The sequence below is a fragment of the Mobula hypostoma genome, chromosome 10 (assembly GCF_963921235.1).
Source record: "Mobula hypostoma chromosome 10, sMobHyp1.1, whole genome shotgun sequence".
Lineage (NCBI taxonomy): Eukaryota > Metazoa > Chordata > Chondrichthyes > Myliobatiformes > Myliobatidae > Mobula > Mobula hypostoma.
In genome coordinates this window covers 96,109,418-96,240,651 of record NC_086106.1, presented here as the reverse complement: position 1 = coordinate 96,240,651, position 131,234 = coordinate 96,109,418, and the positions used below count along the sequence as shown (strand labels likewise).

At 40.9% G+C, this 131,234-nt stretch overlaps 2 protein-coding genes across 2 annotated transcripts in view; both read left to right on the top strand.

The window, feature by feature from the left end:
- Positions 1-17,922: 17,922 nt before the first annotated feature.
- msna (moesin a) lies at positions 17,923-109,943 on the top strand. The gene is made up of 13 exons (XM_063060911.1): positions 17,923-18,258; positions 52,991-53,074; positions 69,245-69,340; positions 76,096-76,370; positions 82,324-82,407; positions 91,914-92,060; positions 96,881-96,977; positions 97,904-98,067; positions 98,388-98,518; positions 99,481-99,641; positions 100,443-100,535; positions 106,155-106,379; positions 108,178-109,943. The coding sequence occupies exons 1-13, from the start codon at positions 18,247-18,249 to the stop codon at positions 108,340-108,342; spliced, it is 1,734 nt and encodes a 577-aa protein (XP_062916981.1). The 5' UTR covers positions 17,923-18,246; the 3' UTR covers positions 108,343-109,943.
- Positions 109,944-125,340: 15,397 nt separating this feature from the next.
- fdx1b (ferredoxin 1b) overlaps positions 125,341-131,234 on the top strand; it is a 25,454-nt gene continuing 19,560 nt past the window's right edge. Inside the window, exon 1 of the mRNA XM_063061407.1 lies at positions 125,341-125,842. Within this exon, the coding sequence (XP_062917477.1) occupies positions 125,679-125,842 (164 nt within the window). The 5' untranslated portion in view covers positions 125,341-125,678. The remainder of the gene's footprint in view (positions 125,843-131,234) is intronic.

Here is a 131,234-nt window from a genome sequence, read left to right as displayed (position 1 = left end):
ATATAAAAACTACCATGCTTCCTGCTGGAACTTGCAGTAGATGCATAAATTGTGCTTCAAATGCAGCACAACTCTTCTAATTTAAAAAGGAAATGTTTTGTTTGTGATAAGATCCATGTCTGGATTTGTAGTTTAAAAGCTGGAAATCATACATTGGCACCTTTTAAAATGACAATAACAGGAAATGGTCTGTTTAAAAATGGCAGTGCCTTTTGGACAACAGAGGTGTATTTGCAAGGATATAGGGATAACTGTTATTCAGGCATCTCTGTCTTCCTGGCTGAAGCAGGATGTGTGGCAATGAGGGTCTGTAAGGCTAGTGATAAACCCTTTCTTTAATGAAATTCAGAATCTATAATGTTGGCAAAGTAAATCAAAAGGTAGCGCTAAACAGTTTGTATGAAATTACATACAACAAACCCTATTAAAAGTTGACACAATTCATCAAATTGGATGGTACCAATCTTGGGACCAAAATTTCTTCTTGTGGGAGGAAGGAAAGTCCAGAGTAAAGAAGTGCTCAGTTTTGGGCAGACTGATTAAGAATCTGTTGCTCTGCAATGCAATGAGGGTGCAGAAAGCAGCAAGACTAATTGTAATTTACAGGGGACAGGAAAGGTCAGAGGAGTACTATAAATGATATGAATAATAAAATGGAAGGAAGAAATTTAATTTCATTTGCATTTTTCTCAGCAAACTAGTTAATGTGCCACTTTAAACAGTTTGATGACGTTGCTGAAACTGTATGAGTAGGAATTTACTATACTTGTGTTAATGAAACACTATGCCAAAAGGAACGTAAATCAATGTTGACACTTCAGAAGGAGATTACAGACTAAAGAGTAGATTTTAACATCTGGGTGCATTCTTGGCAAACTGTTCAGTTGAGCTGCCAATCCTCAAAGTATAACAAAATAAGCAAAAGACTGTTGATGCTTTACATTTTAATTAAAAACATAAAATTCTGGAAATACTCAGCAGATTAGGCAACATCTGGAGGGGCAAAGCGACTGTGTTAATTCTTCAGGTCAATGTTTAAAGCTGCAGAGAATGGGAAGAGTTGGCAGAACAAGGGAAAATGCCTGTGAAATGCTGGAGAACAAGGGAGACTGAATGTCATCAATAGACATAGTAAGAGCTCGGAGAGGATGCTGAAGGCTTGTTAATTGCAGATGTTTTCTTTTGAGGGTTACTAATTTATGTTCCTGAAATTCTACATTAGGCCATTTTAAAATAAGGTCACATTTCCATAATGCCAATGAGATTCAAGTCCTGAATGTCTGCCTACTGCAGTTTGTCAACCTTTGATTAGTATAATACGTGGTGACTCAGAAGTCAATACAACCAGTAATATCTGAGAGGGCAACTACAGAAGATTAGGAAGTTGGGGCTATGGAGGTCCATTTTATTATTGGGCAGGTCATTAAATGCTGGAAGAAGTTCCGCTGCTAACACAAGAAAATATTGTTTCAGTTATTTTTCTTTCTTCTTATTGCCACCAGTGTAATTGGGCAGAGATGACACAGAATTATGAACAAAGCTTTATCCAAGAAGGAAGTTTTAAAATCCTTCTTAAAAGAGAATAAACAGAGAAGAAAAGCAGATGGTGATGTTTGGAATGAGAATTCTAGAAATTAGGCCCTAAACCAAGAATGGGATGATGCAAATTGAGGACTGCATGAAGCACAGATACTTAAATTTTTACAATTTGCAAAGAGAGGTATAGCTCCAGTTAGGCCCCAGAAAATACCACAGTGAAAGAAAAGCTTTCTGAAAGTTTCCCATACTTGAATGAGGATTGATATATCAAATGAAAAATAATTTATTTGCACTCTCTCCAAAACTAGAAAACAAAGAGTCTTAGTCTTAGTTTTTTATGGAAATCCATTTGTAATTCTAAAAGTATGGCTCGGTTTATATTCTTGATACTATGGTAACTACATATTGTTCAAATCACAAGAACTCAATCTGAATACACATTTTATATGAAAAGTTTGCTTTGAGTCAATTCACCTAACAGGCAGAATTAAGTCAGCAACCTGACACAGACTCTGCGTCTTCACTTCCGACAGAAACCAGCAAGAGAGATCCATGTAAAAAGACTTCTGTACCAGCATGACATGTATTTTGCCTTTTAAATAATGCTGCTTTTAAAGGTGGGGACCATCATGAATTTGAGTACTGTAAATGAGTACATTTTTAGCAACACATGTGAAAACCCTATTCACTAATTTCACTACTTGTAAAAAAAATGAAGACTTTTACAGACTTTCAGGTCCTCAGGATAACGTTGAGGCACTTTTTAGCCAGTTAAAAACTTTTGCTTTAAATGATCATCTTGAAGCATGGACAAAGCTGGCAGTCTATAAAAGAAATTACCAACAATAGAAGTGATATAATTGGATAAGTATTCAGCTTTGCAATTTTTTCAGTCGGGGTCAAAAGTTAGCCAGATTACAGGGAGAAACAACTCTGCTTATTTCAACAGTGCTGGAGAATTATCTTTGTTCTCCTGAGTGAGCAAACATGATCTAGGTTTGATATCTCTTGTGAAAAGCAGTGCATTTAATAATTAGAGTGATCCCTGCCAGTTGTGTGTCTTTGTAATGGGACTTAAAATCACTTCCTTTTGTTACTGAGTGGAGAATGCAACCTGAGTCAAAATGAAAAGTTCAAAATTTCCCCTTTTCCCATTCCCCATTCTGGTTACCCTCTCATCACTTCTCTTTACCTGCCCATCACCTCCCTCTAGTGTCTATCCATCATTCCCAACTTCAGACTCCATCCCTTCTTCCCAACCCACCCACTCACCTGGTCTTAGCTATCATCTGCCAACATATTCTGTTTATTCCTCCATCCTTTCCAGTCCTGATGAAGGATCTTGGCCTGAAACATTGACATTATTCTCTTCCACAGATGCTGTCTAACTTGTTGAGTTTGTCTAGCATTTTGCTTGTGTTACCCAGAACTTTTAACTTACTAAGATATATTTTGTGTATAGTATGGTTTCCCGTATTTCATTGGACTGCCTGTTCTTCATCTAAGAACCCAGAGAAGTGTGCTGATGAACATCTGTGGAAAATATCACTGCAAAATGTATCATCTTCACTGGTTAGCTTTCCTCTAAATATCTCTGAATAAGAACCAGGAAAAAGAAACACTGGCTCATTTTTACCTCCTTGAGTACGACCAATCAAACTAATTATAATGAACCCATCTCCAGAAGGAATTTTGCAAAATGTGCAAGTGATCTTATCATTGGCAGAAACATTTTGTGATCACTTCTGCAAGCAAGAGGAGAACTGGATTCCCTAGTCTGTGTTTCTTTCAAGGATTACAACGGACACATAATTTAGGAATTTTGCCTTTAGCTGTCCTTAAAGGTAAAATACCTGAATAAAGCAACAAGAATTCCAGTGTGTTGATAGACCCAGTCTAGTTAATGGGGACTAACCCTAAGTAAACCAATTATTATACAGTTAAATACAAGTTGAATGAATTCACACTTCAAATATTTCAGTCAACCACATCTTTGCTAAGACGTGAGTAAAAGTGCTACTTATAAGAACAGCAATAGAATAAAATGAACAACTAATGAATCCCCTCTTCAACGCTGCAAATGTATATTTCTGTAAAATGTGCCACAAACTCTCAGTGTGTTTAAATATAAATGGCATTGTCATTTCAGTACCTCATTTAAGTCAGGTTTTGAAATGAAAAATTCTCTTCTGGTTGCTAGCTTCATTTTTTCTGGGTAGAATTATTTCTGGGCTGAACTATCTAGCCAGCATTGTTTTTCATGTGCACTGAATTAGAGGAGCTCTGTTTTAAAACCCAAAAAATCATATTTAGCTCAGGTTGCCTTGACCATACACAAAAACAAATTTTAAAACATTTATCTGACCCCTTCAGTCTGCTCCACCACTTGGTATTATGGCTGGAATCAGTTCTACTTTTCATCATGTTCTCCATTACCAAACATCCCACCTCTCCCGGAAGATCCGGGAGTCTCCCACATATCGATAGTGGCTCCCTGATGCCCGGAAATTATATACAATATCCCGGAAATAGATTTCTTTGAGAGGGAGAGCGAGCATCCTGATTGGTCTCTCTTCGTGCTAAGAGTGGTCCCCAACCACCAGGCCACGAGGAAACAATATGATTTGGTGATATGAAATGATATGAGTCACTTGCACCTTTCCTCATTCCCTGTCACGCCCACTGTTGAACTTGAACGCACACGAGGTCATTACCTACGCGTCATCCATGTCAGCGCGGAAAAAAGATCAACTCCTCGAGCTTGTAAATGACAGCGGGCTGAAAAGTGTGTTTGACGTAACATCTCTGCCGGCATTCTGGATCAAAGTCAAGGCTAAGTATCCTGAGATAGCCACGAAAGCACTGAAAATGTTGCTTCCATTTCCAACATCGTATCGCTGTGAAGCGGAATTTTCTGCAATGAATGCAACGAAAACTAAATTGCGGAACAGACTGGACATAAAGAACCCCTTTCGAGTATCGCTGTCTCCCATCACCCCTCGATGGGACCGTCTTGTTGAAGGAAAACAAGCCCAGGGCTCGCACTGATTCAGCGATATTGGTGTGTTGTAATGATTTTATATGTTCATACAGGGAAAATATGCGCTGTGTGTTTAATATCCAAACGTTACTTAAAATGTTATGATGCTATTGACTTATCACCTATATTCCGGTCGTGATTAACACCCCCCACCCACCGGTCAGCCGGTCCGCAAGCATATTGTCAATATTAAACCGGTCTGTGGTGCAAAAAATGTTGGGGACCCCTGCTAAGTAGACCTATCAGTTTTCTCTGTGGGCGGGCTTTACAGTCGACCTCAAAAATAATGACAGTGTTGCTCACTGCACTGTTTGCAACAGTGACTTTTCTATTGCCCACGGTGGGTTAAAATGTAATAGACATGTTGAGGTGAGTTTAACAGGTGTCATACGTTCATTAGCATAGCTAACGTTATTTAAACTAGCTGGCTGACTGCTAAGGCGCTACGCTATTGATGTCCTACTTGATGAGGCCAAACTCCCTGTAGACTTGCTTAAAGTTGTAATAGAATAAACATGATAATATAATATAAGTACATATTTTAATGTCACATTTGCTGCATATACCCAACTTGGTTTACAGATTCGACAAAGTCACTAAACAAAGTATTATATACTCCCTTGGATGTCGACGGGGGGCGGGGGGGCGGTGCTACCTCCTTGAAATGGTGGTGATACCTCCCTGAAATGAGTTTTTGCAGGGTGGGATGTCTGCATTAACCTTAATTCCCCAATATTTTCAATGTTGACGCATGGGGGGGGGTGGCGCGCGGGTATGTTAAATTAGAGTTGCAGAGGGATGAAAACCAGAGTGCCAAAACAGATTGTGAAGTGGTTGTGAAGAAAGATGTTGTTAAGCCTACATAAAAAGTTATGAATCAAAACATCGAGCATGGTGGGACTAATGGCTGGGCTGCTTGTATTTCAGTGCAAAGAGTAATATGGGAAAGGTGGGTGAGCTTAGGGCATGGATCAGCATGTGAAATTATGATATTGTAGCCATTCGGGAGACTTGTTTGCAGGAGAGGTAGGACTGGCAGTTCAATGTTCTGGGGTTCTGTTGTTTTAGATGTGATGGTGCGGGAGGGGTTAAAGGGGAAGGGTGCCATTACTAGTCAGAGAAAATGTCACGGCAGTCCTCGGTCAGAACAGAATGAAAATCTTGTCTAGTGAGTTTGATGGATGGAACTGAGGGATAAGAAAGGTATGACCATGTTAATGGGATTATATTATAGACCATTCAATAATCCATGGGATTTAGAGGAGCAAATTTGTAGAGAGATTGCAGACTGTAGCAAGAAACATAAAGTTGTGTTAGAAGGTGATTTGAACTTTCCACATATTGACTGCGACTGCCATACTGTAAAAGGGCTGAATGAGAAAGAGTTTGTCAAATGTGTTCAGGAAAGCTTCCATAGAAGTCGCAGCTAGAGAGAGTGCAATACTAGATCTCTGCTTAGCGAATGAGACTGGGCAGGTGACAGAAGTTCATGTAAGGGAACTCTTTGCATTTAGTGATCATAATGCCATTAGTTTCAAGGTAGTTATAACCATATAACCATATAACAATTACAGCACGGAAACAGGCCATCTCGGCCCTTCTAGTCCATGCCGAACTCTTACTCTCACCTAGTCCCACCAACCTGCACTCAGCCCATAACCCTCCATTCCTTCCCTGTCCATATATCTATCCAATTTAACTTTAAATGACAACATCGAACCTGCCACAACCACTTCTGCTGGAAGCTGGTTCCACACAGCTACCACTCTCTGAGTAAAGAAGTTCCCCCTCATGTTACCCTTAAACTTTTGTCCTCTAACTCTCAACTCATGTCCTCTTGTTTGAATCTCCCCCACTCTCAATGGAAAAAGCCTATCCATGACAATTCTATCTATCCTCCTCATAATTTTAAATACCTCTATCAAGTCCCCCCTCAACCTTCTACACTCCAAAGAATAAAGACCCAACTTGTTCAACCTTTCTCTGTAACTTTGGAGATGAAACCCAGGTAACGTTCTAGTAAATCTTCTCTGCACTCTCTCAATTTTGTTGACATCCTTCCTATAATTCGGTGACCAGAACTGTACACAATACTCCAAACCTGGCCTTACCAATGTCTTGTACAATTTCAACATTACATCCCAACTCCTATACTCAATGCTCTGATCTATAAAGGGCAGCATACCAAAAGCTTTCTTCACCACCCTATCCACATGAGGTTCCACCTTTAGGGAACTATGCACCATTATTCCTAGATCCCTCTGTTTTACTCATTCATCAATGCCCTACCATAGTCATAGTCATACTTTATTGATCCCGAGGGAAATTGCGTTTTGTTACAGTCGCACCAACCAAGAATAGAGTATAAATATAGCAATATAAAACCATAAATAATTAAATAATAATATGTAAACTATGCCAGATGGAAATAAGTCCAGGACCAGCCTATTGGCTAAGGGTGTCTGACCCTCCGAGGGAGGAGTTGTAAAGTTTGATGGCCACAGGCAGGAATGACTTCCTATGACGCTCAGTGTTACATCTCGGTGGAATGAGTCTCTGGCTGAATGTACTCCTGTGCCCAACCAGTACATTATGTAGTGGATGGGAGACATTGTCCAAGATGGCATGCAACTTAGATGGCAAGATGGCATGATACCATTTACCATGTATGTCCTATTTTGATTAGTCCTACCAAAATATAGCATCTCACATTTATCAGCATTAAACTCCATCTGCCATCTTTCAGCCCACTCTTCTAACTGGCCTAAATCTCTCTGCAAGCTTTGAAAACCTACTTCATTATCCACAACTCCACCTTATCTTAGTATCATTTGCATACTTACTAATCCAATTTACCACTCCATCATCCAGATCATTAATATATATGACAAACAACATTGGACCCAGTACAGGTCCCTGAGGCACACCACTAGTCACCAGCCTCCAATCTGACAAACAGTTATCCACCACTACTCTCTGGCATCTCCCATCCAGCCACTGCTGAATCCATTTTACTACTTCAATATTAATACCTCATGATTAAACCTTCCTAACTAACCTTCCATGTGGAACCTTGTCAAAGGCCTTACTAAAGCCCATATAGACAACATCCACCACTTTACCCTCGTCAACTTTCCTAGTAACCTCTTCAAAAAATTCAATAAGATTTGTCAAACATGACTTTCCATGCACAAATCCATGTTGATTGTTCCTAATCAGACCCTGTCTATCCAGATAATTATATATACCATCCCTAAGAATACTTTCCATCAATTTACCCACCACTGACGTCAAACTCACAGGCCGATAATTGCTAGGTTTACTCTGAGAACACCTTTTAAACAATGGAATAACATGAGCAATATGCCAATCCTCCGGCACCATCCCCGTTTCTAATGACATTTGAAATATTTCTGTCAGAGCCCCTGCTATTTCCACACTAACTTCGCTCAAGGTCCTAGGGAATATCCTGTCAGGACCCGGAGACTTATCCACTTTTATATTCCTTAAAAGCGCCAGTACTTCGTCTTCTTAAATCATCATAGTTTCCATAATTACCCTACTTGTTTCTCTTACCTTACACAATTCAATATCTTTCTCCTTAGTGAATACCAAAGAAAAGAAATTGTTCAACATCTCCTCCATCTCTTTTGGCTCCACACATAGCCATCCACTCTGATTCTCTAAGGGACCAATTTTATCCCTCACTATCCTTTTGCTGTTAATATAACTGTAGAAACCCTTTGGATTTATTTTCACCTTACTTGCCAAAGATACCTCATATCTCCTTTTAGCTTTTCTAATTTAGAAACCATAGACACCATAGAAAAACTACAGCACAGAAACAGGCCTTTTGGCCCTTCTTGGCTGTGCCAAACCATTTTCTGCCTAGTCCCACTGACCTGCACACAGACCATATCCCTCCATACACCTCCTATCCATGTATCTGTCCAATTTATTCTTAAATGTTAAAAAAGAACCCGCATTTACCACCTCGTCTGGCAGCTCATTCCATACTCCCATGACTCTCTGTGTGAAGAATTCCCCCAATGTTCCTTTAAACTTTCCCCCCCCCTCACCATTAACCCATGTCCTCTGGTTTTTTTCTCTCTTTGCCTCAGTGGAAAAAGCCTGCTTGCATTCACTCTATCTATACCCATCATAATTTTATATACCTCTATCAAATCTTCCCTCATTCTTCTATGCTCCAGGGAATAAAGTCCTAACCTATTCAACCTTTCTCTGTAACTGAGTTTCTCAAGTCCCGGCAACCTTCTCCGCACTCTTTCGACCTTATTTATATCCTTCCTGTAATTTGGTGACCAAAACTGAACACAATACTCCAGATTCGGCCTCACCAATGCCTTATACAACCTCATCATAACATTCCAGCTCTTATACTCAATACTTTGATTAATAAAGGCCAATGTACCAAAAGCTCTCTTTATGACCCTATCTACCTGTGACGCCACTTTTAGGGAATTTTGTATCTGTATTCCCAGATCCCTCTGTTCTACTGCACTCCTCAGTGCCTTACCATTAACCCTGTATGTTCTACCTTGGTTTGTCCTTCCAATGTGCAATACCTCACACTTGTCTGTATTAAACTCCATCTGCCATTTTTCAGCCCATTTTTCCAGCTGGTCCAAGTCCCTCTGCAGGCTCTGAAAACCTTCCTCACTGTCTACTACACCTCCAATCTTTGTATCATCAGCAAATTTGCTGATCCAATTTACCACATTATCATCCAGATCATTGATATAGATGACAAATAACAATGGACCCAGCACTGATCCCTGTGGCACACCACTAGTCACAGGCCTCCACTCGGAGAAGCAATTCTCTACTACCCCTCTTTGGCTTCTTCCATTGAGCCAATGTCCAATCCAATTTACCACCTCTCCATGTATACCTAGCGACTGAATTTTCCTAACTAACCTCCCATGCGGGACCTTGTCAAAGGCCTTACTGAAGTCCATGTAGACAATATCCACTGCCTTCCCTTCATCCACTTTCCTGGTAACCTCCTCGAAAAACTCCGATAGATTGGTCAAACATGACCTACCACGCACAAAGCCATGTTGACTCTCCCTAATAAGTCCCTGTCTATCCAAATGCTTGTAGATTCTGTCTCTTAGTACTCCCTCCAATAACTTACCTACTACCGATGTTAAACTTACCGGCCTATAATTTCCTGGATTACTTCTCGATCCTTTTTTATACACGGAACAACATGAGCCACTCTCCAATCCTCTGGCACCTCACCTGTAGACAGCGACATTTTAAATATTTCTGCCAGGGCCCCTGCAATTTCAACACTAGTCTCCTTCAAGGTCCGAGGGAACACCCTGTCAGGTCCTGGGGATTTATCCACTTTAATTTTCCTCAAGACAGCAAGCACCTCCTCCTTTTCAAATCTGTACAGTTTTCATGATCTCACCACTTGTTTCCCTTAATTCCATAGACTTCATACTAGTTTCCTTAGTAAATACAGACACAAAAAACCTATTTAAGATCTCCTCCATTTCCTTTGGTTCCGCACATAGCCGACCAAAAAATTTTCTTTAAGATTTTTTTTACATTCTTTATATTCCTCGAGCACCTCATTTACTCCAAGCTGCCTATATTTATTGTAGATCTCTCTCTTTTTCCGAACCAAGTTTCCAATATCCCTTGAAAACCATGGTTCTCTCAAACTTTTAACCTTTCCTTTCAACCTAACAGGAACATAACGATTCTGTACCCTCAAAATTTCACCTTTAAATGACTTCCATTTCTCTATTACATCCTACCATAAAACAAATTGTCCCAATTCATTCCTTCTAAATTCTTTCACATCTCCTCAAAGTTAGCCTTTCTCCAGTCAAAAATCTCAACCCTGGGTCCAGTCCTATCCTTCTCCATAATTATATTGAAACTAATGGTATTGTGATCACTAGACCCAAAGTGCTCCCCAACACATACCTCTGTCACCTGACCTATCTTATTCCCTAACAGGAGATCCAACACTGCCCCTTCTCTAGTTGGTACCTCTATGTATTGCTGCAAAAAACTATCCTGCACACATTTTACAAACTCCAAACCATCCAGCCCTTTTACAGAATGGGTTTCCCAGTCTATGTGTGGAAAATTAAAATCTCCCACAATCACAGCCTTGTGCTTACTACAAATATCTGCTATCTCCTTACAAATTTGCTCCTCCAATTCTCGCTCCCCATTAGGTGGTCTATAATACACCCCTATAAGCATTACTACACCTTTCCCATTCCTCAATTCCACTCAAATAGCCTCCCTAGACGAGTCCTCTAATCTATCCCGCCAGAGCACTGCTGTTATATTTTCTCTGACAAGCAATGCAACACCTCCCCTTGCCCCTCCGATTCTATCACACCTGAAGCAACGAAATCCAGGAATATTTAGTTGCCAATCACACCCCTCCTGCAACCATGTGTCACTAATAGCTACAACATCATATTTCCAGGTATCAATCCATGCTCTAAGCTCATCCATCTTTCTTATGAAAAAGCATAGGTCTGGTCTTTGGTTTGAGAATCTAAATTGGAGAATGGCTAATTTTGATGGTATCAGAAAGGTTCTCGCAAATGTGGATTGGAACAGGATGTTTTCTGGCAAAGGTATAATTGCTAAGTGGGAGGCCTTCAAAAGCAAAATTTTGTGAGTACAGAGTTTGTATGTTCCTGTCAGAATAAAAGGCACAGTTAGGTTTAGGAAATCTTGGTTTTCAAGAGCAATTGCCCTGTTTAAGCAAAAGAAGAAGGTGCATAGCAGGTACAGGCAGGTAGTAGAGCTACTAGGACTTGATGTTTCAATCCCTATGGTAAGTCGGCACTCTCAATGTTGGCAGTGGGCTTGGAGTGGTGACAAGGAGGGAGGGTAGGTACGTCATCAGGTGGGCACCCTCCTTCTTTGACGTTTCGTTGATAAGCCCACGACGTCTCCAGAGGGCTCAATGGTGCTACCTGGTGTCCCAGATACACCCCCTCAGTTCCATACCCTCTTGTCTTCATCTTGCAGCCCAGTTGTTTTCTTTCCTTTTAATCCAAATCCAATTGCTGCTTTCTTCTGCTGCATTTGACAAGGACTTGATCGCTTGTTGGAGGGAGTGACCCCTCACCCCCATCTTCTTCAATAGACTGGTCTTAGATGTATCAACGAATCCCCTGCATCTCACTTCTACAGGGAAAATCTTGGTCTTCCAGCCATTCTGGGCAGCTTCAGTTGCCAGTTCAGAGTACTTGATCTTTTTCCTCTCATAAGCTTCTTCGACACCATCTTCCCATGGTACTGTCGATTCCACAACATATGCCAGGAATAAATGAGGTACTTGAGGAATATAAGAAATACAAGAGAAGACTTAAGACGGAAATCAGGAGAGCTAGATGACAACATCAGGTTGCTCCAGCAGACAAGGTGAAGGAGAATCCTAAGGGCTTCCAGGAGATAGGGATAACATCTGTCCTCTTAAAGATCAGTGTTGTAATCTATGTGTGAAGCTGAGAGAGATGGGAGAGATCTTAAATAGATTTTTTGCAACTGTATTTACTCGGGAGATGGACACAGAATCTATAGATGTCAGGCAATGCATTAGCAAGTTCATGGGCTCTATACAGATTACTGAGGAGTAGCTGTTTGCTGCCTTGAGGCAAATTAGGGTGGATAAATCCCCATGGCCTGACAATGTGTTCCTTCAGACTCTGTGGGAGGTTAGTGCAGAGACTGCAGGAGCCCTAGTAGAGATATTCAAAACATCCTTAACCATGGGTGAGATGCCGGGGGATTGAAGAATAGCTAATGCTGTTACATTGTTTAAGAAAGGGTCTAAGAATAACCCTGGAAATTATAGGCCAATGAGTCTGTCAACAGTAGTGGGAAAGTTATTTCAAGGTATCCTACAGGACCAGATATATAAATATTGGAAACAACAGGAATTCTGCAGATGCTGGAAATTCAAGCAACACACATCAAAGTTGCTGGTGAACGCAGCAGGCCAGGCAGTATCTGTAGGAAGAGGTGCAGTCGACGTTTCAGGCCGAGACCCTTCGTCAGGACTAACTGAAGGAAGAGTGAGTAAGGGATTTGGAAGTTGGAGGGGGAGGGGGAGATCCAAAATGATAGGAGAAGACAGGAGGGGGAGGGATAGAGCCAAGAGCTGGACAGGTGATAGGCAAAAGGGGATACGAGAGAATCATGGGACAGGAGGTCCGGGAAGAAAGACGGGGGGGCGGGGACCCAGAGGATGGGCAAGAGGTATATTCAGAGGGACAGAGGGAGAAAAAAGAGAGTGAGAGAAAGAATGTGTGCATAAAAATAAGTAACAGATGGGGTACGAGGGGGAGGTGGGGCCTTAGCGGAAGTTAGAGAAGTCGATGTTCATGCCATCAGGTTGGAGGCTACCCAGACGGAATATAAGGTGTTGTTCCTCCAACCTGAGTGTGGCTTCATCTTTACAGTAGAGGAGGCCGTGGATAGACATGTCAGAATGGGAATGGGATGTGGAATTAAAATGTGTGGCCACTGGGAGATCCTGCTTTCTCTGGCGGACAGAGCGTAGATGTTCAGCAAAGCGGTCTCCCAGTCTGTGTCGGGTCTCGCCAATATATAAAAGGCCACATTGGGAGCACCGGACGCAGTATATCACCCCAGTCGACTCACAGGTGAAGTGTTGCCTCACCTGGAAGGACTGTTTGGGGCCCTGAATGGTGGTAAGGGAGGAAGTGTAAGGGCATGTGTAGCACTTGTTCCGCTTACACGGATAAGTGCCAGGAGGGAGATCAGTGGGGAGGGATGGGGGGGACGAATGGACAAGGGAGTTGTGTAGGGAGCGATCCCTGCGGAATGCAGAGAGAGAGGCGGAGGGAAAGATGTGCTTAGTGGTGGGATCCCATTGGAGGTGGCGGAAGTTACGGAGAATAATATGTTGGACCCGGAGGCTGGTGGGGTGGTAGGTGAGGACCAGGGGAACCCTATTCCTAGTGGGGTGGCGGGTGGATGGAGTGAGAGCAGATGTACGTGAAATGGGGGAGATGTGTTTAAGAGCAGAGTTGATAGTGGAGGAAGGGAAGCCCCTTTCTTTAAAAAAGGAAGACATCTCCCTCGTCCTAGAATGAAAAGCCTCATCCTGAGAGCAGATGCGGCGGAGACGGAGGAATTGTGAGAAGGGGATGCTGTTTTTGCAAGAGACAGGGTGAGAAGAGGAATAGTCCAGATAGCTGTGAGAGTCAGTAGGCTTATAGTAGACATCAGTGGATAAGCTGTCTCCAGAGACAGAGACAGAAAGATCTAGAAAGGGGAGGGAGGTGTCGGAAATGGACCAGGTAAACTTGAGGGCAGGGTGAAAGTTGGAGGCAAAGTTAATAAAGTCAACGAGTTCTGCATGCGTGCAGGAAGCAGCGCCAATGCAGTCGTCGATGTAGCGAAGGAAAAGTGGGGGACAGATACCAGAATAGGCACAGAACATAGATTGTTCCACAAAGCCAACAAAAAGGCAGGCATAGCTAGGACCCATACGGGTGCCCATAGCTACACCTTTAGTTTGGAGGAAGTGGGAGGAGCCAAAGGAGAAATTATTAAGAGTAAGGACTAATTCCGCTAGATGGAGCAGAGTGGTGGTAGAGGGGAACTGATTAGGTCTGGAATCCAAAAAGAAGCGTAGAGCTTTGAGACCTTCCTGATCGGGGATGGAAGTATATAAGGACTGGAATCCATGGTGAAAATAAAGCGGTGGGGGCCAGGGAACTTAAAATCATCGAAAAGTTTAAGAGCGTGAGAAGTGTCACGAACATAGGTCGGAAGGGATTGAACAAGGGGTGATAAAACAGTGTCGAGGTATGCAGAAATGAGTTCGGTGGGGCAGGAGCAAGCTGAGACAATAGGTCGGCCAGGACCGTTTCTACCTCCTACCCAAGAAAATCCCGTTTCTACCTCCTACCCAAGATCCACAAACCTGCCTGTCTTGGCCGAGGAGACATGATAGAGGTGTACAAGATAATACGAGGAATAGATAGAGTGGATAGCCAGTGCCTCTCCCCCAGGGCACCACTGCTCAATACAAGAGGACATCACAAGATCACAAGACAAAGGAGCAGAAGTAGGCCATTCGGCCCATCGAGTCTGCTCTGCAGCTCCCCCATGAGCTAAACTATCCACCCATCTAGTTCCAATTTCTGGCTTTTTCCCCATATCCCTTGATACCCTGACTAATTAGATACCTGTCAATTTCCTCTTTAAACACCCTCAATGATCGGGCCTCCACAGCCATATGTGGCAACGAATTCCACAAATCCACGACCCTCTGGCTAAAAAAATTTCTCCTCATCTCTGTTTTAACTAGGTACCCTCTAATTCTAAGACTATGGCCTCTTGTCCTGGACTCGCCCACCAAGGGAAACAACCTTTCCATATCTACTCTGTCCAATCCTTTCAACATTTGAAACGTTTCTATGAGATCCCCTCTCATTCTTCTATACTGTAATGAATACAATCCAAGAGCCAACAGATGCTCCTCATATGTTAGCCCCTGCATTCCAGGAATCATCCTCGTAACTCTTCTCTGAACTCTCTCCAACATCAGTATATCCTTTCTAAGATAGGGGGCCCAAAACTGCATACTCCAAATGAGGTCTCACTAATGCCCCATAGAGCCTCATCAACACCTCCTTACTCTTATACACTATTCCTCTTGAAATGAATGCCAACATAGCATTCGCTTTCCTTACCGCCAATCCAACTTGGTGGTTAACCTTTAGGGTGTCCTGCACGAGGACCCCCAAGTCCCTTTGCATTTCCGATTTTTGAATTTTCTCCCCATCTAAATAATAATCTGCCCGATTATTTCTTCTTCCGAAATGTAAAACCGTACATTTGTCAACGTTGTATCTCATCTGCCCTTTCTTTGCCCACTCTCCTAAACTGACGAAGTCTCTCTGCAACCTTTCCGTTTCTTCAACATTTCCTGCTCCTCCACCTATCTCGGTGTCATCCGCAAACTTGGCCACAAAACCATTTAATCCATAATCCAAATCATCGATATACATTGTAAAAAGAAGCGGCCCCAACACTGACCCCTGCGTAACACCACTAGTAACCGGCAACCAATCAGAATAGGATCCCTTTATTCCCACCCTATGCTTTCTGCCTATCAGACAATCCTCCACCCATTTCAATATCTTTCCTATAATTCCATGGGCTCTCATCGTATTAAGCAGCCTCATATGCGGCACCTTATAGAAGGCCTTTTGAAAATCCAAATACACAATATCCACAGCCTCTCCCTTGTCAATCTTATTCGAGATTACCTCAAAAAATTCCAATAAGTTGGTAAGGCAGGATCTTCCCTTCATGAAACCATGCTGGCTTCGGCCTATCTTGTCATGCACCTCGAGGTATTTCATAACCTCGTCCTTGAGGATTGACTCCAATATCTTTCCAACCACCGATGTCAGACTAATAGGTCTGTAATTTTCCTTTTGCTGCCTCCTTCCTTTCTTAAATAGCGGAACTACATGGCTTTAAGGTAAGGGGTGGGAAGTTCAAGGGGGATATTAGAGGAAGGTGTTTTACTCAGAGAGTGGTTGGTGCGTGGAATGCACTGCCTGAGTCAGTGGTGGAGGCAGATACACTCGTGAAGTTTAAGAGACTACTAGACAGGTATATGGAGGAATTTAAGGTGGGGGGTTATATGGGAGGCAGTGTTTGAGGGTCAGCACAACATTGTGGGCTGAAGGGCCTGTAATGGGCTGTACTATTCTATGTTCTATGTTCTAATACCAAGATTGGGAGTGTAGTGAACAGCGAGGAAGACTCAAAGTTTTCAGTGGAATCTGAACCAGTTAGAAAAATGGCAGATGGAATTTAATGCAGACATGTGTGAGGTGTTGCAGTTTGGGAGGATAAACCAGGGTAGGTCTTACTTGGTAAGTGATAGGGAACTGAGGAGTGCAATAAAACGATCATATCTGGGAATACAGATCCATAATTCCTCGAAAATGGCGTCACAGGTAGATAGACAGGTAAAGAAAGCTTTTGGCACATTGGCCTTCATAAATCAATGTACTGAGTACAGGAGTTGGGATGTTATATTGAAATTGTATAAGACGTTGTTAGTGCTTAATTTGGAGTATTTTGTGCAGTTTTGGTCATCTGCCTACAGGAAAGATGTAAATAAGATTACAGAGTTTGGAGAAAATGTACAAAGATGTTGCTGGGACTTGAGACCTGTGTTATAGGGAAATATTGAATAGGTTAGAGCTTTATTCCCCAGAATGTAAAAAAAAAGATTGAGGGGAGATTGATGAGGCATACAAAATTATGAGGATTGTAGATAGGGTAAATGCAGGTAGGCTTTTATCACTGGAGGTGAATGAGAGTACAACTAGAGGTCATAGGTTAAGAGTGAAAGGTGAAATGTGTAAGGCGAACATGAGGGGGAACTTTTTCACGGGGGGGGGGAATTGTGGAACGAGCTGCCAGTGCAAGTGGTGGAAGTGGGGTCGAGTTCAGCATTTATTATCAATTTGGATAGGTACAAGTATAAGAGAGATATGGAGGGCTATGGTCCAGGTGTAGGCCAATGGGATTATGCAAATTAATAGTTTGGCATAAACTAATGGGCCAAAGGGCTTGTTTCGGTGCCGTAGTGTTTTATTTCTCTATGATACCATAGGAGAGAAAGTGTAATCTTACCTCCTGTTCTTTCTCAGTGTAGGTGTAAATGATTATTTTACATTCCTCATCGAATCCTAAATTTCTGCGAGAAGATTATGTCGATCTATCCATTTAATACTACTAAATATTTTGGCTCTGAGTTTCGATAGACGGTTTAGTAGTTTCATTGTGTAATATTAATGGCTGGTTGAGCGTCAAAAATGTAGGGACGCGCTTTTGTTAACTTTATGCATTTTCTAGCTGTTTATATATTCCTTCCTGAATGAGGGATTTCTTTTCGTTATTTTTAGAACAATATTAATTCATGGCTGGATCCAAAGAGGCTAAACCAGGAGTCCTTCGCTCCAGGAGTCCCTTGCTCCGATTGGGCCTGATTGGGAAACATTAAATTTCTTCTCTTACCTCCCCAAATTATTATTAGTACTTCTAAGATGTTGTATTATTTTTAAAAGTTCTTCAGTTTTCTTTAAACGCGTTGATTGGCCTGGATCTATGATGCTTTCTTATTCTCCTTAAAGCCTGCTTACTCATCTAATATTTCGTGCTCATATATACCTTAGATATTCTTAGATTGTTCACGTGCACAAAAAAAAGTGATCTGGACTGCTTGCTATCACCAGTAGCCGTGCCCGTTGCAACATTGTGAGGCGGGGTCTGTTTCCTCATTGCTTAAAATGTGAACATTTTCCTGGGTGTGGTGTCAAGTTCCGTTAGCAGGAAGTTGGAGTTGTGCTTCATACAAAGTTAAAGTAGTGACTGCTCTCAGAGTGCAGTTAACGTAGCTCAAGATCTCCTTTCCTAAGTGCTTGCTTCCAAGGCGCCTAATTGATCGGTTTGTGCTGGCGTTGCCATTTCTGAATCGCAGCAGAGCGGCGAGTAGCCGATGGGCGGAGCGAACATCTGCCTTTAAGCAAAAAGCGGCAATTTGTACAAAAGAAAATTGAGTCTCTGTTGGAAGTGGCCTGATAGTACGACAAAGCAAAATGCCCAAAACGGTAAGCAGACAATCATCTGTACAAATGTGATATCGGTGCTTACTGCCTTGTGTTTGAGTGTTAATTTTACTCCCGTCAGTATTGCCGGAATATGTTTTCTTATGCATTTCTGAGCTTTGTTCGTCGTTTTTATTGTAAGTTTCTTGCCCCCCCTCACTTGTATAGACCTTTTTGAAAGTTCAGCTTCCGCCGTTGCTGTTCAACTTGGAGCGATGCCGCCTGCCTGCCAGCATAGGTCCGGTCCGGGCCGCCCCGCGCCCTCGCTGTGGATCGGTGCAGCTCCCAGTGAATGCCAGTTCCGGCTACCATTCACTAGAGGGGCAACAGTGGAGTACACTGCTACTTCTGTAACGTGGTTTAGCGCTCCCTCTGTGGCTTGACAGTTTCACAAAGTGCACCGGTTAATTCCTAACGACCCTTTCTTGGGGTCAGTCTAATTTTAAATCTTTAGTAATTAGTGCAGTTTTACTACATGCATTTCCCTTTGCTTGGAAATTTCCCGCTTTTTGGGAAGTGCATTAATATTTCAACAAAGCTCTTAATTCTATCATTGGCTGTTGTCCAACTTGTAACGGAACTCAAATGACTCAAAGCTTCCTGAACTGCGTCATGTATGGGATTCTTTCCTAACAGTAGTCTGGTGGGTGATGGAAGCCTTATTTGGCATTCTGTCTGTTCTTGCGCTGTAGGGTCACAGTCTTGGGACAATGGTTCTGTTTTATCTGAGTCTAGCTTGGTTTAATCATTCTCTCCGTCTTGCTTCCCCACCCTCGGCAAGTCAGTTTACTCAAGCCAGGCTTCATTGCAACAGGGCAGTTTCTCATGAACCACCCACTCTCACTTCAGTTTTTTTGGTCTTGGTTAATATTGGCAACGTGCACGGTTTTATGAAGTGTTTCCGACTAAATAAGGTTAACTTCGGAAAGTTAATTTTAAGTGTTGCAACCTACTGATCTCGGGTCCTTTTTAATCATGCGTTCACTGAAAGTGCCAATGAAAATCAGGGATTTATCAAAAGGAAATTCAAAAGCAGACATTTTAACAGAGGCTTCCTGTATTTTTTTTAGTTGACTTACCAGTCTTTCATACCCACGATTTTTATTCGGATGGTGGGGTGATGTGGAATATTTGCTGTAGTCCCGGTACGAGTTGTACCGGAGTTTGTGGTTGTGGTGACCATCGACTATCGTGCTCTCCTGTGCACCAGAGATTTTTTTTTCTCGTATTTTCATCACCGCCTGATGGGCCTATTGATGGGCTTCTTCAATACATTTTCGAAAGGTGCTGATTCATGGTGGAAGCAGTACCATAGAGGATGATGACTGCCTCCGCCCAAAGAGCCCGTCCTGTGAAAATTCCCTTTATTTTGTTTAATAGCTGGTTAGTTGGTAGCAAAAATAGGATCAAAAGTGGTTTCCTAGCAGGCCAGTTGAACACTTTTTTTAAATGAGTCTTCGTGATTTTTATCTAAGTGTTCTGTATTTTAGTCTAGTTGATCTTCAAATTGCCCTTGGTTTATACCAGCCCTGGAGCTTTTAGGCCTTTTTATGGCATAGCGGGTATTTTTGAACTGTTATTGTTGTGGTGCAAATGGTGAGTTGCTGATCCACGAGTTGGTCATTACTTAACATATTTTCCCCCTCCAGCTTGCACTACCCTCAATAACCTTTTGAATGGTTTCCATATTTAACACTGAATGGCGAAGTCTTTGGTGACACACCCAAATGTACAAATTGAAAAGCTGCTGACTTCAGATAGTTTAGAAACTCTAAGATCAGTGGCCTTTTTAGTTTTTTTTCAGTTCTTCCACAACTCCAAAATCTGCTGGTGTCTTTTAAGTTGCTTTTCCAGAAGTCCTAGTTACTTTGTTCCTAATTTTCAGTTTGAAACTCTTGCAAGTAACAAATGTTTCTGGTGGTAGGGCAAAAGAGTCAATGTTAAATCTGCCACCCATTTTACACAATGCCTAATTGCAGTCAATGGAATTGAATATCAGACACTGCAGAAAACTGTGTAATGCTGCTCATTTGTGGCACTGGAGCAAGATTCCATCATTTTCCTGCAGGCTTTTTAACCATGAGATGTGTAGTTAAGAATTAAATACAGGAGTGGTTTGATCCATGTATGTACCAGCAAAGTTTACTTTTGAGAGATGATACTGTTATCTTTTCTCCTAATTCCTGGCTGCTTAAGTCACTTTGGTGCTCCTTGCTTTTGCTGATTTCAATCCAAAAGGGTCATGTCTGAGTTACTTCATGAATCATTTACAAAATACCTCAGATATGCATGTTAGCTTATTTGGGAGAGGGTGTTAGCTTATTATGAGGCCTTATCTAGCACTTTTCAAACCTGCAGCAAATTCTTTTTTTATACTAGAGGCTCCCATCTCATTGCTCACCCTCAGCACAAGCTAGTTAGTGTGCTTCATACATTAGTAATGTGCAATCAGTATCCCAAACAGACAAGCCAAACTATTAACTTGTCAACACTTTTTTGCTGAGAATCAGTGGGATTCTAACATCCAAGTTCAACAAGAGCTTTTAATTTTGCACCTGAAATGTAGTATGAAATCATCCCATTGGAATTTTGGCACAAGATTATCATTTGTGGTAGTTGCAATCAAGTGGTAATTTTCCCTTTTCCCAAGTGGCCTTAAAATTGCTCAGTGTCTTGGAGTAGTGCTTTTAAAGTATTGTATAGAAACTATTGGAAAAGTTATAAATACTTTTAGGCAGAGTACCAGAATTTACCATCTCTCTAAAACTCTTGATTAGTACTGTTATTTGTCTCAAATTGTTAACTTGTCAGTATGCAAGTAGTAATGGTCATGTGGTATATTTTGCCATCGAGCCTTATTTAATATTTATAGGATACATAGCAAATATAGGATGCTACTTGTTTTTGTTCCCCTATTCCTTACTCTAGCATGCTGTTAGTCAAAAATAAGTATCAATTTGCTGTAGCCCCTGATCATTGACTGAAGGTGTTTATCCATGCCAGTCCAGCAGAAGTTATCAGATGCTAATTTAGGGTAACAACACTGTACATTCCTGACATAGTTCAGAAATATTTTCAGGTTTGGCCTCAACTGCTCTTTTAGCTGTCATCAATGAAGTACATAACAAGAATCCTGAAACTGTCCAGTTCAGTGGTGGAATGTGAGTACCCTGTGTAAGATGCAGGAAGATTGTTCCCAATGTTGGGGAAGTCCAGAATGAGGGTCACAGTTTGAGGATAAAGGGGAAGCCTTTTAGGACCGAGATGAGGAAAAACTTCTTCACAGAGAGTGGTGAATCTGTGGAATTCTCTGCCACAGGAAACAGTTGAGGCCAGTTCATTGGCTATATTTAAGAGGGAGTTAGATATGGCCCTTGTGGCTAAAGGGATCGGGGGTATGGAGGGAAGGCTGGTTCAGGGTTCTGAGTTGGATGATCAGCCAGATGAATGGCAGTGCAGGCTTGAAGGGCCGAATGGCCTACTCCTGCACCTATTTTCTATGTTTCTATGTATAATTTATTACATAAACACAGATGAAAGGTCAGTGTAATTTCTGTGACCTTGCTTGATATAGTGGGGCTGGGTTAGAAGCAGGGTTTAGTTTGCTGAAGAGCACTCTGAGGTACTTGGTATCCCTCAGTTGGTAGAAAATAGGTAATAATTTGCTACCAGCATTACACAGTGTCCACAAACTGAAGTGTCTGTGGTCTGATAATGAAGTTTATAATCCTTCACAGTAATTTTACGATCTGGTGTCCTTAGTTTTGTACCATCATACCCTTGTTTCTAATCAACAAGCTCAAAAAAAAAACAAAAAAAAAACTAGGCCTCTACCTCCTGCAACTAGATCCTTGATTCCCTCACGGGGAGGCCATGGTCTACTTGGATCGGAAAGAATATCATCTCCTCACTGAGAGTCAGCACTAGCTCACCACAAAGATGCATGCTTAGCCCACTACTGTGCACCCACGACTGTGTGGCTAGGCAAAGCTCAAATGACATCGACACACATATCTGTTGACGACACAACTATTGTTGGCGGAATTTCAGATGATAAGGAGGCATAGTGAGCAAGATAGATCAGCAGCTGGTTGAGTAGTATCACCACAACAACAACCTTGTCAGTAAGAACAAGAAATTGGTTGTAGACTTCAGGAAGAAGTCAAGGGAACTGACACCAGTGTTCATTGAATGGTCAGCAGTGGAAAGGCTGAGCAGTTTCAAGTTTTTAGGTGTCAGCCTCTCTGAAGATCTATCCTGGGCACAACATATTGTTGCATTTACAAAGAAGACGTAACAGAGACTATATTTCATTAGGAATTTAATGAGATTTGGTATGTCACCAAAGTCTCTGGCAAATTTCTACAGATGTACCATGGACAGCATTCTAACCAGTTGCATCACCTCTGGCACAGGATTGGCAAAAAGTTACAGAAAGTTGTAAACCTGGCCAGCTCCATCATGGGCACTGTCCTCAGCACAGAGGACACCTTCAGATGGCAATGCCATCACCTTGGACATGCCCACTTCTCATTGCTGCCATTAAGGAGGTGTAATGGAGCCTGAAGCCACACACTCAATGTTTCAGGAACAGTTTCTTCCCTTCTGCCATCAGACTTCTGAATGGACAATGAACAAATAAACACTAGTTTTTCCTTTGCACTACTTTTTAATAACTATATTAAAGTATATATAATTTATGTATTGCAATGTACTCCTGCCACAAAACAAGTTTAACAACATATGCCAATGATATTAAATCTGATTCTGTATTGAACTGGTGTTGAAGTTATCTGTCTGAGGTTGGAATCCAACATTGAAAAACTGTCTGTGAAGCCACTCCAGGTGTATACCCAATTTAAGTTTGACATAAATCCCAGTGAAATCCAATGTGTAATTCTAATGGGTTTACTTCATAACTGAAGTTAATTCACTGCATAGCAGCCAAAACTGTTATCTATTTGCTGCTTTTCCTTTAAACCTTTCCTCTAATTATTTTATGCTTCACCAATTTCCATCTCACAGTCTCTTGTGGAGTAATATAAACAAAATGAACATAAGTGGTATATTTGAATGTTGGCCATTAACATGCACTTCCCCACTTTTCTATGTAAATTTGTAACCAGAACATTCAACCAATGAATTACCAAACATACAATCATCCATGGTCTGCATTATCAACACCAAACAGTCTGACAATATTTCTTTCTCTTTGGTGCCCAATTTCAATACATTTGAACTAAATAACCATTGTTGGAGTATTGGTCTTTTGTGCAATATACTAAAGAACTTCAATTAAAATTTAGATGTCATATAGTGGTTCAATTAAAAACCAATGCTTTTATAATTGACAGTACGAGCATATCAAAAGTTGGTGATTACAGCAACATGAAGTTAACATTGGGATATGATAGGGTTAAAAATTTCTTATTCAGTTAAAATCACTCTTTATGGTTAATTCAGTCGTAGCTTTTTATTGCTGTGTCTCCCTCCTGTAGATATTTCCATGTTCAGTTGTATATGCTTAAATAATTAATATTTTTATGGAACTTCCTAAACAAGTTATAGACATACTCATTTACAATTCAATTTCATGTCTTGTACTAATTTGTCTGCGAATGTATAAGCTGTTATTTTATAGCGTGCAAGGCAACTGGCTTGTGCATGTTATTTATTTCTTTGTCTCTTGAAAGACCGCATTCAACTCAGTAAATCTACACTAGTTTAGAGGAAAATGCCAGTTGCCTCCACTAAATTCCCATCCCATCTATACTACGTGTGGTCAATTAACATCCAAATCTGGGATGTGGGGGAAGATCCCTAAAGTCATGAGAATTTTCACGGAGTCCATGGGAGATCAGAATAAACCCAAAGCAGTTGGAGGTGTGAGCAGCTCTGTAGCTGCGTCACCAACGTGCTGAACATCCTGTGTATCTGCTGTTAACCAAATCAGATTTGCAAGATATTGTGGAGATAACTTGCTGTATAACGTTTCTTTACCAGTGTGGTGGTAAATAATCTTAATTTTGAAAGTTGCAGATACTGAGACCTGCATGTCAGGAGCCACTATTCTTTGTGATATTCCAGTTAAAAGATTTACTTTGTTTTGCTTTATCCATTGAAGGATAACATCCTAGAACGACCACAAACATCAGAGTTAACACTATCTTATCTGACACCAGCACACTTGAAATTAAGTAATGATGAGATCTTCCTAGTCAGCACAGTTCAACTCCAGACAAGAACCTGAAGGCATCCAGGAAGCACTTGCTGTGCATCAATTTTCCACCATATAACCTGCTGGTATTGAGTCTAAATCTGTTCAGGAATGCAGGATTCCATTTCATTAAATTCTCTAAAGAATTTGGAGTTGTGGTAAAAGTCTGAGTATAATTGAAGTTTTGGAGCCCTGGATATATCATGGGCAGATTTTAGTTTTGTAGTCAACTGTATTAAGTCTATGAAACCAGATAAAATTAGGTATATTATCCTCAAATGTTGGGATGAAGAAGATGGGGAGAAGAGAGAGAAATTTATTTTTTTTAAAACATTGATACTTGGTGGTATTGAAGTAAAAATTAAACTATTCCTATTGATTTATTGCATGTTATTTATTCCTATTGATTTAATCATGGGCATATAATTGAGTTATTTTAATTGACTGTTTGAATATAAACACGGTCATCTTTTGTTCTCCTTCCATGTACTATTCAGAATCATCATTATGTGCTGTGTCTTTTTGACATGGAAAATCTATGGCCATAATTGTTCTTGGCAAATTCTATCGAAGTGGCTTGCCATTGCCATCTTCTGGGTAGTGTTTTTACAAGATGGGTGACCCCAGCCATTGTCTGTCTGAGATCAATGGTTGCATAACCAGAACTTGTGATGTGCACTAGCTGCTTGTACAGTCATCCACCACCTATTCCCATGGCTTCACATGATGCTGATTGGGGGTGTGTGGAAGGGAGCTAAGCAGGTGCTACACCTTGCCCAAGGATGAACTGCTGGCTTGCGGAGGGAAGGAGCACCTTACACCTCCTTTAGTAAAGATGTATCTCCACCCCTTCCACCCTTACCTCAGAATTCCTAATGTAATTGCTTGATTGCACAGTAGAAACTCACATCAAACCTCCCATTGGAAGAACTTGACATTCACCCATCTTCTGACCATTTGTACATAGAACACCAGCTGAAAGAGTGAAATAAAAAGTGAGCAACCATGCCTCAGGATAGCAATAAATGCATTTGAAAAATTCTGTTTATTTAACACACAATAAATTTGAACTTGTAAAGTGCAATATTTTCAAAACTCTCCCTTTCTACATGGAACAGGAGGTATCGAGAATGGATCAGAAGAGCACAAGTCTGACCTTAGTGTAGGGCTGAATAATGAAGGAAGACTAGCAGCAATTAGAATTTTATTTACAACTTTACATTTTGGAAATATTGTTCATTCATATTTTTATCCACATTGAACCAAAGAATTTGCCTATTCAAATTTTGTAGGTAAATATCTTCCTAAATTATTGCAAGGTAAATTCCTGATGAATCTGTTTTGATGTTATTTGTATAGCTCACATCGGGAATAGTGTGAATCTTTATCTTTCAACTCTTGTCGCTTTTTTTGCCGCCTTTTCACTAGTTGTAGTGATTACGGACTTGTATAATTTTTTGTTATGTTTGATTTAAATTTTTTGTGCTAGATTGGAATAAAGTTACTTGTCTCTGACATCAGCTTTGCTGCCCTTCTATTTTGTGGTGAATGCAAAGAAACCATTTTTGAAGTACAGTAAGCGCTGTTCGTCTCACACAAGTGTTTGCTTGATTCCAACGACTTGTCTACGGTATAGATAGCTAATGCTGGGCCATTTAAGCTCTTTATTTTCGCCCAGACATTCAGGTGTGAAGCCCATAAAGTGGGACAGCAAGCTTGGAGGAAAATTTTTAAAAATTAATCATTAATTGCTAATTTATGGGGAAATTAATGCAATTTTGGATGGTGAGGGAGGAAGAATTCTATATTTATTTGAACGATGTTAGCTGAAAGATATTTGTTTTGATTGGGGAGGTGAGGTTATGTGTCATTATACTAACTCATTGTGTTAAATGTGAAGGCTTTAATGTCCATTGCACAGAATTTTGCCATTGGTACATTACTAATGAAAACTAATATCCATGTCAAATTTAAAAACGCAAACACGAGGAAGTCTGCAGATGCTGGAATTTCAAGCAACACACATAAAAGTTGCTGGTGAACGCAGCAGGCCAGGCAGCATCTCTAGGAAGAGGTACAGTCGATGTTTTGGGCCGAGACCCTTCGTCATGGTCAAAGTCACTTAGATCACATTTCTTCCCCATTCTGATGTTTAGTCTGAACCTCTTGACCATGTCTGCATGCTTTTATGCATTGAGTTGCTGGCACATGATTGACTGATTAGATATTTTCATTAACAAGCAGGTGTACTTAATAAAGTGGCCACTGAATGTACATTGCAGTATGCAAACTACCTACTGGGACTCCCTAAAGACTTTTTTAAATGAAACCTGACATGGCCTTCATTAAAACGGGAGTTGTATCTTCCATTTTGGAAACTAATCTTGGGTTGCAGAGTATTATTAAGCTCTGATCTTATTTCCAGGACTGAACAAAATACCAAGTATCCACTCTGGGATTGTCCTGTCCTGTGATTAAGTAACATACTTTATTTGCATTTTCTCTTTTGAGAGTTAAGTTTATCTATACGCATTATCTTCGCTGTCCTTCTGGTTATCATACCTGCTTCTTCAGTTCCCCTTGTCTTTTCATTTCCTTTCCCTAAGTACTTGCTGCCCCTCTTTCACTGTATCATGAGTAACTAAAATAGGCCCAGAATTTCCTCCTCCTACCATTTGACAATATCTGAAAGGTTCTTTGAGCAGTAACCACAAGACCTTCCTGTTTGCAGTTGCTGGAGTCTGATGGTTCTGATCTTACTTTCCTTCCTGTGCAAATCACCAATACTAGTGGTGACTGTGTGACCTTGCCAAAGGACCAGCTACATCTTGCCTTCTGTGCAGCACCCGCAGTCTGCTCACTGGGTGGGGCTGGGTTGAGGTTGGTGGGGGAGAAGGAGAGTAAAGAGGCCGTTCATTTAATACAGCTTTGAAACTTTGGGTATTGTGGGCCCACTCTCCAGCTTCCTCCCATGCAAGTCTCCCTGCCTATGTGTGTGCATACGTCCACTTCCTCTCCCCGGAGCTGCAATACTGTGAATGTTATCAGTAATCTTCACATTAGTCCCTCCTCCCTGCCCCTTGCAGTTCCTCCTATGAGTAACTCCTTATCGCACATCCTTGCCTCTCAGTAATTTTGGTCATGCATCCCAGTGCATAATGAGCGTTTAAGGCAGAATTGAATAGATTCTCGATGGGTGGGGGTGGTGAGAAGCTGCTGTGGGAATATGGAGCTAAAGCTTTATGACTGGATTACTCGTGATCCTATTAAATGACAGCACTTGCTCAAATGAGTGAGAAGCTTAATTCTGCTCCTGATTCATGGATTTAGAAATATTTTTCTGGGTGTGTGTGTTTTTTTTTGCCATGATACCAAATGTCTTTTCATTCTGATTTTAGCCTTGCATTTTGCTTTCTTTGCCCTCTAATTTCCCCCTCCCTGTAAGCCCCCAACATAATTATTCTGCTTCCTCCTCTTAATCTTGCTGACTGTAAGCCATTGAGTCCTATGGCCATCTGTGATCACTTCCTAACCCTAGTTTCATCTTTGTACAGTGTAATAACATACTGTCTTGATTCGCAGCTGCACCATCTAATTTCTGGTCTGCCAAGTCTTTAGGCTTAGAGGGTGTAGATTTGAGTAGAGGTGGTGGAATTTGATTTGCTATCTGATATTAACAACGGAACAGAAATTTCATCCGATTATGAACCGAAGGCAGAAGGCCGTGCCCCCTCTCTTCCTATGTAATCACGTTACTGCTGATATTTCTGAACGTGATCAGGATTGCAGAATGCTTCTGAATGTTATCACCTGTTCCTCCCAATCAAGCTTCTATATTTTTTTTTTGTTTTGTATCTTGATTTGGAAAAACTGCATTTCGCTAAGATTTTGATTCTCGAGAAATGAAACAAAACTGCCGTTGCCGCTAAAATTTTGGTATCAGAGCTTGGCTGCAATAGAGAATGTTTTGGGGAGCAGATTTTTCTTGCTGTAGCTGTCATAGTACTCTTCAGTGGATGAATAACGTGGCTCTTTAAAAACTCCAGCTCAAATGAGGTGCAGCTTTTAGGAGCTAGCTTTTATTGGCTGACCTGCACATCAGGTCAATCAAGTGGCCCTAGAAGTAGTTTGAACTGTAAACGGCATCTCCCAGAGTTGTGCACCTCCTGTATTACTGTAAAGATGGGCTCCAGCCCAGGAGGAATGCTGCTGCACCAGGATAGGCAGCCATTCTTTTGACTATCCTTTTTGCAAGGTTTCTTATCCAGCTGCTCTCATACTTTATTTTTCAGCCACACCCTTCTGTACCTACTAGATAGGTGAACATGGCATCAGAATCTCACCGTCTACCAAAATAATACTAGAAATCTTGTACCAAAATTTTGTCAGGAGGATGCATGCAACTATATAACACAGATGAAATCATAGTTATTCTATACTGTAATAACAGCAGAAGTAAGAATGTCCAAGTGTGATTTCTTTGTGCTGCCATGACCTGATACCATATTAAATTTTCTTGTTTCAAACTTGGACTATCTTTTTGAATCTGGCTAAATACAAAAGTCATCATTTCTTTGATGGAAGCTTTAGATTCAGCGGCTTTAGCTTTTGTTAATATTAGTAGGAACACAATTTCCTTCTGAGGTTTAATAGTAGCAAACTCAGAAACAGAATTTGAGCACATAACTTCGAGAAATAGGCTTTGTAGTGCTCTTTCCAAATACAGTTGTCACAATGTAGCATTTTGGTTAACAGCTGACTTCGTATCAATTCAATCTACTAACATGATCTAATTTTTTTTCCCCCTCAATCAAATTGTAGCTGCAGAATTACCTTCAATTTGCAGTGTAATCTTGTGAAGTTAATCCCTGGCTCCTCCTTGCTGGCTTCCTGTTCATATGTGACTCGCTGTTATTTTCCATACATATCAAGCTTCATATTCTTCCACATGAATCTTGCTGATATCCCATTAATGTATGAGATACTCAGTGGCCACTTTATTAGGTACACACCTGTGCCAATCATGTGACAGCAACTCAATGCACAAGAAACATTTAAACACCGTCAAGCGGTTCGGTGCTCTTCAGGCCAAGCATCAGAATGGGAAAGAAATGTGATTTAAGTGACTTTGACCATGGAATGATTGTTGGTGCCAGACAGGGTGGTTTGAGTATCTCAAGCTGCTGCTCTCCTGGGATTTTCACATAAAACAGTCTCTAGAACTTGCAGAGAACGCTGCAAAGAAAAAAAAATCTAATCAGCGACAGTTCTGTTGCCAAAAACACCTTGTAAATGAGAGATGTTAGAGGAGAATGGCCAGACTGGCCTCAAGCTGACAGGAAGGTGACAGTAACTCAAATAACGACACGTTGTAACAGTGCACCAACGAGCATCACTGAACGCACAACATGTCGAACATTGAAGTGGATAGGTACAGGTGGTACCTAATAAAGTGGCCATTTTATTATCAATTCTGTCATTCTGCTCTTTGGTTTAACTTTTCATTTTGTTACAAAATGAACTTGTGTCCATATTCATTGCTACAATAAAAGATTTTTGTCTGAAAGTACAGCCTCTGTTCCAGCGAAGTTAGATTTGTCAAATGCTAAATCTTGTTTTCAAAATCCCGTCATGATCCTTTTCTGCAATCCCTTGTTGGCCCTGCAATTTCTGGTTCCCCATTCCTAACCTCCTTGAGCAACCTGGAACATAATCTTTTCTCTGGTTGATAGGTTTTGCGTATAACCTCAGTAATCATCCCTCTTCATGTCCTTCTTGCCAAGAATTTTCGTATTGCTTTCCTTTTAAAGTAAAATAATGCTTTTTACCCTTGTGAAGTAACTTGAGCTTGTGATCATGCATTAAATGTTGCAAAATATTTTTAAAGGATTGAAATGAGTGGGAAATATTTTGTTTCTGACACAAGCATATTTGACAAGGTATTGTTCTATTTCTATATTAAACTGCGTATTACTTAAATCTTGACTTACTAATGTACACTTTAATTTCTGTTCAAGATCTGATGAGCAGAAGTCTTCAATTCCGAATCTTGAGTATTGGATGGAAAAGGGGATAAAGTGATATTGATTTCCAGATTCTGGCAATTTAAAATATGACACATACCGATGATAATAAACCTGATTCTGATTCCGATCTGATTCTAGTCATTATATGTATATTATATCTACACAGTATTCTTTATAATACAACTATTATATAGACATCCACACCATAGTAAATTTTAAACACAGGCCTAAACATTTAATTGCTGTGCAGGATCTCTTACTCTGGTGGAATAATGTCTTTCCTGACAGAGGGGTGGAATCACTCTGCTTGGCCGGTGAGGCTATTGCTTGTGAAACAATCTCAGGCTGTGTGGCCTCCTCCGTGGTGGTTATTAGGAATTGACTCTGGGACTGCAGGAAGTGATTCTGACACCTCTGGACAACTTTCTTCTCTTACATTTGACTACTCTCCTCAACTGATCGATGTGTTGTCTCCAGATGACATCAGATACAATCTCCACTGTGTAGGAGAGTGGTCCAGTTCTGTTCTTAATCTTTTCAAGTATCCATTTTTATAGTTATAGTCATATTTTATTGATCCCGAGGAAAATTGGTTTTCGTTACAGTTGCATCATAAATAATTAAATAGTAATAAAACCATAAATAATTAAATAGTAATATGAAAATTATCCCAGGAAATAAGTCCAGACCAGCCTATTGGCTCAGGGTGTCTGACCCTCCAAGGGAGGAGTTGTAAAGTTTGATGGCCACAGGCAGGAATGACTTCCTATGACGCTCTGTGTTGCATCTCGGTGGAATGAGTCTCTGGCTGAATGTACTCCTTTGCCCACCCAGTACGTTATGTACTGGATGGGAGACATTGTCCAAGATGGCATGCAACTTGGACAGCATCCTCTTTTCAGATACCACCGTCAGAGAGTCCAGTTCCATCCCCACAACATCACTGGCCTTACGAATGAGTTTGTTGATTCTGTTGGTGTCTGCTACCCTCAGCCTGCTGCCCCAGCACACAACAGCAAACATGTTAGCACTGGCCACCACAGACTCGTAGAACATCCTCAGCATCGTCCGGCAGATGTTAAAGGACCTCAGTCTCCTCAGGAAATAGAGATAGCTCTGACCCTTCTTGTAGACAGCCTCAGTGTTCTTTGACCATTCCAGTTTATTGTCAATTCGTATCCCCAGGTATTTGTAATCCTCCACTATGTCCACACTGACCCCCTGGATGGAAACAGGGGTCACCGGTACCTTGGCTCTCCTCAGGTCTACCACCGGCTCGTTAACCTTTTTCACATTAAGCTGCAGATAATTCAGCTCACACCATGTGACAAAGTTTCCTACTGTAGCCCTGTACTCAGCCTCATCTCCCTTGCTGATGCATCCAACTATGGCAGAGTCATCAGAAAACTTCTGAAGATGACAAGACTCTGTGCAGTAGTTGAAGTCCGAGGTGTAAATGGTGAAGAGAAAGGGAGACAAGACTGTCTCCTGTGGAGCCCCAGTGCTGCTGATCACTATGTCGGACACACAATGTTGCAAGCACACGTACTGTGGTCTGCCCGTCAGGTAATCAAGAATCCATGACACCAGGGAAGCATCCACCTGCATCGCTGTCAGCTTCTCCCCCAGCAGAGCAGGGCGATGGTGTTGAACGCACTGGAGAAGTCAAAAAACATGGCCCTCACAGTGCTCGCTGGCTTGTCCAGGTGGGCGTAGACATGGTTCAGCAGGTAGACGATGGCATCCTCAACTTCTAGTCGGAGCTAGTAGGCGAATTGGAGGGATCTAAGTGTGGCCTGACCATAGGCTGGAGCAGCTCCAGAACAAGTCTCTCCAGGGTCTTCATGATGTGGGAGGTCTGTAGTCATTGAGGCCGCTGGGGCGCGGCGTCTTTGGCACAGAGACTAGGCAGGAAGTCTTCCACAGCACAGGAACCCTCCGGAGCCTCAGGCTCACGTTGAATACATGGCGAAGTACTCCACATAGCTGAGGGGCACAGGCTTTGAGCACCCTGGTACTGACACCATCCGGTCCTGCAGCCTTGCTTGGGTTGGGATGTTTCAGCTGTCTTCTCACCTGTTCCTGTGGTGGTTTCATGTGGGGAAGGGGTATAGTCATGAGAGCAGGGTGGGGGACTGTGAGGAGGGGTACACTACATATTAAGCTCACAAGATAAACAAGTTATCAGTACAAATCAAGCTGTATTTCAAACAGTTGACAAGACTATGTTTCATAGATGTGATTTTCAAAGGCTAGGCTAGTTATTGAAATACTGTTATTCTATACCAGCCTTTCTCAAACTTTTTGCCCTGGACTCCTGGAGGAACCATTGAAATAATTTTCATGTCTCGGGGAACCCTTGTGTAAAGAAAAAAGAAAATAAAAATAAATTGTAGCTACAGCTCACAGTACGTTAGCATGATCAGTAAGTTGTAGATATAATAATCTTAAAAATAATTATCAATGCTCTTTTGAGTGGAGAACCTTTCTTGAAAGCCTTAGTCAATCATTCTTGGGGGGGGGGGAGTAAAGCAGGTAGTTACGCTTAGCTTACTTTTCTGGAAATTAATCTTTCCCTTTTTATAAATTATAAAAACTCATAAGGAAAACGTAATAAATTTCTGTTAAATAACATGCTCAACCAAAAGTGGGATTTAATTTTTCTAAAGGTGGGCTAGGTAGATTTAATCTAAACAAAGGTTGTAAATTGATTTTAATTAAAAGCTTTACTGTTTTTGAGATTCTAACAGCCATGTAAAATAATCAGCATTTTTACGTGCGGTATGGCTGTGATTTATTTTTTTGAAGTTAAGTTTCTTTACAGTTTTGCTGGAGCCATTGCTGCATTTGGAAGTTGTTTGCCGTAGACTAGGCACAATAGAATAGGAGTTCATTAAAATATATTTTTAAAATAATAACTGAATGAGAAAACTGCAAAAAAAAAATGAACACTTCATAGTACAATTCACTTCTAGCCTACACAATCCACCTTTTTTTGTAATCTTTATAAGAGCAAAGCGGCAGGCCAGCAGCTAAGTTGTGGCATGAAAATATTCCTTCTCTAGAATGAAAATTTCCCAGTTTCTAATCCACCAGTAGAGCTTGTTTGCTTCCATAAGTTAGTCAGTGGCATGTAAGGGGATGTTGTAGGGAGATGATCCTGGTAGGAGAGGCTGACATCACAGCCCAAGTTGAGCAAGTCTATTCAATGCTCGGAAAATGCATTTTATACTGCTCATCAGCCGACCATCCTCCCCTCCGCGCGATACAGCGCTCACCAATTATCACGTGTCAGAAACTGAGAATAAACACAGTCCTACTGTGCACTGCCATCCTGGACTGGGAGACCTGTAACAAGATTGTGAATGGGGCTGCTCGATCACTGTGCGCCCGTGAGCGCAGGCATCGCACATAGTGCGAATTTCAAAAAGCAATGTTTTTTTTTTCCCAGCGCAATCTCATGAAACCCTGGTCTTTACTATTTTATTGCTCAATAGCATATAAAAGTTGTTAAAGTGTACCAATAAATTTTATTTGCCCTTTTGATACAAAAACAGATTAATGTGCAGCTTGTTTCTGTTACATCAGATTTAACTAAAGCACCAAGCCTGAACTTTGAATCTTTAGGGAATAGAACTCTACATGTTGCAGACAACTTTTTCTTCTGTTGATGTCATTGTTTGTACAATGGAACAGAATCTTTGCTCTAAGAACTACCATATGAATAAATAGAAGCAGGGCAAGGATTCTACTAACTGGCTGAAACCATGTGTCCAACATTCCTCAACCATCACACATGTTCTTTCAAGGGAGTCAATTGTTAGAATCGCATATGTTGTAATGAATTTACCATCTGACTGAAGCAGCTGCTCTGCCATCCAGCAACACATTGTGAACAGTGACATTGAACTTCCACTTAGATTTTTCTTGCAAATTATTTTGTTGGATAGGTAGTTTGGAAAATTCTGCTTGATTACACTTGCATCTTGAATTTATTAATTTTAGCACTTTGTCTGTGTAGTTTGGTCCTGTACAAGGGTTTAAATTAATGCAAGGAGCAGCAAGTGAAGTAATTTTGGGGATGTGCAGTAGTTCTAGTTGGCTAGACCAGCCATGAAGTAGTATTAAACAGAGTGCCACAGTGGTGGTTTGCATTGAATAAGCAGTAACACTGTGCTATTTGGAGATTTTGGCAAAAGAGGACTACTGCTTGCAATAAACTGTTACTTGGCACACCTAAAGAAACTAGAAGAGCTTAACTCTAGGAGCTCAAAATATTTGCCAACTGCACACCCAGAGCCTACAAAGCTGGAGTTCTCTGTACAGTCTGATATTTGCAATCTTGCTTTGTTTTCACTTTTTAAGTGAAATGATACACTGTGCTATTGATTAGTACTCTGTATATAACAAAGTATTTGAAAGACTGACTTTGACTTTAATTTTCATGGGGGTACTTCCAGTTAAAAATTAAAGCATTTTTTTTTTATTCAGTCTGGGGTATAAATTACCTTTGACAATTCCAGCTTTTTAATTTTTTTTTTCTCCCCAAGTGTTTTGCACCAAGATGGTAGTTGTATGTGGAAGCAAAAATGGACCCCATTACAACTTCCTATTGAGTTATTTCTATGAATAAAGTTGCTGTAAGAAGTTTAAATGTTAAATGCAATAGTATTTTGCACAATATTTACATATGTTCTGGGTAGCATAATGGACTGCTGCTGTTTTCAAGCATTTAATGGATTTGTGGTTTGACTATTGAACAGACCACAGTATTACATGAAGGATTAACCTGTCTGCTGGATTTAATTTGGAACTGGTCTGAGTTTTACAATTCTGCACTTTGGAGAAGGGTAAAAGAGAGAATTGGCAGGGTTTCAAATCGTATACTGTATACACTCCAGTCAAGCACTATTTGTGGAGAGCAAGCCACTGTAGGTCAGTGATCTTTCCTAGGACCTTTTTTGAACAGCTTTGGTTCATTGACCTAACATTGTTTTATTTTCTCTCTGTCTCTCTGTAGATTTATATATATATATATATACATATAATCTCACACATTCCGTTTGTAAGGCCAAACTTTGAGACTAATGAGGTCATGCGTTGGCCTTGCTTCCTATTACAAATTTGTATGGTTTCAATGGAAGTCCCACTGCATTTCAGTCAGTAAATTGCTTCTTTTAAAATAAGTTCTGATGCTGTAACCAAGATAAATGATTAGTTAATCAGTTTGTTTCTGGGCACATTTATTAGGATGTTGGGTTTTGAATCAATGTCTTAAAACTATTTTGAGGCTGATGAAATATGTGATGTACTTGGTACTTTGTCTAGACTGTGGCTGTCAAGTTTTAACACTTTAAAATGAGTTATTTACTTCCCCAGTCTAGCCTGTTGACTGACATTTACTGTAAGATTATTTCTGATGATGTGTAATATTGTGCTACACTGCATTGTGCTACTCAGATCTGCTTTTCTGTAGCAGACATTAATAAGGCATACAAAATGGAAACTTCAGCCCAGTATGTCCATGCTGACCATTGGGTGCCACTTTCAATATCAGAATCCTGAATCCAACATTGAATGCAACATGTTTGGATTTTGTTCTTAAAAGGATGTTACTACTTTTTGTAGGATGGGATTTGGGTAAAGGGTCTGATTTTCATTCCTCCCTCTTCCCTGTTCTCCCCCATTTCCCCCCCCCAAAGAAAAGTATGGCTTCTACTGTCACTTCTACATTACTATCTTTTGGTTTCTTTTTTTTTAAAGGCTACTTTGTTAAGCCATAGTTTGCATGAACACTAAACTCTGGGAAGAGAAACAGTTAACGTTTTAGGTTGAAGACCTTTCTGTCAGAATTATTTTAAATTCATGAATACTAACAGCTTTAAATTCCAATCATATAATGACATAAAGCATTTATTGTCACTAGTACACAAAGGGTCTGTGAGGTCATCTTCATTTGAGTGCTGGGAGGGGAGAAAAGGTCTGGGAGACATGTTTGCGTTGTTAATTTGTATTATGTATTCTGCATTCAGCTACCATAAGTATAATAAAACTATATTGCCACTGGAATAATGCAAATGGAACATCATTTTGTGTCTTAACAAACAAAAAGGTGTGAGCTGGCAACTGATTTGTAGGATAACTGTGTGATATTTAAAGACGTTATACAACTCTTTACCGTTTATTACACATGCATCAGAAGCAAAGGGATGGTGTAGAAGCCACCCCAAGACTCCTTCCCAGGAGTCTTGCCCTAAAGTCGGGGTGCCAGCTAAAGTAGAGCAAAATCTGTTGCAGTCACAAGAATAGCAAATAACACAACCAAAATGGTACGTTGGCTGTGATGAAGCTGTGCCCAAAAACTGCAGTTGTCGTATCTTACTAACTTTTATTCCACTGGATCAATTGTTCATGCTGCCAGAGCCTCCCTAACTCATTCTCTTGCTTATTTCTGTCACATGGCGTGACTCTCCTACCACTCACCCATGCAAGAGGCAATTTGCACAAGCTAGTTAACCTGCCAACGCCTGTGTCGGATGTGAGGGGACACTGGAGCCCTTGGGGAGACCAACTTGACTACAAGGAAAAACGTGCAAACTTCACTCAACTGCCATTGTCAAAAGTGAGCCCTGTGGATGTGCATCGACAGTATAACCTACTATGTTAATACCTTGTCCAGGTCAGGTGCCAACAGTATAACCTACTATGTTAATGCCTTGTCCAGGTCAGGTGCCAACAGGTGTGCCACCAAGTTATTGCTGCAGGTCACAAACCATTGTAAAGTTTGACAAGTACAATGAGGAACAGGCTGATGTTTAATTTCAAAGAAATTTGTTCTGAAAAACACCCCAGGGGATCTTGTACCTTGAAAATTGGATGCCTTTTGTAGCGAGGTGACAATAAATAGCCTTAGCTTTAATAGCTTTATTTGTAACATGTCGATCAAAATATACAGTGAAATATGCTGTCTTGTGTCAGCAACCAGCACAGACTGAGGTTTCTGTGGGGGCAACCTATCCCACAGGCTTCACCACGCTTCTGGCACCAATATAGCATGCACTCAATTCACTAACCCTGACCGTATGCCTTTGACATGAGGGAGGAAACCAGAACACCCAGAGGAAACCCACGTGGTCACAGGGAGAGCGTGCAAACCCCTTTGACAGTGACAGGAATCGAACCCCAATCAGTGATCACTGGTACTGTAACGTGATTGCACTATCCACTATGCTACCATGCCATCCAATTTGAACAAAATAAATAATTCTTCAATCCTAAGAGATTCGGTGTATAAAGTAGTAGTGATCAGTAAAAGTAGAATAGACTCCACATTGCAGAACTCATTGAGTTTGTTTGGATCACTGATTTGTATGAATTGATTAGACTTGTATAGACCACAATCAGTTTTCAAATACGTTTTTCATACAGTCACTGTTCCATTGGGATGCACTTAAATTAAAGCTTTAATATTAAACTTTGAATCTGATCAGAATGGGGTTATCATTGCTGATTTATGTTGTGAAATGTGTACAGTGCAATACATAAAAATTATTACAAGTGACAATAATATATAACAAGTTGTGCAGTAAGGTCAAGATATTGAGGTAGTGTTCATGGACCATTTTAAAAAATCTGATCGGGAGGGCGTGGGGAAAACGGTTCCTTAAACATTGAGTGTGTCTTCAGGCTGCTGTTCCTCCTCCCTAATGGTGATGATAAAAAGAGGGCATGTGCTAGGTGCTGGGGGGTCCTTTTTGAGGCATTGCCTTTTGGAGCTTTTCTCAGTGCCGGGGAGGCTAGTGCCCAGGATGGAGCAGGCTGAGATTACAAGCCTCGACAATTTTTTCCAATCCTGTGCATTACCGTCTCCATACCAGATGATGATGATGTAACCAGACAGTGTATCAAGGTGTCAGCCAACAAAGATTGTTTTTTTTTAAAAACAGCAGGGACTTGAAGTATAGTTAGAATAGTGAGGAGTGTGCTTTTTTTTAAAAAGAAAAGGTTAAAAGTTGCTACATCTATCAGCCTAGGTGGTGCTTGAAAATCAGAATGTTGCCTTAGTAGTTTTTATCCCATCAATGTTCAGCTTTTATTTAACCTGATCAGTTTGTAAATTTTATAGTTTAAGCCTGTGCACCTCTTGCCTTGTAGCAAGGTGCTCTTCATTTCAGGATGTAATGCATAAAATTATTATAGATGAAGTTTTTAATAAGCCTTCATCTCTACCAGTTGAAATGGAATCAGTTTTGTTTGAGCTTTTACTGCTTTTTCCTCCTTCCATCTTGTTGTTGCCTCCCTGAATTGCTTTATGATTCTTTAGTGGCCCATGAGCCCTTTATATGGACTTCCATTATTATTAAGACCTCTTTCAATTGCAACAAAGGACAATGAAGACTTGTCAAACTATGGTTCTGTATAGACAGGCATTCAGAAGTGCTGCTGGAAGCTGTATATTTTATCCAAAGAGGGTTGTGTCTGGCAGAATCCTTCCGTTGGTTTGGATTTGTAGGAATGAATAGTTTTTAAATCAAGCCAAAATAGGCATGGTTTTAATTGTATATAATCCTTACAAAAATTGAAAGCTTTTTCATGTGACTTAATTTGAGATCTCAGCTGCTGTGTAAGCTTGTGTTTTTCTGAGAATAAAAGAGCAAGCAAACCTAATGTTTGGTAAAGTATAATTTTGTTTTTTTTTTGTCTTGGAACACACTTGTAGCAAAGAAGTGAATATCCCCTGGCTTTCACTACTGCCATCTCTGGTAATCAAACATAGCAATGATTGAATGGGGGAAGGCAGGATGGGTTGTCGATAGAGGAAAGAGTTGAATGTTGTATATAGCAGCTTGGCATTTCTTTGCAGAATCAAGCTACTCAGTCTCCCAGCTTATCTATGTGCTAAATCAGCATTTGTTTTTAATTGGGAACTTCCATAAAGCTGGGTCAAACTTGTCATTTAGGCCCTGTAAAATGAGCAGGGATTTCCACTCGTAATTCGGATGGTCCCTTTACAAGCTCCAGCCGCAAATGTTGAGTGAACTTTTGCGTTGCTGCTTCCAGGCTTGGTTTTCAAGCGATATAATCACATTTTGAAAGTGAATCACAAACTGTAGTTAAAGAGAATGTGCAGTAAATTACCTAATAGTTACCTATTTCACTCTGAGCTATTTTCTGAATAGTGAAGATTAGCCTGCACTGGGTTTGTGGCTAAATTCCTCAGTTGGGAGGAAAAAAAACTACATATTAAGTGGCCTATTGGCAAGCATCTCAAATATTCTACAGGCTTGCATGGCAGCTTTGAGCTTTCTGACACTTTTGTAGAAACTAATGGCATTTCTCAGTAAAATCCACCCCTGGTAAAAGAATGCTAAGGCAAGTTACAATCTTTTGAGAGGTCAGAACTTATCAAAAAGAAGTAGATAATTGGCATTGATATTTCCAAGAAAGATGGACCAAGATATGTTCTGAAATCCTTATTTTTTTGGAAAAAAAACACAACTCTTGGGAAGTTAAATGAAAGGTGGCTCTAAAACCTTGGAAGCATTCTGTGGGAGTAAATTGCTAGACCCATTGTTTTTATTTTCAGAACTCCTGTTAGATGTGGTTGTGTGGCTCAACATTAAAAAATGTAACACTAACAATGAGATGAAAAATAGCGAGTGTAGAGCAGTTATACTAATATGGATTATCTGCAGAAAATATGCAAATTAGGGACTTTAAGTCGTAAATGGTTTTGACTGCTGCATATTTCAATTTTGGCCAGAAGAGAAACTAAAATAAAGGAACAGAATTTCTTCCAACTGAAATGGATAAGAAGCCCAACCAGAAGTCTTGATGGTAAAAGAACTAAAGCTGCTGACAGTTTTTAAAAAGTAGAACATCAAAACATTTATAACTTTAGTAGAACACAGTTTAATAGACCCGGGGAATGGACTGGAGAAATGCTGTTTCTTTTCTGGTGCTGAGAATAGAACTTCTCTGTAAAATTTATGAAAATGATAAACAATGGTGCTGGCATTGATTGGAAGACAGTTGGGAAAGTACTGTCCGCTCAACGTCGGGACCCAGAAGAGTTCAGTTAATGATGAGGGGGGAAAAAGAATCAGAATCTAGATTATTATCACTGGCATAGGGTCTGAAATTTGTTGTTTTGCAGCTGCACTACATTACAAAACATGGTTTTTTAACAAAAACACAAGTTACAACAAGTACATATACAGTATATAAAAAAAATTGTTCTGCAAAAAGCGATGGTGTTCTTGGGCTCCTTATCCATTCAGAAATTTGATGGCAGAAGGAAAGCAGCTGTTCCTGAAACATTGAGTCTGTGTTTTCAAGCTTCTGTACCACTACCTTGATGGTAGCAATCAGTGATGGGGGTCCTTAATGATACTGCCTTGCTGAGGCGTCGCCTTCTGCGGTGTCCTGGATGCTGAGAAGGCTAATGTATATTATGGAGATGGCTGAGTTTACATCTTTCTGCAGCTTTTTCCAATGTTGTGTACCAGAAGGCCCCTTCGTACCAGATGGTGGTGCTACCAGTTAGAATACTGTCTACAGCACGTCTGTAGAAATTTGTGATGGTCTTTGGTAACTTACTGAGTTGCCTCAAAACTCCTAAAGAAAGCAGGTCAGATAGCATCCTGCTGAGGGGTTTCTGCTGGAAATGTTGACTGTACTCTTTTCCATAGATGCTGCCTGGCCTGCTGAGTTCCACCAGGTTGGGGGGTGGGGTTGTGTGTGTGATCGTGATCGATCTGCAGATTTTCACTTGTTCCTAAAGAAATGTAGCTGCTGTCATGCCGCCTTTGCAATTGCATCAATTATTGGGCCAGATGTAGATCCTCAGATGTACTTAAAACTGCTCACCCTTTCCACTTCATATCCCTCAATGAGAGGGGAGGGGTGTTTGTGTGTGTCTCTTCCTGAAGTGCACAGTCAATTACCTGGCCTTGCATTGAGTGCAAGGTCATTGCTGCGACACCATTTCACCTACTGATCTATCTCACTCCTGTACTCCTTCTCGTCACCATCCGAAATTCTGCCAACCATATTCGTCATCAGTAAATTTATAGATGGCCTTTGAACTGTGCCTAGCCATACAATCATGGGTGTAGAGAGAGTAGTCGCCTAACCTTGCATCTTTGAGGTACACCAGTGTTGATTGTCGGCAAGGAGGAGATGTTATTCCTGATCTGCAGAAACTGTGGTTGCCCAGTGAGGAAGTCGAGGATCCAGTTGCAGAGGGAGGGACAGAGGCTCAGGTTTTGGAGCTTTTTGGTCACAACTGAAGGTATAATTGTATTGAACGCTGAGCTGTAGTCAATAAATAACAGTCTAACATGGGCATGACTATTGTCCAGGTGATCCAAGCACAAGTGCAGAGCTAGTGAGATTTAAATCACTATCGACCTATTGTGATAGGCAAATTGCAGCGGATCCAGGTCCTTGCTTGAGTAGGAGTTGATTCTGGCCGTGACCAACATCTGAAAGCACTTCATCACAGTAGATGTGAGTGCCATTGTCTAACCTGTATATGATTTCAAAGTAAATTTTTATATTATCAGAGTACATGTATGTTACCACATACAAACCTGAGAATTTTTCTCCCCCCCCCCCCCGTGGACATGCACAGCAAATCTATAGAATGGTAACTATAACAGAATCAATGAGGATTCAAGTAGAGAATAGAAGACAACAAACTATGCAAATTTAAATAAATAACAATAAATAATGAGAGCATAAAATAATAATAGAGTCCTTAAATTGAGAACATTTGGTTGTGGGAACTTCTGAATAGATGAGTGCAGTTCAACAGCCTGAGGGTTGAGGATTAGTAACGGTTCTTGAACCAGGTGGTGAAGTTCTTGTACCTTCTACCTCAAAAAAGAGGAAAAAGCATGAGGAAAGAACATGGCCTGGGTGGTGAGAATCTTTGATAGATGCTGCTTCCCTGTGACAGTGTTTCGTGTAGATGTGCTCAGTGGTTGGGAGGGCTTTACCTGTGATGGACTGGGCCGAATCCCCTACTTCTGTAGGATTTTCTGTTCAAAGGCATTGGTGTTCCCATGCCAGGCTGTGATGTAGCCGGACAGTACACTCTCCTCTACACATCTATAGAAGTTTGTCAAAGTTTTTGATGTCGTGCCAAATCTCTGCAATTATATTTACAAACGTATATGATAGAGGAACTGCGTTAAACCTGAGATACGAACAGCCAAGAATTTAAAGTTACTGACCCTTGCCACCTCTGAGGATTGGCTCATGGACCTCTGGTTTCCCTCCAAGTCTACATTCGGTTCCTTGCTCTTGCTGACATTGAGTTAGAAGTTGTTGTTATGGCACCACTCAGCCAAATTTTCAATCTCCCTCCGGTATGCTGATTCATCACCACCTTTGATTCGGCCCACAACAGTGGTGTCATCAGCAACCTTGAATATGGTGGTGGAGCTGTGCTTAGCCACACGGTCATTGGTGTTAAGTGAGTAGAGCAAGGGACTAAGTGCACAGCCCACCATGGGGTTGATTCTTAATTGCTTTCTCAGTCTGGGGCAAATGGGGATGGATAATAAGAATCCAGATCCCAAGAATAGTTGAGTAAACATTCCGGCATGTAGTTGTGCTAAATAACCTGCCTCCTGATGTTTGCATTGACCCAAATTTTAGCTTCTGTGTACTTGCAGGGAATGATAAACAAAATGATCAGAAATGAATAGGGATGATTTTGAAAAGCAAAGATAGTACTCATCATTTCAAATGATATAAAGCTTGTTTATGTAGATAGAAGTGCAATGGGTTTTGAAATTCATGGAGTTGAATTCAGGTGGTAAACTGCATTGAGGAATCGTTGGTGAAGTATTTTTCAGAGCAGTGATATTGATTACGTTTCTCTTGGGGTTCAGTTCGAGAGCCACATTTACTTAGCAGATTCAGCTTTACAGGTATTTGTTTTATATAGTTCTGAAATTTGCTAATGCAAAACAGGTTGCATACTTGAAGATAAAACAATATACAAAGGGCTTTTGATAAGGCAAGGAAACTAGACTAAAGTAGAGAGTATTTAGTGTTGGCAAACATGAAAATGTCTGGGATAAATTTGCTGATGTTGCTTTATCAACATCTACTAATTCAAAGTACATTTATTATCAAAGTGTGTATGTAGTGTACAACCCTGAGATTTATCGTCCCCACAGACATGTTTTACATGAACAAAATCCCACCACATCATCCCTTAACTATTAAGATGATTGAGATCTTGGATTAAGTATCACTGCTCAGTCAGTTAGGGCAAACATGTGAAGCTGATGATGAATTTAATCAATGTGCCAATGTACCTTTTATATCTGAAAATCACAAGCTATCCTAGTTTTGATCTAATAAGCAAAAATTAACCTACTCTTTACTCTGAATCAGGGATGGTAATACAAATGTATTTAGGAGGCACCTTGGAACAGATATACCATCAATGCTGTGTGTCTGCAGGATCCTACGCAGACATTGTGACTGTCAGTAAGGCTTTGAACGACTGACTCAATGTGGAACCCAGCCAACAGGGACAACATTTTGCTTTCACTTCGTGCAGATCTTAAACCCTGCTGGCCATTGTATTAAAAGAAAAGGCTTACTGGAATTTTGGTGAACTGTGACCATACTTATGTAAAAACAAAGTAACAAATTTCAATTGTCTTTTTGAAAGAAGATGCCTGGGAACCTTGTTCCCTAAACTTTTAATAGAATAGTGATTGTAGATCTGATGCTCATTAGAGCAATTTAAATACTGAAAGATGGGGCCACAGTTGTACAACTAAAATATACAGTATGTATTTGCAAACTGTGCTGTTGATAATGTACTCTCCTATTTGAGCCTTAAAGGCTTCAGTACTCTCATTTAGTAATTTGTGTGTTTTTCCAGCATCTACCCTCTGTTTTGTAATTTAAGATTATCAGAAACATGGATGGGATAGACTGTCAGAATATTTTTCCCAGTAATGCAAGGCCTAGAGGACATGCATATAAGATGAGAGGGGGAATATTTTGCAAGAAAGTGTGTGGCAAGTTTTTCTTTACACATTGGCAGGTGCCTGGAACGGGCTGCTGGGGTGAGGGTAGCGGTGTTGGGCAGGTGGAAGCAGATGTAATGGGTTTAAGAAGCTGTTAGATGCATGAATGTGAGGAATGGAGGGATATGGGACATGTACAGGCAGAAGTGAATAATTTAATTTGGCACCATATTTGGTGCCAACATTATGGAAGGAAGGGATTACTGTACTGGATTCTATAATTGGGTGATGTTATTTTTAATATGTGGAGTTCACTTGCTTTAAGCTAGAAGTTGGTCATCCTTTGCAGACTATTGTAATGAGTGAAGGGTCAAAAAGCCACTCCTTTACTGAAACAAAGTGAAACTGCAATAAATTATGGGAACTTCCCTCTGCATGGCAGGAGAAATGCAAATGAGCTTGGCTGCAGATCCCTGAAAGCTATTTGAACAATTATTGCAATTGATTTCTGATCTACATTTCACGTCAGAATTTTTTTTTATAGCTCATTTAAAACCAAGAAGCTACATTTAGTTTTGTTAGATTATCAGCTAACGTTTGATATAGAGGAGTAGTTTTTCACCACTCCAGGAAGATTTGACTTTTGGTTTGAGGAAAGTGTGATTTAGTGAAAAGTAGGTTTGCTATTTCCTCTCTTTGCTTTCATTGACACAGATGGCCTTCATTGGCCTAGGATAACTTACTGATGAAGTACGTTAGCACAAAGCACTTTAATATATGGATCTATTTCTTTGAGAGCAATGACCCCCCCCCCCCCAGCACTATGTATTGATCTGTTGTCTATGCATGTGCGTGGTTCTCTCTCTGTCCCTTACAGTTAAAACCATCTCCTGTGTGCGAGCATATATTTTAATATACTTCTGCACAGACACAGCAACGAACCTGAATATCAGAAAATATCACGAACTGCACCGACAGTTACGGGATGAAACGGTGAGAGTTAAATAATACGAGAAAGCCATCACAGATGCTAACGTGCAGGAGTAACAGTGAAAGGCGCGCTGAATTTAAAGTGAAAATAATACGGTGCTGGCTTCAGTCGGGAAAGTTGATGAATTTGATAGCACTAATGAAGGCTGGGAGTCTTATATCAAGAGGGATGAACTGTATTGTAATGCAAACAATAATGTGAAGGAGCAAAAGAAAGCCCCTGCACTTGTTAGCTTAATGGGGCCCACGAACGTATTGTCTCTTGCACGACCTAGTAACTCCTACAAAGCCAGCAAGTAAGACATTTGACGAAATTGTTACAATCTTACAAAATCACGTGAGGCCTAAATCACTGGCAGTAGCTGAGAGATTTAGATTTGATAAAGGGAACCAGTCAAAAGATGACAGCCTTTCTGAATGCATTGCAAAACTGCACAAACATTGCCAGTATTATCGTTAGAGACAGCAGCAAAGGATGCAGCAGAACTACAGAAAAGGATGTTGGAAATGCACAGAAAGCCCCCGAGTGGTGCAAAAAGCCAAAGATGTTCATGCACCGCCAAAGATGTTCATGCACCCTCACATGATGCAAATGACTGTTGGTTCAAAGAAGAAGTCTGTAGAAAGTGTCACAGATGAGGTCACATTGAGAGAATATGCAAGGCAGACAAAAAGTACAACCAAGTGAAAAGTCTCAAATGCAAAACTAAGCAAATTCATAAAGTGACTGAATGTAAAACAGAATCCGACAACATGGAGTCTGAGAAAGGTGAACTGTCCATTCCTAGAACTGCAGAGTATTACTGAAGCAGATCACAATATAATATGGATCACAAAAACTGAAAATGGAGCTGGATACAGGGTCAGCTTTGTCCACAGTTCCAGAGGCTGACTACAGCAGACTGCTTTCTAAGATACCGTTAGAGAAAACCAGAGTGACGCTAAAGACTTACACAGGTGAAAAAGTGTCTCCCAACGCAAGCAAAGTAAATGTGACTTATGGACACGAAAGTTTGAGAAAAATCCAACTAGACTGGCATTCAATCAAAGCTGTCAGTGTGGCACCAATAGGCAACTGCAGCCCAAATGGTAGCACTAATCAGAGGCTTTCACAACTTGTTTAATGCTAATGGGAAGGTGTTTGATAAGGGAATAGACAAACAGATCGAAGACTTGACCAAAAACTATTTGTGATGCCAGAAAGTTCAAAATGCACCCCCATAGGCACCATTAAAGCTGTAGGGGTGGCCATCGTCATAGTGGCAAAGAATCCATATTGATTTTGCCAGGCATGTTTCTGATTGCTATGGATGCTCATTTGAAGTGGCTGGAGGTTATACCAATGAAGTCAACCACCTCAGCAAAGACTGTCTCCCCTCTGAGGACTATCTTCACCAGAAGCTGCTTACTGAAACAAATTGTGAGTGGCAACAGACTACAGAACACATCAGAAGAATTTAGACTGTTCGTGAAGAAAAATGGCATCAGACATTTCAAGTCAGGTCCTCACCACACAGCAATGAATGGGTTAGCTGAGTTTATCCAGATCTTCAAGAAGTCCATTAAGTGATGGACCAGGAGGACATTTCTCTACAGCATAAGGTGGACAACTTCTTGTATATCGGAGCTCAAATCAAACACCTGCAATGCTGTTCATGAACAGGAAACTGAGATCTCGTACAGACATCTCGAAACGGTTCAGCCAGTTGCTAAGTGAAGCAGCAAGGAGCTTTGAGATTGGACAGGAAGTCCTAGCAGGTTATTACTCAGAAGACAAGTGGACATCTGGTAGGATAGCAACAAGACCTGGACCATTGATGTACAGAATGGATGTTGGAGATCAGACATGGAGTTGTCATGTGAACTAGACACTGGATGCTCAACCAAAGAACGCTCCAGAGCAGACTGCATCCAACAAGATGGACACATTACAGTCACTGGACTTGCCTCTCAGTGATGATGTCACTGACAGCAATGTGACACCAACAACCAAGAACGTCATCTTGGACAAGACACCTACCAAACCTGATGCCACTCCACAGGACCAGAGGCGCTATCTTGAAAGGAACAGACTGAACCTTTAGAACTGTGAAGTTATGGACTGTTTTTGTGAAAATGTGTTTATTTGGAATATGGGCTTACGAAAGGGAAATTGAATGCTTTGTACATATTATTTTATGTTGCTTTAATCTAAGGTGGGAAGAAGTGTAATATATGGATCCATCCCCCTTCCCGCCCCCCCCCCCAGTCCTTAGCACTACATTTTGATCTGCTGTCTATGCATGTGCATTGTTTTCTCTCTCTCACTAATACGCCAGGTAAAACCATCTCCTGCATGTGTGCTTTTATTTAATATATATGTAGTTGTGCACAGACACACTGATTATCTTGGGTATTTGCCTATCAGAAGAGTGTGGGAGAGTTTAAAAAAAAAATTGCTTCACCAATTGACATCAAATGAAATGTTTTATAATTGTGTATAAATTAATCATCACATTTCCACTGTAGATAGATGCAGCTGTTTTGTTCCACTGTTGGTGTTACTTTTAAAAATGCACATTGTGTTTCAAGCAGGCCTACAACGGAAGGTTTTTGTCAGTTCTCTGCAGTTTGGTAACTAGCAGCAAAAAAAAAGCTCCTGACTGTTTTTACTTCCTGTTTGCATATGATGGCTACAAATGATTTCCTCAGCCTAAGTTAATCTTGAAAACAGAAAGGAAATTGACAAGCTGAGAATGTGAAAGGAAATGGTAGCCTTTGGGAGTGGAGGCAAAGTCCCTCTGCAGACACCTGCAAGGTCATGATGTGAAACTTGCTAGTCTCAGTTGTCCCTTGTATTCTGCTTTTCTACATATTCTTCAAACAATTTTATTACAACTTCAGAGAACAATTATCTGTGAGCTATATTGCTATTGATTTTTAAACTGATTCCACTTTTCTATCTGATTTGAAAGTGCTTTTTATTTGGTGTGTGATGAAATTTCTTCTTGCCAATCAGGTTTTTTTTATATAAACTATCTTATTGGAGTTTGGCTAATCAATACTTCATTGATGTCACTACTTGAAGTTCCACTCTAATTTATGCCTGTAATTCAGTATGACTTGTAGGAACTGTCACTTTATACTTGTAAGATAATTGGGGAGAAAAATGCTTCAAAATAAGTTAAATTTGGACCAATTGAACTTTGCTGTAATCAAACTGGGAATAGGGTATTGTTGGTGGTAGGTTTGCAGAGAATATTCCGATGACCAAAAATGAGCTAGAATATCCTTGGGTATTTTGTAGTTCTGGAATGTGTTAGGTAATTTTAATTTTAAAATTGGGTCTCAAATAATTTGTTAAAAGGTATGATTAACGTGAAGGCGGTTTTAATACATTAATCACGTCATTTGATTTTTTTTAAAAAAACTTTTTAGGGAGCCAAGTATTATATCGCTTCACTTTGTGAATGTTGTTGCTTAATTTGAAGACCCTGTGTTATCTAATGTCCTAGCTAACAATTGTTTCAAACTGACCGTTCATAACCTGTAAATGTTTGTGAGCTGTTTAATTGCTAAAGTTGTCATTCAAAAATTTACGTAAGCCCTTCAAAGTATGACTGAATGTAAATATAGTTTCCCCAAGACTACTTTTGTGCACTGCTTGTAATAGGCGATCACCTGGGTATTAACAGCTTGTAAAGTAGCTTTGTAGAATTGAATCATGAAAATGTGTAGAGGCTTCACTGGTACTTCAGCATAGCTCACCCACTGCTTTAGAGCAGAGCTGCTCTAATATTTGGAACTTGGCAGGAGGTTAATGCATGGGGGTGGGAAACCAGTTACATGTTGGAACAGAAAACTTGGCTAACGTTGATGGCACTTCTGTGTGCATGGTAACGTAGAGGCCATTGGACATGTGCAGTGGCTTGAAATAGTGCACATCTATTTGATTGACATCTTCACTCATTAAGTCAGGTAGAGTGTGAAGCCTGCGAAGTGTCTTTGTTTTTCTTTAAAACTTTTTCCATTGTGACTAATCTCTACCACTGTGTCACATCCTGAATGACGGCTGATGATGTATCTTTGCTCTCCCTCTTTATTCACTCAGATGTCCAGTGTTCTCTTTTGGGGCCATTGCATGTTCTCTCTTTCATCCCACTGACCTGCTGCACACCTCAATCCTGCGGTAGTGGGAGATCATGGGGAGAACAGTGGCATTGATTCTGTGTGTACAACAGAATACTAACTTAATACTAATCCAACAGTTTCGAACAATCTTAAAGCTTTGGCAACAATCACTATGTAACCAAAGAACAAAGGTGTTTACTCTGTTTTTGTCCCTGATTTCTTTAGTAACTATGGCAGTGTTAACCAGTGCATTGGATTTTCCTACACTTTATTTTGTCTTTGAACAAACTCTTAGGAAGCTGAAATTCCAAATTAATTGAAGTGAACAGATTTCACATTCTTGTGGAGATTTGTACAAAACATAAGCTCTTTCAGCTTTGCACATTAACACAGCAAATTGCTGAAGGCCTACTCCTAAAGATTTTTGCCTTGAGTGCTTTCATTGGATCTTAATAGCAAATCATTTACAAAACATTCTGAGGACAAGATGCAATTTACTTGATAGTTTGGGAATATCACATGTAAATTACATCATGTATGAGAGTAATGGAAAACCAAGTCTGTTGTAAAGAAGAATGGCGTCAATTTGGTCAAGATGCAGTCTCAGTCAAGATCATGGCTCAGACTTAGTTTTAAGTTTGTAAGGATGATTAGGGGGACAGAAGAGAGTTAGTGATCAGATTAGGATTTGGGGACAGATATAGAGGTGTTGGAGGTTGTCAGAGTTTAGGCCTCCGCTCTGCATTTAAAGGCCAGCAACGTGGGTATGGAGAAGGACATGTATATGAAGAGCTTTCCCGGGTTAGTGAATCCCAGGACATGATGTCCATGCAAGCAGGAGGCACAAGGATTGGCAAGCCTGGAGCTCAGGGTCTCATGGTCAATTTGTCCAGTGGTTGGTGCTGAAGGTCAGTTAGAATTCAGAACCCAATATCCGAGGGCTGTCCATGTAGGAGGTAGGAAAGGGGCTCATTTTGATGTGGTTGTTTAGTTGCATGTGAGCATTGTGGGCATGCTAAGTTGGTACTTGAATGTGTGCTGGCACTTACCCCCAGCACATCATTGGGTTGTTGGAAGCGACCCATTTCACTTTGTTTCAATGTATTGTGATAAATAAATGAACCTGGTTGACTTCAGCGAGATGGAACAGCTGTACACCTGAAAAAAGAGTACCTGATTGGGAATGTCTACTAGGGACCTATAGTGGGGCTAGAAATATTGTGAACTCTGTAGAATTTATCTTATTTCTGCATAAATGTGACCTAGAATGTGATCAGATCTTTGCAAGTCCTAAAACTAGATAAGGAAAACCCAATTAAATAAATAATTCAAAAACATACTTGTTTATTGAGAAAAATTATCCAATATTATATGTATTGGAAAAGGTATGTGAACTTTTGCTTTCAGTAACTGGTGTGATGACCCCCCCCAGTACAGCAAATACTTCAACCAAACGTTTCCGGTAACTGTTGATCAGCCTTCCACATTGGCTTGGAGGAATTTTAGGCCGTTCTTTCTTACAAACTGCTTCAACTCTGGGAAGTCGGTGGGCTTCCTTGCATGAACTGCTTGCTTCAGGTCCTCCACAACATTTCTATAGGATTAAGGTCAGGACTTTGACTTGGCCATTCCAGAACACTAATTTTCTTTTTTTTTACCATTCTGTTGTTGAATTACTCCTATCTTTTGGATCATTGTCTTCTTGCATTATCCAACTTCTATTAAGCTGCAGGTATCAGACTGCTACCCTGACACTACTGTAAAATGTCTTGATACAATTTTGAATTCATTGTTCCCTCAATGATTGCAAACTGTCCAGGCCCTGAGGCAGCAAAGCTGCCCCCAACCATGCTTCCACCGTGCTTCATAGTTGGGATGAGGTTTGTCCCAGAAGTGCTGTGGAACATCCTGGTGGTCTTTTGCAAACTTGAGATGTGCAGCAACGTTGTTGTTTTTATTAGAGCATTAGCTTCCTTCATCGTGTCCTTCCATGAACACCATCCTTGTTCAGCATTTTTCTTATGGTGGACATATTTACAGAGACATAAACAAGTTCTAGAGATTTCTGCAGGTTTTTTGCTGTTGCCCTTGGGCTCTTTTCACCTCCTCCAGCATTGCACGTTGTGCTCTTGGTGTGATCTTTGCACGATACCCATTCCTTGAGAGATTAGCAACAGTAATGAGTTTCCACCATTTGTAGACAATTTTTCTTGTGGACTGATGAATACTTGGGTCTTTAGAAAAGCATTTGTAGCCTTTTCCAGCTTCATGCATCTCTACAATTCTTCTAAGGTCCTGTGAAACTTGTTATGGGGCATGGTGCACATAAACAAATCTTTCTTGAGAATAGGCTCTGCCAGTAAGCTGACTTTGTGTGTCTTTTTCATAGGGCAGGGCACCTCCAATCATATCTTGTTGATTGGAACATCTGACTCCAAATAGCTTTACCCCAGAGGTTCACATAATTTTTTCCAACAAATACATGTAATATTGCATCATTTTTCTTAACAAATAAATGAACAAATATAATGTTTTTGTGTTATTTGTTTAATTGGGTCCTCTTTATCTAGTTTTTGGATTTGTGTGAAGATTGATCACATTTTGAATCATGTTTATGCAAAAACAAAATTCTCCAGGATTCACAAACTTTCTAGCACTGCTATATTTATGATTATACTCTCTTGCTAATGGGCAGTGGTTTTAGTTTGAAATTGGCATTCACTGGACAAAGAAGAGGAAATTTCATTAAGAATAATTATTTTATAAATGTAAATAGTACTACTTTACTGCAAGTTGCAAACACCATTTTTAAGCATTTTTAAGATGCACTGAAGTTATAAAGTCATAGTTATATAGCACAGAAATGAGTCCCTTAATCTGTGCTATCAAAATTCCCAAACTGAGCTAGTCCCATTTGGTTCATGTCCAATCTTCCTTGTTCACGTAACTGTCCAAATCCCTTTTTAAATGTCATGATTGTACCTGCCTCTACTACTTACTCTGGCCTGTTCAACTTGATCACCTTCTGCAGGTTAAATAGTTACATCTAGCTTATCCCTATACTCAACAGGATAGATATTTCTACTCTGATTTCCTGTTGACACTGTTGTTTACAGACTGCTAATCCTGTACATTACTCTCCCTATAGGTTTTTAATCTTGAAGCCATGTGAAGGATCTCACTTTCCACTGGTGAGCAATATCCTCATTTCTGTAACTGAACACATCCGCTAGAAAGATGGCTTTTGCTTGGGGCCTTGGTGATTTCCCCAACTGAATCTGTTCCAGTGCTGGAATTTTCACATAAATGAATTAGTTAGGTCTGTTAATATGAAATTGATTTTGCTTTGTTCCTTTTTATGGGGTTCATGCAAATTTCTTTCATTTCAACAGATCAATGTTCGGGTTACCACTATGGATGCAGAGCTGGAGTTTGCTATTCAGCCCAACACCACTGGCAAGCAGCTGTTTGATCAGGTATGTTGAACTTTGCATCTTGTTCTGCCTAAAACATGGTTAACTTTTATCCTAGAACGTTGCTAGGTTTGATGGATTGCATCCATGATATAATGAATAAACTATAATAAAATAAACTTTTTATCATTCCAGTTTCATCTGAATTCAAATCACACTTGCTGTTCCATCTCATATTCACCAAATCCCCGAGCATGCAATGCTTGATATATTCAATAATTAGAAGTAGCTGGCTTATGTTGAATTGAAAACACGAGGAAATCTGCAGATGCTGGAATTTCAAGCAACACATAAAAATTGCTGGTGAACGCAGCAGGCCAGGCAGCATCTATAGGAAGAGATACAGTCGACATTTCGGGCAGAGACTCTTCGTCAGGACTAACTGAAAGAAGAGATAGTAAGAGATTTGAAAGTGGGAGGGGGAGGGGGAGATCCGAAATGATAGGAGAAGACAGAAGGAGTAAAGATCTCTTCTTTCAGTTAGTCCTGACGAAGGGTCTCGGCCCGAAACGTCAACTGTACCTCTTCCTAGAGATGCTGGCTGGCCTGCTGCGTTCACCAGCAATTTTTATGTGTTGCTTATGTTGAATCGATTTGGTTTTCCAGACTTTGGCTGTTATTAATTTTTTTTAATGTGCTACTTTCTACTGTTTTGTGGCAGAAAAGCCATTTCCCTATTCAAATCAGTATGCTTGGTAAACAAAGTATTCCCTCCTTGCAAAATTGTACCTAAACATCCTTGCCAGCAACATTTCTTCTGCATAATTACATTTTTTACTTTGGGAGAAGATGTAAAGTAATTTTATGTATTCAGCCAGGATTCTGAAGTGAGGCAATCCTGCCTCTTCGTACTCCACCGTTAGGATTTTGTAATTTCTTAGTTGTCATGTTTAAGAGATGGGCGGTTTTAAAGTGGTGAATAATGCATTTAATTTTTTTAAATCTTAATTTTCAATGTTACAAATGGGCAAGTATGTAATTTTGTTCATGAGCAATTTTGTGATAAAGTTAATTTATTGGTTATGTAACCTATTGGAACTTTGCTTCTGGACTGCTATTCTCCATGCTCTTTTTATGGCATATTGTAAGACCTTAAGACTTGGGAGCAAAATTGGACCATTTGGCCCATTGAGTCTGCTCACTATTCCATCCTGGCTGATTTATTATCCATCTCAATCTCATTCTCCTGCCTTCTCCACATAATCATTGACCCCTGCCTTAAATACACCCAATGATTTGACCTGACAGCTGTCTGTGGCAGTGAATTCTACCACCCACTGGCTAAAGTATTTTGTTTTTCTCTCATCTCTACTCGAAGTGTGTTCTGAGACTGTGCCTTCTGTTCCTAGACTCTCCTGTTGTGTATGTATTAAAATATAGTTTAAGTTTATTTAAATAATTAATTGATGCATGTGTACCTCACTTAAAGTAAACACAAAATTTGACTCTCACTTTGGACTTCTGCGTCTCTCTTTGAATTACTTTAATGTTTTGAAGTAACAAAACATAAATATCCCCTCCACCTCCACTCTAGGCCTTACAATATTTGATCTGTTTCAATGAGAACCCCCCCCCACCCCCAGCAAGTACAGGCTCAGAGCCGTCAAATGCTTCTTGTATGTTAATCCTTTCATTGTTGGGATCATTCTTATGAACCTCCTGGATCTCTCCAATGCCAGCATATCTTTCCTTGGATAAGGGGCCCAAAACTGCTGACTATACTGGTCGGACCAATGCCTTAAAGTCTCAGCATTACACCTTTGCTTTTTCTGTTCTGGACCCCTCAAAATGAATGCTAACATCACATTAGTCTTCCTTACCCACAGACTCCATCTGCAAGTTAACCTTTAGGGAATCCTGCATGAGGACTCCCAAATCGCTTTGCAGCTCTGATTTATTTATTTATTTTTTTTGGAATTTTCTTCCCGTCTAGAAAATAGTCCACACCTTTATTCCTTCTACCAAGTGCATGACCATTTACTTCCCTGCACTATATTCCATCTGCCACTTCTTTATCTATTCTCCTAATCTGTCCAAGTCCTTCTGCAGGCACTCTGCTTCCTCAACACTAGCTGCCCCTCCACCTATCTTCATGTCATCCGCAAACTTGGCCACAAAACCACGAATTCCTTCAGCCAAACCCTTGACGTATAACATAAAAAGAAGCCGTCGCAAAACTGACCCCTGTGGCACACCATTTGTCACTGGCAGCCAACCAGAAAAGGTCCCCTTTATTCCCACTCCTTGTCTCCTGCCCATCAGCCAAATTTCTATCCATGTGAGTGTCTTTTCTACAGTATAAACCACTGGCTCTGATCTTGTTAAGCAGCCTCATGTGTCACCTTGTCAAAGGCCTTGTGGGAAAAATCCAATTCGACAACATCCATTGACTTTCCTTTGTCTATTCTACATGTAATTTTCTCAAATAATTCCAGCAGATTCATTAGGCAAGATTTTCCCCTTAAGGAAACCACGCTGATTTTGGCCTATTTTATCTTTTTCTTTTCTAAGTAACCCAGAAACTCATCCTTAATAATGGACTTCAACATCTTCCCAACCACTGTGGGCAGGCTAACTGGCCTGTAATTTCCTTTTTTACTGCCTCCCTCCTTGAAGAGTGGAGGGACATTTGCAATTTTCCAGTCCTCTGGAACCATTCCAGAATCTAGTGATTCTTGAAAGATTATTACTAATGCTTCGACAGTCTCTTCCACTACCTCTTTAAGAACCCTAGGTTGTAGTTCATCTGGTTCACATGACTGATCTAGCTTCAACTTTTCAACTTCCCAATCTTATTCTCTTTAGTAATAGCAAAGATGTGCACTTCTGCCCCCTAACACTCACGAATTTTTGCCATTCTGCTTGTCTTCCACAGTGAAGACAAATACAAAATGTTTATTAAGTTTGTCCACCATTTCCTTCACCCCCATCAATACTTTTCCAGCAGTACAATATCCACTCTTGTCTCTCTTATTCTTTATATATCTGAAAAAATTGATTTGTGTCCTCTTAAATTATTGGCTGGTTTAAACCTTGTATTTTATTTTTTCACAGTGGCTTTTTTTTTATTGCCTTCTGTTGGTTTTTTAAAAGCTTCCCAAACCTTTTAACTTCCCACTAATTTCTGCTATATTATATGCCCTCTCTTTTGCTTTCATGTTGTCTTTGACTTGGTTGCCTCCTGCCTTCAAAATACTTCATCTTTGGGATGTATTTTCTTGCACCTTCTGAATTGCTTCCAGAATCTCCAGCCATCATCCCTGCTAGTGTTCCCTTCCAATCAACTTTGACCAGGTCCTCTCTCATGCCTCTAATTCTCTTTATTCCACTTAATATTAATACATCTGATTTTAGCTTCTCAAACTGCATAGTGAATTCTGTCATATTATGATCACTGTCTCCTTGGGGTTCCTGTAACTTGAGCTCCATAATCAAATCTAGATCATTACTTAAGACACCCAATACAGAATTGCCTTTCCACAATCTGCTCTAAATAGACATCTCGTAGTCTTTCGACAGCTTCCCTCCTTTGGGATCCAGCACCAACCTGATATATTTTACCAATCTGCTTGCATATTGAAATCCCCCATGACTATCACAAGATTGCCCTTTTTATATGCCTGTTCTATCTCTTATTGTAGTTTGTAGATAACAAGCTAGCTACTGTTCAGAGACCTATATAAAACTCCCTTCAGGGTCTCTTTTTTTTTTTTACCCTTGTAATTTCTTAACTCCACAAGGATTCTATATCTTCTGACCCTATGTTACCTCTTTCTAAGGATTTGATATAATTTTTTACCAAAATAGCTACCCCACCCTCTCTGCCTACCTGCTGATCTTTCTGATACAATCTTTCTTGGATGTTAACTTCTGAACTATGATTGGCTTTCAACCATGGCTCATCAATGCCCACAACATCTTACCTGCCATTCTCGAACTCCACTATAAGATCAAGTATCTTATTCTGTATGCTGTGTGCATTCACATATAGCATCTTCACTCCTATATTTATCACTCTTATTGATATGGTCTCCCTGTTACACCTTAACTCATCCCACTGACTGAAGTTTTTCCTTATCATTTGCCTGTACTTCCTCAGGACCACTACACATATCTATATTCTATCTCCAAATTGCACAAGTTTCATTAAAAAGGGCAGCACTGTGCAGGAAGTGAATCCTTGGATCACAGCAAAGACGCGATTTAATTGCCTTTTCTATCAGACTTCAGAAACACGAGAGAGAGAGAGAGTGTGTGTGTGATTTTGCTCTTGCCTTTCCTAAATTGGATGTGGAATGATTGGATATTAAATGTGTCAGTAGGCACTTTATTAGGTACACCCGTACACTTGCTCTCTTATGCAAATTATATGATAGCAACTCAATGCATGGACACCATGGTTAAGTTGTAGTTCAGACCAAGCATCAGAATGGGAAAGAAATGTGATCTAAGTGAAATGACCATGGAATGATTTTTGATGCCAGATGAGGTTGATTGAGTATCTCAAACTGTTGATCTCCTGGGATTTTCACACACAAGTCTGTAGAGTTTGCAGAGAATAGTGCAAAACACAAAAGGCATCCAGTGAGGAGCAATACTTTGTTAATGAGAGAGTTTACAGAAGAATGGCCAGACTGGTTCAAGTTGACAGGAGGGCTGATAGTAATGAAAGTAACCATTCATTCATTATAACAGTGTTGTGCAGAAGAGGATCTCTGAATGCACAACATGTCAAACATTGAGGTGGGTGGGCTTCAGCAGCTGAAGACTATGAATGTGCACTCAGTGGCCACTTGGTGCCTCCTGTATCGAATAAACCTGAGTGTATTTGCTAGTTTTAAATTTGCAGTGGGGTTTCCCTCTTGCCTTTCAGTTAAGGTCAGGATATGAGAATTTCCAGTATATTTGGTGCTGAGTGGGGCAATGTTCATTGTAATCTATTTTTCATCTTCTGTGAATAAGTTAACATCCTGTTCTATTACAGCTCTTGCTTTTCATTGCTTTATGGAAGATGGGGATATGTTACAAAAGTTGGCTGAAGGGAGAATTGGTGTGTGTTTTCCACTTTTTGTTTTATTCCAGATCAAAGCAAACCTAGCTGTTTGTTTGTTGCTTCTCTTTTATAAAGATCTTATCACCAGTAATGCCTCTTATACAATTTTTCATGCCACAATATCTTCCTTTTGGGGGTGGGGAGTGGAAGAAAATAATTCTCAAATAGATCATGTGCAAGGTCTTTGCCCCACTTATTCAGCCTTTCACTGTCTGGTACATGGCGTGTTCAGTTCACTGAAGATGCAAATCTACCTAATCATTGTTAATTTTGTCTTATTTGGCAGTTCGATTACTCAGTTGCTAGTATTCATTCTGAACAGCTTGATTAACATTCTTCCATGTAATTTCCAAATGTATTCAGAAATGTTGTTTTACCCATTTCTATTGAATTAAAATTCTTTCCTGGAGCAGGGGTGATGCCTATCTGTCCTAAAAAGCTAACGGCAAGTCTAGACCATCTAAAACAATACTGGACTCTGCTATTCCCAAAAACCTGCTAAAGCAAACATCTGTGAAATTTACCCTTTTGATATGGCCAAAACTTTTTTTTTCCCTTTCAGTTTAAAAGATTGTTCATGAGTGCTCAAAGTACATAACCATGAATCTTAAAAAAAACACTAATTGAACCTTAGTACACTGCCTCCAAAGGCTCATTTGGAAAGTGCACAGTTTAGGACTGACCTGCTGTTGAACGCTGAGATTCCAGCCATCACCCAGGACATGCTGTCTTCTTATTACTACCTTCAGAGAGGTGGTACAGGAGCCCAAAGATGCATACTCAATGTTTCATAAACACCACCTCCCCTCTGCCATCAGATTTCTGAATGGACAATGAGTACTACCTTATTATTTTTGCACTACTTGTAAACAAATATATAAAAATTGAATATTTCCTATTGTAATTTATACTATTTTGTATTACACTGTACTGCAGCCACAGAATGACAAATTTCACAACATGTATCAATGATAATAAACCTGACTCTGACCTTTTGAATGGCACTGTGAACCACTAATGTAGGTGGAATCTGTTGTGTGCAAGGATTGTGACTCCTTTGAGTGTTAATCACACTATTCTGTGAAATTTTGTCTAATGTGGCGTAGCTTTACAAATCTTCTCAAAGACAACTTTGTGGGCTGAAGGGCCTGTATTGTGGTGTAGGTTTTCTATGTTTCTATGAAATAAAGCCATTTTATGTAGCATTGAATCATGGTAAAAAGCTGATGGGTTCCATTCTGCTTTTAGCCTATATAGTGCAGTAATTGAGTGACTCTCTCAGCATTTACTGCAATATGTAGTCTTCCTCAACCTTACTAAAGCTCTTTGGTTCTGTAAATCAGAAGGGACAGTGGAGCATTTCTTAATTCCAACTGGCCAGAGAAATTAATCACCAATTTGTGTTTACCTCATGATTGCATACAAGCCATGCTCCTGATAAGAGTTCACGACAGATCCAATCTTTGGTAAATACTGAAGTCAACAAGGCTGCTCAGACATTTGCTTATCTTGTTGAAATACTGCACCTTCTCATGGAATCTGTAGAACAGTACAGCACAGGCAAAAGGCCTTTTGGCCTATCTAATCTGTGCCAAACTATTAATCTGCTAAGTACCTCTAACCAGTACCTAGACCATAGCCCTCTCATCCATATACCTGTCCAAATATTTTTGAATATTGAAATCTAACCTGCATTCACCACTGGCATTGGCAACATTCACCACCTTCTGAGTGAAGAAGTTCCCCCTTGTGTTCCCCTTAAATCAGACGTTTCCAACCTGGGGTACACGGACCCCTTGGTTAATGGTAAGGATCCATGGCATTAAAAAAAAAATGTGAACCCCTACCTTTAAACAGTTCATCTTTTTACTCTAAACCCTTGACTTCTATTCTAGTCTCACCCAACTTCAGTGGGAAAAGTCTGCTTGCATTTGCCCCATTTATGTCCCTCATTTTGTATACTTCTATGAAATCCCCTCCTTCTGTGCTCTAGCAAATAAACCTATTCAACTTTTCCTTATAACTTAGGTCCTCAAGTCCCGCCAACATCCTTGTAATTTTCTCTGCACTCTTTCAATCTTGTTGATACCCTTCCTTGTAGGTAGGTGACTAGAATGCACACAATACTTCAAATTAGTCCTCAAAGTTCTAATAAACATCCCTTAGAAGTAAGGCTGATATTTTAAATTAATGGGAAACTGGTTAGCTTACAATGACTGTATAATGGTGAGATCACCATAATTTCAGTAACAGAACTGCAATATGTAAATGATATCTACATCTGCCTGTGTTGCAGGATCAAGTTCCAAGCAATCACTGACTCATTCATTGAGACATGTGAGAGGACAGACCCTGTATTTAATATTCTCAAAAGTCCTTTTGTGGGAGAGTGAGTTGGAAAAGGTTTGTAGCAAGGCCTTTGAAAATGGACCATTCCCATATCGCAGGAGCTATCTCTCAGCAAGGGCAGATTAGACTTGCCAGCACCTTTGTTTAGGGATGGTGGGTGGAGGGAAGTATTTGAAGGTCAAAACCTCAGTCTTGGCATAGACCATTTCTAGTCCATGCCTCAGGAGTGCAGTCCCCTCTCAACAGCAGAGAGAGCTCCACCATCTGAGAAAGAGTTTGTGGTTCACATATCGGCCTCATCAGCACCTCGTCCCACATTGCAGAAGCAAGTCGTAATCCTGAAGGACTGTTTAGTGTAACTAGTGTCTCGATTTAGATTCTCACCTGAATTTGCACTTTATCATAAAATCAGAAATGTAATCAGAACTGTGTTGGAATTCTCCATTTTCCTTTACGCCAATTGAGTATAACTTGTGCTGTGTGTGTGTGTGTCTTTCTTGCATGTTAAAATCTTAGTGTGAATGTGGGATGAAACTTGGAGAGCTTACCATGAGTATATTAATATTTCAGTGCCCACCATTCAATAACATAACCATCTAAGCACTGTCGTATTATTGAGGCTTGCCATAAGTAGAATGTTTTATTTTCTCTCTACATGCAGGCCTTTTCAGCATAAAATGTTTAGGAGCCATAAAAAATTTAACAGCAAAATTGTGCATTTTTAAGGGGGCGTAATAACATTTATAGGAAGTTACTTGGGATTCTATAGATATAAAATTTATAAGGAAACAAGTGAAGACAGCTTGATGAGTGACTGTATGCTTGATTTTGAAGCCTCATGCAAACTTCTTCCAGTACACTGCAGTCCTGATGAGGCATCTCAGCCCAAGGAGGAGAATAGATGCTACCTGAGTTACTGAGCTCCTCCAACATTTTGTGTTGCTCTGTTTTATCAAATCTTTAGCTTAGAATAAAATGAAAACACTATTGGTTGGGGAAACTTGCCAGTTTATCTTGCGGACAGCAGTGCTTGAATTTCCCACTGTTTGCGGTTTGACTTGTATTAGCATTTTACTCAAGTCTGGACACGCTGTGTTTTGTATGGTTGGCTGTTGACAGGGACAGCTTTGCTGCATTGTTACCTGGGCATTGCTTTGAGTTTACAAGTTTCTAGATCATTGCATATGTGATATCTCTAACTAAGCATCTTAAGCAGATGCATTTACTCAAGCATTTTGCATTATCTACCTTGTGCAAACTACCAGCTAGCTAACATCCAAAAAGTGTTCTTTTTGCAAAGCAGTAAGCATTTCCTGCCTTTGTACTTTGGAGTGCCTTGCAAGCTCAATCTCTATGACTATATATGGCCTTTGTACTTGTTGACTACCTCAGCCAAGAATATTAATGTTGTGCCAAAGTGACCACAGACATTCCAGTCTCTTATGTTATGTCTGAATGAAAGTCCTGTGCAGATCATTGGACTTTGATTGCAATGAAACAGTATGAATGACAGATTGGAGCTCATTCAAAACAATAGTGCATTTAACACTTTCTGGTGCCTACTGTGAAAACCGTAGAGCAAAACCTATGTTCAGTAACTGGTTAATTTTTAGTTTTTTTGGAGGCATTTGGATGTATTTTCTGCGGATACTAGACCCCACCCAACTATGCTCTTTTATGAGCCTAGCCAGTGAATGTGCCCAAGGGTACAGTGCAAGGGGAGCATCATGAGGTAGGTACAATATTCAAGATAAAGACGATGCTGCAAATACTCTGCAGATCAGTTGGCAGTTGTAGAGAGGAAGAGTTTGAAACATGGCTTTCTCATCAGTGCTGTTTTTTTAACATTAATACGTCCGTAGACACTGAGGTGCATTGTGTTTCAGTATCTTTCTGGTTTTTTAGATTTTTAGTTTACTGTTGCATCAGTTTTATATTTTTTGAATAATCAGCTGTTCAGATGAAGTGTTACGGTTAAAAAGTACTCATGAGGAGACAGTTTTGGTCCTTTAAGAGTATAAAACTGTTGGATGTAGTCCAATGGAGATTCAGGAGATTACTTCCTGGGATGAGAGATTGTTCTATCAGAAACAGTAAAAAGCAGATCCATGATCTTGGGAGTTTGGAAGAGTGAAGGTGCTCTTAATAAAATAGATGATTCCAAGCGAGCACAAGAGGCTAGATGTTGAGGTGTTTCCAATTATGGGAGAATGAAGTGCAGTTATTTAAAACCTGAGGTGTATAGGTAATTCTCAGAAGATGGTGAATCTCTGGAATTCTGTCTTAGGGTTGTGAAGACTCAGTCAGTGAGGGTACTCAAAGAGGAAGTAGATTACTTTATTGAAAGGTCGGAGAATTGAGAACTACGAAGAATTGGCACAGAAGTGGAGATGAGGCCCGGTGCTGATCAGCCATGATACTGAGTTGCTGAGCAGGTTTGAGTGTCCTACTTCTCTATTCTCTTATGATCTTGGGCGTTAGCTGTGGCAGATTGCTCACTTGCCCAATTGCTGTCATTTGAAGAGTTAATACCATAATCTTGTACAAATGTAAATATCCAATAAGATACAAAATCCCAAGAGGAACAGTGGTCTAGCTGTGGTAAATGAGAAGTTAAAGATTGGATTAAAGGAAGACAATATTTAATGTTGATAAATAATGAGTTTCTCCTCCAAACTGTGATTGGTGTCAGTGTAACAGAGGAAGCCATGCACCAACAAGTCAGTGTGGGAATGGGAAGTGGAATTAAAATTGGCTACTGGAAGGTTGTGGTGTTACTGCAGATGGAGCAAGGATGCTTGGTAAAGTGTCCTGCTCTTGCCTGCCCCCCCCCCCCACACCATTTGCTTCACGTTCACTGTTGTAGAGGTGGTCACACTGGATGAATTAAGTGACCCCAATGGACACTCAAGTGAAGCATCGCCTCACCTAGAAGTACTGTTCAAGGTCCTGAATACTGGTGTGAGAGAAGATAATAGGAACAAGTATAACACTTAGCAGAATTTCAGGAATAAGTACTTGGAGGGAATCGGGGAGGAATGAGGCATGAGAAATCTGTCCCTGTAGAGAGGGGAGGTAAAGATGGTGCTGGGATCCTGCTGGAGACTGTAGAAGTTGTAGAGTCGTAGAGAAGTACAGCATAGTTGCAGAGAATGATGAATGTAAAGGCTTGTGGAGTGGTAAGCTAGGACAAAGGGAACCCTTTCCCTGTTAAGTTGGGAAGGTGAGGTGAGGACAAATGAGGGAATTGGAAGAGATGTGGGCGAGGGCTGCATTTATAATAGTTGAGGGGAAACCCATTCTCAAGAAATAAAAAGGACATCTCTGATATCCTGGAATGGAAACTTTCATGAGAATAGGTGCAGAGACAAAGGAACTTGGAGAAGGGAAAAGCATTCTTGCAAGTGACAGGGGTGGGAAGAGGTGTAGGTCAAGGTAACTGTGGGTGTTAGTGGGTTTGTAAAAAGGTGGTAGTAGGTCACCTGTTTCCAGAGATTGTAATGGAGACATCAAGTAAAGGGGGAGAAGGGTCAGAGATGGACCAAGTGAATTTGAGGGCAGGTTGGAAGTTGGTGGCGAAGTTGATAAAATTGAGCTCCACGTTGCTGCGGGAAGCTGCACCAGTGTAGTCATAAGTGCCATGGAGGGAGAGTTTGGGAGCGTTAACAGTGTAGATTTGGAACGTGGATTGTCCCAGCCCATGGTTACACCTTTGTTTTGGAGAATGTGGAAGAAGCCAAAAGAGATGTTAAAGGCCAGATAGAAGAGGGTGGTGGAGGAGGAGAAGAGATTAAGTTGTTTATCAAGAAAGAATCAAAAAGCCTTAAGGACTTCCTGATAAGGTATGGAGCTGTACAAAGGACTGGACATGGTGGAACTGAGGTAGCCAAAGCCAGGGAACTGAAAGTTGTTGAAGCTGCAGAAAGCATGTGATGTGTCATGGATATAGGTAAGAAGGGACTGAACCAAGGGAGTTGAAAAGCAAAGACACACGTTCAGTTGGGCGGGAGCAAGCAGAAACCAGACCACTTGGGTTTATGGATCATGGGTAGGAAGTAGAAACAGGAAGTGTGGGGTAGGGGAACTGAGGCTGGAGGTTGTAGAGAGTGGACTTGAGAGATAATGTCAGTGAAAGTGTAGGAGACAGTGGCCTGAAGCTTCTCCGTGGGTCTTGGCTCAGGTAAGAGGAGGTGATTTAGTCTCAGCAAAGTGAAGGTCAGTCTGCCACACTACAGTCACACTACACTTGTCTGCATGTTTGATGTAAAGTTGGGATTAGTGCAGAGAGGGAGATGGGGAAACCAGTGCATTCAGTGGGGCTGAGGGGAATGCCCCGTTAGCAGTTAGAGGTGAAAAAATCCAGAGCAGGCAGAAGGTCAAAGAGGAAGAGGAGGGCTGAAGATCAGAGGAGGAGTAATCAGATGAATTGCAGTTCAAAAATCTGATGGAGGGGAAGAAGCTGTTTTTGAATCATGGACTGAAGGTCTTCAGGCTTCTACACCAGCAACTCGACAGACACTTGGAATTGGCTAGAGTTAACATGGCTCTATTAAACCAAATTATGTTTGACAAATAAAGTTTTTAAGGGTGTAATTAGCAAAATGAGTAAGGGAGATCCGATGGTTATAGTAATTTTAACTTTCAGAAGGCCTTTAAGGTGGTGAGGTCTCTAAATGAAATTAGAGCACATGGAATTGGGTGTAATATACCATGTGTTGATGATTGACTACTATGCAGAACAGAAGGAAAAAATAGATCGTTTTTAGTTATGAAGGCTATGATTAGTGGGTACTGCAGGAATTCCTGCTGGGACCTTTAATGTTAATCTACGTTATCAAACATTTGTTTTGGTGCTTTGATATGAAGCTGAATGGTAGTGTGGGCTGGAAGGAGGATGCAGAAAGGCTTTAGGAGAATTATAAACTTAAAGGGTGAGATTGTGGTAGGTGGCAAATAACGTGATGGGAAAATAGATCAATGGGTGTGTGGGTGGTATACAAATAGATAAGAGATTGATACGATGAGCGCTTAAAAAGAGACTCGAGTGTATTGTGCATATAGAATACCTGCAAAGGATTTTAAAGATGTTGCTGGGTACAACAAAGGCAGCAGTGGGAATTGAACCCAAGTCACCTATACTGTAAAGCATTGTGCTAACCACTACACTACCATGTCACCTTATTATGAACTGATAGTTTTATAGTACTGTAGTGGTATTGGTAGTGTTCTAATTTGTTCTACAAATATAATTAAATGGTAGTTTGTCCTTTTTTGTACCATTTAAACTATTTCCATGAAACTTTGTCTAGTTGGGGCAGCTGCCTAACTGGGACAGAATGTACGTGTCCTGATGTGTCCCAAGTAACTGGAATCCACTGTATTTTAAATATTTGTGCATAGTCCTATCAGAGACCTTGAGCTTGGTACCGTCTCTTGCTATTACAATTCAAGTATGAACAGTTGCCGGCCAGAAATTCCATGGGTTGGTGAAGGTGTTGCATCTTTTGAAGAGATTGAGGGTATTCTCCAGGTGTTTGTTTTTTTTCTGAAGTCTGAATCTTGCCAGAGCAGCATTCAGATGGTGAAATGATGTAACCTGACTACTAGAACTACTTGAGCATGGCCACAACTTTGTTTTCCTGGGAGGAAATTTTCTTTATTTCATCTATTCACCTGTTGGATTTGGAGGATTTTAAGATTGGTGCTAATTTTCTAATGCTTTGAGGTGTCAGCTACAGATTGTCTCTGAAGCATACAGGCGGATGAGGATCCAAGAGGCTGCAGATGAAGTTTGGATTCTAGACAAATCAGACTGCTGGAATAGCTTGTCAAGTTGAGCAGCATCTGCCTTGATGTAGGGTCAGGATGTGAAATGTTAACCATCCTTTGCCAGCAAAGTTCTTGATAATTTAAAGGGTGAAAAGACCTGATGGGAGCTGTGTACAGACTTCTGAACAGTAGCCAGAACTTGGGGTACAAATTACAGTGGGAGGTAGGAAACACGTCAACAGGGCAGTGTTGGGATAATTGTGGGGGATTTCAATATGCAGATAGATTGGGGAAAATCAGGTTGGTACTGGATTCTAAGAGAAAATTGGAGAATGCCTCCAAGATGACTTTTTAGGTAAGCTTGTGTTTGAGCCTGCTTGGGGAAAAGCTGTGCTGGATTGGATGTTGTCATGAACCAGATTCGATTAGGGAGCTTTAAGGTTTAAAAAAAAAAGTGCTTAAGAGGCAGTGATCATAATATGATAAAATTCACCCTGCCATTTGAGATGGAGAATCTAAAACTGGACATATCAGTATTACAGTGGGGTAAAGGAAATTATAAAGGCATTAGAAAGGAGCTGACCAAAGTTGATTGGAAGGGGACATTAGAAGGGATGATGGTAGAACAGCAATGAATGGAGATTTTAGGAGAAATACAGAAGGCACAGGTTAGAGACATCCCAAAGAATATTCTAAAGTCAGGATGATGCAATCGTGGCTGATGAGGGAAGTCAAAAGCAACATTAAAAACTAAGTAATAGAACAAAAATTAGTAGAAAGAGGATTGAGAAGCTTTTTTTTGGGGGGGGGGAAACACAAGGCAACTTTAAAAAAAAAAGCCATACGGAGGAAGAAGGTGAAAGATGAGGTAAACTACCCAATAATATCAGAGAATACCAAATGTTTCTTTTCAGATGTTGTATAAAGAATAAGAGAGTGAGAGTACACATCAGACAGGTGGAAAATGACCCTGGAGTAATGGGGGAAAAGGAAATGGCGGATGAACTAAAATAAGTATTTGGCATCCATCTTCATTGTGTAAATCTAGTACAATGAAGATAAATGCAAAATACTTAGTTCATCCGCCATTTCAAGAGTGTTTGGGGCTTAGAAGTGAGTGCAGTTGCTATCGCTAGGGTGAAGATGCTTGGGAAGCTGAAAGGTCTGAAGGTCGATAGGTAACCTGGCCAGATGGACTACAGACCAGGATTCTGAAGCAGGTAGCTGAAGAGATTGTGGAGGCATTAATAATGATCTTTCATGAATCACTGGTTTCTAGCATGGTTCCAGAGGACTGAAAATTGCAAATGTCACTCCACTCTTCAAGTAGGGAGGGAGGCAGGAGAAAGGAAACTGTAAGCCACTTATCCTAACCTCAATGGTTGGGAAGATGTTGGAGTTGATTTTTTTTTTAAGAATGAGGTCTCAGGGTACTTGGAGGCACATGATAAAATAAGCCTAAGTCAGCATAGTTTCCTTAAGGGAAAATCTTGCTCAACTAATCTGTTGGAATTCTTTGCAGAAGTAACAAGCAGGGTAGACAGACAATGGAGAATCGGTCGATGTTGTGTACTTGGATTTTCAGAGGGTCTTTGATAAGGTGCTGCACATGAGGCTACTTAACAAGATGAGAGCCCATGGTATTACAGGAAATGTACTAGTATGGATAAAGGATTGGCTGATTGGCAGGAGGCAAAGAGTGGGAATAAGAGTGGAGCCTTTTTTGGTTGGGCTCCAGTGATGTTCCACAGGGGTAGGTGATGGAGCTACTGCTTTTTACATTACATGGCAATAGTTTGGATAAAGGAATTGAGAGCTTTGTGACAAAGTTGGCAGATGTTACAAAGGTAGATGGTGGGGCAGATGGTGTTGAGGTAATGGAGGCTGCAGAAGGATTTGGACAGATTAAGTGATTGGGCAAAGAAGTGACAGATGGAATACAGTGTTGGGAATTGTATGGTCACGTTCTTTGGTAGAAGGAATAAAAGTGTAGACTATTTTCTGAATGGGCAGATAATTCAAAATCAGAGATGCAACGGGACTTGGGTCCTCGTGCAGGATTCCCTAAAGATTAACTTGCACGTTGATTCAGTGGTGAGGAAGATGAATTCAATGTTGGCATTCCTTTCGAGAGGACTAGAATGTAAACACAAGCATGTAATGCTGGGGCTTTATAAGGCACTGGTGAGGCCTCATTTAGAGTAGTGTGAGCAGTGAGCATTTGATGACACTGGGCTGGACTCTCTGCAATTTAGAAGAATGAGATACGATTCCATTAAAACCCATCAGATGTTGAAAGTCCTAGGTAGAATGGATGTGGGGAGGATGTTTCCTATAGTGGGGGAGTCTTGCACTAGAGGGCACAGTGTCAGAATAGAGGCATGTTCATTTAGAATGCAGATGAGGGACGACTTTCACCAGAGGGTGGTAAATCTGTGGAACTCGTTGCCACAGGCAGCTGTGGAGGCCATGCCATTGGCTGGAGGTTGATGTGTTCTTGATTAGTCAGTGCATGCAAAAATACGGAGAGGAAGCAGAAGAATGTGATTAAGAGGGATAATGGATTAGCCATGATAAAATGGTGGAGCAGACTCGATGGGCCAAATGGCCTAATTCTGCTACTATCTCTTATTGTCTTAGTTCCTCTGCAGCTTTGTTTAAATTTTCTAGGCAAATTGGAATTGTTCTGTTTACTAGACAATAGGCGTAATATGAGATTTATGCTTTTGACTGTGTGTTCACACACTGGTAGTGCACCAGATATAGTGGCGAATTTAGTTCCTAAGAGCTGCCTTCACCCAGAAATAACCAACCAGGTACAAATGCTGTAAATGCCCAAATCCAATAGCACCTGTGGAAATAATTTTCTTTGTCTCCTTTAGGCAATTACCTGAAATGTTAATTTGGATGTTGCCTGAGTATTTATTTGCTGCATTCTTTCCAGCTTGTCTGAAACATTTGTTCTTGCTGTTTATTACAAATACAATCTTTTATTCACACAGGTTGTGAAGACCATTGGGCTGCGTGAAGTTTGGTTTTTTGGGCTCCAGTACCAAGATACGAAAGGTTTCTCCACCTGGTTGAAACTCAATAAAAAGGTATGTGGGAATAACATACTAATGAGTTGTTACTTTGCCAGTATTGTGATAACATGAGGGAAGAAGTTTGCACTGCCCCTCATCTTTATCAATTGAATTTCCTTTTTCCAGAGGAGGTTTGCTCAATGACTGCAAAATCAATGCTACAATATTTATTGATTCACACTGTTTAGTCAGTAGCTTCAAATTAAGTAATCTCCATCCACAACGTATTAGAGCCCTGTAGGTGCTTTCTGGTCCCAGAACCCCACCCCCCCCCATCCCATCCCCCATGTACCTGTGGATATTGCATACTTGGGATGTATCAAATTCAGAACTAACATGAATGTTTTGAAGTTGAGCATCTCAAAACGCATGTTTAGAAAACTTGTGGGATAGGCTTGGTATAAATTTTATCCAACCTATCCTGGCTCGGTGGTTTTAGCAAGGACATTCTAAGTAGAAGTTTTGAAGGGCCCTATAGTTTCATTATACTTTCTGAAATGTACTTGCAGTGGTGTGTACTAAAAGTCAGCCAGCACTTTTCAGCAGTAATCCAGCAGTCTTGTAGAGCAAAACAGGGGCCCATCTAGTTCGTACCAAGCTGTTATTCCCAATGACCCATACTGGACCATATTTATCATGTACTTATCCAAACTTCTCAATGTTTCAAAGGTACATTTAAAGTCAAAAATGTATACAATATACATCCTGAAATGCTTTTTCTTTGCAACCATCCACAAAAACAGAGGAGTGCCCCCAAAGAATGAATGCCAGTTAAATGTTAGAACCCCAAAGTGTCCCCCCCCCCAGCTCCTCTCCCTCCCGTGTGTAAGCAGCAGCAAGCAACGATCCCCCTCCCCCCACCGGCAAAACAAAACCATCAGCACCCACCACTGAGCACTCAAGTGTGCAGCAAAGACACAGACTGGCAGTACCCCAAAGATTATTCCTTCACCCAGTATTTGACATACCACGGGCTCTCTCTTTCCCTAATAAGAGAGAAGGGCATCTCCTTTTCACAGCGAGAGGGGAGACATAACAAATAATTTGCTGGTTTATAATGTTAAAGGTCCATTGTATCACTTTTGCTGAGCTCTGTGCCCAAAAATCTCAGGTCCCTAGGCCTGATCTTCTGACTTCCATGACACACCGATCTGCCGGGACACTGACCTTAAATCCGCACATCTGCAGAGTCATGAAATCTCAGCCCTCTGAAGGCAAGCTGAGCGCTTAGGCCATGCCCTTGGCATGTCGAATAATGGCCAGTCGTGAAACCCTGAGAGTGGGTCCCATTCCTCCAAAGAGCCAAAGTCAACATGTAACTCCAGGTCAGGGTCTTCAAAAGAACCCTGAAAGGGAAAAGTAGAGGTATTACAGATGGGAATAGAGCTCTTTCCGAAGATGCAAGCAAAGAAGTCGCCGTTAGGCACCATTGTCTCAATCAAACCTGCATCCACCATTTCTGCTGACAGCTCACCCACACTCTTGCCACCCTCTGAGTGAAGAAGTGCCCCCTCTGGTTGCCATTAAATATTTCACTCTTTACCCTTAACCTCTAGTTCTAGTCTCATCCAACAGCAGTGGAAAAAGCCTGGACTTACCCTATCTATACCCTTCAATTTTGTATACCTCTATCAAATCTCCCCTCATTCTCTTGTACTCCAGGGAATAAAGTCCAAATCAACTCAGGTCCTCAAGTCCTGGAAACATCCTTGTCAATTTTCTCTGTACTCTATCAATCTTGTTGATAACTATCTTGTAGGTAGGTGACCAAAACTGTACACAATACTCCAATTTTTGCTTCACCAACTTCAACATGACATTTAAACTCCTGTATTCAGTACTTTGAGTTATGAAAGCTAACGTGCCAAAAGCTCTCTTTACGACCCTTTCTATCTGTGATGCCACTTGCAAGGAATTGTGGATCTGTACTCCCAGAACCCTTTGCTCTACTGCACTTCTCAGTGTCCTCAGGACTTTCGGTGCTAAAAGTCCTACAGACTAGATGCACCACCAGGTTTGTCATTGCAATAATATGAATTTGAGTTCACTATGAAAAGCACTGGGGGCTTTCATTCATTATATTTAGTGCATTTCCAGAACTTCGCTTATCCTTGGAGAAGTACTGAGATTGAGCTAATGTTATACTATATGCGTTTAGGGGGGCTGGACAGTGGTTTAGAAATGGAGAATTCCCAAACCTTGAATTATCCAATCAGCTTTGACTTAAATTTGCCCTGTTGTTAATACTCTTCAGGCATTCTGTCCCCTAAGCTATTGATATTGGCAATTTTTCTTGAGTTTCTTCACAATGGTCTGCTGAGGCCTGTTCTGTTTATGCCTGTTTGATTAGTTAATTTTTTTTCCTGAAAATCCACCTCTGGCAAATTAAGATGTGTCGACTTTGAGCGAAGACTTGATAAAACTTCCCCCTTGAATCCTGCAAACGTTTGTATGTATCACATTAATAAATGAGCTTTTCCACTCAGATTGCCTGAGGGGCAAATATGGTTGGCAGAATGTCCTTTTGCTTTTTGTTTATTAAGAGGTTGAGTTGTACACTGGGCTGACAGTGATAAGGTTTCTTCACTGCCAAGCGGGTCATTCCTTTGAGCTGTGAGCCAATCTGGAAGTATTTCTTCTGTGACTTTCTCTGCCTTCAGTAAATGTCAGATCCACTGCTGTTTGGTATGACCTAATAAATGTCCATACTTCAATAAACTGGAAATGACATATTGTCCTGCAGTGGCTGGCAGACGTTTAGAAAGGTGGTTCATTTTAATCATAACCAGAATTAGTAATGACTATTTTGAGCATATAAAGTAATTGCTTAACAGAATATTCTTTTGTTTCTAAAGTATGTGGAAATCCCCTTTTTTGTACTCATTCTCTCTTGTGCTCTTGAATTTTATGTAGTGCTAAGAATTGGGTATTGAAGTGGACAAAATAATAGTTGAGTAATATTTTTTTGAGTAGTGTCCATTAGGTGAGATGCCCAAGGTCTGGCATGTATATTTAGGGTGGATGTTAAGATTCCATGATGTCTTTAAAGAAAAACAGGAAATACGCCCTTTATCTTGGCCAACATTTGGTTGCCCTGTTGCTATATTTGGTATATTACTCGTATAGAGCAATTGCTATATTTGTAGAAACAATTCATACGCATTGAGAATTTCATTCTTGCACTTTTTGAAATCTGGTCATGTACTACAAACACTTATGTCATTTATCTGGGTGTGTAAGCAGCTGAATGCCAGGGCCCTGGCAATGAAATCATGTCCAAACACCATTGTGAAAGAATAGCCTATTGAAATGCTTAATGTATGAGGACTGTTTCGTGTCTCTGACCTATACTCAGTGGAGTTTAGGATGGGGGCAGGGAAGGGAGTGGGGATCTCTACTGGATACTGAAAGACCTGGTTGGAGTGGACATGGAGAAGGTGTTTCCATTAATAGACAGTAGGTGCAGGAGTAGGCCATTCGGCCCTTTGAGCCGGCACCGCCATTCACTGTGATCATGGCTGATCATCCACAATCAGTATCCACTTCCTACCTTATCCCCATGACCTTTTGATTCCGCTATCTTTAAGAGCTCTATCCATCTTTTTCTTGAAAGCATCCAGAGACTTGGCCTCCGCAGCCTTCTGGGGCAGAGCATTCCATATATCCACCACTCTCTGGGTGAAAAAGTTTTTCCTCAACTCCGTTCTAAATGGCCTACCCCTTATTCTTAAACTGTGGCCTCTGGTTCTGGACTCGCCCATCAGTGGGAACATGCTTCCTGCCTCCAGCGTGTCCAATCCCTTAATAATCTTATATGTTTCAATAAGATCCCCTCTCAGCCTTCTAAATTCCGGAGTATACGAGCCCAGTCGCTCCAATCTTTTGACATATGACGGTCCCGCCATCCCGGGAATTAACCTTGTGAACCTACTCTGCACTCCCTCAATAGCAAGAATGTCCTTCCTCAAATTTGGAGACCAAAACTGCACACAGTACTCCAGGTGTGGTCTCACCAGGGCCCTGCACAGCTGCAGAAGGACCTCTTTGCTCTTATACTCAATTCCCCTTGTTATGAAGGCCAGCATGCCATTAGCTTTCTTCACGGCCTGCTGTACTTGCATGCTTGCTTTCAGTGACTGATGTACAAGAACACCTAGATCTCGTTGTGCTTCCCCTTTCCTAACTTGACTCCATTTAGATAATCTGCCTTCCCGTTCTTACCACCAAAGTGGATAACCTCACATTTATCCACATTAAACTGCATCTGCCATGTGTCTGCCCACTCACCCAGCCTGTCCAAGTCACCCTGCATTCTCACAACATCCTCCTCACATTTCACACTGCCACCCAGCTTTGTGTCAACCGCAAATTTGCTAATGTTACTTTCAATTCCTTCATCTAAATCATTAATATATATTGTAAACAGCTGCGGTCCCAGCACTGAACCCTGCAGTACCCCACTGGTCACCGCCTGCCATTCTGAAAGGGACCCATTAATTGCTACTCTTTGTTTTCTGTCAGCCAGCCAATTTTCAATCCATGTCGGTACTCTGCCCCCAATATCATGTGCCCTAATTTTGCCCACTAATCTCCTATGTGGGACTTTATCAAAGGCTTAAGAGAGAGTGTAAAATCAGAGGGCACTACCACTAAATGAAGCAGTGGCTCTGAAATGTGGAGGGATTTCTTCAGCCGGAGGGTGATTAGTCTCTGGAATTTGTTGCCATGGAGGGCTATGGATGTCAAGTCACTATGTATTTAAGGCAGTGATCAATAGGTTCTTGATTGGTAAAGAGTTGTAGGAAGAAGGCATGAGATTGGAGCTGAAAAAAGTCAGCCATAATTAAATGACAGAGCAGACACAATGGGCCACATGGCTGAATTCTGTTCCAATATCTTTATGGTGGAGTGGGTCAAATGAAATTGGGAGGGATAAAAATTAAGGTGATACTTTGGGAAGAATGAGGAGGAATTGCGCTGAGTATGTGATACGATTTTTTGTGTTGCTGTTAAAATGCTGTAGGACAAATAGTCAGATACTAGTTTGATCTCTTTTGCTGTTCTGGAGACTTTTGAGAGGGCACAGAGAGCTCCGGAAATACTTGTGTGAATACACTGTTGAAACTGGGGTGATCCTTGGTGCATGGAAAGTCGAGCTGATTTACAATCTATAAAGGCTTTGCCCTGGACAACAAAACTCTTTTCCAGTATCTGATCAAAATCCAAATATGCATATTTGATCGGCAAAAAGAAGAAAATGGGTGCAATATGAGGAAATTGTTTTGAGTAATAATAGACAAGGTTATTGAGTGCACTTCATGATTGGGTAATGGAAAATGGTTGTAGTCTTCAGAAGAGAAAAGTAAACATTTGAGGTTGTGGGGGAAACAAATGCAGAATTGCTTTGGGTGGGGTAAAAGTAATTTAAGAGAGCAACTCACTGAAGTGATCTGTAAAGGCTGAGTGGTCATGTCCTGAGATATAATTCTATGAAAAGCACAAGTTTTTATCAATTGAGCATCACCTGGTTACTTTGTCATAAAAGGGACTTTGGTATATTCTAGATCATAGTGCTCAATCTTATACACAATTGTATCTTTCTTTTCTAACAGGTTAAAATGATAGCATTTGCACTCTACTGGGTTGTTAACAGCTAGTGCTTACGCCTGTCTGTACTTGGGCATGTAGCTGCTCCTGGTAGAATAGCTAGCTGCAGGATTTGCATTTTGCATAAATACAATTTCTATAGAGTCAGAAAACTGAACTGAGGACATTATAATCCTCAAACAATTGCATTTAAATTATGATTGAATGCTTGAATAGGGATATAATATTTGTGTTGGGGGTGTTACGTACCCCGTAACTGGGTTGCCAAACCAGCAGAAATGGATCACTTAGTTAGAGTCTGGATTACTGGAACTAAGAAAGTTTTATTAAAGAAACAAGCAACACAGTACTCTAATCAAAAGGATAATAAATGCAACAGTTCAGCAATGATAAACACACATGTACACAGAATTAGGATAACAGGATCAATCAAGCTCTATCATTGTCTAGGGGTAAATGGACCAGTTTCAAAGTGACGCAAAGTTCAGTTCAATTGAGTTCAGTTCACAGTAATCACTGATGGACAGTGGGGGAGAAGGAGAGAGAGAGCAAAAACGAATGAATATTCAAACGGCTTCCACACAGACCTTCGATATTCTTCGCAGTCAGCTTTCGGGCGAGCCCTTTGTAATGTCTTCTGAGGTCACCGACTGTGACCCCTCCGTTTCCAGATACGATCGTTTCTCTGCGGTGAACCTGGCAGCCAGGCAAGGGCGGACACACGCCAGGTTCCCGCCGATCGTACCTTTCCACCCTGTGCGTCTATGGCTTGGTCCCGCGACCAGCCCTCCAAAACTCCCATCGACTTGTGGGAGGCGCACCGCTTCCAGGGTCTCGTTACCTCATGGTGTCGTGTGTGTCTTGCCTTAGCGAACCTGTCCCTTTTTATCCCCCTGCTGGGGTATCACCTGTCCATCACTTCAAACAGTTCAGGGTTCAAAGGGGAGCCGATCTTGACAGCTCTCCTTCTGTCCCTTCATTAACATCTCCAAATGCTGCTCCATTGTTTTCCTTATCTCTCTTTCTCCTGAAGACAGGTGGCAGAGCAACTGCTGATCCCACTGGTGCCAGCACAGGACAGTTAACATCTTAATCTGTGTACTCTCGTCACAGGGGTATAATATTTGTGTTTTAATTTTAAATTTCCTTATTTCTCTTTTTAGGTAACCCAGCAGGATGTCCGTAAGGAAAGCCCACTTCTTTTCAAGTTCAGAGCAAAATTCTTTCCAGAAGATGTATCTGAAGAACTAATTCAGGACATCACCCAGCGCCTCTTCTTTCTACAAGTGAAAGAGGGTATTCTGAATGATGACATCTACTGTCCCCCAGAAACTGCAGTGCTGCTGGCTTCTTATGCTGTTCAGGTCAAATATGGGGATTTCAATAAAGAGACCCATAAAACTGGTTACCTGTCAAATGATCGCCTCCTCCCTCAGCGGTGAGTATCTTTGTTTCATAGTCATACTTTATTGATCCCGGGGTAAATTGGTTTTCGTTACAGTTGCACCATAAATATTAAATAGAACCATAAATAGTTAAATAGTAATATGTAAATTATACCAGTAAATTATGAAATAAGTCCAGGACCAGCCTATTGGCTCAGGGTGTCTGACCCTCCAAGGGAGGAGTTGTAAAGTTTGATGGCCACAGGCAGGAATGACTTCCTATGACGCTCTGTGTTGCATCTTGGTGGAATGAGTCTCTGGCTGAATGTACTCCTGTGCCCAACCAGTACATTATGTAAACAACAGGAATTCTGCAGATGCTGGAAATTCAAGCAACACACATCAAAGTTGCTGGTGAACGCAGCAGGCCAGGCAGCATCTCTAGGAAGAGGTACAGTCGACGTTTCAGGCCGAGACCCTTCGTCAGGACTAACTGAAGGAAGAGTGAGTAAGGGATTTGAAAGTTGGAGGGGGAGGGGGAGATGCAAAATGATAGGAGAAGACAGGAGGGGGAGGGATAGAGCCAAGAGCTGGACAGGTGATAGGCAAAAGGGGATACGAGAGGATCATGGGACAGGAGGTCCGGGAAGAAAGACAGTGGGGGGGGAACCCAGAGGATGGGCAAGAGGTATATTCAGAGGGACAGAGGGAGAAAAAGGAGAGTGAGAGAAAGAATGTGTGCATAAAAAAGAGTAACAGATGGGGTACGAGGGGGAGGTGGGGCCTAGCAGAAGTTAGAGAAGTCAATGTTCATGCCATCAGGTTGGAGGCTACCCATACGGAATATAAGGTGTTGTTCCTCCAACCTGAGTGTGGCTTCATCTTTACAGTAGAGGAGGCCGTGGATAGACATGTCAGAATGGGATGTGGAATTAAAATGTGTGGCCACTGGGAGATCCTGCTTTCTCTGGCGGACAGAGCATAGATGTTCAGCGAAGCGGTCTCCCAGTCTGCGTCGGGTCTCACCAATATATAAAAGGCCACATCGGGAGCACCGGACGCAGTATATCACCCCAGTCGACTCACAGGTGAAGTGATGCCTCACCTGGAAGGACTGTTTGGGGCCCTGAATGGTGGTAAGGGAGGAAGTGTAAGGGCATGTGTAGCACTTGTTCCGCTTACACGGATAAGTACCAGGAGGGAGATCAGTGGGGAGGGATGGGGGGGACGAATGGACAAGGGAGTTGTGTAGGGAGCGATCCCTGCGGAATGCAGAGAGAGGGGGGGAGGGAAAGATATGCTTAGTGGTGGGATCCCGTTGGAGGTGGTGGAAGTTACGGAGAATAATATGTTGGACCCGGAGGCTGGTGGGGTGGTAGGTGAGGACCAGGGGAACCCTATTCCTAGTGGGGTGGTGGGAGGATGGAGTGAGAGCAGATGTACGTGAAATGGGGGAGATGCGTTTAAGAGCAGAGTTGATAGTGGAGGAAGGGAAGCCCCTTTCTTTAAAAAATGAAGACATCTCCCTCGTCCTAGAATGAAAAGCCTCATCCTGAGAGCAGATGCGGCGGAGACGGAGGAATTGCGAGAAGGGGATGGCGTTTTTGCAAGAGACAGGGTGAGAAGAGGAATAGTCCAGATAGCTGTGAGAGTCAGTAGGCTTATAGTAGACATCAGTGGATAAGCTGTCTCCAGAGACAGAGACAGAAAGATCTAGAAAGGGGAGGGAGGTGTCGGAAATGGACCAGGTAAACTTGAGGGCAGGGTGAAAGTTGGAGGCAAAGTTAATAAAGTCAACGAGTTCTGCATGCGTGCAGGAAGCAGCGCCAATGCAGTCGTCGATGTAGCGAAGGAAAAGTGGGGGACAGATACCAGAATAGGCACGGAACATAGATTGTTCCACAAACCCAACAAAAAGTCAGGCATAGCTAGGACCCATACGGGTGCCCATAGCTACACCTTTAGTTTGGAGGAAATGGGAGGAGCAAAAGGAGAAATTATTAAGAGTAAGGACTAATTCCGCTAGACGGAGCAGAGTGGTGGTAGAGGGGAACTGATTAGGTCTGGAATCCAAAAAGAAGCGTAGAGCTTTGAGACCTTCCTGATGGGGGATGGAAGTATATAGGGACTGGAAGTATATAGGGACTGGACATCCATGGTGAAAATAAAGCGGTGGGGGCCAGGGAACTTAAAATCATCGAAAAGTTTAAGAGCGTGAGAAGTGTCACGAACATAGGTCGGAAGGGATTGAACAAGGGGTGATAAAACAGTGTCGAGGTATGCAGAAACGAGTTCGGTGGGGCAGGAGCAAGCTGAGACAATAGGTCGGCCAGGACAGGCAGGTTTGTGGATCTTGGGTAGGAGGTAGAAATGGGAAGTGCGGGGTGTGGGAACTATAAGGTTGGTAGCAGTGGATGGGAGATCCCCTGAGCGGATAAAGTCGTTGATAGTGTGGGAGACAATGGCCTGGTGCTCCTTAGTGGGGTCACGATCGAGGGGTAAATAAGAGGAGGTATCCGCAAGTTGTTGCTGTGCCTCGGCAAGGTAGAGGTCAGTACGCCAGACTACAACAGCACCCCCTTTATCAGCGGGTTTAATAATAATGTTAGGATTAGTGCGGAGGGAGTGGAGAGCAGAGCGTTCCGAAGGAGTGAGGTTGGAATGGGGACAAGGTGCGGTGAAGTCAAGACGGTTGATGTCCCGTCGGCAGTTGGCAATAAAGAGATCCAGAGCAGGCAGAAGACCAGAGCGGGGTGTCCATGAAGAAGAGGAGGGTTGAAGACGGGAGAAGGGGTCATCGGTGGGGGTGGAAGAGTCCTTGCCGAAGAAGTAGGCTCGGAGACGGCGGAAGAAAAGTTCCGCATCGTGGCGAACACGGAACTAGCTGAGGTGTGGGCGAAAGGGGACAAACGTGAGGCCATTATGTAGTGAATTGGAGACATTGACCAAGATGGCATGCAACTTGGACAGCATCCTCTTTTCAGATACCACTGTCAGAGAGTCCAGTTCCATCCCCGCAACATCACTGGCCTTACGAATGAAAGTTTCAAAGTAACCATATTTTAAACTTGTTCCTCTTCAGTATGTACCATCTAGTTCACTTCTGTCAAAATAGTAAGGTTGTGTTAGAACATTTTTAAAACATGGAATTTTTTTTTCACAGAGGAAATGTTTGATCACTTGTAGGCGCAATTTTTTCTAGTTCCAAAATGATTCAAATGTAGAATGGAAGCCATTTTTCAGGGTTTCATTGGAAAGGCAAAATAGAAAAACATTTCTCAGGTTTTTTAAAACTGGGAATTTGCTTAGTTATCGATATGACAATATGGTTGATAATCTGACTAAATGAGAGTTCTACCTTAAGATCAGTCTTATTACAGAGGTGGAGTATATAACCTCAAACAGACTAAGAGTAACATTTTAAATTTGGGGGCTGTGTAAAATGAAAAATTTCTATTGGGGCAACCATTTCAAGATTTAGTAAGAGGATCAGGAATTTTTTTTGCTCCTGACCACTACCTAGATACCAATATATCCTTGTCCAGATGTTAGTTGGGCACATGATTTAATCTTGATGTGATTGGTTTTTAATGCAGGAGGATAACTTGCTGCCCGTAGCAAGAATTGCAGGTACCATTTGAGCAGATGGTATCCAGTTTATGCTATAGAAGAGTTGAGAAAATTGATTTAATTACACAAGTGACCATCTTTTGAAAACTTTTATACATTACATTGAAGTGCATTATGGATTGTTCTAAAATGAAATTATTTTCATATAATATTGATGTTGGCTGGTTTTAAATACCAGTAATATTATATTATTACTACCTGCTACTTGTGCCCAATCTATGTCCTGATTTTGTGTTGGTTAATAACTTCTTCAGCTCGTCTTTGTGTTGGAAAATGTTCTCTGCCTTGTGGTCTAACTGCTTGTAACAATTAATCTATTACCTTTGTATTTTGTTTAGTATGTTAATTGTTGAACAAGTTATATTTTTATAAACCTAGATTGTTTAGAAATTTAATGTAAGTTACGTCTTAACTCTTTTTCAGTGTCAAGATGAACAGGTGATTTTATATTAAATTTTTCTATTACAGTAGAGAAGGGTAGAAACATAGAAAATAGGTGCAGGAGTAGGCCATTCGGCCGTTCGAGCCTGCACCGCCATTCAGTATGATCATGGCTGATCATCCAACTCAGAACCCTGTATCAGCCTTCCTTCTCCCCCCCCCCCTCCCCCATACCCCTGATCCCTTTAGCCACAAGGGCCATATCTAACTCCCTCTTAAATATAGCCAATGAACTGGCCTCAACTGTTTCCTGTGGCAGAGAATTCCATAGATTCACCACTCTCTGTGTGAAGATGCTTTGTAGTCTAGAAGACCCAGATACTGGTACCCTAAAGCTCTGTATTGTACATTCTGTGCAAAATAAGGAGTTTTCTCTCCCAATTTTGGTGTTCAGTGCTACACCATTCTATAGAATCCACATGAGGAGTTGTGGAATTTAATACAATGTTCTTTAGTGATGTGAACCCTAAGTTGCTAAGAACTGGAATAGAATTCCTTGTAACCTATTCCCTCAAAGCAAAAGTTGATTCTCTGAAAAATTAGCTGGTTTAATGTAGTACACCTCGAGGTAGAGAGAAACTTGAAGTGTTTCAGAGTTGCTACATTTGATAGATGACACCAGAAATGATGAAATTTTGGATGCTCTGGATGCCAGGATTGGAGAAATGTATATCTGATGGTCAATAGGCCAGAGGTGGAACAAAATTCAGGGAAAATGTGTTAGTTCAAGTAAAATAGATTTTAAAATGGCAAAATGATGGATGGACTAAATGGATTTGGTATGAGTTGTGGACCATGAGCAACAGATTTGGGTAATCTCAAATTGAGATGGAATGAAGGAAATTGGACATACTTTTGTTGGAATTGTGGACCGTGTAGGTAACAACGTATCAAGGACAGACTTCATAGAAGCTAATTGGGCTAAAGTTGTTCACCAAGGAAATGGGAATAGCTGGTGTACCAATGTGTGGCCCAAAGTGAAATGCAGTCAAGTAACCTGGTTTGTTTCACAGTTCTTGGGGGGAAAACGAGAGTGCCTAGGGAATGAACAATTACATTAAGGTCAACTTAATGACTGTTAGGAGTTAAGATTTCACAAACCTGGTTCATCTGAGGCTCTTTTAATCAGTGATTAGGATATGCTGATTTTGAACAGATGAATAAATTTTCTTGTACAAGTTGGACATTGTTGCGCTTTCCTAATGCGGTGTGTTGAAGATGCTGATTGTCTCCTCTTGGTAATAATCCTGAAATCTTTTGAGTTATAACTTATTGTAATTAATTGGGAGTAATTAAGGGCGGTACCACGCCTTAAATTTTTTTCATCACTTTGCCTGTCCTTGTGTCTGCACATGCCCCCTTTCATTGTCTGCCCAGACGTTTCAATCATTTTTCCCATTAAAGGTGTAGCCTCGCCAGTTAGAACCTTATCTGGTTTTGCAGACTGAGAGTTCTTAATGATCAAAGGTAAATTAGCCTTTCAAGTTTGTCTCTGGCTCACCCACTGGTTTTCAAAGCTATCCCTTCAGGGAACTCCTGCAAAACTGTCCTTTCTCCTGCATTTACAGAATTTTGAAAATATAGGTGGTGTTTAGACTGTTTGTTCTTAAATTTTTGGCATCCTGAACTGAACAGAATTGTCTTTTACTTGTCATTGCGGATTTGTGTGGAGTAAATTAGTAGTTCAATTATCAGTCAACAGCTGCTGCATTGTTGCACAATTCAATGGGAAGAAAAGGAAAACTGCTAGCTGGTTTTTCAACTGCCCACTCCTTCGAAATTATGGTGCTCTTGCTGATTTAAAGTTTATTCCAAATGTGATCTATTTATGCACGTAAAACCCAATACAGACTGACGACAGAAGCTGTTCTCCATTTTGTGTGGGACTTCTTTTTTTGTCTGATAATTGTGTGAACCATTTGCTTCTCCTTTCAGCGTCCTGGAACAGCACAAGTTGAACAAAGAACAGTGGGAGGATCGAATCCAAATCTGGCATGAAGAGCACCGAGGAATGATCAGGTCTTAGTTTTAACTATTTCAGTGAATCTGAAATTGTAATTTGAGTTGTTTTATATAGAGTCAGGATCACTGCAGTTTTCACTCCCTAATCCTTTCATCATAATTTCTATTGTAGTCATTTCCTTCATTATCTGGAACACCTTGTTCAGTTCTAAAATGGTAAGCACATATACTCAGTGGCCACTTTATTAGGTACACTTGTACAGATGCTCATTAGTGCAAATATCCATTCAAATTTCCAGTTTCATTGTCATTCAACCATACATGAATCCCCATGAATACAGCTAAATGAGACTGCATTCCTCTGGGCCAAGGTGCCAACCGTCAGACCCAGCAAGGGGACATGGAACACAAATGAGATGGCATAAGCATGTAGTCACACAAAAAGTTATAATATAGCCCAAATCCCTAAGTGACATGTCCCGTAGATTGATGGAGCATGAATGTTGTCGGCAAGAACAAGCTCTCAACAGTCCAAAGGTGAACACCCACATACAATCTACCTGGTCTTCCACTGAATGAACACTGGAGGGCAGCACCAATGGGAGGGGCCTGCCCCCAATCCAGCATTGTGCCACACCAGCTCTCCTCCTGGCGGCTGCAACTGGCAACACCGCGGCATGCAGCCTAGTCCTTGCTGGAACCGAGGCCAAGCAGCTTACTGACTGTTGGTCTCACCAGTGAACTGGACTTGCAGTATTCTATGCCAGGGGTCCCCAACCTCTTTTTGCACCGCGGACTGGTTTAATATCAACAATATTCTTGCAGATCGGCCGACCGGCGAGGGGTGTTCAAGTAGGGTTAAACTCACCTCAGCATGTCTTTTACAGTTAGGGATGCCAACTTTCTCACTCCCAAATAAGGGACAAAAGTAGCAGTCAAATCCCGGGACACTTGTGTTTACCCCAGGAAAGACTACCATGACCATGAAGCATTGCACGGGCACCTGTGTGCGCATGCGCATGTGTGCCAATTTTTTTTCCCACAAACCTGTTTTGGCTTAATCTTCCTGACTATACTGTATGTACATTATTTCTACTTTATATAGGCTGTGTACTTATCATTATCATTCCTGCTTTTACTATACGTTAGTGTTATTTTAGGTTTTGTGTTATTTGGTGGGTTATTTTTTGGGTTTGGGAATGCTCAAAAATTTTTCCCATATAAATTAATGGTAATTACTTATGCGCTTTACACCATTTCGGCACGAAGGGTTTCATAGGAAATGCGGGACAAGGGCGGTCCCGTATGGGACAAACCAGTTTAGCCCAATATATGGGATGTCCCGGCAAATACAGGACAGTTAGCAACCCTATGTTCAAGTTCAATAGTGGGCGTGACAGGGAATGAGGAAAGGTGCAGCTGACTCGTATCGTTTCCTCGCGGCCCGGTAGCACATGCTTTACCCCCTGGTCGTTAGGGACTGCTGTTCTATGCTACCAATGTCCAACAAGGTCTTGTGATTACAAGAAAGGCATCCAAGGCAACCGCTTGACTGTTAGACTGAAAGCTACCTTCGTGCACTGACTCCCGACACTTTCTGTGGCAGGCATTAACATCGTCTGCACCAAGTCAAGCTCCTCTGCCACTGAGTAACTCACTGTTGTGGTAGACCTGCAATATTTGAAGTTCTTAATGTCCAGCAGTGCCTTACAGTTGTAAAAAAAAGACTTTCTTATATTTTAAAAAAAAGAGGAAAACACCTGTGGTTGGCCCCGGAGAGGTTGCTGCATCCAGCCGCACTGCCATCTTATCTGAAAGCAACAATCAGCCAATCGTGTAGCGACTCCCTGCATGAAAGCATGCAGAAATGGTCAAGAGGTTCAGAACAAACATCAGAATGGGGAAGAAATGTGATCTAGGTGACTTTGACCATGGAGTGATTGTTGGTAACAAACGGCGTGATTTGAGTTTTTCAGAAACTGCTGATCTGCTGGCATTTTCACTCGCTTACAGAGCATGGTGTGAAAAACAAAAAAAAAAAAAAAATCCAGTAAGCAACATTTCTGTGGTTGAAAGCATCTTGTTAATGAGAGAGTTTGAGGAGAATGGGCAGACTGGTTCAAGCTGACAGGAAGGTGATAATAACTCAAATAACCACGTGTTTCAGCAGTGGTGTGCAGAAGAGCATCTTTGAACTCGCGTGTTGAATCTTGTAGTGGATGGGCTACAGCAGCAGAAGACCACAAGCATTCACTCAGTCGCCACAGGAAGTACCTAATAAATGGCCACTGAGTGTATATTGATGATAATGTTAGAAACCATAAGACAGGAGCAGAATTAGGCCATTCATTCCATTGAGTCTGCCCTGCCATTTCATCATGGCTGATTTACTATCCCTCTCAACCCCATTCTCCTGCCGCCCTTAACCATTGACATCCTTACTAATATTGCCCTTGGAGGGACTACTGGGTTTGAGTTTCTTTCCTCGGAGGGGCCACTGGTTCCCGATGCTCTTGGAGATGTTATTAAACTTCTGAGACTTGTGGATTGGGCATGTTCTCACCCATTCTTTCTTGTTGCTGATTGATGGGCTGAGGTTTGGGGTTTGGTGTCCTTGTTTCTCCATGTGGGTGTATTAGTATTGTGCAAAGGAAGGGTTGGGGAGGTTTGGGGTTTGCAAGTTTTTGTTTCTTTTTGTGTGGGAGGAGATTCTTTCAACTACTATGGTTTTCTGTATTCTATGGGTCTCTGGAGAAGACAAATCTTTTTTTAATATAATTTTTATTGAATTTTCAAAAAGAATACATGAAAAAAAGAATCTACCCTCCCCCTTCCCCTTAACCCTCCCCCCCCCCCATATATAGTCCTACCTAAAAAGAAAGAAAAAGAAAAAAAAAGAAAAGAACCGCCTGGTTATTGGAAGGTTTCCACATGCTCCATGGGATTCAAAATGAATTTGGTATAATTATTCGTTACTTTCCCCAAGTGACCAAAGTCTTTATCGGAGCACTTAAATATGCCATCCTATCTTTTGTAAATAAGGGCGCCAAATATTCAAAAATGTTACATATTTATCTCAAATTATAAGTAATTTTTTCAAGTGGAATAGAACTAGCCATTTCATTATTCCAACGATCCATACTTAAATACGAATCAGATTTCCAAGTAACTGCTATAGTCGTCTTAGCTACTGCCAATGCAATTTTTATAAATTCTTTCTGATATTTATTCAATTTAAGTTTCGGTTTTATCCCTTCAATATCACCTAATAAAAATAATACAGGGTTATGTGGAAGTTGAATTGCAGTAATTTGTTCCAATAAGATTCTTAAATTTATCCAAAGGGGTTGAATTTTAAAACAAGACCAAGTAGAATGTAAAAAAAGTACCAATTTCTTGATTACACCGAAAACATTTGTCAGAAAAATTTGAATTTAATCTATTTATTTTTTGTGGTGTAATATATAATTGATGTAAAAAAATTATATTGTACTAATCTAAGTTGAACATTTATTGTATTTGTCATACTGTCAAGACAAAGTCTTGACCAATTTGTTTCATCAATAATAATATTCAGATCTGTTTCCTATTTTTGCTTTGACTTATGGGTTCCTTGTTTAATTATCTGTTCTTGAATCAAATTATACATACAAGAAATAAATTTTTTAATTTTCCCTTTTTGGATTAAAATTTCAATTTCATTAGGTTTTGGCAAAAGCATTCTTTGACCCAGCTTACCTTTTAAGTAAGCCCTTAATTGAAAGTAACAAAAGAAAGTATTAGATATTTTATATTTATCCTTTAATTATTCAAATGACATCAATATACCTCGTTCAAAACAATCTCCTATAAATTTAATCCCTTTTTGATACCAATTATATAAAAGTTGATTGTCCATTGTAAAAGGAATAAGTCTGTTTTGGAACAAAGGTCTCCTTGCTAATAGAGATTTCTGTGTTTCATTATCAACATTTATCTTATTCCATAGATCAATCAAATGTGTTAATATAGGAGATTCTTTCTTTTCCTGTATCAATTTAGATTCCCATTTATATATAAAATCTTCAGGTCTATTTTCTCCTATCTTGTCTAGTTCTATTTTAATCCATGCTGGTTTTCGATCATCGAAGAAAGATGTAATAAGTCTAAGTTGATTTGCTTTATAATAGTTTTTAAAGTTTGGAAGTTGTAACCCTCCTAACCCAAATTTACATGTCAATTTTTCCAATAATATTCTTGACATTTTACCTTTCCAAAGAAATTTTCTCACACATTTATTTAACTCTTGAAAAAATTTCTGTGGCAATTGTATTGGTAATGTTTGAAACAGATACTGTAATCTAGGAAATATATTCATTTTTACAACATTGACTCTATCTACTAATGTTATTGGTAATATCATCCATTTGTCAAGATCTTCTTGAATTTTTTTCAATAGTGTAAATAATTAAATTTATATAAATTCTTTAGATCATTATCAAGTCTTATACCTAAATATTTTATACCATTTACCGGCCATCTAAATTGGGTTACTAATCGACATTGACTATAGTCTCCTTTAGTAAGAGGTAAAATTTCACTTTTATCCCAATTTATTTTGTAACCTGATACCTTCCCATATTCATCCAATCTAGAAGATAATTTATATAACGAATATTGTGGATTTGTTAAATAGATCAAAACATCATCGGCAAAAATTTTAATTTTATATTCCTCCTGATTAACACTAAAACCCATAATATCTGGATCAATTCTAATTAGTTCTGCTAATGGCTCTATTGCCAATACAAATAAAGCAGGTGATAGTGGACAACCTTGTCTAGTTGACCTTTTTAACTGGAATGGTGTTGAAATTTGAGAGTTTGTCACCACTTTAGCTTTAGGGTTAGAATTTAAAGTTTTAATCCAATTTATAAAAGATGTTCCTAACCCATATTTTTCTAGTACTTTAAATAAAAAATCCCATTCTAATCTATCAAATGCTTTTTCTGCATCCAAAGCTACTACTATACTCTTCCTTTTTTGTGCCAAATGAATTATACTGAGTAGCTGAGTTACATTATCTGCCAATTGTCTATTTTTAATAAATCCTGTTTGATCCATATGTATTAATTTTCGTAAATATTTAGATAATCTATTCGATAAAATTTTTGCTATTATTATAATCCGTATTCAATAAAGAAATAGGCCTATATGATGCTGGTTTCATAGGATCTCTGTCTTTTTTTGTCAATACTATTACAATCGCTGTTGAAAAAGATTCTGGAAGTTTATGTATTTTTTCTGCTTGACATATTAGTTCCGTAAAAAAAGGAAATAATAAATCTTTAAATTTTTTATAAAATTCAGGTGGAAAACTATCTTCACCTGGAGATTTATTACTTTGGAGTGATCCCAAAGCTTCTTCAACTTCTTTTATTGTAAGAGGCATATCTAATCCCTTCTGTTCTTCCAAATTCAATTTTGGAAGAGAAACTTGTGATAAAAACCTTTCTATCTCATTAACATCATTTTGGGATTCTGATTGATATAATTCAGAATAGAAATTTTTAAAAGTTTCGTTTATTTCAAGAGGTTTATGAGATTTTATTTGCCCTTGTTCTAATTGCATTTATTGTTTTGGAAGCTTGTTCTGTTTTCAACTGCCAGGCAAGAATTTTATGTGCTCTCTCACCTAACTCATAATAGCTTTGTTTAGTTCTTGTAATTGCTTTTTCCATTCTATATGTCTGAAGCGTATTATATTGTAACTTCTTATTGACAAGTTGTTTTCGTTTTTCTTCTGACATATATCTTTGAGATTCTTTTTCTATTTTTGTAATCTCTTTTTCCAATTGATCTAGTTCTGCCATATATTCTTTCTAATTTTAGACGTATAACTTATTATCTGGCCCCTAAGATATGCTTTCATCGCATCCCATAATATAAATTTATCATCCACTGAATGAAAATTTGTATCCAAAAAAAATTGAATCTGCTTTTTCATAAAATCACAAAAATCTTGACGTTTTAATAATGTTGAATTTAATCTCCATCTATAAGCCACTTCTTCCTTATCAGCCATTATTATTGTCATTAATAAAGGAGAATGATCTGATAATATTCTTGCTTTATATTCCATATTTTTCACTCTGTGTTGAATATGCATTGATAATAGAAACAAATCCATCCTTGAGCAAGTTTTATGTCTATGGGAGTAGAACGAATAGTCTCTTTCTTTAGGATTGATTCTTCTCCATATATCAATCAGATTTAAATCCTTCATCAATGATAAAGTTAAATTTACTACCTTCGATTTTATAACAGCCTTGGTTGATCTATCTAAGACTGGGTCTAAGCAAGAATTAAAGTCTCCTCCAATTAATATTTTTTCATGCGGATCTGCCAAATTCAGAAAAGCTTCTTGTATGAATTTTGCATCATTTTTGTTTGGTGCATAAATATTCATAAAAGTCCATAGTTCAGAAAAAAGTTGACAATGTATAATCACATATCTCCCCGCAGAATCGGTTATTACATTTTGTATTCTAATTGGTAATGTTTTATTGATCAAAATTGCTACTCCCCTCGCTTTTGAATTAAATGAAGCCGCAACAACACTACCCACCCAATCTCTCTTTAGCTTCTGATGTTCTGTTTCCGTTAGGTGCGTTTCCTGTTTTTAAAAAAAAAAGCAAGCTAAACATATCTTCATTTTTTTAATATGTGTTAAGATTCTTTTTCTTTTCACTGGTCCATTAAGCCCGTTAACATTAAAACTCAAAAAATTCAATAAATTAGTCATTATTCTTCGCAAAGTTACTCCAATCTAAAACATTATTTATCTTCTCAACTTTCGTAGTTCCTTGGGGAATCTCTTTAAACTTCACCATGTTGCTTTGTGTCTCCCTCCCAACCTTCCAGGCAGAAAGAAAAAAAGAAGAAGGAAAAAGTTCAAAAAAAAACAAAATACCCCCCCACTAATGTTGTGAACGAAAGGATACACAACACTACCCCCCTCCATTTTGCGGGTCGTTGCAAAAGCCACGCTTGAACACATGACTAGCGTAGCAATCGATCAGTGCTTCTTCCAGCTCCCCCGCAACAAAAAAACATTATATATGTGTATATATAATATGTATGTGTATGTATATATGTGTATGTGTGTGTATGTATATATATATATATATAATGTGTGTGTATATATACACATACATACATACATAGACACAATTAGTATTACTATTCCCAACTAATATTCCTCCAGTTTTAACCTTTCTTACCCCCCTGGTATAATTAATAATATATTTATACATTCATCCAGCTTCAAAAATCCATCAAGTCCATTCTTTAACCCAATCTTCATCTTCAATCTATCTCGCTCTCCTAGGTTCATTCTTGTGTCTGGTGAGTTTTCAGAGAATCTCGCACAAACTGCTCTGCTTTCTGATAATCATCAAAAAATCTTTTATCTCCACCAGACAAAAAAAATCTTAAGTTGCAGGATAACGCAGTGTAAATTGATATCCATGCTCCCATAGGGTTTTTTTCACTGGATTAAATTTCTTCCTTCTCTTCAAAAGTTCGTATCAGGATAGAAAAAAACTTTGTTCCCTTCAATTATCAATGGCCCTTTTCTATCTTTGGCAGCTCGAGCAGCTGCCTGTAGAATCCTTTCAAGAATTTTATTAAAATTGATCGTGGATATTGGTCATCTTTTGGTTTTGGTCTTAAAGCTCTATGTGTCCGCTCAATTTCAATTGATCGAACCTCCTCTTCCATTTGCAAAACATCCGGGATCCATCTTAGAAAAAATTCTATTGGTTTATCTCCCTCCATACCTTCTTTAAGACCAACAATTTTAATATTATTACGTCTACTAAAATTTTCCAACATGTCCACTTTCTCCAAGAGTCGGTTTCTTTCCGAATTCCAGACAAGCAAATCATTTTCTGTTTTTTCCACTCTATCATTCATATGCCCCATTGCTCTTTCCATCTTCTGAAGCTTCTTATCCATTTTGTCCTGTCTTGCCATAACTTTATCATAGCACATCTTCGTATCTCTAAGTTCTTCTCTTACTTTTCTTAATTCAGCCGTTAATTGCAATATAGCTTCTCTCATATCACTATCATCTCCTTTACTTCCAATCGCTTCCAGTTCTTCCTCCTCTTCTTCATCTATGTTCTCTGCAGAATCCGATTCTGACTCTGAGTCATTTTCAATTGCAGTGGCTGTCGGTTCTTGTAGTTTGTGTTGTCGGTTTGCGCATGCGCTCTTCTTTGCGCATGCGCTTCTTCGAAGAAGCCGTTGCCACCGCCGTTGCTCCCTGTTCTACCGAAGGAGATCCAACCTGAGTCCGAGGCTCCATCGTTGCAGTAGGCCCTTTTTTCTTCCCGTCTCGCGGCTGCTTCGCAACAGCAGACTTCTTTTGTTGCGGTTTAGGAGGCATATTGTAAAGTAATCTTACAAAGTTTATAAATAGTTTTCAGAAAATATTTACTAACTTTGTTTTGGTTAAACAGTACTTTACTGACTTGTTGCGGGAGAGCTGGATTTACACGTCTCAATCCCACGTCATCACGTGACACCCCCCCAGAAGACAAATCTTTGATAATAAAATGAACCTTTGAATCAAGAACCTATCTTCCTCCACTTTAAGTATACATAATGACTTGGCGTCTGCGGCCGTATGTGGCAATAAATTCCACAGATTCACTACCCTCTAGTAAAGAACTTCCTCCTCATCTCTGTTCTATAGGTCTGTCCTTCTAGTGATGGGATTTAATGAATTAATATTTCCCAAGTTTGTAATTAAAGCTATTTGTACTTGAAGTAAAAATGGTTCTACACTTTTAATGCATTTGCAATGATGTGTTTTGCTTGTTTTGATGTTTGAAGTGATGGTTTTGAGTTTTTTTTATTCAGGCTCTGAATCAATTGAGAATAAAGGCTAGTGGAAAATGTGGGTTTTTTCTTTTTTTTTTGCCCAAATCCAATTTTATTACTCAGTACCGAACTAAAACTCTTGTATCAACAATGGTCTTTTTCCAGATTTGTTATTGCAAATGAGTTCTGTTGAAAAGTTAAACCAAGTGCCAAGCACTTTGACATTCTGTATGAATAGATTATGTACCAGGACTATGGATCCAACCAGTTTTAAAGCTGAAAATAATCCTGGTAATTCAGAGGTTTTTGAGCTAACAGTATAATTTTCCATTTTCTAATTTGCTTTTAAGGGGGAGGCAAGTTTTTAATATATAAATGACTTTGCTTTAAATGGATTATGTAATTTGTTTTAACTTCTAATTCAAACAGTTTATAAAAAAAAAGAAAGATTTGTAGCAATGTAGCAGAAAATATGAAAGAAGCTGTTCTGTTTGCCCATTTTGATTAAGGGTCTTTGACCAGAAACAGCAGCTGTTCCTCATTCAACAGATGTTGCCTAAGATGATTACTTCCAGTGTTTTCGGTTTTTGTTTCTCATTTCCAGCATCTGAAGATTTTTGATATTGTTTATTGATCTCTGCCCTCAGTTTATTGATATTTTAAATATTGTTTAAAATTAACATTTTCATTAATAGAGAGGATGCCATGATGGAATATCTCAAAATAGCTCAAGATCTTGAAATGTATGGAGTCAACTATTTCAATATCAAAAACAAAAAGGGTTCGGAGCTTTGGCTTGGAGTTGATGCTTTGGGATTGAACATATATGAACACGATGACAGGTAATTTCATTAAGGGAATCTTCCTGCAATATATGGAAGATATTTTGAAGGAACTCTTTGCAACCTTGCCCTTCCCTGTTGCCGTTGATGTAATTTACTTTGTGTCTGAAATAGCTGCAGCCATATGAGATTAACTGTAAAATCAAAATATGGTTGCATATTTAGAATAGAGTACCACAGCACTTGGGTCCATGCCAATTCGATCTCCAGTCTAGTCCCACTTAACCTGCACTAGAAGTGTATCCCTCCAAACTCTCCTCATTCATGTGCCTATTCAAACAGCTCTTAAATGTTACAATTCTACCAGAATAAGTAATATGTGCAGTTGTTTAACTGGTGAAAAACAGACAGCAACATTTCATTGAACACGACGTTTATTGTGGTTAGTTCGACTGGAATAGAAATTCCAGGGCTGTCATAAGTAAATCCAATCGGTATGTAGGTCAAGCCTGACTGATCATGTCATGGCAATGGGCAAGCAGCAACTGGCCTAATAAAATTGATTTTGTGGCACTTGTAACTGTGGGACAAAAGGCCAAACATTCTATGAAGAAGTACTTACTGTTTTAAAATCAATGTCAGTATTGAGGGGCTGGGTAAATGTTTGAGAATGTTACCTGTATGGAATACTTAGTGTGCTGTACTAAGGTACATCCCGCCCCCCCCCCCCCCACACCTTTGCTTGCCACAGTGGTTAGTCATAGAATAAAACAGAGCTGACACAGGCCCTTTCAGCCAACTGGCACAACAAGATGGTCATTTAGGTTAGTCCCATTTGCCCATGTTTGGACCATATCTCTCTAAGTTTTTAACCTCAACATATCTATCCAAGTTCCTTTTAAGTGATTATTACCAACCTCTGCAGCTTGTTACATATACACTGAACTCTGGATGGGGGAAAAAGTTTCTCTCAAGTTTCTATTAAATCTCTTTCTTCCCCCCCCCATCCTAAAACACTAGAACTTTTCCCCAGTTCTAAGATTGACCCGCAAGGCCATGAGACATGGGAGCAGGATTAGGCCATTTGGCCTATTGAGTTTGCTCCACCATTTCATCATGGCTGATTCATGTTTTTTTTTTTTCTCGGCCCCAATCTCCTGCCTTCTCCCTGTATCCCTTCATGGTTTGACCAGTCAAGAATCTATCAACCTCTGCCTTAAATATTTGTAAAGACTTAGCCTCAACAGCTGCCTGTAGCAACAAATTCCACAGATTCACCAGTCTCTGGCTACAGAAATTCTTCCTCATCTAAAAGGATGCCTCTCTGTTCTGAGGTTGTGTCCTCTGGTTCCAAATTCACCACCATAGGAAACATCATCATATCGACTCTATTATGACCTTTCGCTGTTCAATAGGTTTCAATCAGGCCACCCCTCTTATGAATTCTAGTGAATACAGCCCAAAGCCATCAAATGCTCTTCATATAACATGCCATTCAATCCTGGAATCACTTTTGTGAACCTCCTTTGAACCCTCTTCAGTACCGGTACATCATTTCTAAAATAAGTGGCCCCAACATTACATCCTTTAGAAATGAATGCTAACATTGCATTTGCCTTCCTTGTCACAGACTCAACCTGCAAATTAACCTTTAGGGAAGCCTGCATGTGGATTCCTAAGACCCTTTGTGCCTCTTTTTTGGATTTTCTCTCCATTTAGAAAAAAGATCTACTGTTTTATTTCATCTACCAAAGTACACTTACCAACATGTATTCCATTGCCACCTTTTTGCCCATTCTCCTAATCTGTCTAAGCCCTTCTGTAGCCCCTCTGTCCTCAAAACTGCCTGCTCCCCCACCTATCTTTGTATCATCCACAAGCCTTGCAACAAAGCCATCAATTTCATCATCCAAGTCATAGATATATAACGTAAAAGAAGCTGTCCCAAGCAGACCCCTGTGGAACACCACTAGTCACTGGCAGTCAACCAGAAAAGGCTCTGTTTGTTGCCACTCTTTGCCTCCAGTCAATCAGTCACTACCTTATCTATGCTAGTATCTTTCCTGTAGTACCATGGGTTCTTAACTTGTATGCAGCCTCGTGTAGCTCCTTGTCATAGGCCTTCTGAAATTCAAAGTACATGACATCAACTGATTCTTCTTTGTCTATCCTGCTTGTTATATCTTAACGTAATTCCAACAGATTCGTCTCTTGAAGAAACCATGCTGACTATGACCTACTTTGTCATGTGCCTCCAGATACCCCTAAACCACATCCTTAATCAATTCCAACATCTTCCCAACCATTGAGGTCAGACTAATTGGCCTATAATTTGCTTTCTTCTGCCTCTCTCCCTTCTTGAAGAGTGGAGTGGCATTTGCAATTTTCCTGCCTTCCGGAACCATTCCAGAATCTAGTGATTCTTGAAGATCATTACTAATTCCTCCACAATTTCTTCAGCCATCTCTGTCATAACCCTGGGGTGTACACCATTTGGTGCAGGTGACTTACCTACCTTCAAACCTTTCAGTTTTTCAAGAAATTTCTCCCCAATAATACAGTTCTGACCCCTGACACTCTAGAACTCCAACCATACTGCTAGTGTCTTACACAGTGAAAACTGATGCGGAATACTTATTCAGTTGTCCTTCATTTCCTTATGGAGTACTATATCTCTAGCATTGTTTTCCAATAGTCTAAATCCACTCTTGCCTCTCTTTTACACTGTGTATCTGAAGTAACTTTTGGTATCCTCTTTAATGTTATTGGTTGGCTTGCTTTCATATTCCATCTTTACCACCTTAACGACATTTTTAGTTGCCTTCTGTTGGTATTTACAAGCTTCCTCATCCTCTAATTTTTCCTCCATTATATGCCCTCTTTTTGGCTTTTATGTTGGCTTTGACTTCCCTTGTTAGCCATGGCTGTGTCACCTTGCCTTTAGAATATTACTTCCTTTTTGGGATGTTTGTATCCTGTGCCTTCCGAAGTGCTTCCAGAAATTATGGGCATTGCTGCTCGGCTGTCATCCCTGCCAGTGTTCTTTTCCAATTAATTTTGGCCAACTCCTCTCCATTCCTCTGTAATTCCCTTTATTCTACTGTAATACTGATACATCTGACTTTAGCTTCGCCTTCTCAGTTTCCAGAGTGAATGCGATCATATTGTGATCACTAGGCCCTAAGGATTCTTTTACCTTAAGCTCTCGAATCAATTCTGGTTCATTGTATAACACCCAATCCAGAATAGCTGGTCTGCTAGTGGGCACAACCATGAGCATCTCCTAAGAAGCCACCTCATAAGCATTCTAGAAATACCCCCTCTTGGGATCCAGCACAAACCTGATTTTCCCAGTTTACCTGCATATTGAAATCCCCCCACAGCTATGGTAACATTGCCCTTTTGGCATGCATTTTCTATCTCCCTTTTGTAACTTGTAGTCCACATCCTTACTTTTTGGGGGGCTGTATATAACTCCCAATATGGTATTTTTACCCTTACAGTTCCTTGGCTCTATCCACAACAATTCAATACCTTCCAATCCTATGTCACCTTTTTCTAGTTATTTGATTTCATTGTTTTACCAACAGAGCCACACCGACCCTTCTGTCTACCTGCCTGTCTTTTGTGGCAATGTGCATTCTTGGACATTAAACATCTAGCTATAATCTTTCAGCCATGATTCAATGCTGCCTACTTGCCAATCTGTAACTGTGCTACATCTACCTTGTTCTTAATACTGCGCGCATTCAGATATAACACCATCAGTCCTGTATTCATCCTTTTTGATTTTGTCTGCCTTTTACATTACAACTCATACTGTTGACTGCAGTTTTGCCCTATCATCAGCCTCTCCTTACTCGGAGTACAGATTTCCTTTGTTTGTAAACCTACTACCTCATCCTTGGCACTATCACTCCAGTTCCCATCCCCCTGCCAAATTAGTTTAAACCCTCCCAAACAACTCTAGGAAACCTGCTCACAAGGAGATTGGACCCCCTCAGATTCGGGTGTAACCAATCCCTTTGTATAGGTCATACCTTCCCCAGAAGAGATGCCAATGTTCCATAAATCTGAACTCCTGCCTCCTGCACCAGTTCCTCAGCCAGACATTCACCTGCCAAATCATCCTATTCTTCCCCTCACTGCACGTGGCACAGGCAGCAATCAGAGATTATTACCATGCCCTAGATCTATGTCCCTCATGATTTTCCACACTTCTATAAAATATCCTCTCCTGCGTCTATGCTCCGTTGGGGAAAAGAAGTCCCAACCTGCTCACCCTCTCTCCATAACTTAGTCCCTCAAGACTCGGTAACATCCTCATAAATCTCCTCTGCACTTATTCCAGCTTAGTGGCATCTTTCCAATATCAGGGTAGCTGATACTGAATGTAATAGTCAGTACCCTTTACTAGACAGGAAGCCTAGAGGTGCATGGCTAGGCTTTTAAAGCATAATATATGACCAAGCTCCACTCTTGGCCTTACCTGGCACTAATGTAAACCTCCCTCTTCCTACCAAACCCCACCCCACGCATGCCTATCTTCTCATTCTTTCACTTTGTTCCAAACTCCCAATTACTCTTTCTCGCTGGGATTAGAGTTCTCCCACATAAGAGGAAACCAGCAATTCATTTGTTTAGGGAGAACCTTGAAACTTTTTATTTTCCTTTTTAGATTTGAAACTAAAGCTTTTGCTAAACCTTTGTTTTGGGATGCCTCACATAGTTGTCTAGCCTGGAATTTAGTGTTGAATCTGGGAGCAGATTAATTCCAGTGGGTCAGCTGAAAAAGGATGGAATAAGTTATTTAAAATTGTTGGATGAAGAATGGGGACTTTTAAGGAGTTGTTAGCTCAAAACTCTCTCATTCTTTCAAGGTTGACACCCAAGATTGGATTCCCATGGAGTGAAATCAGAAACATTTCATTTAATGACAAAAAGTTTATCATCAAACCAATTGATAAGAAAGCACCAGTAAGTACTTGTATACGGATTGTTCCACAATTCTGTCGTAAAAATTAATTTGAATGGGGAAGACCTCTGCCTTAGTTGATCTTTGCCTAAATACCAATCCTACCATCTCTTTGCAGCATGTAGTCTGTATCCTGGCCTCTACCACTCTATTCCAGTAGTCCAGATGCAGCCTGACCAGAGTATTTTATGGCTTACTGTGTCTGCTGAGGATATGAGCATTTTTGATTTGGTAATGCAATCCCAGTACTTGGCATTCTTAACAATGGATGGGAACTTTTGTTCCAAATCAGTCAGCATGGTGGTGATGTGTGTCAGTGTACTTTACAATGAACATGATTACATGTCCCAATGAACTTGAATCTAGTTGTGACTAGGATTCAAACTTCAAGCATGCAAACTGCACTTAAATAATTTGCTTCAGAAGCTGATGGGTTTTTTTGGATCCTACATCAGGATTTACCCTGCTGCATGTGAATTTAACTGTATTAGTGTACTGTCAAATGGACATGAATCAGTGCTACCATTTACCCAGCCTTCTCTATCATGAATTTGGTGCAATCATCTTTGAATTCCCAATCATCTTTGATTTCCCAATCTTCCCCACTCATGAAACCTCTGGCAATTTAAGCTTGACTGCATCCATAAATCCATTGTTCAACTGTGCAAGTTTCTCCAGTCTGTGCTGAATACAGAGCACCTTCAACAAAAGTCTTGGGCTTGTCTTTATACTAGTTTGCTAACTGAAGAGTCCCTTGAAGAGCAATAAATAAAACTTGTGGATAGGTGGCAGAAGAGAAAATGTTGACGATTTGTGTTATGATGTGGTTACCTTTGCATGTTGCTGCCTGTAGAATGGACCTGTTCTTTAATAGAGACAGTTTTAATATTAAATGTGTCAAGCCAGGTTCTCTTTCTGATTTCCATAGGATTTTGTATTCTATGCTCCTCGTCTCCGTATTAATAAGCGCATCTTGGCACTGTGTATGGGGAACCATGAACTGTATATGCGCAGGCGTAAGCCTGATACAATTGAAGTCCAGCAGATGAAGGCCCAGGCTAGAGAAGAGAAGCACCAGAAACAGCTGGAAAGGTAAGGAGTATCTTGATAGTTAATGAAAATTTATGGTTTTTGACTTGCAGACTTGGTGAAATGATCTGTAATGACCATAAAGCCCTTGAGACAGTTCCTGCTAAGGCATTCCTGTGGGTTTATATGTACATCCTTTATCATGAATCAGACCATGATCTTTGTTGCTAGTCCCAGTGAAGGCCCTAGACCAAAAATGCCACCTGTTCGTTTCCTTCCACAGATGCTGACCAGCCAAATTCTTCCAGCAGTTTCCTTGATTTTCACCAATGCTAATATTGAAGAAGTGATTTCCAGTTGTGTTTTTTTTTTGTGGTCTCTAGGGCACAGCTGGAAAATGAGAGAAAGAAAAGAGAGCAAGCAGAGAAGGACAAAGAAAATATTGAACGGGAGAAGGAGGAATTGATGGAAAGGCTGAAACAGATTGAAGAGCAGACTCAAAAAGCTCAAAGAGGTAATACTGGGAGACAGGACTGATGTTTGTGAGAAGCATATTTAGATACCTCACTGAATTTCAGTATGAGGCTCCTGTGAAACAACTGGGGTTTCTTAGAATTTATTTTGAAACTAGTCTAGACCAATGCAACATGGTACGCTATGCCTATATATGAATACTATTAGGCCTCCATTGCTTCAGCATAACTGAAATAACAATTTCTTCCACATAATATTGAACAACATAACAGAATAATCACAAATTGAATTCTTTATTCAGCTGAGTTAAGTATGATGGGTTAATACAATGTTATAGAAGAAGAGTTACTATTGAATTTCTTTTGTAGCAAGTAATTGGCCACAAGGGTTTCTACTGTCTGCTATTTAGTACCAAAAAATTAGTGAAACCAGCAGAAGTTGTGGTAAGCTGAAGTCATCCGAGACCTTATCCTTTTCAGATAAATCTCTTGCCCTCCCTGCAACTTATGGTTGTTTTCTTTTCTTCCCAGTTCTGCAAAGGGTCTTTCGCCCCCTCCCCCACAGATCTGGCCTGACCCAAGTATTTTCTGTTTTTATTTTATATTAATGTTCATTTTAGTGACTTAAGTGGAATACTGGTAGATTTGTACCTTTTTATTGTATTTTTGTTAAGTGAGCAGGAGCTGGAAAGGTTACCAGTTGCCTTTAGGGTTACGGAGGAGGAGCTTGAATTATTAAAACAGGCTCATGAAGTGGCCTCACAATAAGATTTGCTCGTCTGCAATTTGCATTATCATGACTGACCAATTGAGAGACTGAGAGGGATAAAATCCATCTAATATATGGAGCAATAACTAGAAATGACTTTTTTGTTCTTTCAAGCATTTACTGTGCCTAGAAAGTGTAGCATGGTAAATAATCTCCATAGTCTCTACCTGCTGTGCATAAGTTATGATGCATGATGCAGCAATTCTAACACAAGAGTAATTTGCTTCCTTCCAGAACTGGAAGAACAAACTCGCAAAGCACTGGAGCTTGAACAAGAGAGGAAATCTGCCCAGGAGGAGGCAGAACGACTGGAACAAGAGCGCAGGACTGCAGAGGAGACCAAACAGGCTTTGATGGAGCAATCCAAAAACCAGCTGAAAAATCAGGAACAACTGGTAGGTGGCTTTTTGTATCAAAATAATTTTGCATTCTATGGTTATTTTAGGTATAGTATTGAGGAATTTCAGCCCAATGGTTGAAGGGCTTTGAGTTGTACGCGCCATTTACTTTGCCATATTTCAAATTAAATTTTTCTACAATGTAGGATTAGATTAGCGAAAAGGCCTACAACTTTTTTGAAAGTACATTTAAGGAGCCCTGTCTGACAATCCAAATTGCCATGATGTGTAGTTTAGCACTAGCCTTCAAAAGAATAGTGGATCTTCTGAATTTTCATGTAGTGTACATGAGTCATTCTTTAGTCTCCATGTAATTGGGTACGCTAGTTTTCTGTTGTGTTCTTGATGACTTTGCTCCCCAGTTTCAATAAGCTGGCCATCGCCAATAGATTACTGTTGTTATGAATATCAATTTTGTGCACACTTGTTCATGGCTCAATATCTCCTCTTGGTTATATTGCAGCATATCCAAATAGTGGGGAAAGAATTGCATACCAAAGCTGAAGTTATTTTACTGGTTCATAGCAGTGTTCTTATGTGAAAATGGAGAAAAGTGCAAGGGATTTTGAAAGAAAAATTTGCTCCTCAACACTAGTATGATGTTTTTTCACTGAATTGCTCACTCCAAGCAAAGCTGAAACTGTGTTAAACATTGCTATGTAGTTTCCCAATTATCTGTTGGCTGTGGTTACGGCTTTTATCCCATACTTCATTAAAAGAATAGTTAAGTCCTTTGCATGACTTTACTCCTGGATAGAAACAAGTGGAAGAAAAGTAACATTCAACATTACCTTCTAGGCTGCTGAGCTCTCAGAGCTCACTTCCAAAATAAATCTGTTGGAGGAAACAAAGAAAAAGAAAGAGGACGAGGCTTCTGAGTGGCAGCAGAAGGTAAGACTTTGTAATGTCCCAGTTATTTGATGGAGCATTCCTCTCCTAAATGATAACTGGATTCATATCTCTATCATCTAAATCATGTGCTCAAGTGCTATAGTTCTTGATGAATGCGAGTGCCAGATGCCATCAGATTGTTGACAACATCACTGAATAATTTAACACTTTTGCCATCTGTACACATTGCCTACTTTCCAGCAGGTAGTTTTTTTCCCCCTCGCTCATGGAATTTTGAAAAAAATTAGTTTTTCCATTGCAGGCTTTGACGTGGGTAATTTCATTATTGGCCACTTCATTGCTTATCGTAGCTAGAAATGTCATTTGCTAATAAAACGAAATTTAAGATGAGAATTTTTAATACAAGTATTTAAGAATTAACACCAGTTTTGAGTTGTTTAGCTTTCTGTCCAATAATGTAGATCATGTTCTTTTTTGTTTTTAACGTGTGTGTGTCTCCTTTGCAGTTTTCTTGCCTGTCACAGGTGGCAACAATGCCCAGAGCAGTTGGGGGTGTTACCTTGTCTGAAGGAGTGGTGGGCGGGGGGACGGGAGGAAAGATTCTCTGTTCTGCTCATAATTTTGCACAACTACTAAAAATTTACTTTGGTTGCCCAAATGGTCTATTTTGTAATGCAGCTTTATCAAGGTGTGATAAAATGGGTTCATTTCACCATTGCATTGAGCACTCCACTTTGACACACAGTCGAGTCCCACTTACTAGCCTTTGTCCAGATAATCTATGTTTGTCTTAAAAACTAAAATGGTGTGAGAATGCTTGCTTACACCACCACGCTGGACTTCAGACTCCAGTCACCCTCTGGGTAGAAAGTCTCCAAGTTTATTGTCATCTACCTGCACGTGTGTACAACCAAGCAAAACAATGTTCCTCCTGACCACGGTGCACACCCACACAACATGTATTACACGCAACACATAAATCAAAATATTATACTATAAATAATAAAATATAATTCAAAATGCACATGGTAAAGCGTAGCACAGGTAAACAGCTCGCTGTCCTAGTGACGAGACGGTGGTGGGAAGGTTCGTTAGTCTCTCAGCCTGAGGGAAGAAACTGTTACCAAGTCTGGCAGTCCTTGTCCTGTTGATTCTGCGTCTTCTTCCTGACGGTAGTGCATCAAAGAGTTTGTGGTAGGGATCCTCAACAATGCTTTGGGTCCTTTGTCTGCTAATAGGTGGCATCCATTAGTCTCGCGAGACCATGGATCTGTGCCTGGAAAGTCTTCTCCAGGGCACAGGCCTGGGCAAGGTTTTATGGAAGACCGGCAGTTGCCCAAGCTGCAAGTCTCCCCTCTCCACGACACCGATGTTGTTCAAGGGAAGGACAAGGGCCAATACAGCTTGGCACCAGTGTCGTTGCAGGAGTTGCCAGAACGAGGTTGGAGGCAACATCAGACTGCCTTAGGGACTCCAGCTCCAGATTTGTCCTCAGGGTTTACTCCCAAATCCTTTCCCATGAGTGGGTATGGCCGCAAGGCAGCGGAGGTTTGAAATCAGTTTTCCCTCTCTAAGATGGACTGCTTTCCCAGGCTGACGAGCTCCATCTACCCGAAATGCTACACTCCCAGTAGAAGTCACAAATAGGATTGAGGGGGACCCCAGTGATCCCCTCGACGGTTTTTACTGTCCTCAGTAGGGTTTTATGATCTGATGCCTTGCAGCTTCTGTACCTCCATCCCCCTGTGGCATCTTCAAAGTCTGTATAGCGAAAGAACACCTGTTCTTTGGTGTTCTCTAGGTCTCTGCCATTCATTGTTTCTACTGTTCTTAGGATCATGTTCTTATCAGGAATCAAAGATCCAGATGGAAGGCCCATTTTAACTACTGCTGCACCAGTTTAGAGTGGAACCTCGTGCTGGACAAAATTGCTCGCTTTCAAATAAGATATTAAGTCAAGACCCCATTCTGAGTCTTGTGATTATAAAAGATTGTATCGTTTCACAAGATGTGCAGTAAATGTACTGCCAGTGTTCTGGTCAGTTTTGCACATAACTTAAGATTAGAACGGAAGTTCAAAGTGTATTTGTAATCAAAGTGCATCTCTGTCACAATCTACTACCCTGAGATTAATTTTCTTGTAGGCATTCACAGTAGAACAAGGAAATACAACAGAATCAATGAAAACTACATACAGAAATACTGACAATCAATGTGCTAAAGACAAACTATGCAAATAAAAAATAAATGGTACTGAGAACATGAATCTCTCTGGCCATCCAGCCCATAGGATGATGATGGTTCCTTTCATTCAGTTAGTGGGGTTTATACCCCACTCCTCAGAAAGGAACAGCGTGTGTGCGTGAGTGGATTTTAGGTGAGTAGGGAGTTGCACAGGTCCAGACCCACCCTCTCGACATCCCCTCCGGGATCCAGCAGCATGGTGGGGTCCAAGACGGCTGGGGGAAGTTCTGTTGTAGTGAATGGCCAGACCAAGCTTCGATGCAAGGGATGCCCTTTCCGCACTTCACCGCACGTGTTTGCTTGATGGCCGTTGACCCTACGAGAGGGTTCATCCACCCTTTGACGGGTCTTGTTTTTCGTCCTGCAGGGTGTCTAGCCACCCTCCTCACCAGGCAAGCCTGGTGGGGGCGCTGGTTTAGTTGCCAACCACCCGACCATGCGACAGGTAGTACTGGGTTACATGTACCAGTAGCACTCAGACCAGTGACCTGAGAACATGAATATAGAGTCCTTGGAAATTAATCCGTAGGTTGTGGAATAAGTTCATTGTTGAGTGAGGTTGGTGCAGGAGCCTGTTGGTTGAAGGATAATAACTGTTCCTGAAACGCGTGGGACCTTGGGCTCCTGTACACCCTTTCTCATGACAGCAGTGAGAAGAGAGCATGGCCTGGATGGTGGGGGCCTTGATGGATGCTGCTGCTTTAATTTTTTTTTTTGTGGCACTGCTCTTCATAGATGTGCTCAGTGGTGGGGAGGGATTTTCCTGTGAGGAACGACCTTTTGCAGGGATTTCTGTTCTTGGGCATTGGCGTTTCCATACCAGGTCATGATACAACCAGTCGGAATACTCCACCGTTCATCTGTGGCAGTACCAGCGCAGGTACTCTCCCTCCAGCCCCTGCAGTCTTCATGAATGCAATGCCAAGTAATTCTAAGTGTAGCAGCAGGAAAATTGAGCCCAAATCAAAACAAGACCATTGCCACCAGCCTGCAACCTCAGATAGACTTGTTATTCTTGCGTGACTTGCCCTCAACTCCAATGAAATGACTGTTCCAAAGAGTCAATTCCTTTATTAACATTTAGCATACATACAATTTTGAAGCGTTTTTTAAAAATTTTATTTTTTAGATTATGAGAACACTCAGTCCTCTTTTTATTGTCATTTAGAAATGCATACATGCATTAAGAAATGATACAATGTTTCTCTGGAGTGATATCACAGAAAACAGGACAAACCAAAGACTAACACTGACAGAACCACATAATTATAACATATAGTTACAGCAGTGCAAAGCAATACCATAATTTGATGAAGAACAAACCATGGGCATGGAAAATAAAGTCTTAAAAGTCCCCGAGTCGATCGACTCCCGAGTCCCCGATAGCAGGTGGCAAAAGGGAGAAACTCCCTGCCATAAACCTCCAGGCACCGTCAACTGCCGATGCCTTGGAAGCAGCCGACACTGAGTCCATCCATCCGAAAACTTCAAACTTCCAACCAGCCCCTCCGATACAGCCTCCTGAGTGCCATCCTCTGCTGAGCGCCTTTGACCTCGCCCCGGCCGCTCAAACACGCAAAGCCGAGGATTTTGGGGCCTTCTGCTGTGGAGATTCCGGTTACCACACAGTGGCAGCGAAGTGGGCACTTCAGAAGTTTTCCAGATGTTCCTCCATACTCTCACGTCCATCTCCGTCAAATGAGAATTGTGCACGGTCCCCTACTTGACAGGTAACAGACATCACCACCGAAGTGGCCACACGCGCTGCCATCTTCTCCTCTACTTTTTCAGTGGTCAGCAAAGATATGACCACCACGGCCCAAGCTACAAACTGCCATGAAATAAGCAAGAATAGGGAACTTATTCCCTTCACTTTTACCACACCCCTATCAATGTGACTAGTCACCTAATGTGCATAATAAACTCACAGCACAATACATAGCTCCTACATTGTCTCTTCTGCCTGAACAGGATCCACAGCCGTCTATTCCCTGCAAAGAGGCCCTTAAATGTCATTATTGCATCTGCTTTCATTACCACCCCTAGCATCCTGTTTCAGACATCTACCAACATGTGTATTTAAAAACATTATCATATTGCCCTCTCTTTTGAATGCATGCCCTCAAGTATTTGACATTTCTACCCCAGGGGAAATTTTTAAAACTGTTTATCCTGTCTAGGCCTTTCATAATTTTATAAACATATTATACCATGCTGATTATCTGATCGCATTGCTGTTTGTGGGATTTTTTTTTAAAACACTTATTGGTTATTGAATATCCTCCACCATGACAGTAATTACTACTTTGACTGTAAAGTTCAGGGGCATTCAAAAAAAGCCCAGAGGTTGGATAAATGCAGTCTGTTGCTGGGCCCAGTTCTGGATGGTTTGAGGTGCCACGGTAGCACAGAAGTCAGCACATTATTACAGCTCGGGAGGGAAGGAATTGGAATTCAGAGTTAAATCCCAGCATCCTCGGTGGGGGGGTGTGGGGGGGACGTGCACTGGAGGACCCGGAGAAAATCCACGCATTCTGCAGGGAGCACGTACATTCTTTGCGCAGTCCAATGATGCACCTTTGGGTTAATTGGTCATTGTAAATTGTCCCATGGTCATGTGGAGGCTGTCGGGAGTTGCTGCGTGGTGTGGGAGGAAGTGCCTATTCCTCTCTGTATCTCCAAATAAAATAATATTTTAGTACTGCATTCATTGGCACATTCAATATCTTGCATTAAGAAGCATTTGAACACTAACTTTAATGTTCTTTTATGTATCTGGGTTGCTTAGTTTGGAAATGCAAGAGTTAAATTGAAAAATGCAGAAGTAAGTCGTTGCTGCTGTGCATGACTTTGCACGTCAGAATTAAGAAACCTGGGAAATCTGAAGAGGAAACCAATCTTCATTTCACAGGGAATCGCAGATTTTTTTTCTTTTACCGTCCACTCTTTCCATTTACTGCCATGCATTCCCAACAAATTTAACTTGCGTTGGCAAATATTGCGGTGAGCATTGGCTTCTGTGACACTTCTCTAACTGGCTCCAGGTTAGTTAGTGATGGCAAACTGAGCCACTTGGTTTCTATTTTAGTCTGGAGGCCATCAGCAGTGTTATTTTGGTTTGATTCCCATAGGGTAGTCAGCAATTTGGTTCATCAGAAGGGATACTGGACTATTTGTAATCGGGTAATTCTGTCCAGATTGGTATTGTTAAATCTGTTGGATGGATTTTAAGTAGAATCTCAGAAGGTTATATCTTCTGTTACCATACAGAATCCAAAACAGTTGTGATGCAACCACTATGTGCCATGTGCACTATTTCTCAGAAAATTTGTGTATGAAACTTTCATGTTTATTTCAATGTAGATGAAATTTATGGTTATGTGGCTGTAATTGTAATAACTTGTTGGCTGGCAGGCTGCCCAAGCACAGAAAGATCTGGAAAAGACCAAAGAGGAGCTTAAAGTAGCTACAGCAACCCCTCCCATTCTGCAAGCTGAAGATGAGCGCGCAGATGAGCACGATGAGAACAACGCTGAGGCGAGTGCTGAGCTCAGCTCGGAGGGGACCGTTCAGGATCGCAGCGAGGAGGAGCGACTGACCGAGGCAGAGAAGAACCTCCGTGTTCAGAAGCAGCTGCAGGTAACCGTGCTTTCTCAGCTCAGCCTGACCTATCGATACGATGTGGTTAGCTTCACTCCCCTTATTTATTTTTCAATAGGCTGCCTGGAAATTTGAATGACAAACCTAAAGTTAGCTTGTAAGTCTCCCACCAGCCAGCTCTCAAGTTGTGTATTATGCACAAGAGAGTGAGGTAGGGGTACAATGTGTAAACCTTGCAGCAGCACTATGGGTGTGTAGATTCAGATAAATTGCACCATACTGTAAATTATACAGACAAAATCAAGGTATTGGTGGTGTTTATATAAAAAAAAGCAATCAGACTGGTAATGCGAGAGGTGGTCCATTGTGCTCCATTCCTGAGATAGGATTAGTGTTGTGAAGGTTTTGTTCCTGAATACCTGGTGGTGTGGGACTATAGGCGTCTGTACTTGCTGCCTAATATTAGCTTGAAAGAAGAAGGCGTGGCCCAGTTAGTGGGATCCCTGTGATCCCTTTTAATTTCAGGCACGTGTGAAACCGTCAATTACTACTGATTTAAGGGGTGTCATGATTTTTTTTTTATATCTAAAAGAAGGTAATTCCATTGCAGTCAAATGACTGATGACAGAGGCTGGGCTCTGGTGGTGGGATACCAGAGGCATACTTGGGTCCTCTGCTATGGTCTGGGAGGGCAAGTGGTAAGGAATAACCAGGACCTTGTCAAAGGAGGTGGAGTGAGGCATGGGGAAGGAGGATGAGCATTCCTTACTCCCTGGGATAGGGAAAGACAATGTACCTCGGATGGTGGGGCTGAGAATTAGGTGCTGATCAGGTAAATAGTGGCAAAGGATTGGCGATTGAATAGTTGTAAATCTCGGGTGGTTGGTGGGTTAACAATTGGCATTTGGCTCATTGGAAGTGTTACAGTAAAAGGGTGATGCAAAAAACCTGGAAGTGGAGTTTGTCTTTCATTCTAAAATAGGAAAAGGGCATTTCAACAGTGTGCTGCTCAGCAGGGTCGGTATTGAATGAGAACTCTTGTTTTGATCTTGTGTGGGAAGGTTGTACGGTCTAGCATGGAGAGGATATTTTCTTTACATATTCACTTAGTGGTCAGCTCTACTGATTTCAGTGCCTACACTACCCTATTCAAACCAGAAAACCTTGCTTCCAAGTGAAGGGTTGGGGGATAACAAAGAAGGGTATGGTTAATGAAAGTGAGATAGATGCATTTTGAAATAATCATTCAAAAATGATTAACATTTGGGACATGGTATTTGAAGTCAGTGATTTGAGTCCTTCGGCATTGTACTGTCCTGATAGCACCTTAGGGTAGTTTTAGTAAATTAGCACTTGAGAAGCAAATTCTACTGACTGTATATGGTTAATTGAGTTACCATCGCCTTACTGTCAGCTTGAACCAGTCCAGCCATGGTCTGACCTTTCATTTACAAGCCATTTTTTCACCCACTAAAACGCCACTCACTGGATTTTTTTGTTTCTCATGCTATTCTGTGTAAACTCTTGAGACCTGTGCATGAAAATCCCAGGAGATCAGCAGTTCCTAAGATGCTCAAACCACCCTATCTGGCACTAACAATCATTCTATGATCAAATTACTTGGATCACATTTCTTCCCCATTCTGATGTTCACTCTGAACAACAATTAAAAACATGTCTGCATGCTTTTATGCATCGAGTTGCTGCGACATGATTGTCTGATTAGATATTTGCATTAACGAGCCGTTGTACCTAACCAAGTGGCCACTGAGTATGTATTTTGGAAGTTAACAGGAAGCATTTAATAATGGCTGATGAATTTTTTTTTTCCTTGAAGGCGTTAACTTCTGAGCTAGCCCAGGCACGGGATGAGACCAAAAAGACACGGAATGATGTGTTACACGCAGAAAACTTGAAGGCAGGACGAGACAAGTACAAAACTCTGAGGCAGATTCGACAAGGCAACACCAAGCAGCGGATAGATGAATTTGAATCCATGTAAAATCTCATTTCCTGTGACCTGCAAAGTCACTATAAGGGAATGAATTTGGTTTCATTAGGAGTTACCGAGAAACCCTTACTTTTCTATTTAATATACAGCTTATGCAAATTGGCAATAGAGATGTATTAAATTGTTCCTGTGTAGCACAAAACATTGTCTTTGATTATGAGTTTGGAAAATTGTTTATTCTATTTGTGATTACACCAGCCAGATTTCTATAAAAGCCATGCTCTGTTCGTCTGTTTTTGTAAACCAACTGTTATTTTGTGCTTGAGCTAAAATTAATATTTTGAACCAGTGTCCATATTCTGAACTGTATATTTAATTAAACTACTTTAAAACAGTTCCAATTAGGTATGAAGTTGATTCAAACATTTCCTGTCACAAAGTTGGGAGCTGTGAAAAGGATGGATTTGAAATTGATCCTTTTCTTTTGTCATCACATTTGTGGCTGGTTTTCATTTTTATTTTGTGTTGTCTGAATATTCTAATCCTTGACTAGATTATACTCTGGCATAGCTCATTCATAAGTGGAAGTGTAGCTCCATTCATGTAAAACCACCTAATGACTATATGAATGGTTGTCTATATTTGCGATATTTATCTTGTGTAATTCCCCTTGAGGTATTGTACATGCACATATTTTGGCTAAATGCTGTGTGGCTTTTAAAGGAATCTGTATAGAATTCAGCTGTGTAAACTTGTTCTGCACTAAAATTTTAAACTTGTAAAAACATTTGCTAAATTTGTAGGAGTCCCTATTTGTAACGCTGTGGTACCTGGAGGTGCTACCACTCAAGTGCAATGCCACTTTGTTAATAGGAAGAGTTAATTTGGGGAAAAAATTAGTTGAGCTGTAATTTACAATCTGCTAACTTATGGATTCCAAGGTGTGTATCAGGGTTTAACATACCATTTGCTGCAAGTAAAATCTTTGAAGTTGTATATTGAAGTATTATAAAGGCATAAAATTCTGAGCTTTCTATTCCTAATTGAAAATTTATTGCTAAGAGCTACCATTTTGGTGCTGATTTGTTATTCTTTTTTATTTTATACGTAGAAGTGCCAAAAGTCATTTCAGTGTTACGATACATGTGCTTGCAGCCAAGATCATTCCTTGTGTTATTGGTTGCTTTTTTTTCCTAAATAGTGTTATGTACTTGATGTAGTTACTTTGGAATAACTATGCAAAGTAGGAAAAGAGATTTTACTCTGTAACTGGTTTATTGGTTTGCAACCATGCAACCCTTTGTATTTTGCAGGATAATTATAAGAATATGCAGTATTACATTAAGGAGCCAACTGTTCATTTAGAATCCAGTGTTGATTTTTGTTTTGGATTATATAGCAATGACTTTGTAAAGTAGGCAATGCCATTTGGTAAATATTAACAGGGCTCTTCAGCTCATTGACAAAAGCTGCTTAATCTCCTTCAGTGATCTGAATTTTCTGTACATTGAAAATTGGCCAGTGTAAATTTTATTTCTGAATTATGCTTCCTATTTAACAATTATCAAAGGGATCTCGGTAACAAACTGTATGGTTTTGGGGAGCATGTATCAATTTGTCCTTTCTGCGCTAATAAATTTTCACATTTTCTGCACAGTTTTTATTTTATTTTTTCTCTTTTGATCTTAAATATTGTTAATGGAGCTTAGATTTGATCCAAAAAGGAATTTGTATTGCATGGAGGGAGATTTGTGCTAATATTGACACATCCTGATAATTTCAAGGAGTGCTAACGTGCAAAACAATACTACCTTTGGTATATTAAATGAAATAAATGTCTCCCAGAGGAGTTGGGACATGGGGATGCCCAGGAATCTTTGGGATCCCCAGTTTTTCAAAATTCTATTTGGTACATTGTGATGTTTTCTTTTTATTAGCTTTATCTAAACTCTGTATCCACAATCACCTTGGATTAAAAAGATGGGTATAATTCCTTATTTGTAGTGCAGTAGGTGGTGAGTAGGGAACGCTATTTACACTCTAATCTGCCTTCCCTCACCTGTGTTTAAGATCGTCATTGTCTTTAACAAAGTACAATCATGTCAGGTAGCCAACAGGATCTTTCTACAGCAAAGTTCATGCATCTTGAGTAATTTGACTTTGGAGCAAAGTCAAGTTAATTTGAAACTGGAAATCGATAGGTAGAAATGCAGTTTATAACTTCCTGAAATACATAATTTAATCAGTGATGCCTACAGAATGTCTATTTTGCTGTGTTAAGCTACCACACTTCATTCTTCCTGCTGCCTGGGTAATCAATGGGGTCATGTTAGGATTCAGCATGCATTTTCCTCCCTATCAACCTCTTGCAGTTTGGCACAGTTCCCTTCACAGAAGTGTATCAAAAATCTTTTTGAAAGATAGACCTAAATAGCATCAAAGAATGACAAGTTGTATGCTTCACTTAAACTAGTTCAATTGAATGGCTTGGCTTGTAGAATCCTTTACACTGGGTGCCTAGAATGGAACTAAGTTGACATGCCCTCTTAAATTAGCTTTTGAGGATGATCTGGACTAGTAATATTGGAGGAAGCTTCAGCTGTATTTGTTTCACAGTAGAATGGAGCAGAACAACCCATGACTTGCATGTTAGGATATTGTTTTAAAAGGGTATCTGACATGAACAGAGTTAAATATTTTATGAAGAATGTTGCAAAACCTCTTGCATATTTCTAGAGTGGCTTCCTGGACTAATTTTGCAGAATTGCTGTTTCCCCAGTGAGGGTTCTACCGCAGTGGTGTATCATCGTTCGAGCCTTTTCCCTGTTTAGTAGTTACTGGGACAAAGTTCCAGATCATAGGCGCTTTCTGCAGCAGACTCAATGGATCGGACAATGACTTGCAGTGCACAAAGGACTGTTGTCGTAGTGGTGGTGGTTTGGCAGATGCTGGAAGTCTTGAGCAATGCACAAAGTGCCGGAGGCACTCAGCTGGTCAGGCAGCACTCATGGCGGGAACGAAACAGAGGTTGTTTCAGGCAGAGGCCCTTCATCCAATCCTGATGCAAAAACAAAAGTGCACTTACTCCATTGTTGTTATTAGGTGATTACTTGGCAGACGAATATCCAGACATACATGGGTTATTTTTCATCTAATTGTTCCTGTTTTCCTGTAGCACTTTCAATTTAATGTTCTTACAGTGTGGAGTAAAACTTGGTTTGCTACTGCTGCCTTGTGGTAGAAGGTGAAATTGTAGATCAGTTTTCACTGCTGCTGAATAAATGTGATGGCTACTTTAATCATTTTGAGGCTGAATTATCTGTTGGGGACACAATAGTTAAAACAATTCTATAGAATTCCAACATGTAATGTTTGAAATATTTGACAGCCAGTGAACTTTCAGAAGCAGTTATCATTCTTTGTCCTGGAATGAAACATTAATTTTCTTGGTGTTAAACCCTCCTTCAATGCTATCATGTTTACAATTTAGGCTAAATATTTATCTTTAAGTTTGGATGACCATTTGTAAGATAAATATATTCAATTGTTGCCTGGTGCCACTGCTGTTCATTAGGCTTTCTTCCCTTGCTTACAACCATCAAAATCCTGCTGTCTCACTCCGGCCCCCCCAGCAGTTTCCTCAGAGTCACAAAGGCTGTCAAGCTAGAGGACAGCACTTTCTGCATGCGCAGGATTTCTGCCTGGAATGGGCACTAGCTGCCTTGCCTTAATACACAGTGGTCCTGATGCCTAGTATATGACCTCTCAATAGGGCAGCAACTCAGAAGATGTTGGGCTGCAGTGTTTCAGCAGTAGGCTACTCAGTGCTCTTCTGATGATCACTGGAGACCATAGTAAATAAATAGGCACACTGTTTTCTACACATTCTCTCGAGCAGGGTTCCTAACCTGGGATCCATTAACCCTTCAGTTAATGGTATGGGTCTATGGCATTTAAAAAAAAAAATTGGAAACCCCTGCTCTGGGGGTGTGGGGGAAGAGGAGTGAAACCATCCAGCTCTGGCATTCCTATTGAACCCTTTCTTTCTAAATACTCTACCTATCAACCAACACAACATCCTAATTCAAAGCAGCGCACACACTATTCTGAAGGAACTCTGTGGGTCGGGCAGCATCTATGGAAATGAATAGATAGGTGATGCTTTGAAAAGGAAGGAGGAAGACACCAGAGTTTAAAAAGGTGGGGAGAAGGGAAGGACGCTTGTTAAAGGTGATGGGTGAAGCCCAGTGGGTGGGAAAGGTAAAGGGCTGGAGAAGAAGGAATCTGTTAGGAGAGTGGACTATAGGAAGAGGGGAGCTGGGGCAAGTGATAAGAAGAGGTGAAAGTGTGGAATAGATGAAGATGGGAAGGGGAGGGAATTTTTTTTTTAACGGAAAGAGAAATTGATATGCCATGGAGTATAAGGTGTTGCTCCTCCACCGTGAGAGTGGCCTCACCTCGGCACAAGAGGAAGCCGTGGACTGGCATGTTGGAATGGGAATTGGAATTATTATGTTTAGCCATCAGAAAGTTCCACTTTTGGCAGATGGAGCGGAGGCACTTGGTGAAACTATCCCCCAGTTTATGACAGATTTCACCTGTAGAGGAGGCTGCATTGGAAGCACAGGTGCAATAGATGACCCCAGCAGATAATGCAGGTGAAGTGTTTCCACGTCTGGAAATACTGTTTGGATTCCCAAATAGAGATGAGGGAGGAGGTGAATGGGCAGGTGTAGCACTTGGGTTGTTTGCAGGGATGTACCAGGAGGAAGATTAGTGGGGAGGGATGAATAGACCAGGGAATTGTAGAGGGAGTGACCCTTGCAGAAAGCAGTGGGGGTGGGGAGAGATTCTCCAACTTCTGGTAATTCCCTCCCCCTGCCTTCCTCTATCCCTATTTCACTCTGCCCCCTCCCCAAGCTGCCTATCACCTCCCTCATAGTTCCGCCTCCTTCTACTACCCATTGTGTTTTCCCCTATTCCTTCTTCACCTTTCCTGCCTATCACCTCCCTGCTTCCCCTCCCCCACCCCTTTATCTTTCCCTTTACTGGTTTTTCACCTGGAACCTACCAGCCTTCTCCTTCCCACCCTCCCCCCACCTTCTTTATAGGGTCTCTGCCCCTTCCCTCTACAGTCCTGACGAAGGGTTCCGGCCCGAAACGTTGACTCATCGTTTCCACGGATGCTGCCTGACCTGCTGAGTTCCTCCAGCGTGTTGTGCGTGTCGCTTTGATCCCAGCATCTGCAGGGTATTTTGTGTAAAGATATGTTTAGGGTTAGGATCCCTTTCCTTTGGAGATGGCGGAGATTGTGGAGGATGATGTATTGGGTGCAGTGGCTCATGGGATGGTAGGTAAGAACATTATTCAAAACTTTCCAACAATCTCTGTGGGCTGAATTGGAGCTTGGATATGGATAAAATCTGGAAAATCTGTATTAGGCATGGCATTTATATAATGGAATTTTATGTCCTCAAGATGATCCAGTGAAAAGGCACATGCATGATGACAAAGTCTGCTAGATCCAACTTCTCTGTCTTCATGTTTAATGACGTATCAAGTGTAAAAGGTGATTTATGACAAGCCGTAACTGGATCATTGGAGCAAAAGGAGCCTCAACCAATTAATGGCCATGTTTTTGGTGTCTACTATATGAGGAGTAGCATACTTTTACACAAGCATCTTCTCATATCTGAGATCTTTCGTGCATGTGTTTGGTGAGTTGATTGATAATAGGGGTGACAAAAAGCACCATTACTGGTATCAGTGCATTGGATTAGGAAGGAGAAAATGAGTTGATAGTTTGCCATTGTCCCCTAGTGGTAAGGCTGTGTTTTGATGTGAGGACTAGGTGAGCTCAGTTCTGGGATTAGATGGGACGCTACTCCATGCCTGAAAGCCTGCTGATTCTCCTCTTCAAGATTGCGTGAGAAGAGCCTTGAGAACAGCGGATGAGTCTAGGAGGGTTGCTGCATCTCAGTGCCCTAACTAATCTGCGCCTTCAGGAAAGTACAGAGAAAGAAAAACAAAAGCAGTGCACATAGTTACCGTGGTGGACAGAATGTTCTCTCTCAACTGTTTCCTTTTGCTTCTTACGCAGTATGTCACATTTATCCACTCTTAAGAATAATGTTAGAAAAAAAGCGTTTCTTTTAAATTCAATTTTAAATTGGTTACTCCCAAAACAGGAAATGATACAATGATGCTTCCCCTAGGCATAGTTCTACGTTAGAAAAACAAAGTGGTATCTTTCTCAAGGGGACTTGCCTTAGATTTAAAAAAAAATTAAAATCAACTCAAGAATCTCAGTGATGCAAAAGAACATTGATCTAGGTATAGAGACACAAATCTCAAACATAGAGAGGTTTTGTTTGAATAAAGTCGTAAAATAACAACCGGTTTATTTCTGGTTAAATAAAACAGGAAGCAGAGAATTTATGTTAAACTCTTACAGTACCTTAGTTGGGCCACACCATCTATTTCAACAGTTCAAGCTTAAAATGAACAATATCACATTACAGGAAATGTTATTATTGAGAGTATATCATCAAGGAAGACTGAACAGGCAGAGACAATTCCCCTGGGGAAATGAAAAATGGAGTTGAGATAGACGTCTAGGTTGTCAGGGCTAACTTCAAAACTAATTGCACTTCAATTGTCTGAAACCATAGGTCATAAATATTACTTGGTTGCTAATAAAAGCCAATAGGAATTCAGCAAAAAGAATCATGCATATTTGCAGCTTGAATGGATGCTATTTAACCTGTGAGCCGCTTCCAACTCCATGCAAAGGAATTCATTGACCTCTGCCCATAAGCCAAATACTCTTATCTTTATACAAAAGTTGCTGGTGAACGCAGCAGGCCAGGCAGCATCTCTAGGAAGAGGTGCAGTTGTCGTTTCAGGCCGAGACCCTTCGTCAGGACTAACTGAAGGAAGAGTGAGTAAGGGATTTGAAAGTTGGAGGGGGAGGGGGAGATCCAAAATGATGGGAGAAGACAGGAGGGGGAGGGATGGAGCCAAGAACTGGACAGGTGATAGGCAAAAGGAATACGAGAGGATCATGGGACAGGAGGTCCGGGAAGAAAGACGGGGGGGGGCACCCAGAGGATGGGCAAGGGGTATATTCAGAGGGACAGAGGGAGAAAAAGGAGAGTGAGAGAAAGAATGTGTGTATAAAAATAAGTAACAGATGGGGTACGAGAGGGAGGTGGGGCATTAGCGGAAGTTAGAGAAGTCGATGTTCATGCTATCAGGTTGGAGGCTACCCAGACGGAATATAAGGTGTTGTTCCTCCAACCAGAGTGTGGCTTCATCTTTACAGTAGAGGAGGCCGTGGATAGACGTGTCAGAATGGGAATGGGATGTGGAATTAAAATGTGTGGCCACTGGGAGATCCTGCTTTCTCTGGCAGACAGAGCGTAGATGTTCAGCAAAGCGGTCTCCCAGTCTGCGTCGGGTCTGCTGCCTGGCCTGCTGCGTTCACCAGCAACTTTTATGTGTGTTGCTTGAATTTCCAGCATCTGCAGAATTCCTGTTGTTTGTACTCTTACCTTTCAAGTTTTGTACAGCATGTTCTTGCAGCCCACCATCAAATTATCCTTTCTTCAACACATCAAGAAATTATTTGGGTAGGTGACTAACAACTTGCTCAGAGAGGTTTTAAGGAAGATCTTAACAGAACTGCAGAGATATCAAAATAGCTGTAAAAGATGATGAAAGGTTTTGCAGATCAGGCCCTTTCGTTTAAGTAGTGAAAATTGTTCTAACTAGGCTTTTTTTCTTGAAAATATCTGAGCTCATGCCAAATATTTCAAAGGGAAATCTTGGACTTGTCACCAGATACCTGTCACCCTCCTGCCACTTGCCAGCTCTGTTACAGCTGTACCATCCTCCGTTCTGCATGCAGCATGTCACATTCATCACTCAGATATCAATTTTCATCCATTTGTTTTTGATAGTGGGACATATTAGAAAGCTTCTCCTGTTAGGCACAAACTCAGCAAAATGGGTCCTGCGGACTTCAGTAGTTCGGTACCCTGACTGGAGGGTCGGAGTAAACTGTATTGAATATTGTCATTTCTAAACCATTAGTTCAAGTTCCCTCCAGGTAACTGAGGAATCATTTTGAGGCACCACGGTAGCACAACATTTAGCATGACGCTGTTACAGCTGGTGGTGTCAGAACTCAGAATTCCCCTTGTGCATGTGGGTTTCCTCTGTGTGCTCTGGTTTCCTCCCACAGTCCAAAGACGTACCAGGTAGTAGGCAAATTGGTCATTGTAAATAGCCATGTGATCCAGCTAGGGTTAAATAGGTGGGTTGCTGGGTGCTGTGGCTCATTGGGCCTGGTCCACACTGTACCTCTGACTAAAAAGAAATAAATAAAAATGTGGGGAGCCTGATGTCCACATAATGGATTCTGTGGTGTATCACCATCTTGTGGGGAGCATGAATGGGTTGCCAAGCAACACAAAACATAGTCGCATTACAGCAATCAGAATACTGACTTCATTGTCTGAATAAATGTGTATGAAAGTGCTTGTATTATTGAATCCTCTAAAACTAGAGGTTAGATTTTCCAGTGATAAATTTGAAAAGAATTGTTGCAGCATCGGTTTTCTGGGCTCCGAAATGGCTGACAAGGCTCATGTGTAATTCACAGTCTCTGCCACAGGAGGGACAGAAGGTGCTTGATCGGATAGGTAGATGGACGGGAGGTGGAAAGCTCCGTAAGCTATTTATGCTGGGCCTTTATGTTCTCCCAATGATACGCAAAAATGCATCCCTTCTCCAGTTTGAGTGGATATGGCCCAGGGAATATTAGGAGTCAGTAGGCAAGTTACATTTTTTCATGAAAACCCAAAGAACCTGGTTGAATCGTTCCTTCAGTCCACCTGTCAATGGGAGCACGGAGCACCTATTTGGGGAATCTTGTTTTAGAACACAGCACAATACAACAGGGCAACAGGCCCTCTGTGCCAATCATAATCCCATCTGCCTGCTCATGGCCTGTAGTTCCTCCAGTCCTTGCCCATTCATTTGCCTGTCTAAATGCTGTTTAAACAGCATTGTCATGCCTGCTTCACGCTCTTTCCACGGCAGTGTTATTTCCAGGCCTCTACCACACTCTGTGAAAAAACTACCTCATAAATCTCCTTTATACTCTCAGTAACGAGGAAGAGTTTATGGAGACCATGATGATTGTATCTCGTCAGTGCTCTGAGGTGCATGCTGAAGGTGATCCACCTGAAATCCATGAGAGGACAAAGATCCCTGCTGCTCAGAGACCGTGAGATTTCTGTGGGGCTGAGGAATCTTCTTCAGGCAAAAAAATAGCACCGTGATGGCATTTTACTCTCTGTATGTCACGACTGTGTCACCACCCACAGCTCCAATCTGTTAATTAAATTTGCAGATGATGCTACATTGATTGGCCTTATCTCAAATAATAACGAGGCAGCCTTCAAAGAAGAAGCCTAAAGAGATCACTTTATATTTGCATTTGTCTCCTTTCTTGAAGACAGACATGTTACGGCATCTATGAGATGGGCTCTTCTTCCAGACATGCTAAATGATGTTGTGAATTTGTGTCATTTTCCTCTCCAACTAATTCTGCAGGGATACTGTCTACTAACGATTTTTATTTCAACAGGCATATGGCCTTTTGAGCTTTTTACCTGTCAGGGGTGGTGGTGGGGCTGAGCCAGATAGTCTGCCTAGAGATGAAATCAAGAACGATCATTTCAAGGGCAGAGTCGCGCCTGACTGCTGCTCTCCATCTTGATTTGTTCACCTAGCCTATCAGCATTGCTTGGCACCTAAGGAGTGTTGGGATAGTTTTACTCTTGGGAGTTTGGGGCACAGGTGCCTTGTCAGCACTAAAGAATATCACATGTATTGATTATCAACAACGTGCTGCAGCTGCTCGGCTGTTTCCACTCACAATTCCTTATTTAGTACATAGGCCTTCTGTGGGGCTTGGGTGCCTGTACAGCTAATTCTTTAGCCTTGAGTAACGATGGAGTTTCCGATTTAAGAATGCCTTGAGTTTGAGTTTATTCAGCTCCTGGGTCACCATCTTATCCTTGTCAAACCAGTCTTGATTTTTTTTTTGGCAGAGAAGCCAAGTGACTCCTCATAGGTGCTAATTACGCTGGACTTAAAGGGTAGCCCAGACAATGAGGGCACTCTGCACCTCTGGCTGGTTGGTTGGAGTACTGCCTCTGTTATGTCGTGGCCAGTTTGATGGAGATAATCGAGTGGAGTAGGTGATGCTCGCAAGTGTCACTGCATGGGAGATATGTGGACATCCTACTAATCTTTCACTCAAGTGATGACAATATTTAACCGGTTCCCGTGCCTGGATTGACAGTACTGCCATAAACTGCTGCACTTGAATTCTTGGTGGTGCGGGGTGTTGATCATGACAAGTCCATGTTCCAAGCTTTCTGTACACTATCCTAACCACAAAGTACCACAGGATCACATTCTTTCTGACTCTAACTTTGACCGTGTGGACCAACTGTGAGATGTTGACCAGGGATTCTGTTTCAACATCAAGAATGTCCTTGATCAAAGTCATAACCACTGCGACTAGATTACATGTGCTGATGACCTCCAACTCAGAGGCCTTCATTTATCTCAGAGAGACGGTGTCATCTGGAAGTTCCGCTAGCTAATTCCTTACGTCATTAAGGTAACATTTCTCTTATGGCTTGCTTTTCCAGAAGGAGTACATACCAGCTGGTTCTTTCATCTGGCCACCCACTTTCCAGCGTGTTTCATTCCAGGTAATAATATCAATATCAAGATGTCCTGTTCTGGTCTTTGTCAGTGGAGCACTGTTCTGGTTTGTTTCTATTGGCACTGTCTTGAGAGGCTCTTTCTTTATATTAGACCATAAGATACAGGAGCAGAAGTAGGCCATTCGACCCATTGAGTCTGCTCCGCCATTCGATCATGAGTTGATCCAATACTTCCAGTAATCCCCACTTCCCTGCCTTCTCCCCATACCCTTTGATGCCCTGGCTAATCAAGAACCTATCTATCTCTGCCTTAAATACACCCAATGACTTGGCCTCCACAGCCACTCATGGCAACAAATTCCACAGATTTACCACCCTCTGACTAAAGTAATTTCTCTGCATCTCAGTTCTAAAAGGATGTTCTTCAATCCTGAAGTCATACCCTCTTGTCCTAGAATCTTCTACCATGGGAAATAACTTTGCCATATCTAATCTGTTCAGGCCTTTTAACATTCGGAACGTTTCTGTGAGATCGCCCCTCATTCTCCTAAACTCCAGGGAATACAATCCAAGAGCTGCCAAACGCTCCTCATATGGTAACCCTTTCATTCCTGGAATCATTCCCGTGAATCTTCTCTGAACCCTCTCCAATGTCAGTATATCCTTTCTAAAATAAGGAGCCCAAAACTGCACACAATACTCCAAGTGTGGTCGCACGAGTGCCTTATAGAGCTTCAACATCACATCTCTGCTCTTATATTCTAGAAATGAATGCCAACATTGCATTCGCCTTCTTCACAACCGACTCAACCTGGAGGTTAACCTTTAGGGTATCCTGCACAAGGACTCCCAAGTCCCTTTGCATCTCTGCATTTTGAATTCTCTCCACATCTAAATAATAGTCTGCCCGTTTATTTCTTCCACCAAAGTGCATGACCATACACTTTCCAACATTGTATTTCATTTGCCACTTTTTTGCCCATTCCCCTAAACTATCTAAGTCTCTCTGCAGGCTCTCTGTTTCCTCAACACTACCTGCTCCTCCACCTATCTTTGTATCATCAGCAAAATTAGACATAAATCCATAAATACCATAGTCTAAATCATTGACATACATTGTAAAAAGCAGTAGTCCCAACACCAACCCCTGTGGAACTCCACCGGTAACCGGTAGCCAGCCAAAATAGGATCCCTTTATTCCCACTCTCTGTTTTCTGCCAACCAGCCAATGCTCCACCCAAGCTAGTAATTTCCCTGTAATTCTATGGGTTCTTATCTTGTAAAGCAGCCTCATGTGAGGCACCTTGTCAAAGGCCTTCTGAAAATCCAAGTACACCACAATAACTGCATCTCCTTTGTCAACCCTGCTAGTAATTTCCTCAAAGAATTGTAGTAGGTAGGATTTTCCTTTCAGGAAACCATGCTGGCTTTGGCCTATCTTGTCATGTGCCTCCAAGTACTCCATATTCTCATCCCGAACAATCGATTCCCAACAACTTCCCAACCACTGATGTCAGGCTAACAGGTCTATAGTTTCCTTTCTGCTGCCTCCCACCCTTCTTAAATAGTGGAGTAACATCTGCAATTTTCCAGTCATCCAGTAAAATGCCAGAATCTGTTGATTCTTGAAAGATCATCATCATCAATGCCTACGCAATCTGGGCCAATGAACTTAACCTGTTCTTCACAAATTTGGGGCCATCTTCCAACTTCTTGCCAGACCGACGATCAATTTTCTCCTTCAGCTCATTGAACTTGCAGGCAATGTGAGCAGTATGACAATCAAGTACTGGGGCATAGCCAGCAGATATCTGACCGGGATGGTTCAGGATAACAACCTGTGCAGTAAAATCAGCAGTTTGTATTGGAGGGTCATTTTTGTTGTCACCAGCAACATAACCCCGACGGATATCCTTAACAGAGACGTTCTTGACGTTGAAACCAACATTGTCACCAGGAAGAGCTTCTAGCAGGGCTTCATGGTGCATTTCCACAGATTTCCAAAAATTCCAAAAAAAGGCCCCAAATTTGTGAAGTCTGGAGATGCAGCCATTGTTCACATGATGCCAACTAAGCCCATGTGTGTCGAAAGCTTTTCTGAATATCCACCTCTTGGTCGCTTTGCTGTCCGTGATATGAGACAGACGGTGGCTGTTGGTGTGATCAAGTCAGTTACTAAGAAAGATATTGCCACAAAAGCCACCAAGGCTGCCAGTAAAGTATTAAACAAGAGGTGAATGTTACCACTGGCCACCAAGATCCAGCAAACCTTGAGACTTGCACCAAAATGTTTATTCATTACCAGCCAAATATGTATATTAATAAGATACTGGATATTGACTAAGATGCATCGAAAGAAATTCAGAAGGAAAGGATAAGGAATGACGGATTCTAAATGTAGATTCCAAAGTTAGCAGTGTAATTGTAAATGTCCTTTCACTAATTGGAAACTGTTTTGGTTGTGTAATGATTTAAAACTAATAAATATACAAAACCAGAAAAAAAAAACTTAACCTGTTCTTTAACAGATTTGACACTGTGGCCCCTGCCCATCCCCCACATGAGCCATCTGTTGTCGGCCCCCAACCGACACATATTCCATTCTCCCCTCCTACCCCTCCTCACTGTCCCCCACCCAGCTCTCATGACTATACTCCTTCCCCACACAAAACCACCACGGTGGGCTTCACAGCTGAACAGGTGAGAAGACAGCTGAAACGTCTCAACCCAAGCAAGGCTGCAGGACCGGATGGTGTCAGTACCAGGGTGCTCAAAGCCTGTGCCCCTCAGCTATGTGGCGTACTTCGCCATGTATTCAACCTGAGCCTAAGGCTCCGGAGGGTTCCTGTGCTGTGGAAGACGTCCTGCCTCATCCCTGTGCTGAAGACGCCGTGCCCCAGCGGCCTCAATGACTACAGACCGGTGGCATTGACCTCCCACATCATGAAGACCCTGGAGAGATTTGTTCTGGAGCTGCTCCGGCTTATGGTCAGGCCACACTTAGACCCCCTCCAGTTCGCCTATCAGCCCCGACTAGGAGTTGAGGATGCCATCGTCTACCTGCTGAACCGTGTCTACGCCCACTTGGACAAGCCAGCAAGCACTGTGAGGGTCATGTTTTTTGACTTCTCCGGTGCGTTCAACACCATCGCCCTGCTCTGCTGGGGGAGAAGCTGACAGCGATGCAGGTGGTTGCTTCCCTGGTATCATGGATTCTTGATTACCTGACTGGCAGACCACAGTACATGTGCTTGAAACGCTGTGTGTCCGACAGAGTGATCAGCAGCACTGGGGCTCCACAGGGGACTGTCTTATCTCCCTTTCTCTTCATTTACACCTCGCACTTCAACTACTGCATAGAGTCTTGTCATCTTCAAAGTTTTCGGATGACTCTACCATAGTTGGATGCATCAGCAAGGGAGATGAGGCTGAGTACAGGGCTACAGTAGGAAACTTTGTCACATGGTGTGAGCTGAATTATCTGCAGCTTAATGTGAAAAAGACTAAGTAGCTGGTTGTAGACCTGAGGAGAGCTAAGGTACCGGTGACCCCTGTTTCCATCCAGGGGGTCAGTGTGGACATAGTGGAGGATTACAAATACCTGGGGATACGAATTGACAATAAACTGGAATGGTCAAAGAACACTGAGGCTGTCTACAAGAAGGGACAGAGCCGTCTCTATTTCCTGAGGAGACTGAGGTCCCTTAACATCTGCCAGACGATGCTGAGGATGTTCTATGAGTCTGTGGTGGCCAGTGCTATCATGTTTGCTGTAGTGTGCTGGAGCAGCAGGCTGAGGGTAGCAGACATGAACAGAATCAACAAGCTCATTCGTAAGGGCAGTGATGTTGTGGGGATGGAACTGGACTTTCTCATGGTGGTGTCTGAAAAGAGGATGCTGTCCAAGCTGCATGCCATCTTGGTCAATGTCTCCCATCCACTACATAATGTACTGGGTGGGCACAGGAGTACATTCAGCCAGAGACTCATTCCTCCGAGATGCAACACAGAGCGTCATAGGAAGTCATTCCTGCCTGTGGCCATCAAACTTTACAACTCCTCCCTCGGAGGGTCAGACACCCTGAGCCAATAGGCTGGTCCTGGACTTACTTCATAATTTACTGGCATAATTTACATATTACTATTTAACTATTTATGGTTCTATTACTATTTATTATTTATGGTGCAACTGTAACGAAAACCAATATCCCCCGGGATCAATAATGTATGAGTATGACTATCTCTCCAGCTACTTCCTTCAGAACCCGAGGGTGCATTCTATCAGGTCCAGGATATTTATCCAGCCTCAGACCATTAAGCTTCCTGAGCACCTTCTCAGTCATAATTTTCACTGCACAAACTTCACTTCCCTGACACTCTTGAATGTCCAGTGTACTGCAGATGTCTATGATCTTTGCAACTTCACTGGTCACAGGAATAGCAGCAGAAGATTGGAGGATGGCAATCTTTCTTCAGGAAATATAGTAAAGATAACACGGGGAATCATAGACTAGTAAGTCTTACTTCAGTAGTGGACAAGCTACTGTAGAAGATTTTTAGACACAGGATTTACGAGCATTTGGAGAAATATAATCTGATTATGGATAGCCAGTATGGTTTTACAAGGGGCAGGTTGTGCTCCATGAACCTGATTTGCTTTTCAGGGAAATGACAAAACAAATTGAGTAAGAGTGGTTTATATTGATTTTGGCAAGGCTTTCAACAAGTATTCTCATGATAGACTTACTCAGAAAGTCAGGAGTCTTAGAGTCCAGGGAATTATGGCTCTATGGATTCAGAATTGACCTGTCCATAGATGGCAGAGAGTGGCAATAGATAGAGCATTTTCTGCCTGGAGATCCATGACTAGTGAGTGATGTTTCACTGGGATATATTCTGGGACCCCTGCTCTTTGTGCTTTTTTTGTAAATGATTTAGATGAGGAAGTACACGAGTGAGTTAGTAAGATGAAGGCTGTTAGTGTTGTGGATAGTGTAGAAGGTTGTCGTAGGTTATAACAGGTTACTTGTAGGATTCTTAGCAGTGTGGGAGAATAGAGGGATCTTGGGGTCCATGTCCTTTGATCCCTCAAAGTTGCCACGCAAGTGGATAGGATGGTTAAGAAGGTGTGTTGGGCTTCGTTAGTTGGAGGATTTAATTCAACTAACATTAGTTGAGGTAATGTTGCAGCTCTATAGAACTCTGGCCAGACCACACTTGGAACATTGTGTTCAGTATTGTGCACCTCACTATAGAAAAGATGTGGAAGTTTTAGAGGGGGTGCAGAGGAGATTTACCAGGAAGCTGTCTGGATTAGAGAGCATGTTTTACGATGAATGATTGAGTAAGGTAAGACATTTCTCTTTGTAGCAAAGGAGGATGAGAAACAACTTGTCAGGGGTATATAAGATGATAAGGGCATAAATAGAGGGGACAGCCAGCATCTTTTTCCCAGGGGAGCAATAGCAAATATGGGAGGGTTTATTTTTAAGGTAATTGGCTAAAGTATAGAGGGGATGTCTGAGGCAAGCTTTTACACAGAGAGTGGTGGGTACACGGATGAAAGGAAAATGGATGACTATGTGGGAGGAAGGGTTAGAATGACCTTGGTGTCGGTTCAATATAGCATTGTGGGCCGAAGAGCCTGTACTCTGCTGTACTGTTCCATGTTTTACGTTCCGTGGTGGAGGGAGGGTCTACTCAGGGTTGGAAATCAAAGGAGACTGCTTTAAAATTTCTGCCAGTCTGGCGCAGAGACAGAAAACATTTGAAATACAGAGTCAGGCAAAAGGAACATGAAAAGAGAAAAGGCAGAGAAACTATTTAAGTAGATCTCTTAAAAAGTTCTAATCAGGACAGCTCAATGGAAATATTGATCTGCATTTTTCTCTTTTCAGTTACTGTGTCTTAGAATTTTCCCATTTAATCAAAATGAAACTTTCTTTCATTTCTAAACAAATCTTCCTTTAAGCGAGATTTTCTTTGTAGCCCATTTAGCAAGATGAGCTGGCACTGGCCCGAGGCCTTGCTTGTCTGTAAACTTGACCCTGAACGTTACTTTTGTATGATGTTGGCTCTGGATAGAATGCTAAGTTCTGCTTCACTACCAATGCTACAGTTTAACTCTGGAGGCAATGGCAATGAAAATAGTATCCACAGTAACCATTTGTACGATAACTTCATGACTTTTGCACATACTTTTTATTCAGTACAAATCAGAACTGGTAGCACTGGAAGCAAATCAGCCACAAATGTGAAAGGAAAAGGTATATCAATGTTTTAGATACAGATCCCTATTCAGACCACAGACATTTCAACATGAACGTCTCAGAGCACTACTTGAAGCATTAATAAACATTTTGTTTTCCTTTCAAACTGATCAAGTGCACTTGTCCAGCTCTTCAGATTTACAGCGCACAGTTTTTTTTGTTTAACTGTCTCTGGTGGCAACACAGAATGACAGTGATAAAAGGAACAAAAATTGCAAAACTTCCTACAACCTTGAGACAAATCTGATAGGCCTGGCCCCCTTTTTCTTAGTTATCATATAAGCCTATTTGCACTCAAAACAAATCATTAGGGAAAGGATCCACAGCCACCCAGTCCACAGCAGCAAACTTTCCAACATTTGTCAGTACGATGAGCCGCAGTGTTTTGGGACTACAATCCCTGCATAGATTGCTTTGTGGGAGAGCACTATTTTACAGGAAGACACTCGTGGTTAAGTGCCGGGAAGTATTGCAGCCTGCTGTGAGCCAACAGAAAAGACCTGTCAGCTTATCTGCTGTATTCTGGAACCACAGGTGAGGCATCATTCCAACTGTTCCTTCAAAAAGAATAAACAAAATCTAAGTTGGTAACATGAAACTAAATTTTATAATTTTAAGATACTCTTCAGTTTACTCCACACTTTAAAGAGGTTGTAATATTTTGTTTTACTTTTAGTTTTCCACCTAATCCCTCATTTCCCTCAAATTCTAAAACCAATCTCTGCTTTAAACATGCTTGATGTTTCAGCATCCCTAACACCAAATAAAGATTTCCAAGGATTAATGACTATTAGTGCAGAGATACCTCACAAATTTAGTCTTAGTCCCAAAATAGTGTCCTCCAGTCCTAGAGATATACATCATTCGTTCTGACAAACCTCTCAAAATCTGCCCTTTTTCTCTCCCCCACATTCTTCGAAATTCCAGAGGATCTTTTCAGCCTTTTCCTCCTAGGAATAAATCTGCTGATGGGGTTTCAACAAAACCCTGTACGATTGTAACAAGACTTCATACCCGGATCTGGGCTGTACCCTCCAAATATCCGGACCTGCCTCTCGTTTTTTTTGCACTACCTTACTTTCCCTTTTCTATTTTCTATGTATGATTTATAATTTAAATGTTTATTATATTTACTATCGATTTGTACTCCAAGGAGCGCAAAGCGCAGAATCAAATATCGCTGTGATGATTGTACGCTCTAGTATCAATTGTTTGGCGACAATAACGTAATAATAACAACTGTTGTACTCCATCTTCTTTTCAATAAAAACACCTTAACGCTTCAAATAAACTCTTCTCAGGCTTCCAGCTGGGTACATGTATCAATTATAACTGATGTCTTGAAGCCAAGCCCTGTCATCTTGAAGATGGCAGAGAAACATCGGTTATAACTGATACCTGCACCCAGCTGGAAGCCCAAAAAGAGTTTATTTGTCATACGCGTCAGGGAAGCACGAGAACCTTTTTTACCTTAATGCTTACCGCCAAGTGATTTTTATAATGAATTTCATTGTAACTTTTTGTGACTCGCACACAAGGAATTTTACATTTCTCTGATGACAACGTTTACAGTTGATTGTAAAAATATTGTCACGTGACCGTACAAGGAAACAGGCCCTTTAGCCCATCAAGTCCTTAGAGATCATGTACCTCAATCCTCCACTCACCCATTTTATGTTTCCTGTATTCTTATCAACTCCTCCCAGACTCTGCCCTTCACTCACACACGAGGATCACTTTGCATGACTCTGGGATGTGACAGGAAACCGGTGCACCTGAGGAAAAACAATGTGGTCACAGAGAGAGAATGAGCAAACAGAGGATCTAAGAGGTCAAACTTGAACCTCGGTTGCTAGAAAATGAGGCAGCAGCCCTACTAGCTTCACCACAGTGCCTCGCCTGTGTCACTGTGCTGCCCAGTCCGTTCTGCTATTCTTTTTACAAAATAACTAATCTCACATTGGCCTACATTATTCTCCACCTACTGCTATCTACTCCCACCTTTAGCCCCTGCAGCTTCTTTGAGCTCTCCTTGCAACTTATCTTCAACCAATCAGCAAGCAGCAACGTGAAAGAAGAGCTACCTTTTGGTCAGGGCCACGTGTGTGGTGATATCACGTGTCAGAACGTAACTGGGCAGAGTTCTGAGCATGCGCAGAAATGAGAGAGTGATCTGGAACATGGCGCAGTAAGAAAGGTGGTTTGGTTTTGTTGCTGTAGATAAAAGATCATATTCTTCCAGAATATGATTATTTATTGTTAACCCACGGTACGTACAAATATAAAGAACACAACATGGTGTCAGAAGTAGGTCTGGAAGAATAATACATTTCCTAATACGGGGGAATCGAAGATAATTTTCTGAAAAAAGAGTTTGAACTGTTTCGGTGTTTGCTAACAGTTTTACAAGAGGAAGGGCTGCTACCTCCATCGCTAATTTATTTATCGGTGGTCGAAGCAGATAAAAAATTGGAAAAAAAAAGCTGCAGTTCTACTCCACGTAATAGGTGATGATGCAATTGAGGTATATAATCATTTTACTTTTGAAGATGGAGATTATTTAAATTTGAAGTTGATAATGGACAAATTTGAAGCATTTTATATACCGAAGCATAATGTGACATATGAGTAGTATAAATTTTTCAAATGTAAACAGAGCTGCTGAAACAATTGATCAATATGTTACAGAGTTGAGACACCATAGTAAAACATGCGATTTTGGAGAATTGACAGACTCTCTCATTAAAGACAGAATTGTTAGTGGCATTCGGGGTAATGGTCTGAGAGAAAGGCTGTTAAGAAAAGAAGACTTAGATATGGAAAAAGCTTTGATGTTTTGCAAAGCTTTGGAAATCGTGATGTTGCAGGCTACAGAACTTTTCATTGAAAGCTGCCATGTAGACGCTGTAAAAAAAAAACGCAAACATATTAGAAAAAATAATAAAACAGCAAAAAAACCAACAGAGAACAAGATGTCATCTGAGAGAAAAAAGCTATGTGATCGCTGTAGGTGGCAGCATCAACCTAAACAGTGTCCAGCATATGGGAAAATGTGCAACGATTGTGTTAAGAGTAATCATTCTTAACGCTGTTGCAGAAGTAGAAAGAAAATAAAACAAGTAAATGCAGTGCTTGAAAATTAACTTGAGGAGTTTTATGCAGATGTGCTTTGTGAAAACAAACAAAGTAAGAATACAAACACGAGGAAATCTGCAGATGCTGGAATTTCAAGCAACACACAAAAAAGTTGCTGGTGAACTCAGCAGGCCAGGCAGCATCTCTAGGAAGAGGTACAGTCTACATTTCAGGCTGAGACCCTTCGTCAGGACTAACTGAAAGAAGAGCTAGTAAGAGATTTGAAAGTGGGAGGGGGAGGGGGAGATCCGAAATGATAGGAGAAGACAGGAGGGGGAGGGATGGAGCCAAGAGCTGGACAGTTGATTGGCAAAAGGGATATGAGGGGATCATGGGACAGGAGGCCCAGGGAGAAAGAAAAGGGGGAGGGGGGAACCCAGAGGATGGGCAAGGGGTATAGTGAGAGGGACAGAGGGAGAAAAAGGAGAGAGAAAAAGAAAATGTTTGTATATAAATAAATAATGGATGGGGTACGAGGCGGTAAGAATGACTGGACTATTCCATTGCAAGTGAACCAAAACAATATTCTGTTTAAACTTGATACTGGAGCACAAGTAAATGTTCTTGCAGAATCTGAGTTTAATGCATTATAGCCAAGACCAAAGTTACGTAAGACAAATATAAAAGTAACTGGGTATTCAGGTGCAGACATTCCAGTTAAAGGAACTTGTGTGGCAAAAATATCACACAAAAATATGGTGCACACACTTTCATTTGTGGTGGTGTCAAAAAATGTACAGTCAATAATGGGTCTATCTGTCTGTGAGAGACTGAATTTGGTGAAAAGAGTTTTGTCCTGGACAGTGACACAGAGTCAGAATACAGTGACTTGATGAAAGAGCAAGAGAGAACAGAATTTGATTCCAATGCGGCAAAGGTAAAAGAAGTCATAAAGAAAGCTCCCAGACCCATCCCTTTTTTTACCAGCATCTGACAAAGCATTGCCACCAAAACAAGGAATTACAATTTTGCCCTCTGGAGGTAACGCGCATGCATCAATGGGCCATGCATTCCATCACAAACTCACCCCTGCAGGAGGACGGACGCCAAACTTGCCGGTACAGTACAATACTGATCTGAAGCCAAAGAGTAACAAGAATCAGGATCCAATTGAAGAAGTGAAAGCACAAGTGAAGGAATTGAGAAGTCTTATTGAAATGGTGAAGTCTCAGCATAAAAAAGAGATAACACAGTTAATGAATGAATTAGATGAAGATAAGAAGATTCATATTTCATTACAAATGGAAGTAGAAGGAATTAAGAAAGCTACTGTACAGTACTTGAAGAAGTACAACCCAGATCATACATGGTCCAAGCAGAAGAAGGAGCAGTGTTAAGAAGAAATCGCAAAGACCTTAAGAAAGAGCCAACTTCAGAGATTCAGTTAATTGATGCTGACCAGACAAAACATGGAAATAACAACGAAATTCAAGAACTGTGTGAACCACTTAGAAGGAAAGGAAGATGTGGTGATATCACGTGTCAGAATGTGACTGGACAGAGTTCTGAGCATATGCAGAAATGAGAGAATGATCTGGAACATGGCACAGTAAGAAACGTGGTTTGGTTTTGTTGCTGTAAATAAAGGTTCTAATTCTTCCAGAATATGATTATTTATTGTTAACCCACAGAAGGTATCAATATAAAGAACACAACAACATGCAAGATTCAAAGAGCAGAGCTTTGAGCCTGTCACAAGTGCGGACTCACAGGTGGACCCAAAAGCAGGACACAAACATGTTTTGTATTGTTAACAAGAATAGAGTTTACTAATCTTTACGAGGAAAGCAGGGAAGCAAGGATTGTTCGGAGGGAGATCAAGGAGTGAGCAAAACAGAAGCGGGAATAAGCGTGACTAGACTCGAACTCGGAACATGGAATGGGACCCGGACTTGGAACTTTGAGCCGGGACTCCTCCTTGGACACAGGACATAGAGCCAGGACTCTTCTTTTAGACACAGGACGCAGAATACTGAGAGACAGGATTCCCCAACTCAGAGTAGCGGCAAATGGCTGGACCTACTCAGTGGAGACGAGGACACGAGGAGACAGTTCCTAACTCAGAGTAGCGGCAAAATGGCCGGACCTACTCAGCGGAGACAAGGACATGAAGAGACGGTACCACACAATGATAGTCAGTTCATACCTTGACACGAAGTGGCTCCAAGTAGTGGCAAACCCTTGAAGAAGCCAAGGAACTACAGACAGCGGCTCTAGTCTCACTATGGCGGGTTAACCTGACGGACCCGCTCCAGTGACGTAGCTTAGTGGCTCGATCAGGCAAGGAAACTTAACAGGCTGCCTCCGGCGAGGAGGGGCGACTTACTGGCACTCACTTCAGGGAGAAGACTTGAGTAGCTCCAGCGATGTAACTTGGCTCGTTCCAGCAGGGTGACTTGCTCTCACTTGCTTCGGTGACGTCCGATGATGATCTAGCACCGAGTAGCTGTAAGCCCGACACTAAATACTGCTCGTTCAGCTGAGACTCAAATGCCTTTAATTACAGAGCCCAAGAAACACGGGGAAACAATGAATTAAGGAAAACAAGGAGTCAACGGTCCTGATCGTGACACAAACTAAATTTAAAGGGACCCAGGGAATAACCGATCAGGAATGTGACTGAGCCAGTTTTCTCTGAGTTGGACAATCCACATCAGGGGTGTACTTTTTAATCAGGAGATTGTAAAGTCAGTGTTTCACGGCAGTTGGTCTGAGTTGAGGAGTGAGCAACCAGCAAGAGGGATTCATCAGAAGGGGTCAGTAAGAATAATTTAAGTGCAAGCGGAATGGC

Excerpts from the sequence above, each read along its gene's own strand:
- msna (XM_063060911.1), top strand. Across the intron at positions 98,068-98,387 it reads CACCAGAAACAGCTGGAAAG|GGCACAGCTGGAAAATGAGA; the intron begins GTAAGGAGTATC and ends TGTGGTCTCTAG. Across the intron at positions 98,519-99,480 it reads GACTCAAAAAGCTCAAAGAG|AACTGGAAGAACAAACTCGC; the intron begins GTAATACTGGGA and ends GCTTCCTTCCAG.